The sequence below is a fragment of the Cibotium barometz genome, chromosome 7, assembly GCF_041138505.1.
Source record: "Cibotium barometz isolate CiBa-2024 chromosome 7, ASM4113850v1, whole genome shotgun sequence".
In the NCBI taxonomy this organism is placed as follows: Eukaryota; Viridiplantae; Streptophyta; class Polypodiopsida; order Cyatheales; family Cibotiaceae; genus Cibotium; species Cibotium barometz.
The window spans coordinates 28,883,032-29,007,292 of NC_141052.1; the positions used below are offsets into that span (position 1 = coordinate 28,883,032).

At 42.6% G+C, this 124,261-nt stretch overlaps 2 protein-coding genes across 11 annotated transcripts; both read right to left on the reverse strand.

Annotated features, from left to right (window-relative positions):
* Nucleotides 1-7,115: 7,115 nt before the first annotated feature.
* LOC147636859 (glycerophosphodiester phosphodiesterase GDPD2-like) lies at nt 7,116-10,091 on the reverse strand. 3 transcript variants are annotated; one of them, XM_086800424.1, is made up of 10 exons: nt 9,741-10,052; nt 9,043-9,224; nt 8,896-8,955; nt 8,715-8,801; nt 8,391-8,591; nt 8,161-8,256; nt 7,974-8,061; nt 7,788-7,896; nt 7,502-7,629; nt 7,116-7,325 (listed from the first exon to the last, which is right to left on the reverse strand). In XM_086800424.1, the coding sequence occupies exons 1-9, from the start codon at nt 9,793-9,795 to the stop codon at nt 7,506-7,508; spliced, it is 1,002 nt and encodes a 333-aa protein (XP_086656550.1). In that variant the 5' UTR covers nt 9,796-10,052; the 3' UTR covers nt 7,116-7,325; nt 7,502-7,505. The 3 variants fall into 3 exon arrangements, with proteins under 3 accessions (XP_086656550.1, XP_086656552.1, XP_086656551.1); XM_086800426.1 differs by having other exon boundaries at nt 7,173-7,372; nt 9,741-10,091; XM_086800425.1 differs by having other exon boundaries at nt 7,173-7,381.
* Nucleotides 10,092-30,829: 20,738 nt separating this feature from the next.
* On the reverse strand, nt 30,830-100,990 carry LOC147636860 (transcription regulator NOT2/NOT3/NOT5 family protein). Of its 8 annotated transcripts, none has more exons than XM_086800435.1 (16): nt 100,897-100,990; nt 93,311-93,479; nt 93,051-93,182; nt 92,102-92,218; nt 73,896-73,946; nt 72,216-72,305; nt 71,882-72,028; nt 71,671-71,784; nt 48,004-48,699; nt 47,686-47,841; nt 39,527-39,788; nt 39,358-39,422; nt 31,775-32,038; nt 31,523-31,642; nt 31,215-31,396; nt 30,830-31,076 (listed from the first exon to the last, which is right to left on the reverse strand). In XM_086800435.1, exons 2-16 carry the CDS (start codon nt 93,401-93,403, stop codon nt 31,010-31,012), a joined length of 2,556 nt encoding a protein of 851 aa, XP_086656561.1. In that variant the 5' UTR covers nt 93,404-93,479; nt 100,897-100,990; the 3' UTR covers nt 30,830-31,009. The 8 variants fall into 8 exon arrangements, with proteins under 8 accessions (XP_086656561.1, XP_086656558.1, XP_086656560.1 ...); XM_086800432.1 differs by having other exon boundaries at nt 39,262-39,422; XM_086800434.1 differs by having other exon boundaries at nt 71,659-71,784.
* Nucleotides 100,991-124,261: the final 23,271 nt, after the last annotated feature.

Genomic DNA, 124,261 nt, shown 5'->3' on the forward strand with positions numbered 1-124,261 from the left:
AACTATCCGAAACAGAGAAGTGATTCAGCAAACTCAACTAAATCAGAATACTTCTCACTTGTCCTCTACACCTCCAGTCCCTTAGGCTACACTAAACTTATCAAGATATCACACTATAGACTGCAACTGATCCACAATTGCCTCAGACCTTATTGCTCTCACAAAACTCACAAAACTGACTAAGCTGACCGAACTGGGGTAGAATTCCTCTCCCCTGCATCTGTTGGCACTTCTAGGTCCTCAGAACACTCTAATAAGCCAACTCTGTGGACCCTCAGCTAACAATAGCTGACTTACCAGCCACAGATACACCACTCAAATCACAAACCCGTCCAATTATTGAACAGCTGACTTACAAACACTTCTCTCCTTAGCTCAGACAAGACAAAGCTAGCCTTCTATACTTTCAGCTGACTATTTTGATACTCAGCTGACATTGTACCTTCTTCCGATGATGACCTTAGTCAACATTGACTCAGAAATTGTTTCCCAGTCATCAAACTGACACTCATAGAGGCTCTAACTTCATGAACTCAAGGAAAACAACATCTTCATCGCAACTAAAACATTAAAAACAAAGGACTTAGCAATCACTTATAATTGACACAAACCAAACTCTGTCTGCTTCAGATAGACAAAACACAACATTGTCTCAATAACCCTGAGACATGGGCTCACAAATATAAGAAGAAAACACAACAAAGCTCAAGGATTCTCCACAGGTAAACCCCGTCGACAACTCTTCAAAGCATAAACTTCAACAACTGCAGTTGATGATGAAATGAACTGGGTCAAGTCTCTAACAAAGAAGCTGCACAAAGAATCTAGGAAACACACCTCCTAGCTAACTCTGCTCTCCAGCTCACCCTCTGCTCTGATCCAATCAAGTCTCCTCGCATTGCTTTGTCCTCTTGTCTGCAAACCTTCAACAACTGCAAGTACTCCAACCTGCAGGTACTCCAACTTGCAGCCTACAACAAAAACACACCAACCTATCTTATATGAGACACACTCCATTGCAGTCACTCTCTTCTCTCTCTCTCTCTGGTGGTCACTCTTGCCACACCGCTATCCACACCCGAAAACTTCCCCAATTTACCTTCATAAGCCCCATCGCTGCCTTGATTCCTTCCAAAAAGTATCACCACCGGTTCTTTAGCTTGCCCACACTCTTTCTTTTTCCATTGCACAGCTGTGCAAATCCACTTGACCACTCAACATTCATCTATTTCCTAAGGTTTCAAACATACATCTATGTGCTATTTCATTTTCTGGGGTTTGAGATAGGCACATCATTTAGGCATAATCCTTGAGCACAAAAAACCTATCAACATAGAGTGTGAGGGACCTCACATTATCAAACATAATTTGGATTCATCCTGGTATATCCTACTTCCAGATTAGTACTACATTCTCTTTTAGATTGATCTTGTGATGATAAACAATAGGGTCAATACGCTTTATATATGTATAGATCCATGTGAATACGTCCTTGTATGTGGATAGTAATTCCTACAATTTCTACCTCCATCATATGCTATAAGTTTAGAACTTACCCAAACTATCCTCAGATTCTGTTCATCTCCCATGTTCATTTCAAAAAATTTATCATCTTGAACCCGACCACTAAATTTCGACATGTCCCTCTCATGTGCTTCTTCTGCAGCAGCAATCAATCAGTGTTTTAATCTCTAAAACCTTAGCTTCCTCTTTTTCTTGAAGAGCTTTATTAACCATGCCCATTGGATTTGCATGTGTGCCTGATCTACGATTGATACTATAAGAATTGGTTGTACTAACATAACATCTTGATCATATTGGGACACTATTTGATTCAACATCCACATCAAACAGGGAAACTAGATCTGAATTCTCCTGTGGGATTTTTTCTTCTTGATTGTCCTCCACTTCTTCCATCTAGTTGAATTGAGTCCTTCTACATGGAGAAGATGGACAAATGGATCTACATTTCCTTTGGAGAGCATAGATACTTTGACCTTTTTCTTTCTTCTATGGTGGACGGTAGCTGCACAAAGGTAATCACACAAGGTCTTCATCAAGCAAAAGAGAGTAGACCACAACCACCTAACTTCTCTAAGCAAGAAATCCAACAAAAACCTCACTATGTAAGCCTATTTCTTAGCCTACATGTTGTAAAAAGGGGTCACCATATGAGTAGACACCGATCTCATCTCATTTCTATTGTTTCCACCACACCTTACCACCTTAAGTAGCTATGCTCGCACTAAGGGGGGGTGATGACAAGTTGTAACTAAGCTTTACCACTTGAGAGTACCAAATCAAGCACCTGGGCTATGCCATGACCCCCCCACCCGCAGCCGTGACATGACCTCCCTACGGGGATATTGAAGTTGTAAACCTCATATCCAACCACCTTGCAATAGCCTAAGAATATGGCACTAAGGGGAAGTGTTGAGAAATATGGTGCCATAGAGCATAAGGAAGTTAGGGAGTGAGTGTAAGTCTAGCAAGCTGCACATGAGTAAACAAGAATTGTCCCATATGAGCTAACAAAGCCAAGATGTACCCACCTCTGAGTCATATAAAGGGGGTCAGTTTCAAGAAATCAAATCAAGCAAGCTCTCAAGTCCTTCTTTGAGTACAAGTCTCAACCTTGTAACCTCACTAAACTTGAGGCTAAAGCTTAATTAGTTCATTTTCTCATCATTATGAGTGCACTTAGGCATCATCCACCTTAGCTTAGGATTTTGCATCATCATCACTTTAGCTCACAGCTTCTATAGCCATAGCTTGGGTACTTATGTTTCTCAACAGGTGGAGGAAACACTGGACCTTGCCCAAGCCTCTAGGTCGAAAGATGCATAATTTGAACCTTCCACTTTTTTTAAAAAAAAATTGTGGAGGAGCTCTCCTGTAGTAGTAGACATCAATTAAGTCAGGTGCTAGACTAGTAAGAAAAGGTGATTTACATAAGCCCAAAACCACCCTTTTTCTCCAAAGGTGGGTTTTCCCAAACCTCAACCTCATCAAGGTCAGGTTCCATAGATGTGATTTCCCTAAGGTTCCAATCCCTTGAGCCTTGTTTCCTTGAAGATCAGGAAAAGAGATGGTCCCCTTGTGACAATGGATGTCAACTGGATTTTTATTGCGCCAATCCATTCCAGGAATACAAGGGTAAAAGCTTGAATCAATGGAGTCATCATCTAAGAGAAAATGAATACGGTCCAGGTAAAAATAGTATTTCACTAGCCAACTCTACTTAAACATGCTTCCTTAATTTTTTATCTAAGGCGAACTTACATAAACATCCCAACTACGTGAAAGAATGACTGCTAGTAGTAGCAGAATTAATTAGAAGGGGAAATCTCTTACCTTGGTAGTCTGTAGGAGCTTGAATCACTGAAAATTAATTGTTTTGACCTTGATGCTCTATAGCCACAAAGATCTTGCCTCTTTCCTCTTCTACTTGATTTGCAATAGTGATCGCTTTAGAGGTGGCTAGTCAAGAAGGAAATCGTCCTCTCAAGTTCTCCTAGATTGGCACAGGACTCTATTACTTTGAACAGAGATAGCTGGTCTTATGGATTGATGACCCTAATTACTTTGATCGAGAATAAAGGTCCTCCATGGATTGGAATAATATTTCATTAGGTGACCCGATTACTGACATTAAAAGGACCTATTCTCCCTAAAGAACCTACTCTACTACTCTTTTAGGGAAAAGAAGTATCTAGAATTGGCAAGTGTGAGTAGAATCCTCATCCTAAGCTAAACTACTCTTTTGTTGGAATCTGGTTTGACACTTTGGTGTCGATTCTGCTTTGGTAGTGGAGGGAACTTGGAAGCATTCCGTGGGACAAAGCATTCCGTGTACTATGTCAGAGATTGTCCAAGGTAGAGTGGAACTATTCCACCATTGAGTGGGAAGCTTTAGGGATGATATACTCTTTTACCGAGTTCCAAGGCTAACAATGCACAAAACGCACATCGCGTATGAACAAACCCAAATAATGTATCGACACATATGACACACCTTGGGCGCAAGAAAAATTACCAAGGAAGCTCAAGGCGTGTGAATTAAACCCATGACATGCATGTCGCATGTGAGCACCTCAAAACAAATATGTGAACATGTTCCGCCATGTGTGAACAATCACACTTCACAAGGCGAAATGTAGCCACCCAATTGAAATGGCCAAAATAAAATGAAGAACATGGAGTGGACAAACTGTGGCCCGGACAGAATGTGAAATGAAAAGGTGTGAATTGGACAAGAATGTACAAAAGATAAAGGATATGTAGGTTCTTAAAGCATTGGATACCATTAAAACCCTAGAGTTTTAAAAAAAATTCCGACTTCACCTTCAGGCAAAACGTGCTCCCCTCTTTTCTTTTCTTTTTTTGTGTTCTGTGTGACGCTTGTGTTTCTCTGCACAGCAGCACAGTACACTGCTGCCCACAGAAATGCGTTTTCGACAGGCGATAAATCTTGAACGCTTGTGTTTCTCTGCCGACACGATATGCCTGAGCCTGAAGAAGGCGATGATTTCAAACTGTTTGCTTTGCCTAGCTCTCATGCTCATCTGAGCTAGCACTCACACGAGAGAAAACAAGATGCCATCTGCACAGGTCAGACCGAACTTCACGGTGCTGGGCTTTGCGGGACTGGTTGCTAATGGGACACCGAATACATCTTCACGCATCCCTCATTGCCACGATCTGGAGATCGGACCTGCAGATCCCACTGTCTTCAACTGTGTAGTTGAAATTAGTAACGGAAGCAAAGCGAAGTATGAATTGGATCAGAAGACAGGTTTGATCAAGGTTGACAAGGTGCTATATCTTTAAATCTACAAACTCTCTGCGAAGCCGGGGTCAGAGATGAGCGTCTTTGAGATTCGAGCAGAGAAACGCTTTTGTTATTAGCTTCGTCGTCTCGGTCGTGAATTATTACCTTGAATAACATTAAGGATCTCCCTCCACACAGATTAGCTGAAATCAAACGCTTCTTTCAGGGCTACAAGAAAAACAAGAGCAAGGAAGCAGCAGTGAATAACTCTACCTTCCATCTGTGAAGCATCTCCTCCCATATTTTTTTTGTCTTTCCGCTGAGGTAACTGGTGCCATAGCTGAAATGCCAGTGAAGGTCCTGCATAGCTGACTACCTTGTAGATGCCACAACATGGATCAAAGGCATAAGCTCTTCTATTTTATAAATTGCATGGCCAACCATGTGACCTCGATCATCTTCCCTGTCACAAGTCCTATCGTGTGGATTTTGGGAGTTAGATGCACAAAAAGTAACCTAAGTAGCTTGTGGATATGCTTAATGTTTGTCTTATAATAAGCCATAAAAGTGGCTTCAACCCAAAAAAAAAAAAAAAGGCTAGTAAGGAATCGTGATGAGTCTTACTTCCAGCTCTCATCAGGTCATGTTGACCTTCTCTCTATCAATCCATTTTTATCAAAACGCTTTATTTCATACATTGTGAAATTTTTCTTTTTGCTAACCTTTCTTTTTAATTAGTTGATGCATGTAGCTATGCCATGGATTTACTTGGTGAAATGCCGACACAAAGATGCACAATGGGCTATTTTAGTTTGAATAGTCTCATCGTTGTTTATCAATTGAAAACAAAAGGCGTGCATTATATATTACTAAATACACTTTTCTATTCAAATTTAAATCCCTTCAAACTTGTACTCCCGTTAATTCTGTGAACAGTATTCGTTTATGAATACATTAACAAAATATTGTGAGCTTTATTGCTAATTGTGTTACTATGATGCACATATCAAATCATATCCTAAGCAATAAAATTTACCTAATGGAAAAGGATATCTTCTATAATCCTGTTAATTTGGTTAGAATTACCAATAGTAGTGGCTGATTTGTTCCAAAAAGGAGGAGTGAACGATATAAGAGGCTATCTATTTGGGACATAAAGATAAATGATTAGATGATGCAGGCATGAAAGGTTAATACCTTATCAACGTAAGTTGCTTTTCCATGGTTGTTGATGAGATTACATTTCGTAAATGCAGCTGGTGCAACATACAGGCTTCTAGCGACTAGGAAAAATCTCTAGATTAACGTACAAAGGAGAATTCCCTTAGAAAACTTGAGGTACATTAGCATAATAAATTGCGTTGTAGCGTCTTTGAATTGCTCAAGTTTGCCATTTCGTGGATTAGAGAATATATAACCTTCGCAACATCTGGAAGTAAGTTTTTAACAAGTTGAGAAGAAGTAAGTTTTTAACAAGTTGAGAAGTCCCTTTATTCTACGCTTGAATTGCAAAGATTGTATTTCAATTTGCCTCTGGCCCAATCTCTCTCTCTCTCTCTCTCTCTCACACACACACACACACACACACACACACACAGAGTGAGATATCCATGTTCAAGCTCTAGTCCCCTTAACATGGAGGTGGTGCCATTACTTTCCTTGTCAACCAAGTAAGTTCTGAACTGGAATTACAGTCGACTACATGTTAAGAGTTCCTATCAAAACTTCCAAAAGATGCTTCCAATAGATTGTATATGTAACCATTTTACCCAACTAGCCCACAACTACTTGTGCATCAATCAAGTCTCTGAAAGTAGGCATTCACAAGCCTTTGTGGAGGAATCATCTCCAAGGTGCCTAAGTTGAAAATGATGTTAGATGTTACAATTATCTAGAGGCGGCTTCTTCAACATTTCATGGCCATCCATCTAATTTCTACCTGCTTCAAAAATCTTGCACATCAACGTGCATTGTAACTGCTGCCAATGTGCATGAGATCCCTCGCATCATTAACGTAAACCATAATCAACTACCATTTGTCACATTTTCATTAGTGTTGAGTTGTTAGGAACGCAAATGTGAAGGTCTTCGATATGAATGTAATATTGGTCTTTACTTGGATTGTGGTATTCATTTTCAAATCGATAAAAAGTTATCAAACACCATTTATGGAGCTTGCCCTGAATAAGTTTCATATGATACCGTCGTATGGGAAAACTCTCTCTCTCTCTCTCACACAACACTTACCCCTCTTACCTACACTCTCTCTTTCTCTCTCTCTCTCTCTCTCTCTCACACAACACTTACCCCTCTTACCTACACTCTCAGAACGAGATTGTCGAAGTAGTAAAACAAGAAACCATTCATCCCTACCTTAAGGTGACATCCATGGGGGCAAGGAGAAGCGCGAATACACTATGTGGAGAGTCTGTTTATCATTAAGAATTGCCCCTAGTATTTCTGCACTGTTAGGGATGTAAACTTTAAAACATCGATATCTTTACTGCATCTACGAAAGGGCAGCTCTTTGAAAAGACACAGACACTGCCCTAAGCTGTAAATGCAAATAAGCAAAGAGAGAAATTCAATCGCCATGCAAATCTGCAAAACCTGAAAAAATTAGTTTGCTGACATCTATATTCCATGATAGTAATTTGATAAATGATCTTACATGTTTTAGCAATTACTAAAATTGTAGTAGTTTGAATAAAAAAAATAAAAACTCCTCACTATTTTAGGAAAGGGCCCCAACAGGACCCCTGTTTTTCAAAGACTCTATCACCATTTCGGGCACATGATCCACAATCACGCCATCCACACCCAAGCTTTCCTGGAGGTGGAACGCTTCCACAACATTGCTGCCAAGCAAAAGAGAAAAATTAATGCTTGTGTATGTATCTACTCAGCACATACGTTTGCATTAAGCATAGCGACACAGGGAGGCACATAGTACAACTAGAACAACCATTAGCAAGAGGTGAATAGCAAATTCACAATTAAGAGCAAAGGTAATTACTTCAAATCTCCATAAGTTAATAAAGCGAGGCTAGCAGCCTTAATCTGCTGTACTGCCTCAGGATGCTGAAGAATAGCTTTCACTTCAGAGACAATGCCCTGCAAATTTCCTGCAAATTCCCTCCAATTAGTGTCCGGTAAAGAATGAAAGAAACAATCTGTATAAAACCAAAGAGCAAGATAAAACCTGTTAGACAGACTTCAATAGCAGCCGCAAGAGAGTTTCTTCGGAAATCAGGGTAAGCGCCTGGTACACCATCTGTTAAGAAAAAAATCTAGCAAAATGCGCAAGACATCTCAGTTGACGCGCACAGCCATAGCAATGATAATCACAGGATTTATACACATAGGGACAAGGCCTGTAAAAGACTTACTGGGTATAGGGATTGCTCTTGTCTGAGCAAGAGAACAGCATCAGGATGAAAGCTTGAAAAGAAGACCTTACGCCCCATAGCACTCTCATTCACAACCTGCAGGCATGGCAGGTTGAAGTCATGATTTAGAATTGCAGGTCACATAAAATGGCTGGGTTTGCAAAATCTAGGTAACTGGCTGCAGCCACACATGAATGAAGAAGACTGTGATTACTAGGACCTCTGCTTACTTTCAGAACAGCATCGATCGACCGTTTCAACTCCTGACTCGATACAACATTATAGTCATCAAACTTGAGCTCAATGTTGAACCCAACCAAGGGAGAAACTTGCTCAAAAGCCTCCTGGAGTGTGCACAATGAGTCGTCCACGGAGACAGTCCAAACAGAAAATGCACCATCAACCGTTTTGCGGAGCAATACTTTCTCAGCCTGTAAACCAACATCATCATCATCATGAGCTTAGTACCCTGATCAAAGGTGGTACTAGAAAACACTTGCTCACAACAAACAGTACCAGCATGAACATGAAACCACAGGCGTCTTAGAATTCACCTTTTGGGAATCCTTCTGGTAGCCTATTGAAAGAAACTCCTCAAGTGTCAAGTCACCTATACGCTTGTGCAGCAAGCAATTGTTTTCCTGTCCCCTCAATTACAAGCTGCAATAGTAAGAATCCAGAAAACCCTTCAATGCAAAGCACCTATGAACCTTCCTAAATTTTGTATGCTATTACCTTGTCATCAATCACAATAAAATCATCGTGAAAGATTATGGGATGCCCATCTTTGGTTACCTGTAGGCCACATAGAGAATAAATCATGCACTGCTAAAATACGTGCTTCTAAAAAGGCTATGCAACAAAAGGTTGAAATTTTCGGACCTGTATATCAAACTCCACAAAATCGGCTCCATTTCTGGCACCCAAGTTAAAAGAAACAATAGTGTTCTCCATGATGGAAGGTCTCGAGTCACCAATTGCTCCATTGACAGTTACTATGTTTTTACCACAGCCTCTGTGTCCAATGATGGCTAACCTAGGTTCACCATTGCTTTCTCTGGCACCTGCAGGAGGGCAAAAACATTCTCAATGTGAGAACACTATTAAGGTGAGAGTATACATACACATGCACATGACCTAGGATATACATATGCATACATAAATACATTCACATGATACAAACGCATACACATGAACCAGGGTCTACATATACATACATACGAATGACCTACAGTTCTTATTTGATGTAGCAAATCGTAGTGTCTGATATGCACACACGCATACCCATACGTATTCGCTTGCACGCACAAAAGTAGACGTGCATACATGTGTGTGTACACCATTATTGTAGCAAGCCAGGAAAGTTCGGATATGTACATAACCACATACAGATTTAGCCTAAATTTTGACAAAATCTCTGATTTTGTACGTACATGCACACGTACATGATTGAACTGCTTTGGCCTACCACAATCTCTGTTACAAGAACAGGGTTTGACAGAAAAAGCGTAACAGGATCGTTTGACTGGGAGACATCAATGCAGCATGATTAGGGTTTATCCAGAGAAAAGAATTCGTACCTCCCAGAAAGCTTTGCATCGTAGGGCCCGAGTAAAGAGCGGCAGCGGCCAACATCTTGCTTTGGAGGAATTAGAGAAGAAGGTAGTGTTGAAGGCAAAGGAGATCAAGAGAACTTCAGGACAGAGAAATAGTCAAAGGGGCGGCGCTTCAATCTGCGGCAGGTTGATGAGGTGTGGATTATAGAGGTTTCTGGGATGAAGCTTCTTCCAAGGTTCAGGGATGGAGGGTTGAGAGAATGCAGGTTGTGAGGACGGGGGTAGGAGATGGAGGGGGGGCATGGTGGTGTTTGTATCGGTGATGGTGGTGGTGGTGCTTGGGAGAGCAGAAAGCACATGCGCAGGTATATTCCAGAAAAAAGCGAGCATGTGTTTGTGTAGGGTATATCCCAAATTCCATGCCGTTCTTCTGTCCAGATCACAGCCTCTCTTATGGGCGGGGCCCACGCAATCTCAAGCACTAGCTTAGAGGGCGGTCACACTCCCCCTCTGTCGCCCTCGCATCATCTCGGCCTACCAAACAACCGGCCTTGTCGGTACAGTTTGCTTCCACACAGTAGTCAACAGCTCCTGCTAGCTTTGCTTGCCTGACGCCCGCTCACACTCTCGGGCAATCCAAACTTTCTCGCCAAATTCACAACTAGCAGCAGTCTGGCTCACTAGTCATGGCCTTCTTGACTATATCTGTCTATTTAAAAATTTGTAGGTGTCGCAACGTGACCATGATCTTAAACCGTTATGACAGATGGCAGAAGAGGAGTAGTGGAAATGAGTAGAATCTGGATACCACTAATTTGCGCTTCACACAGAAAGTTAAAGTCATATTTTTCGGACAACATTAACAATGTTGCCATTTGCACCATCAATATGCTTGGTAGGGTAATTGTTTGTTGTTTGTGTTGTGAAATGCCCACCTATCTTCTCAACAAGCCTTTAAGCACCCATCCAATCACTTGGAGATGTTGCATTACCTGTGAACCTATTCACACGCGTCCCTTAACTAGTTGGCAAGCTGGTGCCCAAAATCAAAAAGTTGCCAACGAACTACCAACTAGTTGGCAATTGTGGGTTGCATGCGAATAGGCCCTGTGAAGTAGGCTTAAGTAGCCACAAGGTTGACCACATTTTTATGAATAAAGAAAATAGCATCGTAGAAAAACAAGTGGACAATATCAACTATGTTGTTGAAATTCTATGCATGTAAGCATACATGTGCCTTTCTTAAGAGATCGTGCTGAGTACTTTTTCAAACCAAGCTAGAATATACTAGAAAATATTCCACTTTGAGCCCAATTGCAACCATACCATTTTATACAACTAATTTTCTATCATAATAACTACATAATGTAATACTCTTAGAAGGACAAAATCTAGTATATTCTAGTATATTTTCTAGAATATACTAGAAAATATTCCACTTTGAGCCCAATTGTAACCATACCATTTTATACAACTAATTTTCTATCATAATAACTACATAATGTAATATTCTTAGAAGGACAAAATCTATTGGTTGTAGCATTATCTAGAGTTTTACAAATCTATTGGTTGTAGCCTTATTTAGAGTTTTACAAATTATGTCCCTTTGCATTTTAAACATTTTATTATTAAGGTTCAAGGTTCCTTATACTATCAACACACCTCACCATCGCTTATGAAAGGAGTGCTTGGTTATTAAAAAGCTCTCCCTTTGGGCAACTTGACTAAGTTATACACTTATTGATTGTTCAAAAAGGAACCATTAGTAGACGTGTGTGTGTGTGTGCATGCACGCACACACACGTGCATGTGCATGTGTGTGTGTGTGTGTGTGTGTATGTGTATGTGGTGGTAGCAACAACAATAGAAAAACCAAAAGTACTACCCACTAGTAGCCACAAAAAAAAGGGGAGGGAGAAGGAACATTGAGATAGATTAAAGGAACATTGTACATGATAAAAAAAATGTATGTTATTGAAAAAAGTAAGAGATAAAAAAAGTGTTGAGTAAAGTACTCCAATGATCATGCATTAACTTTAGAGGTACACTCTCTACATCCGACACCATCCAACATCAAACAAAAAAATGTATTAGTAGTGGGAAGGTAGGCGTCATAACAAGACTCTACACTTGTTATTAATGCCACTATAGCTTGAGTTCGAAAAAATGTGGAAAAAATGTAGACAAAGTAAAGCATCTATAAAATAAAAAGGATTGTTAGCACAAGGTTTGCAAGTGGGAATCCTTAAACTTATGAGGCTTCATATCCCAATACACTTAATGTAGAAAAATATTCACCCAAAAGGGCATCAAAACATAGAGCCACTAATCAATGTGAAAGATAAACTTACAAGGGTCAAATTTTGTATATAAAAACTATTTAATTTAGTATAGAGATCAAGGAGAAAGTGTAAATATAAGCAAGGGTGGGTGGATGGATGTGTGTGTGTGTGTCTGTGCGTAGTAAAGGGGGGTGTGGGAGTAAGTGTAAGAAAAATGAGTGTGCAAGAGTGAGGGTGTGAGAGTAAAGGAGTGAGGTCAAAACAATAAGAATTCCAATCATATTCCCAAATAAACTTTGATGGAGGTTATATCCATGATAGACCACTTGGCTTTATAAAGAAGCATTATAAATATAAGTAAGGGTGGGTGGATGGGGTGTGTGTGTGTGTAGTGAAAGGGGGTGTGGGAGTGTGGGAGTAAGTATAAGAAAAAGCACATCATCATATCACTTTCGGGAGGACACCACACTCCTCATCAAATTGGGTATAAGTGATATATATACAAAACCATACACAACATCAACTGTAGAGATTGCTCGCGTAGAACGTTGTAGAGATTGCTCGCGTAAAACGTTGTTAAGATATTGAGCTTAACTAGTGCGGATACTGGTGGCATGTCAAGATGACAGCTCCACACTTACACCACGAACATGGTTGGTGAGATTATAATTGATATGTTGCCAGTGGATGATAGGTTGTGTGATAGCCACATTTGGATTACTAGAGTATGGCATAGTTCTTGGTTTCACACTATGGACCGACCTTTAAATGTTATAGTAGGAGAGTACTTTCCCTTATAGTATGTACTCTTATCTCTTTATGTTAATTGTTGTAGAGAAGAGAAGAGAATAGAAGAAAATTCAACCATCCATCTCTCTTGTGTATTTTCCTACTCTTGTGTGTGTGTGTGTGTGTGTGTGTGTGTGCTTACAAGGAGCTTAAGCTCATCCCCTCCCTTGCACTCTTCTCATGGTATTAGAGCGTCGGTTCGTGTGAAGAGCTCAAGGGGCAAGCGAGAGGCATGGGAAGCAATACTACACAAGTAAGGATAATTCCATCTCTTTCCCTCTTTGATTTTGGAGCAACACCTTTGGGTAGCTGTGAGAGCTATAGGTGGATGTTAGATATTTATGGTAGTACTACATTGAGGCCATGTATTGATGCCATGGGCACTTTTATCCCATCGAGTTTTTTCCTATGGCCATCTAAGTGTTAATAGACACCTTAGGTTTAGCTAGTATATAAGCAACCATTATTTAGGGTTGTTTCTCCTTTGTATTTGTAGAGAGCTTCAACTCTTTCCCCTTTGAGCTAACCATTCTCTCACACACACTATATCCTTTCGTTCTTATTATTCAGCATTGTGTGTGTGTGAGTTTAGTTTTATTATGAGCTAACAGTGGTATCATAGTAGGAGCTTTAATTTTGGATGTGGTTTTATTCTTGTTGGAGATTTGGTGTTTTGCAAGCTTCCACCTAAAGCATCTCTTGTAGTGAAGAAAGTGACTGTTTGAAGACTAATTTTCAAAACCTTTTTTATAAGCTTTTGTAGCTCATGTTGTAACCCAGCTCAAGTGACAAACAATGGCGAGGTGGCTTCCACCTAAAGCATCTCTTGTAGTGAAGAAAGTGACTGTTTGAAGACTAATTTTCAAAACCTTTTTTATAAGCTTTTGTAGCTCATGTTGTAACCCAGCTCAAGTGACAAACAATGGCGAGGTGGCTTCTTCAATTTCTTTAACAATTACAATTAATAATCGACTCCAATAGTCGTGCATCTATAATCATCTCCAATGGTGAGCTTCTTCACTAGTCATCTCCAACTGCAATCGTTTAACCTACTATGCAACTATTTAACCTACTACAGTCGGCCTGTCTGGTATCCCAACAGTCGGTTTGCCTATATCATACAATCGTGGTGTAATGTTAATGTACATTTTCTCTATCGTGATGTTTTTCGTGACCATTATCAGCTTCGTATTGCCTGTCACACTGCTTTACCAGAACTTGACACATGGCACATAACTTCTCACAAAGTTTTATTGTTCCTCATATTTGTTCTTACAAAACTTCTAAACTTGCGTAGGACACTTTAGGGGCTATGTATCAAGCTAAAAATGATGCACGAGTTTCTTTTCTTAAAAGGAAACTTAATAATGAGAAAATGCAAGAGAAGGGGTCCATAAGTGAACACGTAACCAAGTTGTATGGCTTAAGAGAACAACTTCTCAAGCAAGTTGTATGACTTAAGAGAATAGCTTCTCGACATTGATGAGATCATTCTTGACTAAGAAATGGTGATGTTAACTATTTCTTGACAAGAAAACAGGTAACATCACCCTTAACTCTTTCCATGAATCTTGTCTGGGTTTTAATACTTCTCTCTGGCTTTCTTTGAGAGGCAATGCAGGCCCTACTATGTACCAAGAGCTCGTTAGCTTATTATTACAAGAGGAGAAATCCAGAAATAATACATCTATTAGTTCTAGCAATAATCAAGCTCTTGTTACCAAGGACAAAAGCAAGCGGAAGAACAATTCAAATAAATCTTATGGCTAAGGATGATTCCAAGAAGCCAAAGGAGGTTACTTTCTAGTATTGTAAAATACCCATCCATTCAATTGGAAATTACTTTAAACTTTAGGCTAAAGATAAGAAGAAGAACGAATCTAACAAAGGTTATACTAGTTCTATGCCATATAACTATAATGCCAAGAAAGAGGACTATGCAAATGTTATCTTTGAAGACTTCTCACTTATTGTTGTTTACAACTTTAATCCTGAGGGCCTTTGTCTTCAAAATGTACTCTTTGCTTGAAGTATAAAGAAGAATATGCTTTTAGTATCCATTCTAGAAAGGAGGGTCTTAATATTGAATTTACTGATGATAAATTCATTATCTGTGTGATAGAGAATAGGACATGAAAATTGTGCTTATTAGAACTCTAAAATATGGTTTTATAAATTGAACATATATGACAATGCAATGAAAGATGCCTAGTTGTGGCATGCTAGATTTGGCCATGTACCAATTGTGGCATGCGAGATTTGGCCATGTATCAATTGTTGGATTAATGCTTTTACAAAAGCATGGGATAGTACATGACCTACCTTAACTTGATCCCTTGCCAAGATATGTTTGTGAAGGATATATCCTTGGCAAACTCTCTTGTCAACCTTTCCCAAAGAATGCAATGGATAGAGCTAGCCACAAATTGCAATTATATGTGTGGTCCATTCGTCTTTGGGAGGAAATATTTACTTTATGGCCTTCATTGATGATTACAGTAAACTCTCTTGGTCTTACCCTATGAAAGTAAAATTAGAGGTATTTTCTCATTTTCAACACTTTCTTGCTATGGTTGAGAATGAAACTAGCTTAAAAGTCCAAACCTTTCGTACACAGATAAAGGGGGGGAATATTTGTCTAATGCTTTCAAAGGCATTAAGCATCAATGCACATCTCCTTAGACACTATAGCAAAATGGTATTACACAGAAACATGACTCTCATGGAGATGGTTAGATGCATGGTTAAAGGTCAGTAGCTTCTACACAAGTTTTGGATGGAAGCAGTTCTTTGTGCTACTTTTGTACTGAACATGTGGTGTCCCACTAAATCTTTGAAAAGCATCACTCCTTATGAAGCTTAGCTCAACAAAAAACCAAAGGTTATACACATGCGTGTTTTTAGTTGTTTGGCATATGCACATGTGCCATCATTGATGAGACAAGGCAGTGAAATGTATTTTTATTGGCTATAGTGTAGAAAGCAAAGGTTATTATCTCTACAATACTCTCACCAAGAAGATCATTATCAGTAGGGACGTTCTCTTGTTGCGAAGGAATTTGGGTTTGTTGCCAGTGCCAGTGTCTATTTGATACTTAGTAGATTTTGACTATTGATCCTTGTTTTTTTTGCAAGGGGGGAATGTTCAAGAATTTGATGCACCAACTTTGCAGTAAATTCTAAAATATCAGCAATCAATAAGTCTAGGCTTATGTTTAAATGGGTTAGAAGCACCTTGAAAACCTTGCAAGATAGTGGATTGTCTGCTCCTTTGCATAGTAGAACCAGATCTAGTGCTCAAACTATCTCTTCAGCAGATATTGCTGAGTTTTAATTTCTTAGTTCTCTACATGATGTAAATGAATCTAAGCCTTTTGAAGAGACTCAAGAAGATCCAAATTAGATTAAAGCCATGCATGTTGAAATTCAAGACCTTTAGAAAAATGGTACTTAGGATTTAGTGGATCTACCACTTGGAAAGAAGGCAATTGATTTACAAAGTTAAGAGAAAGGCTGATGGATCTGTGGACAGGTTCAAGGCCAGACTTGTTACAAAAGGTTTTGCCCAGTAGAAAGGGATTGATTATGATGAAACTTTCCCCCCCTTCTCGTATGACCACTATGAGATTTATTACTGGTTTGGCATCCCATGGTGGATGGAAAGTGCACCAATTGGACAACAAAATAGCATTCTTAAATGGTGACTTGCACGAAGAAGTTTATATGAGTCAACCAGCTAGATTTCCCCAATCCGATCAAGAATAGAAGGTATGCAAGCTTACGAAAGCTTTATATGGTTTGAAATAAGCCCCCAAGGCTTAATACCAAAAGATTCATACCTATTTGACTAGATAAGGATTTTAAAATAGTCATACAGAAAGCACTTGCATGTCAAAAAGGATAAGAAAGATTTGCTTGTTGTCATTCTATGTAGATGACATATTGTTAACAGGAACGAATGTGTTGCTATATATATAGGCAATGATGTGTGTGAACACACTTAGGACTGCCGGGGCACTTTTTTCCTCTTTAGGAGGTTTTTTTTTCCTACTTGTATATACGCCCATTATTCTAGGGCTAAATTATCTTTGTACATTGACACAATCTAATACACTGTGTGTTGTGTGCATTCTTGCTTCTTCTTCTCCAAGCTTTGTGTGCTTTCCTACAACCCTAATTTCAATAATTGGTATCAGAGCAGGCATCGGCTCCCAGGGCTACGCTGCTAGCACCCTCCGACTCACGTTCTCCGATTGAGGTGAGCTTTCACGAGTGTTTGTAGGTCCCTATACTCTGCATATATGCTCGTAGGGCTTTGCGTTCTTAGAAATTGCATCTGAGGTCGTTTCGGGCCCCATTTTTGCATTATAAGTTATGTACAGGTGTTTTCGTCATTTTGTGTCGACAGTGCAGTTTCTTGCAAAACAGGCATACGTATTCTATTGTAGACCGTGCTACATAGCACGAGTTGTTTTCTGTTCAGTCTTTGCTTCATTACAGGTAGCTTTTGCATCAGTTTCGGTCAGTGGCCATGGTTGATAACAGCAATGATGTATTTCGCATGTTGTCTGTTGATGACAAATTGGATGGAGACAGCAACTACCCACTTTGGGCATACATGATGCAGCATGTTTTGGTTGCAAAAGGAGTGTGGAACATTGTGCAAGGTATGGATGTACGTCTAGGTTCTATGGATGTAGGATCTGTTGAGGATGTTGCAGGTTCTAGCAGCTCTACTGTTGCTGCTGTTTTACCCACTGCTGAACATGCTCGTTTTGGGATGGTAAAGATGCATAGGCTCATGCCTTGATTGCACTTTCTGTCAAACGTAACATCACTCCACATATTCGTTCAGCTAAAACAGCAAAACAGGCTTGGGATATTCTAGCTGGTTTGTATGCAGGTCGTAAATAACGAGGCAAAAACAGGCTTGGGATATTCTAGCTGGTTTGTATGCAGGTCGTAACGAGGCAAAAATCTCTTACCTGCGTAAAGAGCTAGAATCGAAGATTATGCAGGAAGATGATGACATGAATGTTTTTCTTGCTGAGATTAAAGATCTCAAGGAACAGTTGATTTCTACAAGTGAGATTATTCCTTATCATTCTCTTGTGCAGACTGTTCTTGATGCTTTACCTGAGTCATATCAGGCTTTTGCTTCCACGTAGAGACTTGTTACTGAGGACAGACCTGATGTTGTCAAGTATGATACTTTAGTCAACAACCTCTTGCAAGAAGCGGAGTCCAGGCAAAATAGGGCTAGGCAGCGTGCAGTTGATCAGGCATTTGTTACTGCCCAGCAGAGAAGAAGTGGTAAGGCAGTCCCTTCCACTGTTTCTTCTCCTATTAGTAGGTCTGCAACTTCTTCTCCTTCCACAAGTAGCAACAATAGGTCTGAGAAAGCTCTTGATAAAGGCAAGAAAAAAATCAAGTGCAACTATTGTAAGGCAACTGATCATGTCATTAAGAATTGCCCTAGGCTAAAGGCTAAAGAGGCAAAGAAGAAAGAGTGAAATGCAGCCACAATAGCGGATGCTTCTACAAATGCAGATTCTGCAAATGCATTTGACTCTTTAGCTAAAGGCTAAAGAGTCAAATGTAGCCACAATAGTGGATGCTTCTACAAATGCAAATTCTGTAAATGTTGTGCAGGATATAGAATGGGCGTTTAGCGTGTATTGCCAGTATGACCCATTTGTACATGATGCATGTTTGGCAGTTTCTATTGACTCTGATGTATGGTATTTTGACAGTGGTGCTACAAAGCACATTACCTCGCATCGTGATATGTTCACTTGTCTTGAGGTTGTCTCTAATGGGAATACTGTCACATGTGCCAATAATGCTTCTTACCCAGTGAGGGCATTGGTAAAATCATGCTTACTGATACAAATGGCAGCGCTTTCACACTTTCAGATGCTTTGTATGTGCCAGGGATAAAGAAGAATCTATTGTCTGTCTCTGCACTTGCTAGACTTGGACTTGTAGTCAAATTTGTGGATGACAGATGTACTGTTCATGATTTGACTTTTGGTGATACGATTATTGCATCTGGCACCTTGTTTCGTGGGCTGTATAGGCTCAATTCTTATGATAAGTGTGTGGAAGATTCAGCAAATGTAGTTTCTAATGAAAATGCAGTTTCTGATGCAAAACTATGGCATGCTCGTTTTGGTCATCTGAACTTTGCTAGTTTGCTGCGTTTGCAGAAATTTGATATGGTTGCTTCATTGCCCCCTCTTAAGGCACCATTGAAACATGTTTGTGAAGGCTGTATTTTCGAAAAAATGTAGCGTTCTGTGTTTCCAAAGGATGGTTCTATGCGGGCCACTCGCAAATTGCAACTTGTACATAGTGATGTATGTGGGCCTATGCAAACTCCGAAACACTTGTACTTCGTGACTTTCATTGATGATTACTCAAGGCATGCATGGGCATATCCACTGAAGGCAAAGTCCGAAGTGTTTTTGTGCTTCAAACAGTTTTTGCTTATTGGTTGAAAATGTATCCAATTGTATTGTGGGCACCCTCCGTTCTGATCAGGGGGGTGTACATTTCTAAAGAGTTTGATGCATTTCTGGCTAGTCGTGGGATAAAACACCAATGTATAGTGCCGTATACCCCTCAGCAAAATGGTGTTGATGAGAGAAAAAACAGGTCACTTATAGAGATGGCACGATGTATGGTCAAGAGCCAAGCTTTGCCACATGCATTTTGGCTTGAGGCTGTCATGTGTGCTGCATATGTACTCAACAGGTGTCCCACTAAGGCCTTGCAGTCTATTGCTCCATACGAAGCTTGGCATGGCAGGAAGCCTTCTTGCATGTCTTTGGTTGCTTAGCCTATGCTTTAGTGCATGTGCAACAACGTAGAAAATTGGATGATAAGGCTGTCAAATGCATTTTTGTTGGTTACAGTGCTGAGAGCAAGGGTTACAGATTGTATCATCCGCAGTCAAAGCGTATCTTGATTAGTCGAGATGTTGTTTTTGTGGAAGATGCTGTGCAGCCTTTGTTATCATGTACCAAAGAGACAGGTGTGAGCTCACGGGATGTATTTGATACGTTGTTGCCTCTGTTTACAGGTGGGAATTCAAATGTAAGTCCTAATGAGGTAAATATTCAGCCTATGCAGATTTCAAACATCATAGATCAGCCTATTTCTGATGCAGATTTACAGGATGTAATTTATGAGGATAGGGCTGAAAATGAGCAAGCTAGAGGTATGCCTAAATGGCTGGTGTAAACCTTGCGTGATAGTATAATTGATGCACCTATTTCTAGTCGTACTCGTTCAGGTTTTCAGCATGCCTCTTATGAATCAGATTGTTATGCTTTGGCTGTGTCTAGTATGTGTGAAGAGGAAGAACCTCTTTCATTTGATGAGACACAAAAATCAGAAAATTGGTTGGCTACAATGCAAAGTGAATATGATGCTATAATGAAGAATGGTACATGGTCTTTGTGTGATTTTCCTATTGGTAAAAAGGTCATTGGATGTTAGTGGGTTTTTATGTTGAAACGAAAGCCAGATGACAGTGTTGATCACTATAAGGCTAGACTTGTTGCAAAGGGTTATGCTCAAAGAAAAGGGCATTGATTTTGATGAGACCTTTACTCCCACTTGTCGTATGACTACCATTCGTAGCATTTGTGCATTAGCAGCTCATAATGGTTGGAATGTACATCAATTGGATATAAAGACTGCGTTCTTGAATGGAGATTTGCATGAGGAGGTGTATGTATCGCAGCCTTGTGGTTTTGTTCAAAGAGGGCAGGAAAACAAAGTGTGCAGGTTGAAAAAGGCTTTGTATGGTTTAAAGCAAGCTCCACGAGCTTGGTATGAAAAGATACATGCATATTTGATTGCACATGGTTTTCAGAATAGTCCAATAGAAAGCACTTTGTATGTTAAATGTGTGGATGATGTACATCTAATCATTGCTCTCTATGTCGATGACATGCTACTCACAGGACCAAATGAGATTTTAAGGCTGATTTGAATGCCTCTTTTGAGATGTCAGATTTGGGGCCTTTGCATCATTATTTGGGGATACAATTTAAGCAGTGTGATGGAGGTATTGCTTTGTGTCAGACAAAGTATATTGAGACATTGTTGCGGAGATTTGGCCTTGAAGACTGCAAGCTTATTGCTACTCCAATGGAGACAGGTTTGAAGCACTAATAACTAGAAAAGCCATCGAATAGCCGCACAAGAATAAGACAAAAGGTTTGAACTCAAAAAATGGAAATCATTCCAAGAGACGCAAAGAGGAAATGTGACCATTTCTACCCATTAACCAAACACAGCAAACATGCTAACAAAACAAATACATGCAAGATGGGTGAAACTTATTATACAAGGAAAACACATCTACATCATGTAAGACAAAATGATGCATATCCTTATGGTCTAATTATTGGGAATGAAGACATATGGAAGGATGACCTAGGATATAGTGAATAATTTGCCACTTGACTGGTAACAAGGGAAGATGATCCACCCAAGCCAAATCTATGCAGTAGACTACATGATTATTAAAACATCAACCAGATTATGTTCTAGTAATCAATCACAGTAGGATGGCCAAAAGTGTTGGCGGATAAATTAACACAAAAAGTTATTAATTACAATGAAACATGATTGCGTTACAAATCATCATTTAGAAAGATTATGCAGGCAATACACATACTATTGAGCATCACAGCATATTGCTTTCTTGTCTCTATTGATCTCTAATGATAATCATAATCTCTTGCAGTAGTGCTTAGTAGATTACATAACAACATGACTCCAAGAACAAAGTGTCCTCTATGATTTATCATCATGACTATTTGGGTCTCATTCCTAAGCTACTCAAAAGCTAAGGTAAGTGGATAAGGCATAAGTGACTAATAAAGCTACGGGTAATTTCCTAAGATAACATGCTATTGTCTAAGAGGACACAAATTTTTCAGCTATAAAGCTGGAAGCTTTAGGCATGATATATTCTATGAAAAAATTTTGGCATTACCTATTGGGTAACCCTTCTATTTTTCATGTAAATCATCTGGCTCTATTATACCTAGTAAAGTAATCCTAATCTCACTCATAAGTTAGCAAAATGGATGCCTTTACTTAGGAGTTTAATTTTAAGATTAAATATACACTAGGATCAGAGCATGCAATTGCTGACTTCCTTTCTCAAATTGATTTTGGAGAAAGCAGATCGTGTACTTGATCAATTGTAGGATCTTGATTTTTATAGTGTCTCCAAATACAGTAGGCTGGTATGAGAAAATGCTCACTTTTTTTTATGGAAGGCACTTGTTCGGAACATTTTAACACAGATCAAAGGAGGAAGTTATCTTTTAAAAGCCATACATTTTTTATGATTATCGGCCAATTGTATATAAAAGGGTTATAGACCATATAATCCGATGATGTGTGCCTAGTCATGAACAAGAAGCAGTATTGAAAGAAGCAGGGATAAATAGTCATCACTTTTTTGGGAAGAGGTAACAAGAAGGAAAATATTTTAGGTAGGTTTGCGGTGGCCTACAAAAATCAAGGATTCTTCAGAGAATGTTATACATGTGAACAGGTTGGTCAACCATAAGCTATAGATAGAATGCCACATAATCTGGTTTTACCTTTAGAACCTTTTCAAAAATGGGGTTCAGACTTTGTAGGTCCATTTAAGCTATCACCTAGATGAAATTTTAGATATATCTTGGTGGCTACATATTATTGTACCAAATAAGTGGAAGAAAAAGCATTGAAGGATTACCTAGCAGATTTTATAGCCAAAATTCTCAATGAAAATATCTTAACTATGGTTAGATACCTTTGGAAGATCATTGCTAACATTATTTGGATGCCTAATTAAGATGGTCAGTGATTGAGGAGGACACTTTCTAAACAAGGTGGTAAGAGCTCTAACTTCTTAATGTATGATAATTCATAGGAAATCTATTATTTATTATCCAACAAATGTCCACGCAAAGTCTATCAATAAGGTACTAAAACACATCATGACAAAGATAGTTAATGACAACCAGACATATTGAGACTAGAAGATAAATTCCACACTATGGAAATTCCACACATCATTTAAGGTAGGTAATGGAGCAACTCCATTTTCTCTAGTATATAGTTTGAAAGCACCATTTCCTATGGAAGCTACATTTCACAATGTGGGCATTCCACACATCGTTTAAGGTAGCTACTATTAGAGCAACTCCATTTTCTCTGGTATATGGTTTGGAAGTAGTAGTTCTTAAGGAATTTTGGTTCTTAGTCTTTGGGTATTGAAACTACCAAAGCAAGTAAATGGTTCTAGCTCAATCCTTATTTACGAAGATCTACCGACGACCTGATGTGTCAATTAGTTAAATTTCTCTAGTTCAGGTACATTTTCTAATAGTTTCTTACCATTAAGCATGCTATGTGTGGAAACTTCCATATTACCAAAAGTTAATCTTGTTGAATACTACTAGTACAAGACCCGCACGCTGTTATGGCCAATGCGCTACCCCCTTGGTACTCTCTCTCTCTCTCTCTCTCTCTCTCTCTCTCTCTCTCTCTCTCTCTCTCTCACACACACACACACGCGTGCATGCATGCGCGCATAAAGACATGCAAATAATGCTAATAAAAAATTAATATCAAAGGAAACAGACACATCAAAAATATAAACCACCATCCACACATCTATTAATAATAGATACATCACACCCAATACAATCAGAACACGATGTTGCTCAATCACATTAAGCATACACGATTAAGTATCAATATCTGAAAGATCCAAAAAAGTATATACAACAAAAATCAGTATCTAAATAACCATCCTTCAAGTTTCCTACAACGAAAAAACATCCAAAAAACAAAAGACCTATCAAGTGTTAATGTTCCAATGGCCATCCTTGAATCCAGTTATTGTCTAAATAAAGTTTACATCTCCTAGAGCACTCAACCATCGGTAATGCATCACGCTCAATACAATAGGAGGGTGATGTAATTGCAACAAACAGGCAATGTCTTCTTCTTTACCTACATGTAAATAGAAAAGAATAACCAAAATTTCACAACATAAAGTAAGAAGCACCAAAAACCATTAATCTAAGCACCTACAATTGAAGATCTCACTGAAGTTGCAACATGTGGTACAAAGAACTCATAGAAACAAGAAAAATTTGCATATTTAGTAAAGAAAACCCAATCATGTGGTATAAGGAAGCACTCAAAAGATGTAAGACATGTCTCGTAAGTCACTGGAACTCGTAGAGATGCACTCTTTCCTATATATAAATAGACTCTGAGGAACCTTAATGCCATGTCTCAAGAACCCCCCCTCTAGAACTTTCCCCATAAATATATATCTCCTGTTGGCAAAATCCTTAAGAAAAATAGAAAACAAAACCATATATATCAAAATAACCCAAATGTTCATATACTCACAACACAAATTATTTGTATAAAAAGGTATACCCGTCTTTGCTAGCATCTAACATGATGCTGGCAACATGTCTGGAAGGCAATTAGTGCACACCAAAACAATGGATTTGTAAAGAAACAAAAGAGTGTACTATGTTTAGAAGGAAACAAAAGAAACAAAAGAGTGTACCATGTTTAGAAGGCAACACATCACACCAAAACAATGGATCTGTAATGAAACAAAAGAGTGTACCATGTTTAGAAGGCAACACATCACACCAAAATAATGGATTTGTAAAGAAACAAAAGAGTGTACCATGTTTAGAAGCAACACGTGAAAAGAGTGATTTCCAAATCATGTGTTTTGGAAACAAATTAGAATTTGATAAGTGAAAACATAGAAATGAACGTGGAGCTTTATTATGAGCCATATCCAATGTGAATATAACCTTGGAGCTGAAAACAGAATCAGCCATACCAGCTGTGCAAACAGATCAACTGAAAATGCATCCTCAAGAAACACAAAATCCAGAAACCCAGGAGCAGGAGTAGAACAGATTTTCAGTATTGGAAGCTGAGGGGAAGCGGTTGATTGCTCATGTGTAAGCTCAGCGTAGGAAGTATGAGGAGAACATGGATGTTCTCAAGAATGCCAGGGATAATGTGTAGTAGAAGAAGACCACTGCGTGGAAGGGCAGCTGCAAGATATGGTGCAACAAAGGGATAGGTTAGCAGCTAATCTTGTTGGTCTTGGTCCATCCCCACAACTAGAAGATGAGATGAATGCTGCTTGACAAGAAGTCATGTGACTATAGCAAAGGGCACAACAGGCTAAAGGAAGCATAGCAAGAGGCCAGATCATTCTCTTATAGATCAAATAATCAATTGATCATCTAGCAGCAGCAGATGTCTTACTAGAGGTGCACAATTTTGTAACCAATAGTGTTGTTCCTATTCCAAACACCTGGTGCTGGGTGGTTCAGTTCACCAACACTTGTTGTAGAAGGGAGGATCGCGCACCTTTGCGCCATGGCACAATGAGCCTATCTCATATGAGCCTCTCACCCCTACATGTGTGAATAAGACAAAGTGAACCCACTGAAAGGTATCCTAAGGTGTTTAGGTCCGGATTTACATTTACCCCACCAGGTGTGCCAAGGTGTTTATATAGGTTTTTATCCACTGTAAGTTTTACTTTAAGAATACTATCTAATGCAATGCCAATAGACATATGTCATTTAAACTTCAGTTTCTTGATGCTTCTCGGAAGTTACCCATCTACTATTTATATACATGGAACATTGACAGTCATGGAACAAGAAAATATTATAATGTAGCTTGCTAGTTCATGTTTCCTACGTATTCTATCTTTCATCTTTGTCCCTTGTCTTTAAGCATCGTTTCTGTTACTATTATGGTGTTAAGCTGAGTTTAGTAATGCAGTCTGCATATGTTATCTCTGTGTTGATTTAGTCATCCCAATGGGGCCTACCAAATGAGACCTGGATATAAACAAGGCTATGTTTGAGGGTTGGAAGAAGATTTTAATGAAATGTCCATAAGGGAGCACAATCTAGCTAATCAAATATTTAAGGATTCCATGCCACTTCCACACAATGGAGCAATATCTATGCCATAAACAAAGGCAAGAGCAAGCCCACTTGTTAGCGACAATGGAGACATATCCAAGGACATAGTTGGAGTCTCCTCTTTTCTATACTCTAATATTAGAATTCCCATAGGTAGGTTGTTACCTGCTAGTAGTCTAAGCCAATGAAGGTATCTTTATTATAGATGGATGGAAGGAAAACTACATGCAGTTAAAACCCCTAGTGCTTCATCAAGTATAAAACAAAAGAATTTTCCTAAAGTATGTGTAAACAAACGGTGGCATTATTTCAAAGGAGACAAGAAAAATGTGATATTGACCATAAAAGACAATATTAAGGAGTTTGGAAAATTCCCAAATCTTACTTCGCAAATATTCACAAATGGGGAGCACGGTGAACTCTATCAATCTTTTGTCAAAACCCACTCATATGACATATCATTGGAAATGTCTTCATGTGTAATCTCTAAATATACAATCTCCGATAACTTGCGAGTTGATGTGCTCAAAACACTTTAATAAGTAGATTCAAAAAGCCCACCATTTGGAGTTAGTGTGCTCAAGATTAATAAGTAGATTCAAAAAACCCACCATTTGGAATTCCCAAAAGTAAGGGAATTTAATATGGTCTTCTAGAGTAAGAAAATTAAGAAGTTGAAGCAATGGAGATGCTAGAGTCAACACAGTTACAAGAGTTGTTAGGAGTGTTTGGTTAAATTGTCACAACAAAAAAACAAGTTTAATGGTTAGGTTGTTGGCTAATGGATCTTCATATCAACCCTTATGAATCTTGCATGATTTAAAGATCAAAGTGGTTGGGTTAAGATGCAAGCATTATTGTTCCCTAGGATTTACAATAAGACAAGGATATATTGAAAGTCAACCTCCAAGAATGGAGAACTCACCAAACCCATAAATGATCAGATTGCGTACCACTTTTTTTGAGCAAAAGGATGCACCGAATTGGATGCAAATGTTGGTAGAAAAAAACACTAGAGGCACTTAGTTTGTAAATTCTAACCACAATAGGTTTCACCCAATAGCATCACTTAACTTGTTAAGTGCCATCTCAACAACAAACTTCTTGCATGTTGTCACTTGAAACCTCGATAAAGACCTCACCTTTTTTAGGGTTTCTCTAGGTATGACCCAATAGCATCACTTCTTAAGTGGAAGCTTGGGAATCCCAAGGCAAGCTAACACTCACCTCATCCTATTCTCACTCATTGGAAGCTTGGTAATCGCTAGGCAAGACAACACTCTCCTCACCCATTTCTCACACTACACAATCCTATGAAATGGAAGTACCATGTGTTAGCTTGGAATTATAGCTTTTTTGTGATTGATACTAGTGCTCCAATACAAGAAGGTAATAGTTAAAAGAAATTTTAAGCCATTCCTTGCTATATCAGTTGGCAAAAATGTAAAACCACACCAAAGGTCTCACCAAAATAGTAACGATGCAACTATGCAAGGCAGAAGAACAAGCTTCTATAGCCACCCCTTATAGTAACCTTCAAGAAACTATAACTTCACTATCAATTAGCCACCCCTTATAGTAACCTTCAAGAAACTATAACTTCACTATCAATTAGCCCCCCTCATGATCAAGACCCATTCTCCTCACTAGCAATATTCTTTGGTGAAGAAGACTTCGCATGCCACGTGCCCAAGCCATGTGATGTCAATAGCCCCTCCCATAACAAATTCAACCTCACTATCAACAATCATCTCCCATTTAAAAGCATCTACCTCAAACACCTTTACATCAATTTCCAAGTACATCCCCAACATACCGACCCATCATTAGAGCACACCCTAACCTTATAAGAAAAAATGTTATTCCAACTACACTCCTGATCATGATGGAATATTGTGGCATTGCGAAATGACTTATAAAGTCCACATGTTTGCAAGAAAGGATTCTCTCAATCATGGAGTAGAGCTAGTGTTCTAATCTACTCTTTTGCAACTCTAATCTAGATTGTGTGGAATTACCATTTACGTTTGGGATATGCTTTGCCATTGTCAACTCGTCTTCTCCTTTATCCTCTCATTTTTGCTTATCTCTTGAATGGTATACATTTTGCATAGCCATGCTGTCTCGTAAGGATTCTCACTTCAAGCCTCATGGAGAAAGGTTGCAAAGCCCATTGTAAAAAGAACCACATTCATGTGACGAGTGCAAGAGGAGCTCCCACCATTCATAAAAGCCACCATTTAGAGTTAGTGTGCTCAAGATTAATAAGTAGATTCAGAAAACCCACCATTTGGAATTCCCAAAAGTAAGGGAATTTAATATGGTCTTCTAGAGTAAGAAAATTAAGAAGTTGAAGCAATGGAGATGCTAGAGTCAACACAGTTACAAGAGTTGTTAGGAGTGTTTGGTTAAATTGTCACAACAAAAAAACAAGTTTAATGGTTAGGTTGTTGGCTAATGGATCTTCATATCAACCCTTATGAATCTTGCATGATTTAAAGATCAAAGTGGTTGGGTTAAGATGCAAGCATTATTGTTCCCTAGGATTTACAATAAGACAAGGATATATTGAAAGTCAACCTCCAAGAATGGAGAACTCACTATAGTAGAGAGTTGTTTTGCCAACAAGTCTAATGCCATAGTGCAACATCCCAATGAACATGTGTTAGCTTATAACAAACCCATAAATGATCAGATTGCGTACCACTTTTTTTGAGCAAAAGGATGCACCGAATTGGATGCAAATGTTGGTAGAAAAAAACACTAGAGGCACTTAGTTTGTAAATTCTAACCACAATAGGTTTCACCCAATGGCATCACTTAACTTGTTAAGTGCCATCTCGACAACAAACTTCTTGCATGTTGTCACTTGAAACCTCGATAAAGACCTCACCTTTTTTAGGGTTTCTCTAGGTATGACCCAGTAGCATCACTTCTTAAGTGGAAGCTTGGGAATCCCTAGGCAAGCTAACACTCACCTCATCCTATTCTCACTCATTGGAAGCTTGGTAATCCCTAGGCAAGACAACACTCTCCTCACCCATTTCTCACACTACTAAAGAAATTTTAAGCCATTCCTTGCTATATTAGTTGGCAAAAATGCAAAATCACGTTATTCCAACTACACTCCTGATCATGATGGAATATTGTGGCATTGCGAAATGACTTATAAAGTCCACATGTTTGCAAGAAAGGATTCTCTCAATCATGGAGTAGAGCTAGTGTTCTAATCTACTCTTTTGCAACTCTAATCTAGATTGTGTGGAATTACCATTGATTACGTTTGGGATATGCTTTGCCATTGTCAACTCGTCTTCTCCTTCATCCTCTCATTTTTGCTTATCTCTTGAATGGTATACATTTTGCATAGCCATGCTGTCTCGTAAGGATTCTCACTTCAAGCCTCATGGAGAAAGGTTGCAAAGCCCATTGTAAAAAGAACCACATTCATGTGACGAGTGCAAGAGGAGCTCCCACCATTCAAGGGCCTCTTGGAGCATTGCTCGAGCTGGGCAAATTGGTAAGTTCCCCACAACCTTCTGTAAACAAGTACACAATGCAAGGTACCAATGTGGTACCATGCTACACATACAAGGAGACATCAAGAAAAATAAATAGTTAAAAGGGATTGCAAGACTCAATGCAGTACCACACTTCCTTGTGCAAGGGAACCGATTTGTTTTGCTAGAGGATACGCTACTATTGCAACAAGCATGTGAAATATCATGCAAAGCAACAACAAGACGGCAATTTTGTGTTGAAAAAAAAAAAAGCTTCAATCCAACATCAAGATCCGAATTTTATCGTGTTGTTAAGGAGTCAATGCCTCCAAATTTTCATATGTAAGTGGAATGCTAATACTTCTACTAAGTGCAAGAAACTATATTATGGTAATGTCTAATACAATCTCAAGCCAAAGTTGAACTAAAACACTAATACGTCCCAAGCATGTTTTAAAAACACCCCAAAAAACTAAGCCAAGCAAGGTAACCCTACAAACATAAGAGAAAGTGGGACTATGCCTACCCTACAAGAGCAAGTCAAGCCCAACACAATTTATACTCCAATAGCACCAAACAGCCATACTTGGCACCTCCACTCCACAATCACTCAAGTGCACCAAACACAAAAACCAAACTCAGCTTATAGCCTAATGCATGCACATACTGCACAAGATGCAAGGTAGCTTGGAGAGTGATCATTTAGCCGCTGCCACGCGATTCAGAGGGGGCCTGTTTACATAAAAATGAATTACATGAAGTGTAACCCTGCTTTGTTCAAAAATGGCAGGAGTAATGTTAACCATTGTGGCTACCACAATGTTTTGACTTTTGATACTAGGTTTTGTTTTGACCAAAGATTCTAGTCTTCTGCTTTCCATGGAAGGTTTGCTCTACCCTTCATGATCTTCAAGACCTATGATGTTTAAGATCTTGTGATTAGTGCTCTGGCCCATTCTTCCGAAAGCATCAAGTAGTGAAACATTTTATAGTTTAATGCCTTGGAAGCGTACTTTGTCATGCCGAGTTGCATAAGAAGCATAGTTCTAACCCTTGATAATGTCTTACAATCTTAGAGTAGCCTAATCACAATGGCAAGTGAGCAAAAATAGTTGAACAACATAAATCTTTCAATTAAACATTTCAAAAAATTTCCACTCAAGAATTTCATTTTGAACAGTGCTGGCTTTTATAATGTGAACTTGTCTAAGTTCAAATTGCATATAAATATGGGACCAAGACTACTCTCTAGAGATCAATGTTTCAATGAGTCTACTCTTCCAAGAATATCAAGGTTGTAGTGTGATGAAAGCTAAGGTTGAACACAAGTTCAAGACTTATTATGTTTGTTTTGGGGCATGCAATCATCAGTAGTGCTTTACTTTGCACTCTCCATCATTTTCCGGTAAGAAGGCGCCCAATCAATTAGCAAATCAGCAAAGACAAAGGGCTATGTTGCTCAAGAAATATAGACAAAGCCCTCCCAAAAGCAAGGTTTGGTAATAAAGAATAAGAATGATAGAGACACTGAATAGTTAACCCGCAGAAGTGATTCCCCAACTTTTTTTTTATAAAAAAAACATCTAATTCAAGATACAATGATATGGGCATTCCAAGAGACTTGTTCACCTCTTAATATGCCCACTGCTAAAAGAAGTTTCCGAATTCATGGATAGCCTTTGTACATATTGACTTACTCACAAAAGGAGAGCACACTACACAACAAGCTCATCTTCTAGGTAGCTGTACTCAAAAGTAAACTCTGTTTTGATGCGTTGGCACCTGCAAGACAAAGAAAGCTGTGAAAAACCATATAATTGAAGGACACGTTCAGTAGCAAAAACTATATTCATGATCCTTTTGTTCCTCTTCTTGTAGCTGCAATGAAAAAAGCTTGTATAATTTTCAAAGGTCACATACCAGCCTTGCTGGAAGTCATCATGAAGAATGTGGAAGTCAAAGTAGACATAAGTGCCCTGCTCATAGTCATCTGTGGTGTCCTTGGGTTCCTCATGGCGCTGGAACCATGTATTGTACTTCTTGTGATACCTCCAAGACTGCTTCTTTAGCTCCCTGGCTGCTAAGTACTGCTGGTAGGTACCCTGAAAGCCGAATTCCGGAACAAATGGATCACACTAAGAACCGGCATTTGACATGCTGACAGTTCTAATGGCCATATTATATGTCCGCCATACTTTTTGATACAAAGAAGAGTGAGAAAAACAAACCTGCTGATAGTAGAAAGCAAAAAACAAAACATCCGTATCAAGTCGTTCCCAGAATGCCGGATTATCTATCAATTCTGCGGGAGCTTGAGGATAGCTCGAAAGAGTCACTGCAGGATGTCTCTGTATGTACCACATGGTTTAACAGAATGATTCAATTCCTTTGATAAAACATGGATGCATGGATGCACAGATGTTAATATGTAGATAAATATACAGTAGTGCATGGGATACAGAGCATATGACATCCCCTACCGGTGTGTAGCTTCTTGACTGCTCTGAATCCTTTGGTAAAGGAATTTTGTGATAGGCAGCCTCAAGCATTTGCAAATTATAAAGCTGGTCATTTGCAGCTGTGCTAATTAAGTTATCCCCTATCGCTCCTAGGTCAGATCCACTTCTACGACCTATAACACCTGGTCCAGAAGCAGATGTTTGAGCTGTCTGCACAGTCTGGCCTGCTGGTTCGACATTACTTGACCAGCGGCTTAGCTCTGCAAGCGTGCCAGGTCCAGCAACCTACCAAGAAACAAGGATTAATCTCTCTCTCTCTCTCTTTCTCTCTCTCTCTCTCTCTCTCAATGTCACACATTCCTCGGCCACATCCACTTACCTCTTCCATGCTCTCAATGTTACAAGGGCTCTTCAAAAGCTGCATAATGGGAGAACAAAAGATCATGATGATCTACGCGCGAACACTGACCATGGGCACCATGTACTGGCTCCCGTTCTTGCAAGTCTTTTTAATATAACACTTTGTGAAGGCTTCCCTCCCTCTCGGACATCCAACACCATCATCCCCATCCACAATGCACGAGTGTTGCATGCACGGAAGCCTTATTGTACTTGATCCAGCCCTAAGCCTACTGATTAGGAACATGTGATGAATAGAGATAGAGGGGGGAGTGAGATGAACTGTACTTTCAGTATATTGATATGTTACAAAAAGATGTCTTTACCTGTACAACTTTGGCGTTCCAAAAGAGGACTGAATTCTTGACCAAAAGACTGCCTACTGGCTGACTAGCGATGAACTATGTCCTGCCCCCATCTCGGGATCAGATGACTATGCCCGAACTGAGAATTTCTATTTATAGGCTTTGGGAATTATATACCTAGATGAATCCAAGAACATGCCCAAATTCACCTTTTAGGAACGTGCATGTTATATACTCATGGTAGTCAACCCACAAGACTACATAACTATCAACTCCATTATGCATAGTATGGACTAGATACTACGACATCCCCACTAACATCATCAATGCCCAATAGTGGGTGTAGAACTCTGTATCAAGATATGCTCTCACACACACGCGCGCGCGCACGCACACACACACATAAGAGCATATATTCACACAAAGCCCTTCATACTGAGTTCCTGTCAAACCTCCAGAGATGCAGGGCAGACTCAGCCATAATGAAGCCTAGCACTAAGGGAAGTAGCAAATAGAAAGAATTAGTACAGCAAATCAGTAGTTGATAGGGCAAATGCACCGCTAAAGGCCGACTATTGTCGGCCCGCAGAAATAAGCACAAAATTCAAATAATATTATTAAATGCAGTTGAATTTGTCTATCTGATGCTCTTGACTTGGGCGACTGCTGATGGGCTGCCTTTGGGGACTTCCATTGTACTTGCCGGAGCCTGTTATGTACTCTAATTGTTACCTAATCAAGGATTAGCCATGTCCACAACTGTGCACGTCACATTCCCTCCTGCTAAACTTGATGATGATTTGGAAACTTCCCATCCTTCCTCCTTGGCCTACTGACTGTACTTTGCCTACCCAACTTTTGACACTTTGACCGAAAAACATGTCATTCCTCTGATTCCACTCCAAGTCTGGTTTGAAAACTGTGCATCTATTCCACCTGTGTCCCCCTGCTTGCAATCCTTTTCCCTTAACACAACTATGGTCACTTGCTAAGAATGATCATGCCTCATGCTGCACCATTGGAAACTAATCTGAAAGCCAATGGCTTGCTCCTTTGAGCACACCACTCCCACGGAATACTATCCTTTGGCTTTGCCTGTTGCTGCAGACCCACTTCATCAATGCTACCCTAGCAATCTTCTTCCACGGATCCATGCACCTTTCTTGGGATAGCTAAGTGCTTAGATGGCTAAGCCTAAATGCTATGATACCAATGTTGCATGCATGTGATGAATAGCTAGAAATAGGAGAGAGAGAGATGAACTGCATTTTCACTATATTGATATGTTACAAAAAGATGTCTTTAACTGCACAACTGATGATGCCTTTGGCCTTCCAAAAGAGGACTAAAATTCTTGACCAAAAGGCTGCCTATTAAAACTGACTGGTGATGAACTATGTCCTACCCCCAGCTGGGGATCAGATGCATAGTTGCAAAAAAGCGCATTTTTTTTGAAAAAAAATAAAAAACGTGTACGTTTCAAAACGTCCCAATTTTTGGGATGCATTTTTTTAATGGCAGTTTTTTTAGAAAAAAAAAATAAAAAGTAAAAAAATTTAAAAAAAACATTTTTACAAAAAAAAAATTTGGGACGCGTTTTTTTAAAAACAAGAATGCTCAATGTCGAATGGTCATTGGTAAATCAATATTAAAGTTGCATTGCCGCCACCAGACCCATGGGGGCCTGGGGCTATGTGAATGTATTATGATTTAATGAATTATGATAGTCATAGACTTCAAATTGTTCACTCTTGAGTTTTATGTACAAGTTTAACTTAATAAATGAAATCTATGGTTCCTAGGGTTAAAAACTATATATACGGGCCATAATTATAGCTAAAAAATTTAATGAATAAAAAACTTATTTTAAAAACTTTCCCAAAAATAAAAAACGTTTTTAAAAGTATAAAACCTCCCGTTTTAAAAATGTCTGGCAACTATGATCAGATGACTATGACTCAACTGAGGATTTCTATTTATAGGCTCTAGAAATTATCCCTGCAACAAGCCAACTATTGTTGGCCAACAGAAATAAGCACAACATTCAAATAATATTATTAAATGCTATTGAATTTGTCTATATGATGCTTCTGACTTGGCCAACTGATGGGCTACCTTTCGGTACTTCTATCGTACCTGCTAGAGCCTGTTATGTACTCCAATTGTTGCCTAACAAGGGATCAGATATGGGATTAGCCATGTCCACACCTGTGCACGTGACAAGGAGACACCATGGACCCGGATAATTCAAGGACTATCATGATTGGCCACACAATGGCCAAAATATATGGAGCAATAATAGAGAACATGAAGAGCTCTATGGTAAAGAGGATGGGGGGAAAAGTATCAAGCCAGGCATGCTTCAGGACTTCTCCATGCTTGACCATATCTTTAATTTAAGGGCTATCATAGAGGAGGCAAGGTCAAGCGAGAGATGTGTGTATTGTTGCTTTGTGGATTTCTGCAAAGCCTTTAACTCCGTCCCCTCGCACCTATTTGATAGGATGCGTGCAGGAGCTCCGGTTCTCACATGAGAAAATCTATGGTGTGATATTAACTATATGATGCAATAATTGGCCAAGTACACACTATTGGGGTCAAGCAGGGATGCCCACTTTCACCTACACTCTTCGGTCTATATGTTGATCAGATTGCAGTATTTGTGGACAGTTTTTGGATGCAGAAGCTCAACATTGACCTAGACACTAGTGCCCATATTGCTATAGGCCGACCACATTGTCTTGATCTCGGATTCAGCCGAGGGTTTGCAGAAACACTTGGATGCATTGGACAGATTTTACACAGGGAAAGACCTTACGGTCACTTTGGGCGAAACTAAGGTTAAGGTCTTCAAGACATCTTGAGTGATCTACTCACGATTATCTTTCTTATATAGAAAAGCCCGAATGGAGATTTTGCAAAAGTACGTATACCTTGGAGTCACTTTTACGGGTCCCAAGTTTTCCATGACTACAGCTACCACTGACCAACTAGAGAGGGGGCATGCCTCTCTAGCCCGTCTGGAGAGTGTTTTTGGACACAAGCCTCATACTAAGTGTTGAAAGCAAGTAGGGATACGTGCACATGCATTATGCAATGGATATATCTCCCATTCTTGGAACCTGTAAATAGCATATCTTCCTGAGCACGAAACTGACTCAGTGGGAAGCCTAAACTGGGATCCTGGGCTCCACGTCTTGGACACGATACAGGTGGCATGAGGCCTAACTTTCCATAGGTGACATGAATCCTGGCCTCAATATGGGTGTCGCAAAACTTCTTGGCATCCCGTACCTTGGCACGAAACAGGAAAAGTCAACTTGGGCAGCCAAATGGTGACACTTGTTCTATTTTATTTTCTGTTCCATGATGAGATATGCCATCGACAAATTATTGCTCTGTTCCCAGCCCCTTCTCTCTGAGAGCACAGTGAGGTATCTTGTATCCATCCTTCCATCCATTTCTGTACTTTAAACTCTCATTCAATAAAGTAGATACTTCGTAAAAAAGAGAGAAGAAGGGGGGTTGGGGGAGGATCATCTTCTCGTTGGAGTTTTGAATATTGTGCATGCTTTTGAATATTGTGCATGCTTTTCTTTCAGGTAATCATGCTGTCTATTTGATCCAGGTATTGATTATTCAATCAAGCCAAAATGTGCCCATCATACACTACCTGACATTATAGAGCAGTAGACAAAGGCATTTATAAGCGGGGTCATCTGCCCAATATGACACAAGGGCAGCTATATGTTGAGGATCTAGTCATCTGGCCAATATGACACAGTATGAACAGGTCATTGGCACAATGCGCGACGTTGAGGGACTCTCAAAGGAACAGATAGAACGGTCGAGGAGAAAAAAGAGTGCCCACTATCCCCTAAGTTCTTAATCCTCTGCATAGGTCAACTAGCTAATTATTTCAACACAAACATAGACGACTGTCTCCATCCTATTTTTATGAAATGATCACTCTTTCCAAACAGGCTGCAGCACCAAATAGATTTCATTTACTCACAGACATTAGAGTAGACCAAGGTAAGGATCTCCACACTAGACGAGGTTACTCCTACAAAGAATCCTTCATATACTACAATCATTATGCCATGCTTCGTACCCAGTTAAACCACCATCCCACATCATATTACCCTAGCTGAATTCAATGCTCGCTCAATGAATATTGATGCATCATGTCAATTGATTACACACATTCAAAGAGTTCATTAGAGAACTGATGGCAGACAGAGATTGACTTCACTTCCTCTATGCAGTTACCTGCTCACGGAGACGCTGACTGTTGATATGTGTGGAACAGTGAACACACACTGGATGGAAATGCATGTATTTCCATGAATGCATTAGAGTTGAACATCCAGATTGAGCAGATGTAGAGCAGAGTTATCACAGGTTACCCTTGACAACACTACACACATCTTGAAAAAGCAAGAGATGTTGGGTGAATGTTAGGAGCAAGGGGGAGCGCCATGTTGACCTCAAATGATGTATGAGTTTTATTAGTCATAGACAAAGGTTCAAAGACTCAAAGGAAGCCCAAATGTGGAATGTCCAGCCCAAATGGAGGCCAAAAGAAGGCACCTAGAAGAAGGTGAGAAAAGGCCCAAGTGGGTGCTCACTTCAAGGGAGGTGGTCCTCAAAACTAGGCAAGATTAGGAGATGGCTTAATCAAGCTTGGGAGTCACAATTAGTGGCCAATGGAGATGTACTCAAGACTATATAAAGGCCCTCTCTCTAATGGTATATCATGTGAGCTTTTTGCTAAATCTCTTGTCTTGTCATTATGCACTAGTTGTCATTAGTCCTCCTCATCTTCTTGCATTCGCATTCTTATTATCAAAATGTTGATGCTAATCCATTTCTACACACCCTAATCCTCTCTAGGCATGAAATTCAACTTGGTATCAAAGCCAACCACCATCCCTTGATCATCCATGCATCCTGGGACAACCCTGTTACCCTAGTTAATAAAATCATTAGCATCACTAATTAGTTACTAAGCCTGTTATTTCCCTCTTTTCCCAAGCTCCAAAATCATCAAGAATCAAAGTGTTTGAGCTCATCTACTACAAGGAGACCTTGCTTTGAACATCCACAACTCCACTCATAGTTGATACATTTAATGGTGATAGTTTCCATACTTGGCAAGTAAAGCTTAAATGAAGGATGGACTTTGGAGGATTGTAAGTGAAAGGGAGAAGTGTGTCTTGGAAGGAGAAGAGAAAATTGGCTTGGAAGAGATGACAGAGCCCTAGCCATCATTGTATTAGGACTAGGAGATAGTTTCATCTATCACATTGTATCGGAAGAAAATTCATAAGAAGCATGAGATAAACTAGAAAAGTTGTTTGGTGCCAAACAAAAGAACTCTAAAATTAGTTCGAAAATCCAGCTTTTTGGATTCAACATCAAGGAAAGTGAGTCACTTCAAGGTCACTTAAACAAAATGAAAAGTGTCATTCAACAACTTTTATGTGTTGGAGCTCTACTGGATGAGGAATACAATGAGTGGGTGGTGTCCTCTTCCATTAATTAGAAGAGATGTTCCGATGATTGGCCTCCTTCTTGGGAAGCCCCTTCATTTGGTTCTTCTTTGATCATTATGTTTGCTTGAGTATTGGCTTCAATATTCTTTTTGTTCCAACAATCTTTTTCCATGTGGCCTAGTTTGCTACAAAAGTTGCACTTTTCTTTGGCTCTTGGTCCTTTGGTGAAGGCTTTCTCCTCATAATGTGATGAAGGTCCATCTGCTTTGACTTTGAGTCTTTTCTCCTCTTCAATCAAGGCTACTTCAATGCCGGTGAAGGTCGGGTTGGGTAGATTTTTCAAGGTGGCTAGCCACTAATGGGATAAATGGGACTAAATGTTTCCAAGGTGATGCTCTTGAGAAGGATTGCTATGGCATCCTCCTACCACTCTCGCAAATTACTAAGAATATAGATCCAGTGTATGTATGGTGGTAGTAGTTCATCACTTGATCGGGAGCGTTGAAAAAAGCAAGTGATGGGTGGTGAATGTTAGGAGCAAAGGGGAGTGCCATATGACCCTCAAATGATGTATGAGTTGTATTAGTCATAGACTAAGGCTCAAAGGCTCAAAGGAAGCCCAAATGTGAAGGTGTATGTGGAATGTCCAGCCCAAATAGAGACCAAAAGAAGGCACCTAGAAGAAGGTGAGAAAAGGCCCCTCACTTCAAGGGAGGTGGTCCTCAAATCTAGGCAAGATTAGGGGATGCCTTAATCAATCTTGGGACTCACAATTAGTGGCTAATGGAGTTGTACTCAAGCCTATATAAAGGCCCTCTATCTAATGGAATATCATATGCGATTTTGCTAAATCTCTCATCTTGTCATTATGCTCTAGTTTTTTCATTAGTCCTAATCATCTTCTTGCATTCTTATTATGTCAAAATGTTGATGCTAATCCATTTCTACACACCCTAATCCTCTCTAGCTATGAAATTCAACTATCCATAGGACAAACTCTCATCCAAAATGGACCTCTACATAGCGCACACTGATTGAAGAAGCGTTTATCAGAATGCCAAAATACTTGGGGGTTCACTATCACATGCGCCGAGGATATCCATATGCAAAAAAAAAAAAAAAACACGAGCTACTTGGATACTGCAGTGCATTTCATTCAATAAGAAGAATTCTCTCCTAAAGTGCATGGATATCGTAGCCTACGTGAAACACCAATTGGGAAAAAGGACACTTAGAAGGAAAAATAGCACCACTTAACAGGGAGATAAAGAACACAATAACACCGACAAAAAGAAACAGATCTTACTGGCACATCAAACGTGTCTGCGTTTTTCAGGTCATCATCACTTTTAAAAACAGGCCTGACATATGGTGTGTTTAGGGTTGCAGTATCGGTCTTTACATCATCCGACAACTTGTGTTGTGGATTTGACTGAGAGAGTTCTCCTATCCTAGCTGAAGATGACTCTGTTATAAAACAAATGAACACTTCTATCAGTTAAACCATCCAAATGGTTATCTTAAAAGAAGATTAACTGCTCAAATTTTTATCAAATAAGCAGTAAACATACCAATTTCTTTTCCTGAAGGTCCATAAGGAAGAACAATCTGCTGGGCTGTCTGGGCAGCCGTGAGCTGTTGTGCTTGCAGCCCTTGTTGTAAGCCCGTCTGAGGTTGTGTTGTGGGTGTAGATAAAACTTGACCCTGTACTCCAAGAGCCAGACCTGTCTGTTGCTGTTGTTGCTGTTGTTGCTGTTGTTGCTGTTGCAATGCTGCATTATGTGAAGCTTGCAGAAGTGAAACCGGTTGATTTTGTAACAGCTGTAACTGCACCTGCATGGCAAATAAAATTGGGTTAGAAAATCTGAGAGTATACACAATGGATTATATGCTACCTCAAAGCATTGATTGTCTTACTCAAACAATCGAAGAGGCCCCAAAAAGGTCAAAAGTTTGAATACTATTGTACACACATGAACCCCAAAGAATGAAGAAATACCACAGGATCTTGTTAGCAAGCACAATCACACTTGCAAACCCACAGCTTGACACACAACCAGCCTACTTCAAACTAGGTCCCATTATCTTGGGGTTGTGATCAAGCTTGGCGACGGCAGACACATGTGAAAACAGACTATGCAACCTCTGCAATAAGCCAGGAAAACACGTTATTTGCCAGGCCTATGCCCACAATAATAGAACTACAGCCTACAGGTTCTGCAAGTCATAGAATCTCTCTCTCTCTCTCTCTCTCTCTCTCTCTCTCTCTCTCTCTCACCATAGCCACATCTGCCATCAGGAGGCTTTTTCAGTTTTCAGTTTTCACGTTCTTTTTCTAGTATTTCCATGGCACTATATACCCATGGTATCATTGTACTATTCATGGTCTCATAGGCCCTTAGGGTCTTTTGTAGACGTTAATCTCTCTCTCTCTCTCTCTCTCTCTCTCTCTCTCTCTCTCTTGGAGTCTTGAGTGAGCAGACCTGCTCCACCTTATGTGCCAAGCGCCCCCAACCCAAAGAACCGAGGATCTCCACCACATGCCCAGCCCCAACAGGATACCTCCTAGAGAGCCATCACACCCATATCCATAGTCACATCCCAACTTTCCTCCATCAATAATGACTCCATTCCCTACACCCCATGCTCCTCGGCAATAGCTTGCTAGTGGGCTCTCAACATCCTCAAAATGGGTGGTATGATGAGGAGTGTAAAGCCACAAGGCTCCGCCTCCTACCTAAAAGTGAACATGGATTGATCTCACTACATGAGATGCAAAAAAATATTCCTTTGAATCACCCGCATAAAGAAGTGTGCATTTCTCACTACACGAGAACAAGAGTTATACTAGCTCTTCTTGAAGGAGGATAACTCGAACAAGAGTTATACTAGCTCTTCTTGAACAAGAGTTATACTAGCTCTTCTTGAAGGAGGATAACTCGAACACTTGGTGAATTCTTGAGGAAAAAAGAACCCCTACATCCATCACAGATTCTAGCCTTTGGGAGGTCTGTGCACAACAGGTTTAAGATGTGCCGGGTCAGCCCATACCCCAAATGTCATACATCCCACGACCCATATCCTCTTTCCTCTTTAATGCCACCAATGCAACTCAGGCTCTCAAAAAGTTGCATAATGGGAGAGAAAAAGTTTATGAAGCTCTATGTGCGGAAGACTTTACTAAGGCACACCATGTGCTTGCTCCCATCCTTGCAAATATTTTAATAGAGCCCTCAATGAAGGCCTCCTGGACCACAAACACCATTGTCCCCATCCACAAAGCAGGAGACCCCATGGATCCGAATAACTACAGGACTATCATGATTCGCCACACAATGTCCAACATCTATGGAGCACTACTAGAGGCAGAAATCAGCTTTATGTTTTGTCTGAGAGGTTGGGGTATGGAGATGTCAGAATATGCAGCGGAAATGAAGATAAGATCTGAAAACACCAAGAGCAAGTGCACAGCGGAAAAACGCAGAACTTAGAGAGAGCGAGAGAAGCGTATAACTCTGCTATATACACAAGAAAATCCCGCAATACAATATGTAGAGTGTGGGGGGCAAGGGGCCATTATATATGGCCCCATGCTGCTGGTCGGCCAGCAATGAACAGCCAACAAGAGCAGTAAATGCCCACGACCAGCATAGGGTGCAGTAGGCCAGTACAAGGGCAGTCGGCCAGGTGTTGGACAGACCAGGTGCTGGACAGCAATCGGGAGAGAATCCACCAGTCGACCAGCACACAGAGGTAGCTGACAGCCCTCCCACACCCAGAATGAAATGGGAAAAATAGGGAAAAATATGGAAAGTGGGGAAAAATGAGAAAACACCTAAATCGGGCGGGCACACCCACAACAGAGGCCCTAGTGTAAATATACTGACAGTAGATGACTGTTAACACCCCCTCTCAGCTCCTAGATGTGGAACCAACCCCAGTGAGCTGGAGTGCCGCCGGAGCATAGCTTGAGGTAGAGACTTCGTGAAGAGGTCCGCCGCATTGTCCTCCGTCGAACAATAAAGAAGCAAGATGTCACCAGCCAAGATCTTCTCACGAACAAAGTGCTATTGTATCTCTATGTGCGTGGTCCGGGCATGGAAGACCGGGTTCTGAGCAATAGCTATACAGCTCTGGTTATCGCAATGGATGACCGTGGGCTCCTTCTGTGGAAACCCAATCTCACCAAGCAACCTCCGCAGCCACACAACCTCGCAAGCAACACCACAAGCAGCCCCGTACTCCGCCTCTGTCGATGACAAGGCAATAGTTGGCTACCTCTTACTGCTCCATGAAACCGCTCCTGAGCCGAGGGAAAAACTGTAGCCTGATGTGGATCTCCTCGTGTCTGGATCTGAGTCACTCCAACCTTGGAGTCTGACTCCATCCATCAATCTCAATCATGTGTAAAAGAATCCAAGATCCTTCGTACCCTGTAGATACCGCAAGATCCGCAATCTTGCGTCCCAATTCGACTTCAACGACGTCTGCATGAATGAGCTCAATAGCCCCACAGAAAAGCTCAAGTCCAATCTGGTGTTCAGCAACCAAATCAATGAACCAACCACCTTCCAGTATAGAGAGGCATCAACGGGCTCACAAGGATCATTCACTGTAAGATTTGTGTTCGGGTCCATCAGCGACATGATAGGCTTGCAATTCTCCATCCCAACGGCCTCAAGCAACTCATGAACATACCGCTGCTGAGAGACAAAGAACCCCCTCTGGGTCTGCCAGATCTCCAATCCCAAGAAGAAGTGGAGTAAGCGTAAGTCGGTCATCTCAAACTCCTTTGACAAGGCAGCCTTCATCACTGCAATGTGCTCCACATGACCGCCGCTGAGAGGTCATCCAGATAAAGGATGATTAACATGACCATGCCGCGTTCCCGGAAGAGATATAGGTTGGGATCTGCAACCGCTCTCAGAAATCCAGCCCATAGAAAGAAGGAATCAATCTTCTGATTCCAAGCCTTGGGAGCCTGTTTAAGACCATACAAGGCCTTCCGTAACCTGTAAACCATCCCCTTTGATCCTGGAACCTCAAAGCTTGGAGGCTGCTCAACATACACCTCCTCATGCAGGTCACCATTAAGGAACGCAGATTTAACATCCATCTGATATACGGGCCACCGCTGAGAAGAAGCAAATGCAAGAACAGTCCGAATCGTGGTCATCCTCGTTGTCGGTGCAAAGGTATCCTCATAGTCGATGCCAGGCCGCTGAGCATGACCCTTAGCCACAAGTCTGGCTTTGTGTTTGTCCACCGACCCATCTGACGTATACTTGGTCTTAAAGACCCACTTGACACCAATGACAGACCGTTTCGACAGCCTTGATACCAACTCCCAAGTGTTATTCTTCTCAATGGCATCTAGTTCCTCCTACATGGCTTTCCTCCAAGTATCCTGTGCAAGGGCTTCTTAACCGAAGTGGGCTCTTTGTCCCGCATGATACGAGACATCAAAGCATAGTTGACCTGTACAAGCTCTGCTGAATGACTTTTATCACGGACTCTATGTGATCTTCGAGGTCCGTCCTCTATGGTCCATTCGGAGGGAAGCTCCAAGACACCCGACTCCCGAAGGGTGTCCACCAACCACCTGGGTACTCGAACAGAACGCGGAGCCTCCATCTCCAACTGCGGGGGCTCAACCTCCTGAACTGACTGGGGTTGTCCAACTGGAACAATCGACTGGGAATCATCATCAGAATCCTCTGGGTCTCCAAGAAGTGGCAGCTCATCAACAGTGGAAACCGGAACATCCTCATCAAAAACCACATCCCTGCTGACAACAACCTCGCTCCTCTCTGGATCATATAACATGTATCCCTTGGAAAGAGAGTTATATCCCACAACGACAAGCTTTTGGAACTTTGATTCGAGCTTCCCCCTCTGCTTCTTCGGAATGTGAACATATGCATCGCTCCCAAACACACGAAAATGGGAGACATTAGGTTTCCTGCCAAAATATGCCTCAAAGGGCGTCATGTTCGGTACTAAAGTCGTCAGAGACCGGTTGAGGATATGGACAGCTGTAACCACAGCCTCTTCCCAAAATAACGAGGAAGATCATGATGCTTCAGCATCGTCCTCGCCATCTCCACCACAGTCCTATTCTTACGTTCAACTACTCCATTCTCTAACAACAAACCTGTATTGGCCAGCTCCCTCTTGATGCCATGTTCCGCACAAAATCTCACGAAAGCATTGGAAGAAAATTGACCTCCTTTGTCAACCCGAAGAGTCTTCACCTGCAAGCTAGACTCTTTCTCCACCATTACATGTCACTCCTTGAACTGAGCAAAAGCTTGGTCATTCTATTAAAGGAAATAAACCCATGTAAATCTGGAACAATCATCAAGCAACAACATAAAGTACAAAGAACCTCCCAAGGATGATGTCTGCATGGGTCCACACAAGTCAATGTGTACCAACTCCAGTGGTTTCGAAGCCCACCTGGAAGCCTGCTTCGGAAAAGATTCCTTGTGCTGCTTACCACGAATGCAAGAACTGTAGCGTCCGTGCCTGCTGTCAACATCTGGCAAGACAACCACCATCTGGTCCCGGAAAGCTTGCCTCAGCGCATCCACATTCAAGTGGCCAAACCGAAAGTGCCACAAGTCACCAACCTGAGAACCTGTCAAACTCTCCGCACTCTCCTCTTTGACAGGTTCTCAGGTTGGTGACTTGTGGCACGTGCGGAGAGTTTGTATATACCATTCTCCACGCCGCCTTCCACATTCAAGTGGTATATACAAACTCTCCACACTCTCCTCTTTGACAGGTTCTTAGGTTGGTGACTTGTGGCGAGTGTCGAGAGTTTGTATATACCATCCTCCACGCCGCCTTCCCAAACAACCTGGCCACTCTCGCGGTCCCGTAGAGCAACAGAATGCTCCTCAAACTCCACCCGGAAGCCAGTCTTGCACACCTCATGCACTAACAACAGATGAAAACCAAGTGTGGGGACATAGAGAACACGAGAGGAATGCTTACCCCCTCTACCATCGGGGATAATCTCCATCCAGCCCTCACTGTGTATCGGTATGGTGGAATTGTCGCCAATGAAAATGCGACCTGACTGCCGTTTAAGAGAAACAATGTTTTCAAGAGCCTCATACCAAGTGTTGGCTTTTTGACACTTTGGTACATGCATTTTTTGGGGAACCAGGGCTAGGTAAGGCTACCTAGAAGAGCACAGACAGGCTACAGGTGATGATGTTATCATGCATCATCAGAAATAAGTCATTGGTGCCACATAAGGTTGTTCTAACAAAATTTGAGCTGGCTCCACCGGTCATAGTTGCCCTCTTTCATTCCATTACTTATGTCCTGCATGTATATAGACTTGACAGGGATCGCCTCCCGAGGCTGGACTCTTCTTGCAGTTATATCAAGAGAGGGAGGGGAAGCAGGGGTTAGGCTGGCTGGACTACCCCCCTCCTCATGAGCACCATCACTGTCATTATCCTTGCCAGCATGATACTCCGAGGTAGTTGAGTGGTTTGATGCGCACGGCCTCCAGATGGATCGTCTTCCCCCTTTTCAGTATAGACTCTCCATTCTTGGACCTCTTATGGCAACAGATTAACCACATTATCCGGTTGGATCTACTAGGACTTCACATATACCGGACATGGGTGTCTCCTTCTCCAGAGCTTGGCACAAAACCCCAGTTTGACAAGGAGACGCCAAGATACTTACAGATACACACGTCACATGCCATGCATATCGTGATTGGCCAGCTCCTCAGGGTATCCTCTCATCCCCTGAGAGTCGAAACTAGCAAAGCTTGATGATACCTCACATGAGGATCCCGGATATGCAGAGTATGCAACACAGAGATGTAGTATTGACAAAGCATACCGAGAGTCTGACCCAACATGATACTTCTCAAAAGGCCATCATAGATTTCTTTAGTCTACATGCATCCACATCAGAGCCCACCACCTGCACTAAGCGGCCCAGCCTCACGCCCCGTAGGGGTCCTCAATGACAAAGCTGGATCTATTTTCAGGCGACGCCCCTGACCCAGAGCATCACAACCCTCCACACGATTTATACGGATCCAAGGGACTCTTCGGCGCCATGACATGCTTCCATCAAAGAGGCTGGATATTCTCTTAGCCATCAGATCGGTATTGGTTGAGGCGGGCATTACCATTAATTGATCATGGCTAGTTTATCTATAATCTCATGCATAGGGTCATATGCTGATATCACATGTATATAGACTAGTGATAGTTGTTTTTCATTTTCTTTCGCTTACTTTTTCCATGGCTAAGTATACCCATGATATCATTGTTACACTCATGGTCTCATAGTCCCTTGGGGTCTTTTGAAGATGTTGATATACTACGTTGAGGTAGTCGAGTGGTTTCATGCACATGGGATACAGATGGACTGTCTCCCCCCATTTCAGTATAGCCTGGACTCCCCCTACCTTGATCTCTCACGACAGGAGATCAAACGGGTCATCCGGTCAGGTCTACTCGGGCTACACATACACCTGGGTGTCTCCATCAGAGATTGGTAAGAAGTGTGAGTTCTACAGAGATCACTTCCTGAGGCTCTCCAAGGATGGATTCTTTGAGATCCCCGGATACATATAGATACACATGTCACATGCTATGCGTATCACCATCAGCCAACTCAAGGTATCCTCCCACCGCCTCAGAGTAAAGACTAGCAGAGACGAGAATATCCCACATGAGGAGAGGACATGCACCATATGCACCACAGGAGTAGTAGAGGATGAGACCCATTATATGTTCAGTTGCCCGGCTTACTACGAGATACAGGGGAGATTCCATTGCCTCTTCCAAGAGGGATTCGGACCACTCACATGGGTGATACATTTTGAGGATCAGAGGTGCTTGGGCATGTACTTGATGGAGCTCAGACAACACAGGGACGTAGTGTTGAGGAAGCATGCTAAGAGACAGGCCCGCCATCACAGATTTCTTTGTGGTACACACATCCACATCGGAATCCACTACCCACAACAGTTCCTCTACTACGACATCAGAGCCCACCACCTGTACCCATGCTCCATCTCCACGCCCCAAAGGAGTTCTTAGCGAGAGCTCAATCCATTCTGCGAGCCAGACATCCCCGACCCGGAGTATCAGGTCCCTCCACCACACAGAGACAGATTCGTGAGGTTCTCCCGCCAACATGACACACTCCCATCACAGAGGCATGACAGTCACTCCACCATCAAATCGGTTATGGCCGAGGCGGGTATCGTCATTAGCTGATCACAACATATCTCACTCTACACCGGATCATCTACTGATAACATGTACTGTCAAATGTTTTCATTTTGCTTTTTCTTTCAGTTTTCAATGGCTCAGTATATATATGGTACCATTGTATTACTTTTGGTCTCATAGACGCTTGGGGTCTTCCAACTTGAGCAAAACACTGGACACATAAGACCAAAGAGGATCAGGAGAGGGCAGCATCCATTATATAATAAGGCTGTGCCATATTAGGTTCAATTGGCCATGCCACTAGAGTTATACATGGAGACTCCTACATTCATATTAAAATAACATAAGAAGGGGTGTTCAGTATAGTGGCCTTCTAAAAGGAGTCGCAGTTTAGCAAAAAATAGAACAAAATAAGAAGGTAAGTGCTGAGTTGAAAGTGTGCAAATCTGTATGTAAGGCCTATTCAAGCACATATGCATGCATCTATTGTTTATAGCACACAATGCTATTACCTGTTGCTTCTGGCTTGTATTTGAAATGTGGGATATTTGTTGGGCATTTGCCAAAAGGGAACTATTATGCTGCTGTTGTTGAGACACTTGCTGCAAACGTTGCAAAAATTTCTGCTTTTGATCTGGAGCTATTTCTGTCCTTGCTATAAATTGGCCCTAGAAAAGCACAAGCAAAAGCAAAATGGTCATGAGAAAATGAATGATTTGATTGCACTATATACTTGATGCCTAATCTATCAGATTCTCACATAAGTGCTTCCGCTGATGCAAGACACATGTAAAGGTGACACACACACACACATGATGAAAGTATCTTACTGGTTCTGGTGATTGAAATGAGAGTGCCGAAGGGGATCTCCATTGACCTCCAGGTGAGGTGAACAACCTGCTTCCAATTATTCCCCCTTCAGTTGAAGATCCTGTGTCAGTTACAGCATCTGCAAGTTTAGAGGATGGCTGCAAAAACACTCTGTTTTGAGCGCTTGACGGTGAAGTGAGCTGTTGTGTCAAACCTCCGGTACTTAGCCTTTCTTCAGCTGCCAATGAAGTTCTTTTGCTCAAATCGGGAACTGAGGACCCAACACCATGACCACTGGCAGGAATACCAACAGTGGCACTTGTAGTCATTCCTACAGAAACAAGCGGTGAAGACTGCCCAGAATTAACAGTAATTGGCAAAGTAATTCTTCCTGCACCTCTTGAGAGACTGACACTGCGTCCCAAAAAGCTCCCTCCTTCTTCTTCATTTACTGTGCTTGAAAAACCCACAGGAGATGAGGGAACTGATGGGTTATTACTTTTAGTGACCCTGACAGATGCTAACGTAGCTGGGCTACCAAGGGCCCCATTTATTAGTGAGACTGTTGAATTCACTCCAGACCCACTGACTGAACCTCCCACTGACAGATCTTGCTGTGTTTGCAGGGGTGGTGTTTTAGCCCCACTCTCAACACCACTTTGTTGTGAGCTACCATCATCAAGAGCCTGAGGTACTGGAATCAAATCTTTTGACCCCTGCAAAGACAGAAAAGGCATGAATAAAATCTCTCTCTCTCTCTCTCTCTCTCTCACTTTGTTCTTAGTATTCCATGATGAGTTTCCATGGACAGTTTTGTATCATCCCAGTGTGAGAGCTATATTTATGTTTTCTTTCTGTTTTATTTTCCATTCCATGATGAGATATGCCATGGACATTACTGTATCACTTTGGTCTCATAGGCCCATTGGGTCTTTTAGTAGACGCTTAATATATCTTTCTTTCTTTCTTTCTTTCTTTTTCTCTTTGGGACCAGACCTCGGGGAGGTTCAAGGATAGAGAGATTGCATGTCATGATGTTTTCACCGATGATTCGGAGTAAGCCTTCACTGCCCCACTCCATTATTCTTGCAGGGTTTCGAGCAGCCCCCTTAATAGTTGATGCCCTCTTCCAGACACTGACCTTCATATACCACATCTATACGTTGGGCAGAGGCAGCCTCGCTCAACTGGCACTAGTGTCATCTAGGCGACCAGCCGAGAGGGGCATGTTAAAGTTCGGTATGCCACGATAACTAGGTGGTCCCCCACTATCTTTGCAGACGCCCCCGGTGTTACTATGAGATACCACGGAGGTTTCATTGCCTCTTCAGGGAGGGATTTCGGCCACCGTCTCCGGTCAATTATTTCCCAGACCAACGATGCCTAGGACTCTACCTGATTGAGCTCTGCCGCCACAGAGAGCAGCTATGCAAAAAAGGCACAGAGGCCGACCCTAGATACCTCACAGCGCACAATCACAAGTTTCTTTCATCCAACCCAGGATAGAGGCCCTCGCTGACGACCACGAGATAGCCGTGACCCAGATGGATGCCAAGGAGATGCTCCACCCCACAGCTTCAGATCCAAGAGATCCTCCAGAGATACAGTAGTGCCCCTTGGCAGTAGACGTGGATGCCCTCACATCATATCATTGTAGCATTGTATCAATGGCACTTACACAGGGCTGTTTTTTTTTCCCTCTCTCAGCTCTAGCTCCGTTTTTTTTAATCATGTTTTTTTCCATGATTTTGTCACTTCATGGACACATTGTAACACTTTTGGTCTCATAGACCGTTTGGTCTTTTGTAGACGTTAATAGAACTTGCTCTCTCTCTCTCTCTCTCTCTCTCTCTCTCTCTCTCTCTCTCTCTCTCCACGAGAGATGATATTGAGGTGTTGAGGAGGTTGGGTCTCCACTCTCCAGGATGCCACCACCCCATGACCTCAATCTCTCTAATTGTACGGGCCATACCTTAGTTAGCCACTACTTACTGGTATGCAGCAGATCTTGCTGTTAGATTTAGGTTCTTTTTTATTTAGCTTATTTACCAGGATCATTGTAACCCATGGATATTTTGTAACATATTTTTGGTCTCATAGTCCCTAGTGGTCTTTTGAAGACGTTCATATAATTCTCTCTCTCTCTCTCTCTCTCTCTCTCTCTCTCTCTCGGTCTCATAGACCCTTTGGGTCTTTTGTAGACATTAATCTCTCTCCCTCTGATCACCCTCTAGCTGCTCACGCTGTCCATGGCGTGACGTCTTTGCTCTCTCGCTGCTCGCGCTGTGCGCTGGTGGTCTCAACACCCTCTCGCTTATTTACCAGGATCATTGTAACCCATGGATACTTTGTAACATATTTTTGGTCTCATAGACCCTAGTGGTCTTTTGAAGACGTTCATATAATTCTCTCTCTCTCTCTCTCTCTCTCTCTCTCTCTCGGTTCTTTTTTATTTAGCTTATTTACCAGGATCATTGTAACCCATGGATACTTTGTTACATATTTTTGGTCTCATAGACCCTAGTGGTCTTTTGAAGACGTTCATATAATTCTCTCTCTCTCTCTCTTTCTCTCTCTCTCTCTCTCTCTCTCTCTCTCTCTCTCTCTCTCTCTCTCTCTCTCGGTCTCATAGACCCTTTGGGTCTTTTGTAGACATTAATCTCTCTCCCTCTGATCACCCTCTAGCTGCTCACGCTGTCCATGGCGTGACATCTTTGCTCTCTCGCTGCGCGCTGGTGGTCTCACACTACGGGCTGGTGGTCTGCGAACCCTCACTGTGCTGCGCCTGGCGCTGCCCTTCGTACCCACCCCGCCCGAGCTGCCCTGCTTACACTGCGCATCCCTGCTGTACTGCGCTGCTGTGCTTGCGCTGCCAGAAATACTCTCTCTCTCTCTCTCTCTCTCTCTCTCTCCATCGCACCTGTTCGTCATCTCCTCTGTTCGCCTGCATTCGCCCCCTGCAGCCCCTCTCTCTCTCTCTCTTGCACACCCTGCCCATCTCCCTGTCCGTCTGCCTAATCTCACCCACCCTTCCTCAGGCCCCCAAGGCAGCAACATAACTCCCCAGACACCACGGCTACACCACAGAGAGATCGCGGCCATCCGGTCTCGACACCAGCAGGAGGTCCAGGAGCAGCTGGCACATTTTCGCTCTAATCCAGGACGCATGTTCCAGACATTTACGGCATCCTCAGATCGGATGTATGACATATTGTACCCAGACTATGGGACTGGATGGAGTTAGGAGTAGATAACATATCATACTTGTATCACCCCTTCAGCATATAGAGATGCATTAGTAGCCCTAGTACTCCATCCACACCCTCTCGTTTGTACACCACCATTGAGTCCCCTATGGTCGTGTTGTCATGCTTGTACATTTTATTCTTACTCCACATTTTCCTCTTGATGACTGGAGGAACATCATTGTACTACTTGTTTGTCTCATAGGCCAATTTTGGCCTTTTGCAGACGTTAATATATCTTTCTTTCTTTCTTTCTTTCTCTCTCTCTCTCTCTCTCCTCGCACGCCGTAAGAGGCGTGCATATGAGGAGGCACAGTACTGATATATACCACCTACTCATGAGCAGAGATGCAGCCACTGCATGGCACAGGATGAGAGAGCCTCGCCCTCGTGCCCCGATTGAGGATCCACACACATGTTCCACTTCTTCCCCTTTTCTTCTCCTCCCTCTTTTCTTCCACTTCCTCTCCTTTCCAAATTTCTCCTTTAATCCCATAAATCTATGTTCTAGCCTCAAATTCCACAATGCCTCGCTGGAATAGAAATGACCATACCCAGAATGTGTGGGATGACACCATATTCATCCACGAGCACGGGACCTCCAGCACAAAATGTGTAGTGTGCATGTATTGTGGAGATGTCTTGCGCGTGGTAGTAGCACCCGTACACGAGCTCATTTCACTTGGGAGGGTCACATGGATGTTGTCATGTGAGTGAGGCTGTTTTTCTTGCTCATGGTGGTTCAGTGGAAAAATTTCAAGAAGTGCACCCACTCATGCGCCCTCCACTACCTCGAGAGCGGATTGAGAAGTGTGTAGAAGCTGCAAAGCAAATTCAAAGAGGAGGCAAGCAACCATCGGCCCCAAGCTCACAACCACCAAGCACATCTAATGTTGGTCGTGTGAGCTCACAATCACAAAGTGCATCAAGAGGTACTGGTACACCTTCACACTCTACCACTATGGATGGGGCACCCTCCCATGCGGCTATGGCAGATTCTCCTCATATGGGTGAGTCTTTATCAAACCTTCCCAAAGATGAGACTCATGACACACTCCCTATGCCCTCAAGCAAAGGGCCCTTTCAAGTCTTCAAAAAAAAGAGGGGTAGACAATCCTCGCATGGTAATCAAAGCACTCTTGCATCACGGTATGCCCCAATGCTAAAGCAAGAGGCACAAATCGACGAGCATCAATTCTTCTATCAATGTCATCTTCCCTTCAACATTGCTCGTGTGCCCGCATACCATAAGTTTTATACTGCATTAGTTGTCGCGGCCGCGACGAGAGCTTCCGGCCTAAATTCCGTCAACTCTGAGTCTTCAACGACTACACACTTGACAAATCAAGTCAACCAAATAAAAAATGAGTTGCGGGATTGAGGGTGTGTTGGCAACAGTATGGATGCTCTATCGTTTCCGATGGATGGAGTGATATAGTAAGCCTCCAATTTTCTCTTTTTTTTCTTTGATCTTCTTATGCATTGTAATTTGTGTTACAGCATAGTAGCATACATCATGCGCACTGCACAAACATTGCAACGTGCATTTACATTACTTGTGGGCCGTGGACCGTTGCTCATGACTCCTTGTGCCTTTTGACACTTCGTTTATCATGCACTCCAAAGGCGACAACACATGATCAATGTCTTGGTCTCTTCTTGTGCCAGCACAACATTAGTGTGTGATGTTGATGCCTCGGCCCCCGGTTTGCGTATCACAGGTGAGTGGATATATAGGCACATTCAACAAGCTATTGAGGAGGTTGGCTCACAACATGTGGTCCAAGTCATCACCGACAATGGATCAAATTGTGCAAAGATGGGAGAGCTTGTAGAGCATGATTATCCCACCATTGTATGAACTCCTTGTGCCTCCCACTCTCTTGATTTGATGATGGAGGATGTTGCAAAGCGTCCATGGGTGGAGCCAGTGTTAGAGAAGGCCTTGCGCATCATCAAGTTCATCACCTGCAAGCCTCAAGCTTTGGTACTCTTCAGAGGCATTTGTCACTATGATCTCATGAAGCCGGCAAAGACTCGCTTTGATTATCTTTTTCTTGTGCTTCAAAGGTATGTGGCACATCATTTGGAACTTCCAAGCATCCTATCTTCTCTCAATGGTTCAAAATTTAAGCAAAGACTCTTCATCATCTAGTTTGTAGCGAAGAGTGGCGTATCTGGGCTGGAAGCCGTAAGCCTCAAGCTCAAATGATCACTACTCATATTTTAAGTAATGACTTTTGGGAGGAGGCGGATGGCATCAAGCAAGTTGTCGCGCCACTTTATTTCATCTTGCGACTCCTTGACCATGAAGGATGCACCATGAGCTTGCTATACCACTACATGCAACGGCTTGGGCAATGCATGACCGCATGTAGAGTTCTATCAATTGAGAGGTATGCAATCATGACTCTTAAAAGTTTTAAGTCCCGTAAGTAATGGCCATTTAGGTCTCGTGACCATGAGTATACTTTGCATGTGCAGGGTTTCTCACCTCTCTCGAATTTGGAACTAAAGATGGAATTGGTTTCATAAACCAATCCACATTATTTCATACATGCTTCGTCCTTTATACAAGGATCCAAGCCATTGGCATGACCGCAAGTTGGTTCGAGGCTAGACTTCCTACTTGGATACAGTATTTGCTCCCGAGAAACAAGCCACGTAATAAATATGTGCTCTTAGTACTTACTACTTACATTCATATCATTTTACAGATTTGCTATTAACACACGGTCCATGGATCATGGACCATGGTTTTAAGTATGCTATTAACTTATGCATTTAATTTTTACACTCTTGATAGCATTGAGGAAGAGTCCATACTCTTTGCTCAAGATCGTGAACAGTTTGCACAAGAGATTGCCATGAGAGAGAAGCAAAGACGGCAAGCTGTCTGTAGGCATATGCTCACTTATGGTAGTGCTATGTGTGAACAGGGCTTAACCAAGGCCACTTTTTTCCATGTGGTTTTTCCCCTTGAATATCAAGTGTGAAAGGACACTCTACATATAATATTTTGTACTTCTATATTATATGGATGTGACACACATGCAAGGGTTGACTTGCATTTTGTGGCTACCACACTTTTGGCTCTCTCTCTCTCTCATTTCTGTGTGAGCTTCTCCATCCTGCACCTAACCCTAATGTGCACGTTTGTGTGTGTGAGTGTGAGTCCAACACCAACAATTGGTATCAGAGCTCTGGAGGTTCTCAGCTTCCTGGAATTTTAGTCTCTGCAGTTCCCTGCGGAATTCCGTCAACGCAGTCCGTCTGTCCGTCGCCTACGAAATTCCGTCGACGACAATCCGTCCGTCCGTCGCTCGTTCCGTCCGCTTCTTTCGCCCAACCCCGCCGGCGGCACTAGTGCATGAAGCGCCGCCGCCTGTTCCCCCCAGCCTCTTCAGCGGCGCTACTGTGCAGACCTCCGCCATCGTCCCTTTCTGCCTCTTGGTCCCAGCGGAGGTAGTGCGGGGACCTGCGCCGCCTCCTCGCCCAGTGGTTGCGCCGCTCTGGGTGCACCTTCGTCGCCTTCCGTCGTGCCCTGCTCCGGCCACCCCGTCTGCACGGTTCCGGTCATGCTTGTGGTTCCAAACGCGCATACCTACAGCTCCACTCCCTCGTCGAGCTCATACAGCTCAAGCCACGCCTACGTTCCGATCCAGTGCACTGCTCCAGCCCGACACATGTACCTGCAGGTCCATTCCTCGCCGCCGGTCTACAGCCTGTCATCGCCCTCGGTGCTTGCTCACCTGTACCCGTACTTGCCATCTAACCCCCGCCACGTGGCCTGCTTCAGATTCCTAGCCCCTAGTCATATAAGGTACTTTTATTTCAGAGATTTTAAAAAAAATTTGCAAACATTCTACTACAGGTTCAGCAACTTTTGGGGGTTTCCCAAAATTCCCCTTTGCCAGGAAAATTGGAAAATTGCAGGTGGTACAGAGTTCGGATAATTTGGGGGATTCCTCAATTTGATGACAAATTGGACAAATTGAACACGCTGCTATGCTTAAATTTTGGGGGTTTTTCAAATTAACCTCAAAATCAGCAGAGTAAGCCTCCCTGCTTGCAGCAATTTAGGGCTTTTGTCAAAATTGGGCAATTAACTACACATTGAAGCAATTTCAGATTGGAGCATGTAATTGGGCATTACAGCTGTGATTTGTCGCATATGTATACACATTGTGTGTAATTGGACAATTTGGTGCAGGTTTACACTTGCTTCAGTTTGCAGACAAACATTTGCACAGGACATTTGGTTGCCTGGCAATGCACATTGGTGCTTGGTTTGCTTGCAGGTATATTTTGTTGACATGGCTCAAAATGCTACAAATGTATTTGGTGTGCTCACCCAGGAGGACAAGTTGGATGGATCTAAATACTCCCTCTGGAGTTTCATGATCCGTAATTTGCTGGTAGCCAAAGGGCTTTGGGGCATCGTGTGTGGTGATGACACACGCCCACTTACCATACAGCCAGCCACGCCTCAAAGGGGAGGTGCTCAAAGAGCTCCTGAAGTAGAACCTGCTCCCACACAAGAGCAGAAGAGATGGGACTCTAGGGATGCACAGGCCATGTCATTGATAGCCCTTTCAGTGAAAAGGACTATTATTCCACACATTCGTTCTTGCAAAACATCAAAGCTTGCATGGGACACATTGGAAGCAATGTATCAGGTACGCAACGAGGCAAGAGTTGCCTACTTGAAGAGGCAATTGGATCTTCTTTCTATGGATGAGGATGATTCCATGGCAGATCAAGTGAAAGATTTGCAAGAACAATTGCTCAACATTGATGAGGTTATCCCAGACAGACAGCTGGTCACCAACACTCTTCATTCTTTACCACCTTCCTACTTGGGCTCACACACCTCTCTCAACCTCTCTATGAGAGGAGGTGGTGATCCCGTCACTTTTGAAGAGCTGGTGGGTTTACTCTTGCAAGAAGAGCAAACAAGAGCAAACTTATCGAGCAACCGTGGTGGAGACAAGGCATTTACAGCCAAGGATAAGGGTAAAGCAAAGAGCTTTAAGCATGGGGGACAAGAGTCTAGCAAGGCTGGTCATGGACAGCCCTCTTCTGGTGGTGAAAAGTCTGACAAAGGGGATGCAAACAAGCCCAAAAAGAAGGGCAAATGTCACTACTGCCATAAGCCTGGACACTACATCAGTGAATGTAGGAAGCGGATTGCAAAAGAGAAAAGGAAAGAAGCAGGCAATGCAATAGAAGACTCTTCTGATGACAAAGCACAACAATCAGCTAATGTAATTCAAGAAGAGTACATTTTTTTGGTCACATGCACTAGTGACACAGCAAGTGCTTCAGACAATAATATCTCTTGCATTGCATCTGACAGACAAGATGTATCATGGTATTTTGATAGTGGTGCCTCGAGCCACATCACTTCATGCAAAGATGTATTTCAGCACTTGGTTTATGCTTCAAATGGCCGCACTGTATCATGTGCAGATCATACCACATATCCAGTAAAGGGAATTGGCAATGTCATACTTATTGCAGCCAATGGTGCCAATATATGTATGAAAAATGTACTGTATGTTCCAGGCATAAAGAAAAATCTGCTCTCCATCATCAAAGGGTTATGAAATAGTCACTTCTAGAACACGATACAAAGGCTTGTGTAAGCTGGACAGCTATGACAAGCGTACTTATGATGCAAATACAGTGGATGCCCACACTCCTGCTATGCATGATGCAGAGCTATGGCATGCTCGTTTTGGGCATGTAAATTTTCGGAGTTCGATGCTTTTGCAGAAGCATCATATGGTTGATAATATGCCACCTCTTGAGTCTCCACCAAGACATGTATGTGAGGGGTGTATTGACACATGCGGAAGCTTCTGTGACCAGATCATTACTCAATGGAAACACAACACTCCCATTGGATGCTTGATGCACAAAGAACTGGATAAAAATGCAAGAGAGAAAGCAGTTACCTAACCTACTCAAAATCTTATTTATATACTTGTCTATTACAATGCCATGATGGAAGTTGAGCTTCCCTTGAAAAGGTACTTGCACTTCTACCTAATGACCCAAGTTCCAAGTGGGAACTTGAATGAATAACTAAAAGATCTGGCCCTCTTTATATAGGCCCTTATAAATCTGCCCGACTGGACCAACTCTGGCCGACCAACATTTAATGCTGCCGACCAGCACAATCCTGGCATTTTCCTCCTATCGGGCTGCTGCTGGCTGCCTACCCGACTGCTGGCTGCACTAATGAAAGCTCCACGCTGCCCTTCACAGCCTTGTGAGGCTGCCACCTGGTCCACGCCTTCTCATCCACTGTTGCTGGTCATTGGCTACAGCCCTCTTGGTCCCACTCAGCCCTAAAAAGGTGTCTGACTCTGTCCTACTGCCTGTCCAGATCCGAAGAAGCATGTCCACGTGGCATGCACGTGACATCCCCCCTGCTAAACTTGATGACGAGGATCCAACCTGCCTCTTTGGATGACTGTCATCATCCCTCATTCCTTGCCGTGTCTCCTCACTATCATCCTTGGACGTCTGGCAACTTGACTTGATTTGGAAAACATTGCTATCCTCCGCGATTGCTCCGCTTGAAGAACTTGCATCCTGATCCATCAAGTCCCCCTGCCTTCATGCCCTGTCCCTTGAACACGGGGTCTTGGTGTCCTTCCCTGAGGCTGATCAATGGCATCTTTGCTCCACCCTAGGATGACTACCATCCCTTGGAACCAGTATTCCTATGGGCTCACCAGTATGCCCTCTGGCATCCACCCACGGACTGCCTTTTCCCTATGGCTTTGCTGAACACCAACCATCCTCCTTGGAGATCTACCCTTAGCTGTGTTCCTTGCCTCGGATTGTGCACCTTCTCTTGGGACTGCTCTTGGAGCACTGTAAATCTTGCTGAGTGCTGGCACTCTGATACCAATGACACATGCAGAAGCTTCTCTGGCCAGATCATTACTCAACGGAAACACAACACTCCCACTGGATGCTTGATGCACAAAGACCTGGATAAAAACACAAGAGAGAAAGCAGTTACCTAACCTACTCAAAATCTTATTTATATACTTGTCTGTTACAATGCCATGATGGAAGTTGAGCTTCCCTTGAAAAGGTACTTGCACTTCTACCTAATGACCCAAGTCCCAAGTGGGAACTTGAATGAATAACTAAAAGATCTGGCCCTCTTTATATAGGCCCTTATACATCTGCCCGATTGGACCAACTCTAACCGACTCGACCAAATCTGGCCGACCACCATTTAATGCTGCCGACCAGCACAATCCTAGCATTTTCCTCCTGTCGGGCTGCTGTTGGCTGCACTAATGAAAGCTCCACGCTGCCCTTCACAGCCTTGTGAGGCTGCCGCCTGGTCCACGCCTTCTCATCCACTGTTGCTGGTCACTGGCTACAGCCCTCTTGGTCCCACTCAGCCCTAAAAAGGTGTCTGACTCTGTCCTACTGCCTGTCCAGATCCGAAGAAGCATGTCCACGTGGCATGCACGTGACATGTATTTTGGGAAAGATGCAACGAAAACCATTCCCCAAAGATGGAGCTGTTAGAGCTGAAAGTAAATTACAGCTCATACATAGTGATGTATGTGGTCCAATGCGGACACCATCCATACGGGGGCATCTTTACTTCGTCACATTCATTGATGACTACTCCAGGTTTGCTTGGGTTTACCCTTTGAAAGCGAAAGCAGAGGTGTTTGCATGCTTTCGACACTTTGTAGCAATGGCTGAAAATATGTGTGACACGCTTGCAGCAACTTTGTCTCTCAAGCACCGAATAGAGTAGCAATCACCAATGTAATGTGCCTTATACGCCACAACAGAATGATGTAGCTAAAAGGAAAAATAGATCTCTCATGGAGATGGCAAGATGCATGGTGAAAGCACAAAAGTTGCCTCACAATTTTTGGATGGAAGCTATAATGTGTGCAACTCATGTGTTGATGAACAGGTGTCCAACAAAAGCTTTGAAAACCATAACACCATTTGAGGCTTGGTATAGCCAAAAGCCAACAGTGGATTATATGCGTACATTTGGGTGTTTAGCATATGCACATGTGCCAAAACAACTCCGAACAAAGCTAGATGACAAAGCAATGAAATGCATTTCTGTGGGCTACAACAATGAGAGCAAGGGATACCGTCTTTATAATCCAACAACACGAAGGATTTTTGTCAGTAGAGATGTGGTATTTGCCGAAAATTCAAAACAGCCCATGTACAGCTTGTATAAAAGTAATGATACAGGCATACAGGACATGTTTGATGGACTATTACCCATTGCAATTAGGGGGGATTCAGATCAGCCAGCCCCTCCACAAGAAAATCCTCATGTAGAACATGTGGAACAGCTAGCCATTCAGCCCCCTTCTATGGAAGAAGTGGAAGATCTTGTCAGGGAAGAGCAAACAGCCATAGACACAGCCAAGTCAGTGCCAAGATGGTTGCTGAAAACTTTGCAAGAAAGCAAACTTGCAGCTCCACTCAGAGGTAGAACAAGGGCTAGTTCCAGCCATGCATTGAATATACATCGTGGGGAGTCTGCATTAGCCATGGGTGGTCTCTTTGATTCAGAAGAGCCTTCTTCTTATGAAGAAGCACATGAGAATGAGCATTGGGTGCAAGCTATGCAAGCTGAAATCTCTTCTATCATGAAGAACAATACTTGGGATCTTGTGGAATTGCCTAAAGGCAAGCATGTCATTGGAACAAAGTGGGTGTACAAAGTCAAAAGAAAGTCTAATTGGTACTATTGACAGGTACAAAGCAAGACTTGTGGCTAAAGGCTACTTCCAGAAAAAGGGAATAGATTATGAGGAGACTTTTGCTCCTACTTCAAGAATGACCACAATAAGATCAGTGATTGCATTGGCTGCACATAAAGGATGGAAAGTGCATCAATTGGACATCAAAACTGCATTCTTAAATGGGGATTTACAGAAGAAAGTATATGTAAATCAGCCCATTGGTTTTGTAGTTCTTGGTGAGGAACATAAAGTATGCAGGTTACACAAAGCATTGTATGGGTTAAAGCAAGCTCGAAGAGCTTGGTATGATAAAATACATGCTCATCTAACCAACCAAGGTTATTTGAATAGTCCAGCTGAAAGCGCATTGTATGTGAAGAAAACCAGTGCCGATATTCTCATAGTCATCTTGTATGTAGATGACATGCTCAATACAGGTACTAGCAAAGCACAAAATTCAGATTTCAAAGCTGATTTGAAAGCTGAATTTGATATGTCAGATTTGGGGCCTTTACACTACTATCTCGGCATATAGTTTATGCATACAGATGATGGCATTGTTATGCAGCAAACTAAGCACCTAAAAAGTTTGCTAAAAAGATTTCACGTGGATGAATGTAAGCCCATTTCTACTCCAGTAGAACCAGGTGTACGGCTTACTATGCATGATATTGGAGAGCCTTTTGAGGCCGGCATTTACAGCCAGGCAGTGGGATGTCTCATTTACTCGTGTAACACGAGGCCAAACATATCTTTTGGGGTGTCTTTGTTGAGAAAATTCATGCATAGCCCAAGCATAAAGCATTGGCAAGCTGTCAAACGCATTTTTCGTTATCTTCAGGGTACCCTGATCTTGGTTTGTTCTATCCCGGGGGGGCACAGAATATGCAGCGGAAATGATAACCAAACTTGGGTAGACAAGAGCAAGTAGAATGCAGAAAATAGACAGCACAAGAAACACAAAGAGATAGGTGTGTAAACTCTTCTCTATACACAAGATCCCACAGAAAACTGAATGAGGAAGTGGTGGGGACATGGGGCCTATTTATATGCCCCATGTGAGCAATCGGCCAGCCCTCCTCAACTGCATGAGCAGTCGGCCAGCAATAAATGAAGCCCACAACTGCACACATCCAGTCGGCCAGAAGTAAAATACACCACGACTGATGTCTGGGCAGTCGGCCAGCCACAAGACTGCAGAATGGGCAGTCGGCCAGCCACGAGAGTCTTCTGCCAACTTCTGGAATCTCTCCACACCACTCAAAAATGGGAAAAAATAGGGAAAAATAGGGAAAAAATACGGGGAGTGAGGAAAAATGATAAAACACCTCATAAGGGCGGGCACACCCACAACAAAGGCCCTGGTGTATAAAAGTAGATAGGAGATGACTTCTAACACCCCCTCTCAGCTCCTGGCTGTGAAACCAACCCAAGAAAGCTGGAGTGCCGCCTGAGCGTAGCCTGAGGTAGAGACTTCATGAAGAGGTCCGCCGCATTGTCCTCCGTCGAACAATAAAGTAGCAAGATGTCACCAGCCAAGATCTTCTCACGTACAAAGTGATACTGTATCTCTATATGCTTGGTCCGGGCATGGAAGACCGGGTTCCGAGCAATAGCTATACAACTCTGGTTATCGCACTGGTGGATGACCGTGGGCTCCTTCTGTGGAAACCCAATCTCGCCTAGCAACCTCCGCAACCATACAAGCTCACAAGCAGCACCACAAGCAGCCCGGTACTTTGCCTCTGTCGAAGAAAGGGCAATAGTTGGTTGCCTCTTGCTGCTCCAAGAAACTGTTCCTAAGCCGAGGGTAAAACTATATCCTGAAGTAGATCTCCTCGTGTCTGGATCTTCCAACCTTGGAGCCTGACTCCATCCCCTCCTGTGTAAAAAGAGTCCCAGATCCTTCGAACTCTGCAGATACCCCAACATCCGCAATCCTGCGTCCCAATGAGTCTTCAATGGCGTCTGCATAAAAGAGCTCAACAGCCCCACGGAGAAGCTCAAGTCCAATCTGGTGTTCAGCAACCAGATCAATGAACCAACCAACTTCCAGTACTGCGAGGCATCAACTGGCTCACAAGGATCAGTAACTGTTAACTTTGTGTTTGGGTCCATCGGCGAAGTAATAGGCTTGCAGTTCTACATCCCAAAGGCCTCAAGCAACTCATGAACATACCGCTGCTGAGAGACGAAAAACCCCCCTCTGGGTCAGCCAGATCTCCAATCCCAAAAAGAAGTGGAGTAAGCCTAAGTCGGTCATCTCAAACTCCTTTGTGACAAGGCAGCCTTCGTCACTCTAATGTGCTCCACATGACCGCCAGTGAGAATGAGATCATCCACATAAAGGATGATAAGTGTGACCAAGCCGCGTTCCCGAAAGAGATACAAGTTTGGATCTGCAACCGATCTCTGAAATCCAGTCCGAATAAAGAAGGAATCAATCTTCTAACTCCAAGCATGTGATCTTCGAGGGCCGTCCTCTCCACTCGGAGGGCAGCTCCATGACACCTGACTCCCGAAGGGTGTCTAACAACCACCTAGGTACTCGAACAGATCGTGGAGCATCCTGTGTTCGCGGGGGCTCTACTCCAGCTGCGGGCTCAACCTCCTGTGTTGCCTGAGGTGGATCAACTGGAATAATGATCTGGGAATCATCATTAGACTCCTCTGGATCTCCAAGAAGTGGCGGCTCCTCGACAGTGGAAACTGGAACATGCTCGTCAAAGACCACATCCCTGCTGACAACAATCTCGTTCCTGTCTAGATCATACAACCTGTATCCCTTGGAAAGAGAGTTATACCCCACAAATACAAGCTTGCAGGAATTGGAGTCCAGCTTCCCCCTCTATTTCTTCGGAATATGTACATACGTGTCACTCCCAAAGACACGGAAGTGCGAGACATGAGGTTTCCTGCCAAAGTATGCCTCAAATGGAGTCATATGGGGTACTGAAGTCGTTGGAGATCGGTTGAGGGTATGGACAGCCGTTGCCACAGCCTCTCCCCAAAGTGGACGAGGAAGATCACGATGCTCCAGCATGGTCCTCGCCATCTCCACCACAGTCCTGTTCTTGCGTTCGACAACTCCATTCTCCGAAGGCGATCCAGTATTGGCCAGTTCCCTTTTGATGCCATGGTCTGCACAAAATCTGAGAAATACAGTCGAGGAGAATTCAGCTCCTTTATCAGCCCTGAGAGTCTTGACCTAAAATCCAGACTCTTTCTCCACCATCACGTGCCAATCCTTGAACCGTGCAAAAGCTTGGTCCTTCTGGGAAAGAAAGTAGACCCACGTGAATCTGGTACAATCATCAACAAGCAGCATAAAGTAGAGAGATCCTCCCAAAGATGGTGTCTGCTGAGGTCCACACAAGTCAGTGTGAATCAACTCCAATGGTTTCGAAGCCCGCCTGGAAGCCTGCTTCGGAAAGGATTCCCTGTGCTGCTTACCACGTATGCAAGAACTGCAACGCCCTTGCCTACTACCAACATCTGACAAGCCCACCACCATCTGGTCTCGGAAAGCTCGCCTCAATGCATCCACATTTAAGTGGGCAAAACGAAAGTGCCACAAATCTCCGACCTGAGAACCTGTCAACGAGGAGAGTGCGGAGAGCTTGTAGATACCATTCTCCACACCGCCTTCCCAAACAACCTGGCCAGTCTCACGGTCCCGTAGAGCAACTGAATGCTCCTCAAATTCCACCCGAAAGCCAGTCTTGCATACTTCATGCACTAACAGAAGATGAAAACCCAGAGCAGGGACAAAGAACACAGGAAGCATGCTTGCCCCCCTTGCCGTCGGGAATAATCTCCATCCGGCCCTCACTATGTATCGGAATAGTGGAGTTGTCGCCAATAAAGATGCGACCTGACTGCCGTTTTAGATCCAGAAAGAAGTCACGGGATGGAGTCATGTGCCTGTAAGCACCACTGTCAAGAATCCATTCCCGGGTTCCCGCATTATCGAGGACTTTGCAGGGTTCATAACCCGCATCTGCACTTCCAAGGAGATCCGTTTCATGGGTGATACCCTGTTATAAAGTGAAGCCAAGTGCTCCCATCTGCCTCTCGCCAGCGTCATGTGCTTTACATGATTGATCACTTGTGGTGTGCAGTTGAGGAAAATAAATGACCGGACCCTGTCGTTGACACGATCCCACATGTGTGCCTGTGCCTCTCGGTCCTTCCTCGTCGACAGTAACTCCCCTTCCTCTACTTCTGGCCATGGAACCCCAATGATGATGAAATCAGCAAGGTCATATGACTCCAGCACAGACTCCATCATGACCTTCCAGATGCCGTAATTGGACCCGTCCAACTGACGATCCACTGGGAACGTGGGGAGAGTCGGAATCTTCATGTGCTTCTCAACCATCTCTAGTAAATCTGCCATCGCGGGGAGGAAACTGAAAGGGTGGGTGGGTGGGAAAAAAAATCTGTAGAACCTGCAAGTGGCTGTCCAGCACCTTTAGCCCGCGTTTCTCTTGCACCTTCTCTTCCCAAACAGTCCAAAACAGTCCACCAATCAGCAACCTAACGCTCCCCCTCTTGCTCAGAAAAACTCCCAAGATCTATCACGAGCCTCGGGCTCTGATACCATGTCAGAGTATGCAGTGGAAATGATAACCAAACTTGGGTAGACAAGAGCAAGTAGAATGCAGAAAATAAACAGCACAAGAAACACAGAGAGATAGGTGTGTAAACTCCTCTATATACACAAGATCCCGCAGAAAACACAATGAGGAAGTGGTGGGGGCATGGGGCCTATTTATATGCCCCATGTGAGCAGTCGGCCAGCACTGGTGGCCCTCCACGACTGCATGAGCAGTCGGCCAGCAATAAATGAAGCCCACGACTGCATACATCCAGTCGGCCAGCAGTAAAATACACCACGACTGATGTCTGGGCAGTCGGCCAACCACAAGACTGCAGAATGGGCAGTCGGCCAGCCACCAGAGTCTTCTGCCAACTTCTGGCATCCCTCCACACCACTAAAAAGTGGGAAAAAATAGGGAAAAAATACGGGGAGTGAGGAAAAATGATAAAACACCTCATAAGAGCGGGCACACCCACAACAAAGGCCCTGGTGTATAAAAGTAGACAGGAGATGACTTCTAGCTTTATGCATACAGTGATTCAAATTGGGCTGGTGATTATGATACCAGGCAATCAACCAATGGGAATTGTTTTTTTCTTGGCAGTTCATGCATATCTTGGTTGAGTAAAAAGCAACCCACTGTTGCCACATCTACTTGTGAGGCTGAGTACAGGGTAGTCTTCACAGCTACAGTAGATTGTGTATGGTTGAGGAGATTATTGGCTGATCTTCGTGAGTGTCAGCAGACACCCACCACCATTCTCACTGATAGCCAGAGTGCTATGGCCGTGGCACGAAATCTAGTATTTCATGCACGTACCAAGCACATTGAGATTCATTATCGCTATGTCAGAGAGAGGTTACATGCAAGGGAGATCAGTTTATCTTACTGCCCTACACAAGATAATGTTGCAGATCTATTCACAAAGGCTTTACCTCGAGAAAAGTTTGAAGCTTTCCGCAAAGATTTGGGCTTACTCTCATACAGAGAGTGATCTGACCTTGTACAGGTTCACACTTCCACTACAAGTAGGCATATGCTTACTTATGGTAGTGCTATGTGTGAACAGGGCTTAACCAAGGCCACTTTTTCCCATGTGGTTTTTTCCCTTGGATATCAAGTGTGAAAGGACACTCTACATATAATATTTTGTACTTCTATATTATATGGATGAGACAAACATGCAAGGGTTGACTTGCATTTTGTGGCTACCACACTTTTGGCTCTCTCTCTCTCTCTCTCTCTCTCTCTCTCTCTCTCTCTCATTTCTGTGTGAGCTTCTCCATCCTGCACCTAACCCTAATGTGTAGGTTTGTGTGTCTGAGTGTGTGAGTCCAACACCAACACCGTCTCATGGTGGGAAATCAATGGACAGTTGATTTCCACGTTGCAGACCTTGGCTCTTCGCGCACTCTCCCATGAATGCACTAGTGGTGCGGCCAAGCGCATTTGGAGCAAATGCGCAAACATTCACACACAAAAGAGAAATAGGTATACATATTTTGTTCTATACTTTAAAGTTGAACTAGTAACTAGTAAAAGTTACGAGTCACGAGTCAAGACTAAAGAGTCACTATAGTAACTAGTTCACCTTCTAATCTTCCTTTTGTGTGCTTGATGTTACAGGTTGAGTACAAGCCAACTAGATAAGTTGGTCTATATGAATGCAAATCTTTGGCTACTTGAGAAGCTCAAAGAACGTGATGGGAGCATTGAGGGAGCAAAGGTTCTCAAGTGGAAGGTGAAAGAGATTGACACCATGGTGATCATGAAGCTAGAGCGAGGCATCGAGCGTGGAGAGCAGATCGACCTTACGTTCATTCAGAAACACAACGATGAGGATCTTGCATATGATTTCCTTCATGAGGACGAGGAACACTTCAAACACGTCACACGAGCCTAGGCTCGAGCTCTTCTTACTGCTCCTGAGCCAAAGGATGATGATCTTGACTTACCTTCTCCTCCAGATGTGGGTACTTCCTCCAATGCACAGTCGAGACGTGGAGGAAGCACCAACCACTGTGACAGAGGTCGTGGCAGAGGTCGCTCTCTTGTTATGCGAGAGACGATGCCATCGGACGAAGAAAAGCTAGGGAGCTCTACTTCCACTAGTAGTACTAGTGCCTCGGACACTCGTGGATCGAGGGAGGGAGATGATAGCGCCACGAACACTAAATCCTATAGCTACGAGCACTAGTTCCTAGTTTTTGAGCTTTGACATGTGACCACATGTGACGTCACACATATGATGTCACATGATGATGATACATTATACTCATCTTTTTCTTTTGGTTTTTGCTACTATGTATGATCTATGATCTATCTCATCTCATCCATGATCTTTGATGATTGGTCTTGGGCCTTCTTGGCATTTTGGTCTCGAGTCTTGACTCTTTGAAAATTGGGCTTGAGTTGTGGACTAGGGAGTTTAAACTTTGAATGATTCAATGATGAATCCATATTGGTAATTAAATTTTGGAGTCTCCACTCTAAACTTATGATGCTTTGTGACTCATGAGTCATGAGTTTGTGACTCATTAGGTATACAGTCTAGACTCATCACTCTTTATAGTATGGATTCTATGGAAAGACAATGTTTTGTGAAATATTACGCACTCTGCACAAATCACCATGCACTTTATGTGTTGTGAAATATTATGCACTTTGCACAATGCCCTGTATATTTTAAGTTTCAACTTTCAACTTTCAAAGTTTCAACTTTCAACTTTCAACTTTCTAGTGGTTTTTCAAAGATATATATATAATTGCATAGACTAGAGTACCAGCTCTACTTGAGGAAATCCTCTTGGGCCATTTGTTATTCCCACAAAGGCACCACCATCACGGGGTGGCCAGAAAACTATTCTTGGTTCATGGTCCTCAGAAGCAAGAAGCTATGGATGCTACAATGGCCAGGTTTTTCTTTCATGATCACATTGCATTCAATGTGGCAAGATTACCATATTTCCAAGAGATGGTCCATGCAATGTTTGGATTTGGATCCACACACTCCTCGAGATAGTCCGTGCACTTTGAGGACCACTTTGCTGAAAAAGGAGAAAGAGGGCATTGATGCAGCATCAGAGAATATTCATGTTGGAATGGGGTGTCTCTTATCACTAATGGCTAGAGTGACTCTCGCTCTCGCACCATCCATGGTATTGTGGCTTATTCACGAGGTGGTGTGCATTTCTTATCCTCACATGATGCATCTAAAACAGGGAAGAGCTATGATGTGCTTGTGGAAGAGTGGGCAAAGGCTATTGACACCATTGGTCCAAAAGATGTAATTTAGGTCATAGGAGATCAAATAGAGCAACAAGGGCAAAGTTGGAGTTGAGGTATCCCCATATCACATTCACTCCTTGTATTGCACATGGCCTGAATAATTTGTTGAAGGACATTGGGGATTGCCATGGGTGGAGCTTGTCATTGAGAAAGGGAGACAGATTGTCAGTTTTATCACTCGTCACCACTATATTCTCTCAGAGTTCAGAAAAGAGGTCTCCCCAAAAGGATATCTTAAAATCCTCTAAAGCCTGCTTTGCCTACAATTTTATTATGCTGGAGAGGCTTCAAAAGGTGGAAAATGTTTTGAAACAGCTTGTGATGAGTGATCAAAGGATTAATTGGCCCACCTCTCGTTCAGTTACAGGTAGAGCATGCTACAGGAATGTGATTCATGATGCATTTGGGGCTGATGTGGTCCATCTTAATGTTTTTGGGAAGTCCATCATTCACGTGTTAAGGATTGTGGACAGCAAGCAACCTTGCATTGGCAAGGTTTTTGAGGGCATGGACAAGATTATAGAGCACATTAGAAAGGTGGATCCTAATGAAGGAAGGCAAAAGAAGTTAAGAGCACTTTCCCAAACTCGATGGGATAAATATCATTCACCCTTGCATGCAGCTGGTTTTGTGCTAGATCCAGAGTTCTAGGAATGCGGCCAAGAGACTGATGAGGAGGTCGTAGATGGCTGGGAGAAGGTATTGGAAAAATTGGTGCTAGATCCTTCCCAAAAGAGGTCTATCAAAGATGAATTATAAATTATAGAAGAAGGCAAGGAAGATTCGGTTCAACGGGTGCACAAAGAGAGAGATGCAGTGTGGGTGTTGCCTTATGGTGGGAAAATTATGGTGCAAGGGCTCCTAGCTTCAGCATCTCACCATTCATATTTTGAGCCAAGGAGCTAGTTTCTCTCCTAGAAAAGAAGACTCGAAAGAAGACTGTCTCTAGAAAGAGGGCAGGGAGAAAAGAGGAGAATTTACCAATTGAGCAATTGTGGAGTGTTTTGAGCTACATTGCCTCAAAGAACCGGAACCGACTTGCTACACAAAGAACCAATGATTTGGTTTATATCTTTGCAAATCTGTAACTACTTAGTCAGCTCTAAAGTCGGTCCAAAGGCAAAGAGCGTTTCGTTGATGTCCACCCTTCTTCAAATTTAGATGATGATGCAATGACGATGGACATGGGCCATGATGATGAGATTGGGAGCTCTTCCAAAGCAATTGAAGATGATTTAGTTGTTGATCTTGACATTTGACATGTTGCACTTTATCTTTTAGTTTTCTGTCATTTGACATTTGGGATTTACTCATGTGCATTGCATCTATCTTTGTAGCTCCTGCGCATTGAACCTCTCTTTGTCTTGTTTGAAGTTTCAGAAGTTGATTGTGGAATCTAGATCTATTTCTATTTTTCTTGAGTACTCAAGTCTCATGATCAATGGCTATGTATAATGTATAGTGTTTGTCATGTTTCAATGAAAGATCAATAGCTTTTTATATAAGCTATATATATACATGTGTGTGTGTGTGTGTGTGTGTGTGTGTGTGTGTGTGTGTGTGTGTTGTGGTGGCGTTCCCATCACCAGCTTCTTCCAGACCTAGGAGGAGGAGGACACCCATACAGTGGATCCCGTGGACCCACCCCGGGATGCTCCGGACCCACCTTGCCTGAGAGGAGTTACCTCAGATCGGTCCTCCACATTCCAGCTTCCTCAATGCCCTCAAGCCCCCGGAGGTCAGCCACTAGATAGTTTTGTAACACTCCAGTGAGATAGTTTTGTTTTGTTTCTATTTTATTTTTCCGTTCCATGATGAGATATGCCATGGACATTATTGTATCACTTTGGTCTCATAGGCCTATCTGTTGGAAGGTCGTGGCCTGGCCGCCTATTTCCCACATGCATGGAGTCCCAAGCAATGGAATCATCTATAAGTAGTAGAAGACTAGGGCCATTCTCATCCCTCCATCAATTTTCGTGGCTTGGAAGGGATTAGAGTGGTGGAGGTTAAGCGTGCAGTGGTGTAAACACTACTCCGATGGGTGACCTCCCGGGAAGTGGGCCCCAATTTTCAACACCATCATTAGATTTGAGTAGACATTTAATCTCTCTCTCTCTACACATACATACATACATACATATATATATATATATATATAGTCACATGCACTCTGCACTGTAGTGCATGGTGACAAGATGGTTCATCATCATCAATGCAACATTGTACATTATTAGTACCCTTTACGATGATAATTGTCGTACGCCGTGACCCCATTGTAATCCTCAACCTAGGATAAGTTAGGCACGAGCTACGTAGGTCATTCCTCAGCCATAGCGAGTCAGTCGGTCAGTCAGGTCCCTTAACCCACTTGAAGGGATTCATTCACGTATGTAGAGTCGGTAGAAACCTTAGGATTTGCATTAGAAACCACTTTGCATATTGCATATCATTTATCCATTACATATAGACCCTTGCAGAAGCCTTCAAATAACATCTAGTATTTTTAGAATATTTATTAGCATTTATCTGGCATTTTTTCCATAATTTACAGCATTTAAAATCATTATTTACATGAACAAGTCGTGTAGCTTTTTATGCTACAATCGGCCAGCATTTAATGCTGGCCGACCAGCTCCTTGTTCATATAAATAGGCATGCTTTTGCATCATTCAATCATAATTCAACCATCAAGCCTTCTCTGCTGCATGTTACACACACACACGCACACACACACACACGCACACACACACATATACATACATACATACATACATATATATATAGAGGTTTGAGAAAGAAATAATAGTGAAGAAGGACAAAGACAAAAACAAAGCATTTGAAAGATCAAAAATAAATAAACTAACAAACCTAGCTACTAAGGAGAGGAAATCAAAAGATAATATCAAACGAAGACTTTTAATTAGGACATTAACCCAAAAAAAAAACAAAAACAAACAAACCAAAAAAAAAACAACAACAAAGAAAAAAAAACAAATAGCGTGGACAATAAGCTATAACATCCCTACTCACGTCATCAATGCCCAAGAGTAGGTGCAGGTTTGTATAAGGTTAGTCCAAAAGAACATGCTTTATAAAACCAGCGAACTGAGTTTCTATCACTCTTCAGAGGTGATGGGCATACTCAGCCATGATAGAGACTAGCACTCACAGTCTGCTCTAAGGTATAACAATAAACAATCACAAAACATAGGAAAGAACCAAACTAGTCTATATTAAGCTAGAGTGAGCCGGTGTGTCACCGTGTACCACAGTGCATGGGTGCACGTGAGTCCTGAAGTCTTTGGAGAGAAGCAAGACCCCATCGAATGCTCCTCTCCTGCTCATATATGTATATATATACACATATATGTATATATATGTATATATATCTGTGTAAGCGTATGTGCGCGTGCACACACATCTCGGCCATACTCATTAGCCCCATGCTTGATATTTTGGAGAGTGGTATACCATTTATGTTTCATGCTCCTCGTATTCCATTATTAGATTTCCATGGACAGTTTTAAAACACTCCAGTGAGAGTTTTGTTTTATTTCTATTTTATTTTCCATTCCATAATGAGATATGCCATGGACATTATTGTATCACTTTGGCCTCATATGCCCATTGGATCTTTAGTAGATGTTTAATCTCTCACACACACAAGAGCACACATGCTGGCATGCACAAGGTTTTACCCTTTTCACATGGGTTCTGGCCCTTACACTGTTATTTGCTTATGATTGAGCAAAATCAATAACTCATGCAGTTACCTTATCCTTTACCATGAGTATGGAGGTGGCATTTGCTATTGCTTCCATGTTCTCTAAAGCCTCGATTTTTTCAAGAGGTATGGAGCTGTAAAGCTCGTCCACTTCAGAGAAATCATCAAAGTCATCCTGAAATAAGAACAAAGTCATCCACAAATTTGTCAGCATCAAACCACACCCCACATACTCATGGTCTAACACAAATAATAACAAGAAGCTAAATTACCTGATTGCGATCCACATAGTCTTCAACCAGGTCTTTGACATCATTGACCTGGTCAGGGCTTACTCCATCATTGTCCAACAGTCTTAATATCTGTTCTAGCTTCACAATGTGTGCCTTGTGTCGACTGAGAGACTCCTCCAAATGTGTCTACAACATCAACTCTAAGGAAGTCACCAATGGTGCTAATGATTCAAAAACCTTGTTAAGATCAAGAAGCTCTAAAAAAGGAAGCATATAAACAATGATACAAGTATGGCTCCCAAATAGAGTTATTCTGCCACATTTGGTTTGCGATATCTGGATAGTGTTATGGGTGATAGGAAATTGGCCTTACCAAACGTGGAGGCCGACTCTTGCCCTTTTTCACTGTAAGGCCCTCCAGTTCTGCCTCAAAAGTGTCAACCTGAGATTTTAATTCAGTTACCTGAAGCAGAGCACACTCACATGTCAATACCGATGTGTTAAGGTAAACAACACAAGTTTCAAGCATCCAGAAAACCAACACCAACAAATCATGCATTTCAAAAGAATATGAGAGATTTCTTACCATGAGAAAAAAAGAATATTTTTAAAACACCATCCTCCTATGTCTGTTTTCCCCAAGATAATGCCTTTGCATCTATCTATGCAAAACCCCCCAACACCACTAGGGTCCTGAAGCAGATAGCCACACAACTGATCTCCAGGTGATAGAATCTCACCCAATTGTTTTCATTTTTGAGAAGGAAAACCTATGTGGTATTCTCATAACATGCTAGTGAAAGTTTTCCTAGATCTGTGTGTTCAAGAGAAGGATCCATAAAATTTATGCCACTTGTAAAGCTTATTGGCTAGTCACGTAATATGGCAGCAAGTATGAATACGATATACTTATCAAGGTAAAAAATCATTATACCATGAAGATTTCTTTAATTTCATGTTGTACACTCTACTATAGAAGTTTGAAGCTTATCTATGCAGTAAAAGCAGCACTAGCTTCTCTGTGGAGTGATGTTCTATGCAAGCTAAGCTAGATACTGCACAATTTGGTAACTGCAGATGTGCAGTTTCATTAAAGGTCAACAAATCCAGAAAACATGTACTTCAGTGTGCATGGTTGCCATAAGTGCATACAAAACTACGCATCCTCATGCATCGCTTGCAAATTGGCCATGTCTAAGAGAAGGTGCATGCATTGCACTTTCACATGCATATGCAAGCATGTGCAAGTGCAAGCAAACTCAAGGTATTGCATGTTAATGAGAACGTGCATGCATTATATGTATGCATGCATTGCACTTACTTCTTGTGCACATGCAAGTGCTTGGAAAATGCATGAAAGGTCCAGTCCATTTAGCGTTACAAACCTTGCCTTTAACTCCCATCGGACCTGCGTCTTCAGCTAGCATTAGCCTTGTACTTGACCTTAACTCAGCCTTGCTATGCACATTGTGGCTCGCCAAATACCGCACAATCCTGAACTTCAACTCCAAGGTGTATGATTAATAACTTTCCAGACCAGGTCAGGGATGTCACAAAAAATATGTGACGGCTCCAAAGCAAGTGAACACCTGCGAGAGACCTGACTAATGTGTATTGCTGAACGTATCAGCAGTCTACTCCAGACACTACCACTTACCCAACACAACCTCTACTGCAATCTGCACGACAGAGGACAGAAAGAACTCACTAGAAGTAGCAAATAGTGTAGACTACTGCAAAGAGGAGAGGGTGCTGCTCTTAACTATTCCAGTTCATGCTTCTGGAGATGCCCAAATAAGACCAGGAAGGCCTCTCTTAAAATGCTTCACTCCATAACTTATCAACCAACTTAATTTTGATCCTTTACCTCTCAGATCAGTTTACCCTCCCCCAGCCCCCCTCCTTCCCCCAACCCAAAAAAAAAAAAAAAAACATCTAAAAGGATTGCAGCTTCTTTCACTATTTCTTTGTTAAAAACCTCCCTGAACATTTCCTCACTCAAGTAACACAATGTCACAAAATCAGAGAGGTTTGTGTACAGTGTGATGCATACCATGGCATTCAACCAGTCTCTTGCCTCACTTTTGGCTTTCTCCCTTGGATCCTGCAAACATGCATACATGTGAGTTGTCAAAGGAATAGGATAAGAGTATCAAGTTGCCAAGCAAAACAAAATAATCCTTTCATAACTCTAAATGCTCCTACGAAGCCTTAAATCTTCAGAAGCCGTGTAGCTGGACCACCTGTCACAGCCGTTCACAGTACTTGGAGAAGAGAAACATGGGGTGCTCTGGCAGGGCGATACGGTCCTTACAAAGCCACTCTCTTGGGTCTCACTATAGCTCGGCCAGGGGACGATTTTCCAAAAGCCACAGATGCCACAAGGGCTGCCTGCAACATTCAGCAGGGAGGGTTTCATGTGCCCATGTGCTCGTGGGAACCATTTATCCATACCGATGGTTACCGGTGCGCTGTAGTCCTCCACGATAGACGTAGACGGCCTTGTGCCCTGCAGGCATCCATGGTTGCCGATCTCAAGGCAAGAGCGAGGTATGCATAGCAGATGCCAAACATCACAATGGTGATGCCACCCACACTAGGGAAGGAGGCAAGGCAAGGGGGTTCCGCCACTTTGGTGGAATGGAGTATATGTCAGGGCTAGAGTCTTCCCCCCTATGATACCTGCCAATATCTCTACGTGAATTGGAGAAGGAAGCTGCCTGAAGATCTAAGCTGTTTCCTCCCTAACGTCTCTCAACAAGTCAAAGCTAAGAGTCACATGCCATAGCGTCACCTTTGCACAAGCTCAACACAGTCAGTGGGCTCCTGGCTCCATCTTCTTGCATTCTCTTTAACGCTTGGAAAGCAATGGGGTACATCGGCGAGCACAGAACAAACCGCTTTTGCGGCTGACTTCAATGCCAGTCACAACGATAGAAACCCTAGTACATCCCCCAATAGTGATAATGTGGCTAGAAAGCCCTAGTCATCCTGGACTAGGTTTACTTTATCTTCTGGCTGCTGCTTCTGGTCATCGGGCGGAGTTTGCAGAGTCTTCATCAGCTTTCTGCTTTGCAAGCCTCTTTGGACACTCTTCGATGTAGTGCCATGGCTTGTGGCAGTAATGACACTTTCCTTGGTGTCACCCTATGACGAGTCCAATTTGCCAAGAGAAGTATGGTCTCCTCTGCTTCCATCACCCTTGGATCTGTTCTTCCTTGTCTACTTCTCATGGAGAAGTATATATATACCTAGATGAATCCAAGAACATGCCCAAATTCACCTTCTAGGAACATGCATGTTATATACTCATGGTAGTCAACCCACAAGACTATATAACTATCAACTCCATTATGCATAGTATGGACTAGATACTACGACATCCCCACCAACGTCATCAGTGCCCAATAGTGGGTGTAGAACTATGTATCAAGATATGCTCTCACACGCACTCCAAACACACACACACACACACATAAGAGCATATATTCACACAAAGCCCTTCGTACTGAGTTCCTGTCGAACCTCCGGAGATGCAAGGCAGACTCAGCCATAATGAAGCCTAGCAGAGGCATCAACTAGCTCACAAGGATCATTCACTGTAAGCTTCGTGTTCGGGTCCATCGGTGACGTGATAGGCTTGTAGCTCTCCATCCAAAAGGCCTCAAGCAACTCATGGACATACCGCTGCTGAGAGACGAAGAACCCCCTCTGGGTCTGCCAGATCTCCAATCCCAAGAAGAAGTGGAGTAAGCCTAAATCGGTCATCTCAAACTCCTTTGACAAGGCAGCCTTCATCACTGCAATGTGTTCCATATGACCGCGGGTGAGAATGAGGTCATCCACATAAAGGATGATCAATGTGACCATACCACGTTCCCCAAAGAGATATAGGTTGGAATCTACAACCAATCTCTGAAATCCAGTCCGTAGAAAGAAGGAATCAATCTTCTGATTCCAAGCCCTGGGAGCCTACTTAAGACATAACTGTTAGCACTTTCATCCCTAGTTTCTGCTCTTTTATAGTGCCCGTTTGGTCCCCTTTTGTATGGCCCTTGCTTGCGGGCTGGCCACCCCTTTTTACTATTTTTCTGGGATTTTTCCCAGCCATTCTGGCATTTTTCCAGTCGGCCATGTCCAACAGCTCCAGTCGGCCTGTTTATGAGCTCCAGTCGGCCAGCACTTCCCCACTATAAATAGTGGGTGCTGGCCTCTCATTTCTCATTCAGTCTTGTACATATCTGCTCCCTCACTTATGAGACTAACAGTGTCTCTTGCTTGGGACTCTTTTGGTTCAGTATATTCACCATAGTTTGCTCCATATCTCTCTCTCTCTTGCACTCTTTGTTCAGCACATTCTAGTGCCACTCTGCTTCCGCTCTGTGCACTCTTTGATGGTATCATCGCTCCCGGTTTAGCAACCTTTCTGCTGCCCCAGATTCAGCCCTGTTTTCAGCACCTACTCCTCTGCGTTTTCTTCCAGATTCATAGCTTTTGCTGCTGCGTTTTCTGGACAGCACCCTGCTGGTCGCTTTTCCTTCAGATTGGCTTCACCAATTCAGCCATCTGGCTCTTGTTGATCAGCGTTTCATTGCCCACTTGGAGATTGGACTGCAGGTGGCCTGTTTTCTACAGGACAGCACTTGTTCACTGCTGTGTTTTCCTCTCCAGTGGCCCTTTCCCTTTGCAGAGGGGGCTTGTGGTGTTGCAGGCTTTGGTGGCACTCTTGGTATCTGTGGAGGACACCTTTTCTTCAGAGTTTGTGCTTTTCTTGAGATTGAGCCCAAGCTTTTGTGATGGCTGCTCCCACTTCTCTTCATATGTTTGTTGAGTCTGCCAAGTTAGATGGTTCCAACTACACCCTATGGAAGGTGAAGGTAAAATCGGCCTTGCGTGGCGTGGATCTCTGGGATTGGCTTGTTACACCGGCCAATGCCACCCCTCCCACCCTTGCTTCCGGTGGTGTGACTCAGGCATAGATTGATATTTGGTAGTCGAATGATCGACGTGTTTTCTCCTTCTTGATGTTGAACTGTCAGGATGTTGTTCTCTCTCATGTGCGTACAGCAGATGCTGCACATGAAGTTTGGAAGGCTCTTGCAGATCTCTATGAGATTAAGTCTCCGGGTCGGATTTTGGCATTGGAAAAGCAACTTATGAACGTATCAGTTTCTGCGTTTCCATCTTTATCTGCTTTCATCTCGAAGATGAAAGATCTCCGGGACAAGCTTGTTGTTTGTGGCAAGGACATCTCCACAGAGGATATGGCTATTCGGCTGCTCTCCAAACTTCCAGAGAGGTTTGATGCATACTTTCAGTCTCTGGTTTCTTCTCCTCGTCTTGTTCCAGTTACTTGGGAGGAAGTTCTCCCCTCCGTTATGCAGATTGAATCTCGCTTTGAGGAGCGGACTGGCACCTCCAGTGGCCCTGATGGAGCTTTGGCAGCACGAGATAAAGGGAAGACTCAACAAAAGAAAGAAAAAGGGGGTTCTGACAAGAACTCCAAGGATTCCGATAAGGATAAAGACAACAAATCTTCAAAGAATAAGGACATTGAATGTCATTATTGTGGCAAGAAGGGTCACAAGTCACCCCAATGTCACAAGAAGAAGCGTGATGAAGCAGCAATTAACGGTGTCTCAACCCAAGAAGGATGATGGAATTCTTCTCTTCGCAGGTACTCGGCGTATACTTGCTCTTGTGACTTCTCAGTCATGGTCTTGGATTGTTTTGATAGCGGTGCTACTCCTCATATGACACCCCATCGAGATTGGTTCGAGGACTTCACTGCCAGATCAGGCGAGATCACTCTGGGTGATTCTTCTTCTGTGCCAGTGCATGGTCATGGCACTATCCCCATCTTCCGTTCTGACGAGGACAAGAGGTACTTCTCTGACGTTCTGTATATTCCAGATTTGGCTTTTAACCTTTTGTCAGTGAGTGCTCTTACAACTTAGGGTGCGGAGGTGATCTTCTCTCGTTTTGAGATTACTATTCGTGATAAGGCGACGGGTAGCATCTTGGCTCAAGGAGTCCAAGATAGTGGTCTCTACAAATTGACCGCTCTGCTTTCTTCTGGTGCTTCTTTTGCTCTTTGGCATGCTCGCTTTGGCCATTTGAGCTATAGACTTCTGCAGCGAGCTTCGAAGGATGGGTTGGTTGATGGATTACCGACCATCAAGGCTCTGTCTTCTGCTTGTTCCTCTTGTTTACAGGGGAAGCAACACCAAGCCGCCTTTCCGAAGGAGGCGACACATAGATCTTCGACATCACTTGCTCTCATTCATGCAGACTTATGTGGTCCTATGAGTACCGCGTCTTTGAGTAAGGCGTTGTACATGCTCATGATGGTGGATGATTTTACAAGATATACTTGGGTTTTCTTTCTGAAGACCAAGGATGAGACTTTTCATCACTTCTGTGATTGGAAAGCCGAGGTGGAAAAAGAGACCGGTCACTCGGTCAAGGCTCTCAGGACCGATGGAGGGGGTGAGTTCACATCCCAAGAGTTTCAGCAATATTGCAAGACACGTGGCATTCGGAGACAGCTTACTACAGCATATACTCCATCACAGAATGGAGTTGCCGAGAGGAAGAATAGGACCATTATGGAGATGGCCCGTGCTATGCTTGAGCATTCTTCATCACCTCGACGTTTCTGGGCTGAGGTGGCTTCCACTGCTGTCTACATTCAGAATAGGTCTCCTGATGTTGCTCTTCCCGACAAAACTCCATATGAGGCTTTCCATGGTGAGAAGCCCTCCGTTGTTCATTTCCGGATATTTGGATGTACGACGTATGTTCATGTGCCTAAGGAGCACCGCTCCAAGTTGGACTCGAAGTCTCAGCGCATGACTTTTCTCGGATACACCACTGTGTCCAAGGCATATCGTCTTTATGATCCTCAAGCCAGTAAAGTTGTTGTGAGCCGTGATGTGGTGTTCGACGAGACTCCTACATCTTCAGAGGGGGGTGGTGAGCTTCTTCTTCCTACACCTCCTTCTCCTCCTCCTCCTGCTCCCGCTGTTACTGTTACACCTCCAGTTGAGGATTCTCAGTCAGATGATGATGACCCTGCTCCTCCTTTGGCGAGTTCAAGCAGATCTGTACCTGGTTGGTATTATCAGATAGTTCGTGACTTTGGGTTGCGTGAGCTCCTTTCTGCTCCTCCACCTGGTTCTCTTCGGCGTTCTTCCAGAGTTACAGGGAAACGTTGCGTGAGCTCCCTTCTGCTCCTCCACCTGGTTCTCTTCGGCGTTCTTCCAGAGTTACAGGGAAACAAATTCATGAGGGCAACATGTTTGTTAATTATGCTCTTATGTCTACAATCATTAATGGTCCTTCTGATCCCACTTCTGTAGACGAGGCTCTTTCACACGAGTCTTGGCGTCATGCTATGCAGACAGAGCTGGATGCTATCAAACGGAATGGCATGGATGGCCCGTTTTCCAGATGGACGTCAAGTCGGCTTACTTGAATGGAGAGCTTACACAGGAGGTTTATATTGATCAGCCGCCAGGATTTGTTGTTCCGGGCAAACAGGATCATGTGTACCGGCTAAAGAAGGCTTTATATGGTCTAAAGCAAGCTCCGCGGGCTTGGTACCAGCAGATTGATGAGTTCTTTTAGAAGCTCGGCCTGCGCCGTTCTCATGCAGATTCAACCCTTTATATCCTCCTTGAGAGGGGGTTGATTGTTATCATTGTGGTCTATGTTGATGACCTCATCTTTACAGGTTTTTATTCTGTGCGGATCCGTTTTGTTATGGATGCTTTGGAGACAGAGTTTGAGATGACGGATCTTGGACTCTTGCATTATTTTCTTGGCTTTGAGATTTGGCAGACCTCGAAGGGCATTTTCTTCTCTCAGCAGAAGTACACTCGGGAGATTCTCGACAGATTTCAGATGACTGGGTGCGACTCCATGCTAGAACCTAAGCCTAACACAAACGGGTAGGTCAATGTGAAAGGCCCAATTCTTAGTGCTAAGTAGCACTAATGAAACTATAAAACAATACTAATGAGCCCACTAATTGCTAATCCAAATCAAGAGAGCAAGGAGAATGAAAATGACATGTGAGGAATGAGGCGAAAGAAAACTTTCTGGTTTTATAACCTTGATCGAGGTTCGGTGGCATGCATTTTACAGTTTGCAAGATTAACGCCCCAGATGTAGGCATGGTACAAACAGCCAAGATATGCGTTTGATTTTAGGGTTGGTGGTGATCGACGGCTGCAATTTGAAATATGTATCTCCTTCGAGATACATGGACGGCTTAGATCTTGAGTAAGTAGCACGATCGAGGTATGTTTGACGGTCGCGATTCGCTTCATACATGGACGGCTTAGATCTTGAGTGAGTACCACGATCGAGGTATGTTTGACGGTCGCGATTCGCTTCATACCTCGAATGAGATATGTAACTGGATGGGATCGCATCTTTTAATGGGCGCGAATGGACAGGTCGGATTGTGTAGATGTATCCCAATCGAGGTATTTCAATGGCTTCAATTGTACCTTGGTATCTCGGACGAGAAATGTGGATGGATGAGATCACATCTCTATACCTCCAACAAGGATTTTCAATGAGATCGAGATGATATTTCCTTATCTTGTTCGAGATACATGGACGGTGGAGACGGCATCACTATGGGATCCGAGCAAGCAAGTTGAGAGGGATCCACTATGGCATTGACGTGGATCTCCTATGGATATTGGTGAGAAGCTTTCTCCACTTGATGCTTCTCCAGGGACTGATCAGGGACAGTATCGGGTTCTCGTCGGTTGTTTGGTATGGTTGACCTACTCCCGATTGGACATATGCTTCGCAGTCAGTTTATTGAGTTCCTTCTCATCCAAACCCCGTCAGCAGCATTGGCGGTGTGCTCTCAGAGTTCTTCGGTACTTGCGTGGCACTCTCGATTTTGGCATCTTTTATGGCCAAGGATTATGGCCAAGGACGCACTCTTGTTGGATGGTCTGACTCAGACAGGGCTGGAGATCCAGATACACGGCGTTCGACCACTGGTTGTGTTTTTTCACTTGGATCTGGAGCCATTTCTTGGAGCAGTAAAAAGCAACCTACTGTAAACACATTGAGATTCAGTATCACTATGTTCGTGAACGGGTTCTTGCTGGAGATTTGTGTTTGGAGTATTGTCCTTCCGCGGAGAATGCTGCAGATTTGTTCACCAAGCCGGTTTCTCAAGCTTCCTTGGCTCCTCATCTTCGGATTCTCGGAGTTTGTTCAGCATCTGGTGCTGAGAGGGGGTGTTAGCACTTTCATCCCCAGTTTCTGCTCTTTTATAGTGCCTGTTTGGTCCCCTTTTGTATGGCCCTTGCTTGTGGGCTGGCCACCCCTTTTTACTGTTTTTCTGGGATTTTTCCCAGCCATTCTGGCATTTTTCCAATTAGCCATGTCCAACAGCTCCAGTCGGCTTGTTTATGAGCTCCAGTCGGCCAGCACTTCCCCACTATAAATAGTGGGTGCTGGCCTCTCATTTCTCATTCAGTCTTGTACATATTTGCTCCCTCACTTATGAGACTAACAGTGTCTCTTGCTTGGGACTGTTTTGGTTCAGTATATTCAGCATAGTTTGCTCCATATCTCTCTCTCTCTTACACTCTCTGTTCAGCACATTCTAGTGCCACTCTGCTTCCGCTCTGTGCACTCTTTCACATACAAGGCCTTCTGCAACCTGTACACCATCTAGAGGCTGCTCAACATACACCTCCTCCTGCAGGTCACCACTGCAGGTCACCATTAAGGAACGCAAATTTAACGTCCATCTGATATACGGGCCACCGATGAGAAGAAGCAAGGGCAAGAACGGTCCGAATCGTGGTCATCCTCGCTATCGGGGCAAAGGTATCCTCATAGCATAACCCTTAGCCACAAGTCTGGCTTTGTGTTTGTACCGACCCATCTGACATATACTTGGTCTTAAAGACCCACTTGACACCAATGACAGACCGTTTCGACGGCCTCGGAACCAACTCCCAAGTGTTATTTTTCTCAATGGCATCCAGTTCCACCTGCATGGCTTTCCTCCAAGTATGCTATGCAAGGGTTTCCTTGACGGAAGTGGGCTCTTTGTCCCGCATGATACGAGACATCAAAGCATAGTTTACCTGTAAAAGCTCCGCTGAATGACTTTTATCACGAACTCTACGCGATCTTCGAGGTCCGTCCTCTGTGCTCCATTCGGAGGAAAGCTCCGTAACACCTGACTCCTGAAGGGTGTCTACCAACCACCTGGGTACTCAAACAGAACGCGGAGCCTCCTGCTGCTGCGAGGACTCATCTCCAGCTACGGGCTCAACCTCCTCTACTGACTGAGGCTGTCCAGCTGGAACAATCGACCGGTAATCATCATCATAATCATTTGGGTCTCCAAGAAGTGGCGGCTCATCAACACTGGAAACCAGAACATGCTCATCAAAAACCACACCCCTGCTGACGACAACCTCGTTCCTCTCTGGATCATCATACATGTATCCCTTGGAAAGAGAGTTATATCCCACAAAGACAAGATTTTGGAACTTTGAGTCGAGCTTCCCCCTCTGCTTCTTTGGAATGTGAACATGTGCATCACTCTCGAACACACGAAAATCACCAATCTGAGAACCTGTCAAAGAGGAGAGTGCGGAGAGTTTGTATATACCATTCTCCACGCCACCTTCCAAAACAACCTGGCCAGTCTCGCGGTCCCGTAGAGCAATAGAATGCTCCTCAAACTCCACCCGGAAGCCAGTCTTGCACACGTCATGCACTGACAACAGATGAAAACCAAGTGCGGGGACGTAAAGAACACGAGGAATGCTTCCCCCCTCTGCCATCAAGAATGATCTCCATCCGGCCCTCACTGTGAATCGGTATGGTGAAATTGTCGCCTATGAAAATGTGACCTCACTGCCGTTTAAGATCCAAAAAGAAGTCACGGGAGGGAGTCATGTGCCTGGAAGCACCACTATCAAGAATCCATTCCCGAGTATCCTTTGCAGTGAAGCCAACTGCCTCCTCGCTCGAAGAAGATGAAGCATTGGTGTCCAACATCTCCAAGTGCACAAAGGCTAGAGTCTTTGCAACTGAAGAATCAACACTCTTCCCAGTCCGCTTGGGACACTTCCTCCAATAGTGGCCTTTGTCGCCACAATCATTACACGTCCTCTCGGTCTTCAGTTTCTCTCGATCTGAATCGGGCTTCTTCTCAGAAGACTTCTCTGATGAAGACTTCCCTTTTCCCTTCTTGTTGTTGTTATGGCCTTTCGACTGTTGGCCAGTCAAGGCCTCAAAACCTCTGCCTTGTGTGGTAGGGTTCGTGAATCGCTCTTCCTGGTCCAAGACGATGGGCACAAGCTCCTCCCATGTGATGGTGTTGAGCCTACCACTGGTGATCAAAGACGAGTAAAAGGCTGAGTACTGAGAGGACAAATGTGACAACAACGTTATGGCCATATCCTCTGACGATATCTCTTTCCCTGCCTGGAGAACTTCCTACTGAAGAGCATGCAGTTTGTTGATGTTATCCCGCATCGTCGACGACTTTGCAGGATTCATCACCCGCATCTAAACTTCCAAGGAGATTCTCTTCATGGGTGATACCCTATTGTAGAGAGAAGCCAAATGCTGCCAAATCCCTCTGGCCAGCGTCATATGCTTTAAGTGATTGATCACCTGTGGTGTGCAATTGAGGAAGATGAAAGAACGGACTCGGGCATTAACACAATTCCATAACTGTGCCTATGCCTCCCGTTCCTTCCGAATAGAGGGTAACTCCCCTTCTTCCAACTCCGGCCGTGGAACCCCAACAACAATGAAATCAACCAAGTCATAGGACTCCAAAAAAGATTCCATCATTACCTTCCATATGCCATAGTTGTTCCCGTCCAACTGGCGGTCCACCAGGAACGTGGGGAGTGTCGGGATCTTCACGGGCTTCTCAGCCATCCCAAGCAAATCTGCCATCAAGGGTTCACAAGGTCTTATGAAGGGAGGGTGAGTGGGAAAAAAGAAGAAGAAGAGACTACAAATAGAATGTAAGGTGGCTGTCCACCAACGGTGATGGCCGCCTTCTACCTGATCTCCAAGTCCCGTACAGCCCAAAACAGTCTCCAATCAGCACCTCAATCAGCAAACCCTCAACGTCCCACTGTCTCCAAGCTTCAAGCCACCTGGGGCTCTGATACCATGTTAGAATGCACAACGGAAATGAAGACAACTGCTGTAGAGAGCAATACACAGATGAAAGAGAGAGAGAAGCTAGTGTAACTCTGCTATATACACCAATAAATCTAGGAAATATACAATGGTGGAGTGTGTGGGCAAGGGGCCATATGGCCCCTGGCTGCTGGTCGGCCAGCTCAGATAGCCGACAGCACCCCATGACCAGAAATATCCAGTCGGCCAGCTCAGAATCAGTCGACTGCTGCCTTGGTGCCCACAACCTGTAGAAAAACTCAGTCGGCCAGCAAATCTATAGTCGGCCAGCAGTTGGATAATGTCACGCAACACCAAATCACATGGGCAGTACATGTTAGAAGTCATCTCCTGTCTTTATCAGACACCAGGGCCTCTCTTGTGGGTGTGCCCGCCCTGTATAGGTGTTTTATCATTTTTCCTCACCCCCCGTATTTTTTCTCCATTTTTTCCATGATGTGGGTGGCTGACACAAGCTGGCAGGAGCCTCTGATGCTGGCCGACTGCACTCATGTGTACCAGGAGCTGGCCAACTTCATCAGGAGGGGTCGTGGTATTTTTCTCTGCTGGCCGACTGGATGTGCCCAATCGTGAGGGCCACTAGTGCTGGCCGACTAAATGATGGGGGCATATAAATAGGCCCCATTGCCCCACATTGTACTCATTCACTTATTTCTCGGGATCTTGTGTATAGAGAAGAGTTATACGCCTATCTCTCTCCTTCTCTTGTGCTGTCTATTTTCTGCACTCTACTTGCTCTTGTGGTCTCAAGTTTGGTTATCATTTCCGCTGCGTATTTTGACATGGTCTCAGAGCTCTAGGCTCTTGATAGATCTTGGGAGTTTTCTAAGCAAGAGGGGGATAGTTAAGTTGCTAATTGGTGGACTGTTTTGGACTGTTCAGGAAGAGAAGTTGCAAGAGGAAGGCGGGCTAAGGTGCTGGACAGCCACTTGCAGGTTTAGAGTTCTTTTTCCCCACCCACCCACCCTTTTTCAGTTACATCCCCGCGATGGCAGATTTGTTAGAGATGACTGAGAAGCACGTGAAGATCCTGACTCTCCCCACGTTCCCAGTGGACCGTCAGTTGGACGGGAACAATTACGGCATCTAGAAGGTTATGATGGAGTCTGTGCTAGAGTCATATGACTTTCCTGATTTCATCGTCATCGGGGTTCCATGGCCGGAAGCAAAGGAAGGGGAGTTACTGTCGATGAAGAAGGACCGAGAGACACAGGCACAGATGTGGGATCGTGTCAACACCAGGGTCTGGTCATTTATTTTCCTCAATTGCACACCACAAGTAATCAATCACGTAAAGCACATGACGCTGGCCAGAGGTATATGGCAGCACTTGGCTTCTCTTTATAACAGGGTATCACCTATGAAGAGGATCTCCTTGGAAGTGCAGATGCGGGTTATGAACCCTGCAAAGTCATCGACGATGCAGGAGCACATTAACAAGCTGCAGGCCCTTCAGCAGGAAGTCCTCCAGGAAGAACCTCCTGTAGATGAGGATGTTCTTTCCACGGGGACCTTTCGGAAAGCCAGGCAGGTGGCAGTTGATTACTTGCAAAAGGAGGTGCATACCCCAGGCTTTGTGGTTCCGGATTCAGAGGGGGTGGTTGACAGGTTTCAGAAGGCCTTGCATGGTCTTCAGCAGGTTTCCAGGACTTCCTCCAAGGTGTGCATGTGGTAGAGTCGGAGTACCAACACGGAGTGCATGTGGTAGAGTGAACTTGAGCCCCCCTCTCCTTCAAAGTGTATTGACATGGAGTGCATGGGGTAAGAGTGGACATGACGCCTTGTTGGCTGGGGACTTATGTCTGCGCCAAGGGCCATGTGATCTAACATCTCGTTGGCAAGGGACTATGTCTATGCCAACTGTGGATGGATTCGTTCATGGAAGAGTGGTAACCCCGGTGAGTGAATTCTATGAACTCATGGAAGAGTGGTAACCCTGGTGAGTGTCGCATGAACCCATGGAAGGGCAATTGCCCTGGTGAGTGAAGCCTCGTGGAAGGGGAAACCTTGGCGAGCCTCATGGAAGGGGAAACCCTGGCGAGCATCTATAGTTTCATGGAAGGGTTGTTTCCCTAGTGAACCATATGGACATGTGAAGCATGTTTGGTTTGGGCATGCGTATGGATCATAGAGGTGGTGCCCTTATGCAATCCAATGACATGGCAAGATGTTTTGTGACTTATGTATTCTGCTTGCTTTTCTTTTGCAGGTACTTAAAGCTACTTATGGATATATGGAATTATGGATATTTGGGACACAGTTGGCTCTTGTGCTTGTGACTAGTTATTATCCGATTTATGGAATTATGGATATTTGAGACACAGTTGGCTCTTGTGCCTGTGTCTGGTTATTAGTAGAGTAGTTGACTCGAGATATGGATAAAGTTTCGATACGGTTGGCTCTTGTGCCCGTATCTGACTTGGGATCGTGGATCTAGATATATGGCTTTAATGCCCGGAATTATGACATACTATGCATTGGCTATACATGAAGGACATTTCAGTGGTATCAACCTTATACAATTGCGGACAACTGTCTTACAACTGTCTTATAACTAAGAGTGCAAGAGAGAGAGATGAAGATAATAAGCTGAATATACTGCAATGAAAGCAATCCAGAGCAAGAGACAAACTAGCCTCATAAGTGAAGGATACAAAAGGTGAGTGTGTCAACACATGAACCACACATCAATGAATGAATAGGGGAGAGGCCAACCCACCTATTTATAGGTAAGATGGGGCTGGCGGACCGAACCATAGGAGCTGGCCAATTGGAGAAGGCTCACCCAACCTGGGAAAAATCCAAGAAAAAAGGAAAAAATGAGAGAAAAATACGGGTGGCCAACCCACAACCAAGGGCCATAAAAGGGATCAAATATAGGCAAATACATGGGCAGAATATGGGGATGAATATGCTAACAGTACCCTCTTAAAGCAAAATCTGAGGTGTTTGTGTTTTCAACATTCTGTTGCAAGGGCTAAAAATGGACAAATTGCAAAGTGCAGACCCTGCGTAAAGATCAAGGGGGGGAATATATATCAGATGCTTTTAAAGCATACTTGGTAGGCAAAGACATGCATACATCTCCAGCACCCTCAATGTCATACACTGAGCCATCTGCCATCTGCACACAACCAAGTCTCCCACTAGAAAAGCTACTGAACCAGTCACGCTGCGGAGTGACATGAAAAGTAGCATGCGTATCTAGTAACCATCGTGGAGATGATGTGCAATCGATAGGCTCAAAATACGATGAAGGAACACTAGTGAGAAAGGTGACCTGACCGTCACACAGATACTCAACCTGAGTCAATCTCACTGTCAACTCCTGTCAATGCCAAACTAGCATCACGACTCCGTCGTCTCTGCTGCCTCATACGCCTGAAGCAACTACGTCTAATATGACCACAATGCCAACATCTCTACTGTCGACGTGATCTAGATCTCTGTCTCTCATGAGTGTGAGACCTGCCTCTCATATGAGGCGTCTCAAGCACAGCCATCCCTGTACCTGTAGCATCTGTACCATCTAAACGGGCAACAGCATGGTGGGCAAACTCCGAAGCCATGACTGTCCACAAACAAGACAGACAAACTGCTCGAGTACAATCCACTCCTACCCGAGAGTAGTGTGGCTGTCAACGTCTCCCACCTGAACCAAACGCGTCCAAATGTAGAGAGACAACTGCAAGATGCTCTCTAGCTGCGTACTAGCTCAACCGAGCATCCAATGCACAAGCAGATCTCCCCTGTATGTAGAAGAAACCCCCAAATCGTCTACACGACGAACTAGATGCAAGCGTGCATCCAACAATGCCAAAACGGCTCCAACAAAGTTCTCACACTTTGTTTACATGTACAGGGTATCACACTTTGTTTACATGCAAGAGGCGCCAAGTGTAGACATCAACAAGAGGATCGCATACCTCTCATAACAATCTACACAAACGGGCAAACACCTCAGACAAGGCAGTTATGGCCAAGCAGCTAACTCCAAAACACAAGACACCTGCCTGCGTCAACTTTAGAGTCACCTCTTGGCTCCAGGAAAACCTGCAATCCTACTCTTGCCAAGCACTGCACTCACGGCTGAACCTGGCCCTACCCTGCACACACCAGGCTCTTGCCCTTGCTAAGGCTTCACCTTGGCGATGATCAATCAGTGCTGCACACGGCAGCACCTGCTCCCGGGCCTTGGACACACACTACGATGACTGCACAATCTCACAGTGCTGCCCTGGAAACGACCCCTGCCAACGCGGTCCTCACACAACACCTTGACCTATGCCTGGTCGCTTCTGGCCACTGCACACACAGACTGCGCCCAGCACACGAGAACCAGCACACACCTGCCCTATGCGTTGACTTCTTGCGCTTCTTCTCCAGGCTCTGCCAAAAACTGCAACGCCTTACACACACGTGACCTTCTCTGGACTGCAACGACCTGCTGCCCTGCGTTGCTTTTGCTTTCACCAACAGCAACACACACACGCGACACTCAGATCACATGGCAGACTGTCCTTGCTATGGCAGCAACCTCTCTCATGGGACTACTGTGCCAGACCATGCGTTGACTCTACACCTGACAACACACAAGGCTGCAAGCTTTACCACAAGCCCTTGGCTTTTCCTGCTCAGAAACCTTCGACCAGGGACTGCCAGGACACCTACAGGGCACCACATTGACTGCTTGTCAAACACACCAGACAGCAGAACCTGTAGATCTGACCCGCAAATCAGAAGCTGTCCAAGCTCAATGATCACACCACCTCAGATCTCTGCCCAGCACCAGATCTGCACTACTGGAAGACGCCTGTCCTGCTGTCTCAAGACCACACACAGTGCTCTCTACCAGATCTGCAAATCAGCAGTTCTCTCCTCCTTGCTGAGCACCAGAAAGCTCCAAGCAATCTCCTCTGCTCGTGCCAAGCTCAAGGCTCCATAGCCGAGCTTCTTCTTCGCGATGAAGACGACTCTGCACACCCGCAAGCGCACACGCGCGCACGCAGCACACCGGGCTCTGATACCAGTTGAAGGGGTCCGGGGCAGAACACGCACACAAGAGAGAGGGAGAGAGAGAGAGACGATGTAGTGGGGAGTACCAAAGTAGTAGTACTGTGAGCCCTCCCCTTATTCACTATATGTAAATGAATAAGTGTGTACACATGTGGGCGCCCGGACACGGGAGACCGCCCGGACGGCACAGGGGCCTTTAACCCCAACATTGCAAAGCGTGACATAGAAGAAGCAGTTCATGAAGAGCGGACAGCTTTGGAAAAGGCTAGAACAGTGCCTCATTGGCTGGACTGTACATTCCTTTGCGGAGTAGAGAAAGGGCAGGTTGTAGAAATGCTCGAGAACATGCACACGTGGCCTGCATGAGTAGTCTTTATGATACAGATGAGCTGGATTCTTCTGAAGAGTTTCAAGAGGATGAGCACTGGCAGCAACAGGAGATCCATGCTATTCAGAAGAATAACAGTTGGGATTTAGTGGATTTGCTTTTTGGCAAGAAGGCAATTGGTACAAAATGGGTCTATGAAGTCAAAAGAAGGCCTAATGATACCATTGACACCAGGTACAAGGCTAGACTTGTTGCCAAAGGCTATGCCCAACAGAAGGGAATAGATTATGATGAGACTTTTGCACCTACTTCTTGCATGTCCACTATCAAATGTGTTGCTGCTTTGGCTGCCCATCATAGATGGAAGGTGCACTAGTTGGATATCAAGACAGCCTTTCCCAATGGGGACTTGCAAGAAGAGGTTTGTGTGAGTCAGCCCATTGGTTTTGTGATGCCTAGCCAATAATGTAAAATGTGTAAGCTTCGCAAAGCACTTTATGGTCTCAAACAAGCTCCCAGAGCTTGATATGAGTAACTAAGCTCCCAGAGCTTGACACCAGGTACAAGGCTAGACTTGTTGCCAAAGGCTATGCCCAACAGAAGGGAATAGATTATGATGAGACTTTTGCACCTACTTCTTGCATGTCCACTATCAAATGTGTTGCTGCTTTGGCTGCCCATCATAGATGGAAGGTGCACTAGTTGGATATCAAGACAGCCTTTCCCAATGGGGACTTGCAGTGAGTCAGCCCATTGGTTTTGTGATGCCTAGCCAATAATGTAAAATGTGTAAGCTTCGCAAGAAAAAGTTTATGTGAGTCAGCCCATTGGTTCTGTGATGCCCTAGCCAAGAAAGTAAAATGTGTAAGCTTCGCAAAGCACTTTATGGTCTCAAACAAGCTCCCAGAGCTTGATATGAGTAACTAAGCACCCCCACATGCCAGTTGTCAGAGCTCAAAAGCCGACACATCATTAAAACACTGGCAATGACCAGGAATCACCATTGTAGCCTAAACATCCCTCCACAAGGTCAAAGTGTGATAAGGCCAATCTGTCAGGCTACTGTTTGACCCCAAACCAAAGGCACAATGGTATATGCAACAACCTTGTACGTTCGACTCCATGTTTTCTCCCATTGTTTGAATTTCCTCTCTTCTCAACATGAAAAAATCCAAAATCAAAAAACCTCTTCGAAAGCATCGTAATGCTCACATCATTTAGTTCACCACTAACTTTTGGTTCATCTGATCATTCTGCCAAGTTGTTCCTCGGCCCCAACTTCTGTACTCTACATACATGCATTGTTGCACTATCTGTATATCCTATGCTTCATGTTCTGCAACTCCGAAAAGAAGGAAGGAGCACAGACCTATGGTACCAATGCCCATGGAACTTTGTCCCTTCAAGAGTCTACTCTGCTTGCTCTGTCAGATTCATGTCAAACCAACAACCAGAGAATGACTGAATCACAAACTGGAAAAACTCGCAAAAAATTCCATTCTATCTGCAATTATGCTGTCTAAAGCCCGGCTCTAATACCACTGCCTGGTGAAATTGGGAAAGTGACTTGCACACACCTACACTAACCAACTCCCAATCCTAATTGCACATGAGAGTGGAAGAATACAATAAAGTTGAAGGGTGAATGTCTGAAGAGCCTCTAAGGGTGCTTAGAAACAGGGATACAAACAGTGTTGGAATGGATGAATGTCTGAAGGGCCTCTAAGGGTGCTTAGAAACAGGGATACAAACAGTGTTGGAATGGATTCTTGCTCCGCTGCTTCTCACGCTGTCACATGGCAGTCTGTAATCCCACATAGTGGGTTGGGGGTAAATTAACCCCTCTAAATAGGGAAAAATGCCATTGGTCTCCCCTCATCCCCCACCTTTATTGGTGGTTCCATGGGATCTTCGGCGTCGGGGGGGGGGGGGGGGGGGGGACCGGCCGGTCGATGGCCGCCTTCCACGTGCTGATCCTCCATATGCTTGGTGCTCCGTGCTCCGCGTTCCTTCATGGTATCAGAGCCTCTGCTCCAGAGCCCGCTCACGTGCTCTGCTGTTCCGCATTCTTTCAAACAGAGCACAAACCTTTCTACCAGGCTGGGAAAACCGATTGCAGATTTGAAGTCACCTTAATTCATGTTTGGCTGGTGCATTCTCAGAGAACTCTCATAGGCCAGTGCTAGTTGCCTTCAGGTAATACATCCCTCCTACATCTACCCAAGTGCTCCCTTGCTCTCACTCTAATTAACCTTCTTTCCTTTGTTGTTAGGGCTAACAAATTCAACTTATCAATCTCATCACACTATCCCACAGCCCTAGCATGTCCACATGCATCTGGAGAAGCCACTTAATGCGGCTAGATTTACCGAGTATACACTAGAGAGAATACTTGGCTTTCAGGACCACGTACTGAGAAATACTTTGCTGATAATTTGTAATATTTCATTGGATTGAAAAGCCTTCCAATAGAAGCAATGTCACGACAGCCTAGCATATGAGAGTCGATAAATCCACAAAGTGCTACATGACACATGGGCCAAAATATTAATTTAGATGCCACTTGACTATGTGTATTTTATCATCGAAATCTCCCAATGAGGCCCTTTATGACCCATCAAAAGTCTACTACTAATACACTTCTCAAAGAAACGATTGCCTAGAAATTTCCACGAGTGAAAAAAAAAAAAGCTCACAGTTTTAGGTTGTTGACCAAGCCCCTCCTTAGAGAAAGCCTTGGTTTTGGTCTCTTTTTCACAAACTTTGAAACGTTCCATCTCTCGTTCAATAAGTTTCCGTGCATCTAGCAAAGCCTGCTTAAAAAACGCAGCATTGGTTGTTAGCCTCCTTAAAACATGACCATCAACACACTATTCACAAGATCTTAATCCTTCACACATATACAATTCATGATCCTTAACACTTTTGTTCATCATAGCAAACTTATTTACAATTATAAGATCGATGGATACAGCACTGCCCAAGCTATTGTCCAATGCTCAACATGAATCAAAACTCTTTCTGTGGAGAGAATGAAACAATAAGAACTTTTAATGTTACAAGGTCCCTTTCCCAATCTTCCCTCCCCCACTTCTAACCCCCCGCCCCCCGCCCCCGAGCAGCACAGACAGGATTCTGTTGACTTGACAAGATTGTCTCAGCGATCGAACAATATGGATGAATCAGAAGGGGATGTTCATAGAAATGCATTCATTGACAACTAGAATAATCCACTACAGCTGTTGATTGTCTAAAACAGACAAGATCCTTCTCTCCCCCTCACCCCTTTCTCTCTCTCTAAATCTTCCCTTCCACCCAAGCTACGTCTCTTCACTCTCTGCTGAGCACATACCACACCGCCACTGCCTAGTCAACAGGGTTAACCTACAGCCTTGGAAGCTAGCATGCATGCACACGTGTTTGTATGTGCATGCATGCGTGCGAGAAGTTTCTTTCCCCAGGCCCAGGGAAGGGGGAGGGGGTGTTGTACACCAGACCTCTAGTCTTTGTGGTGATGGAGGCAACTTATTACCTACACTCTTTAAAGTCGAAAGCTTTAAGAGAGCTTGAAACACAAGCCTAAGAGTGCAAGAAATGTGGTAAGATCATTACTGTAATATTGTGTTGGGCAGAAGGGATGTTTACCTTCTTATCTTTGATTTCAGAGGATTGAAGCCAGGTCTTGATTTGATCTCTATATCTTTGCAGCTTCTTTATTTCTTTCTTCAAGTCTGCTTCAAATTTCTCCTTCTGATTTGCATTCTCTGTGTCATACACCTGATTCCAGGACGTCATAAGAGAAAAGAAGGTTTTTTTAGTACCTCAAAAGGCATTACTATTAAGGAGATTCTAAATGTTTCCAAGCGAAGGAATAAAAAATCCCAGCAAAAAGATCTTAGATGAACCTTGTTCCAAATGCTGTCGAAAACATCCACCCCTTCCTGAACCTTTTTCAAAACTTTATCAATCTCCCCTTGCAATTTGCGTGTGGCACCCATGGTACTTTGATACGTGTTGTCAAAAATATCAGCACTACCACCAAAGCTCAACCATGCAGTTCTGCCTTGAACAAACCTGGCCATTGAGTTGATAATGATAAATCAGTCAGCTAACAAAATATTAAAACTACCAACAAGATTTTGAAAAAAATAAATGCATTCGACATGCGGTTTATGGTGGTGTGGACACACAATGCACATTTAGGGCAAGTGTGTATGCATTACTTTGACAAGTGGCATTATGAGGTGTGGGCACACATTTGGGGCAAGTTTGTGTGAAACCTCTAGTTTTGGCAGTTCTTCTCTATTCTTGTGGTTCTCTACTCCATGGTTACGGCACTCTACCACCTCTACATGCTGCCCTAATGCTGGCTGCTCTCTTTCTTTCTATGGAAGGCTGCCCATGAGAATACTAGTTGTTAGGGACGGTTTTGAAGGCTTCCATCGCGAAGAAACTAGCAAGCTCTCTACTTGATTTAAGGACTGTTTAGAAGACTTCGTTCGTGAAGAAATCTTGAACGAAAGGGTATTTGATCATTATATTACATTTACGGTATATAATATCTAGATATTATTATAACCACTCTAAGAGTGGGTTCACACACTCTCATGTACACACATAAGTGTGTTCACAGACACAAAAGAACAATAGCCCTTTTAGGGGTTGTTCACACACAGACTCACAGGGGTACACACACTAAGACTCCGAAATACCCAACAAGCCCCCCTTCGGAGTTAAGGTGGTGTTACAGGGATTGACCTTCATATCTATGGTGATTTGGACCCACAATTGCACACGTGATTCAAAAGATCCCAGTGGCCAACTCCTGGACTCTCATGCTAGGCTTATTTAGGGGCTTGACCACACATGATATATGTCAATCATCCTAAACTACCCCCCGACTCAAAACAGGGATAAATTGAAGTATTGGAGCCTTTTATAGCACAAGGCGATTACAAACACATAAAATCATGTTTTAGGGGACATCTCGGGCAGAGAACCCTTATTGACACCGACACTCTTTAACACTTAGTGTTTGATTTACATGGTGGTTGTAGTTTGTTGGGTTGTACAAACGGTGGGGAACAAATACGAGAGAGAGAGAGAGAGAGAGAGAGAGAGAGAGAGAGAGAGTTGTATTGACGTCTTCAAAAGGTCAAAATGACCTATGAGACCAAAATGTTACATCATGTCCATGGAATACATCATCATGGTGCTGAAAGTAAAACTAAAAGAAAATATCCATTAAAAAAACAAAGAGCCTCAAGCTCTCACATCAGCCAAGAATATCTCGCATAGGGCGCTGCAACATGGTACCCAATGTAGTGAGGTTGAGCCTGCAGGAGGTGCGAAATGATGACTCTGATCTAAGTAAACGTGGGCAGCGGCCACTATGTCGGGGGCGACGGGCTCTGCGTAGCTCTGTGGCTCTGTCTAATGTCACTCCTCTCGACCGGGGTCCTGCATCAGCCTTGAGGTCGAGGGGAGTGGGTCGATCTGCTCTCGGGGCTCTTGTCTAGAAGAAGTTAGTGAGAGCTCTCTGTGCTGGTCCTCGGGCGGGTGCGGCTCATCTGGACCACAGTAGGGATTCCCTGTCACTCCTCTCGACCGGGGTCCTGCATCAGCCTTGAGGTCGAGGGGGGTGGGTGGATCTACTCTCAGGGCTCTTGTCTGGAAGAAGTCAGTGAGAGCTCTCTATGTTGGTCCTCAGGCGGGTGCAGCTCATCTTGACCACACTAGGGATTCCCTGTGTTTGCGGAGCTCCAGAAGGAAGAGCCCCATCTCTCGTCTAGAAAATCCATGATTCTAAAGAGTGGTCCAAATCCCTCTCAAAGAGGCAATGGAACCTCCCCCTAATCTCATAGTATACTGGGCATCTACATATATAATGAGCCTCTATCTCAGCCTCTGTATGGCAAAGCTAGCATGTCCTGTCCTCTAGTGCAGCTGCTCTCGGCCCATATCTGGCTATCTCCATTCTCAACTAGTGGGATGAGGGCGGATCTATCCAATCGCACACCACACCCCAAATGAGAGATGTGTATCCATGTAGTGCGGGGGTATGATGAAGCCGTTCTCCATCATGTGAAGAAGATGGTCTCTGTAGAAAGCCATCTTTGTCCCTAGGGGTTGGAGGAGTGGATGCCAAGTCCTCTGAGTATCCAATCTCACACTGTCCTTCCTGATCACCCTATTCACTTCTATCTGACGGAGAGCAAAGGAAGGGCCTCTATGATGTACTGAAACAGTAGGATTACCCCCATCTGCGTGCCATGCATACCAAAACAAGTGCTCACCTATGCATACCAACATTGCATGTCTCCATCAAGTGCCAATTGTCTCGAGGAATCTAGGGTAAGCCAGGGTATCTATCTGGTGGGAGCTCCCATAATCTATGCCAATATGTCACTATCTGGAAAAGAGCCTCTGTCACGATAGGGGCAGTCCCCATCTCCGCTCACACAATCTCGTGTGGCACTGAAGGCTTACTCAAACAGCCAGAGCTTTGTCATCGGCTCCTGAAACAATATCTGTGAGCAATGCCTCTCAAGTGAGCCCAGAGAGCTGCATATCCTTGCATCAATCTAGTTTCGGCTTCCTTCCGCATAGAGAACTGAGGCTCGGCAAAAGTGATCCCAAGATATATACATCAAAGGCCACATACTCCACGGGCTGCCCACTACATGTAAGATGAGGTGCGGATCTACCTATCCATTGTGGGGATGTGTTAAAGATCATAACCTTGGTCTTCCCAAGGTTCACCGTAATGCATCCAAGTGCCTCTACAGCCCCTCTAGTGAATCAGAGATAAGGACAATGTCATCTGCATACAATAAGATAGGTATCAAGACTCCTGCCAACTGTGCTCTTGGTCCTCCCTGTCTATCAATGAGTCAGATATCTTCTCATCGATGTATAGACCAAAGAGAGTAGGAGACAGGGGGCACCCCTATTTCACTCTGATAGTGCTGTGTATGCCATCTGAGTCCCCCCCAGGGGCCCGTCTTTGCCAGTGAGATAGACTCGTACTGTGTGAGGATCCCCCAAAGCACATCTGCTAGTACTCACATACCCTGTAGTTTCCACATCAATCTAGCACGTGGGACAATGTCAAAAGCCTTGCGGAAATCCACAAAGCAACAGTATATGTGATGCCCATGAGCTCTCCCCTCCTCGATGATGCCCCGTGATGTGAAAATGCAATCCAGTGTGGAGAGTGCTCTCTAAAAACCTGCTTGCCCTGATGCTTTGAGTCTTTGCTCCTCCTTCAGCCCATCTGCTAAGCTCATGCTCCAAGATCGATCCATAAATCTTGGCCAATGTGTGACCTATCATAATAGTCCTGGTAGTTGCCAGGGTCCATGGGGTCACCTGCCTTCAGAATGGGCACAATAGTATTTGAGGACAATGGTATTCGAGGACCAACTGCCTTGTTAAACATATGAACCAAAAGTGGAGCCAACACATCCCTGGCGGTAGTTTAGGACTCACTTATTAGTATGTGTTATTTGTATGGGTCAAAAGATAAGGCTGCAAGCCTATAAAAGCATTGTACTTGGTGAGTGAACTTCACTTCTATCACATCACCACCATGGAAATCTTCCATCCTCCATAGGTGTCTCTCTCTTGAAGGCCCAAAGCACAAACTGTAGAAGGCTGGAAACAGTTGATTATTGCTGAAATGAGCACAAGGGAAGCCCGTAGGTGCTTACAAGTATAAGAGACTATTGCTACAGCCAATGACCTCTAGCAGATATGCGAGAATGAGATGAAAACTGAGGGGAAGGGTGAGCACCCTTATATATCCCTCCTCAGAGCTGGTCGGCCAACTGTAGCAAGCCGGCAGTTGTCCTCCTGTAGCCTAAAAATGCTATAAAATGCCTAAAAATGGTAGAAAAATCCCAAATAATGTCTCCTAAAATATGCAAATGCAAATCTCATAAAATGACCAGTACAAGCATGAAAAGGTGTATGTAGAGTGTAGACCCTCTGGAGATGATATATATTCCAACATCTCTTCAACGCTAGAGGGGCGGTCCAATACCAACACGCTGAAGTAACACCTCCAAAGTAGCTCTCAGAAGTGGTTTGGTGAAGAGATAAGCCACATTGTCCTTGGTAGAACAATAGGCCAGCCGAAGAAGTCCCAACTCAATCCAGTCACGTACAAAATGATAATGCACCTCAATATGCTTGGATCATCCCAATATCACAGGATTCTAAGCTAGAGCAATAGCACTCTGAGAATCCGAGAATATGGTAACTAGGGAAGTGTCAGTACGGCACAAATGCTCCAGAATCTGATGAATCCAAAGTGCCTCAGTGGAAGAGGGAAGGTAGGATTTCTACTCAACCTCAGTGGAAGAAGCAGAAACAGTCCTCTGCTTTTGAGACTTCCAAGAAACCAATCCAGTACCAAGCATAAAGCAATATCCAGATGTAGACCTCCATGTATCAATGAAACCTGCCCAATCAAGATCTGTGAAACCAACCAAATCAACACCATTGGAATAGGTGATGCCATAATCTGAAGTATCTCGAAGATAACGAAGAACTCTTGAGGCTGCCTGCCAATGAGACCTTCGAGCGGCTGATGAGAACTGGCTGAGAACACTCATAGCATAGGAGATGTCTGGACGGGTGTTGGCTAGGTAAAGCAATGAGCCAACAATCTGCCGGTATTCTGTGGAATCCACCAAGGGTGTATCATCCTATTTGAATAACTTGGCATTACAAGAGAGAGGTGTACAGTCTGACAACCCATAAAGTGAGAGCAGCTTCTTCACATACTTCTACTGAGAAATGAAGATAAAGTCATCTTTCTGCCAAGCCTCCAACAGCAAAAACACAGCAGTCCAACAGTACAGATGCAAAAAATGTAGCAAATTGATGAAGCCTCTCTGCTCCAATCAGAAAAACGTAGCAATTCCTTACTTGTAGATCAATGTTTGGCTTTGATACCATGAAAGAAAGAGCAAACACAGGTTATAGGCCCAAAGCACAAACTGGAAACAATTGGTTATTGCTGAAAAATGAGCATGAGGGAAGCCCGTAGGTGCTTACTAGCATAAAAGACTGTTGCTACAACCAATGACCTGTAGCAGATATGCAAGCACCAAGAATGAGATGAAAACTGAGGGGAAGGGTGAGCACCCTTATATATTCCTCCTGAGAGCTGGTCGGCCAGCTGTTGCAGGCCGACAACTGTCCTATAGCATAAAAATGCTATAAAATGCCTATAAATGGTAGAAAAATCCCAAATAATATCTGCTAAAATATGTAAATGCAGGGTCTCATAAAATGACCAGTACAAGCATAAAAAAGTGTATGTAGACACTCTGGAGATGATATATATTCCAACACCCGCCACATGTGCGCCATCATCACCACCCTAGCATTTGCAACCCAAGATCGCCACTGTCATCACCTCCTTCACCACAAAGTGCTCCTTTGCATTGCCCGGCTCCACTTATCTAAAGTTCTCCACCTTGGCCAAACTCTACAACAGCACCATTGTCAGTAGTTCACACTATGGTGTAAAGACGCCCCCTTAAAGGGTGGACCCCTTGGTCACATACATGGGGTCTCTAAAAGGTGCTACGAAGAATCACTTTCAACATTGCTACCCTTGCACAAGGCACAAGGCACAAGGAGTGGTGGCATGGAAACATCACCGAAATAGGTCATTCTTCACCGATGTACGAGGGGAAGTTTTTTAGCTTCCCAAAAAAAAACTTTTCGATTTGTCAAGGGGGCTGTTAAAAATCAAGCTATATTGCAATGCCAAATTGTAGCTAGAATGGTTGGAACCTTAAGGTTTTTGATTACAAATATAAGGTTAGAGAGGGTTGATGTGAATTTAAAGGGTCAAGAATCCACAAGTTAGAAGAATTTGAATGAGGTGAAGATCCATAAGGAGGTGGGGTAATTCAATAGAGTTGGAGATAATCAAGGAGGGAGAGAATCAAGGGAAGGTGGAGAGAACCATGGGGGGATGAAGGAAATAGTCAAGGAAATTGACAAAAAGAACATTGTAAATCCTTGCCCATTTAAGGGCTCCATTATGAATGCAAAGTGTGAGATTTTTTAATGAGATTAGAAACTTTGAGCTTTTCTTCGATCAATCTTACCTCCAATTTCCAAGTCTTCCACCTACATTCAATATTAAGTGTCACACTATAGGCCCCTCAACTTTTCCAAGCCATAAACAACAAATTTTAAACCCTGCTAATCGTAAAAATCCCAACATTGATCCAAAATATGATTCTCCAAATTCCAAAGACCTCACCTTGGTTGTATTGAGATTATACAGCAACATGCCATATACACATACTGATAGAAAGTTTAGTTTATCTCCCAAACTTAACAAAAACTAAAGTGCCATCTTGATTTCACAAGAGTCTGCTTAAAAAGCTTCAAATCATCAACTCCACCGTGCGTAGCGCAGACTACATGCTATGACACCCACTCATGCCATTAGCACCCAAGAGTAGGTGCAGATTCGTGCATAAAGAGTTGTCCACCTTAGTGGAGAAATAACATAAACCACCATACTGAGTTTCTATCCCTTTTCCAAAGATGAAGGGAAGATTCAGCCATCATGAAGGCTAGCACTAAGGAGAACACACAGGGTAGCTTGTCGAGCAATTGCACCACTTTGAACAGATAAAACAGCTGGCTGCAACTTACATGAAGACTTAAAAGAAGTCTGCATGTCTGCTTCTACAGCAAAAAGGTATACCAAGGCATGGCCAAGATTATCCAGCGAAAAGCTCTCATCCCAACATGTCATGGTAGCACGCCATAGCAGGATTAAACAGAACAATGCCATAATCCATCATTACATGGCAACATGCCATGAACAAGATTGAATGGTGAAATGCCACCCTCCCACCATGGCATGGCATGGTTCGAGGTTGTATGTCAAAATGCCACAACATGCCATGGTCAAGATTGTGTGCCAAAATGCAACGGTCCCATCATGGCATGTTGCAGCATACCATGGTCAAGATTGTGTTGCCAAATACAACAGTCCATGGTCGAATTTGTGCAGGACAATGATCACAACACGCCATGGTCAAGATTGTGTGGAGAAATGCCATGATCCCGTCAATGGCATGATAACATGCCATCGTTAAATTGTGCAGTGAAATGTCATGGTCCCCATGCCATGGTCAGAATTGTAGGGCCGAATGCCACCGTCCTGTGTTATCTGAGTCTCTGAACTGACAAGGGCTCTTCTATCCACACATATCCTACCCTAGTTTAAAAATCAGGAATATGAGGCCCAGGTGCAAGCAGTGAGAGCTTCAAAAAACCTGGATAAAACCAGGATTAATCCAAAACTGTTAATTTAAAGGCTTAAAGAAACACGCGTGAAAACCCTAAAACTTATGAAACGCATGCTTCAAAAACGATGGATAAAAACCCTATCAATCAGTTGGCGATGCAAAAGATCTGAGAGAGTTCGTCGACGAAGGTGAGACCGCACCTGTTAAACTTGTCGCGAATGGAGCTGCAGATCACATACAAATGGGCTTCTGCAGTAGTAGCGTTTACAGAGACACCGATTAATAATACAATATAGATATTCAAATTATTATTTTTTTTAGTGGATATAGTTTTTATATTCTAATCTATTATTATTATTTAGGGTTTATTAATGGGGTACGATAAAAATATTGGTTTAGTCCATTAAAAAGCTGGGAATATTCCTTGAAAAGCCTAAGAAAAAAGCTTTTAAAACAGCAACATAGTTAAAAATCCGATATGCATGTAGCTCAACTGGTAGAACCGTCAGGTTCCCCGGGTTCAATACCTAGGTGCTACACAACGGACGGCAGCATGCACAAATGCACCCTCTCGAAAATATATATATATATATATATACCAACATAGTTGAATAGATAATTTTTTATAGGGAATAAGAAAAAAGCTTTAAAAACAGTGACATAGTTAAAAATACCAGCATGGTTGAAAATAGATAATTTTTTACACAGGCAACATAACATCGTTTGTAGGAATGAAGCTGCTACATTATTTTACGTGGAAGCTACTACATTATTTGGTTATTTCTCTCAAATATGAAAAATAGATTATGTTTTCTTTTTGCACTAAAAATAGCATCACTTTGCTTCTTTGTTGCTGCCTCCAACTAAATATAGTATAAATACGAGAAACTACCCCACCATCTAGATCCACATTAATTTCATAGATTCACACGTATGTATTAGGCCTCTCTCTCTCTCTCTCTCTCTCTCTCTCTCTCTCTCTCTCTCTCTCTCTCTCTCTCTCTCTCTCTCTCTCTCTCTCTCTCTCTCTCTCTCTCTCTCTCTCTAAGCGTCTCATGGCCAACTAGTGATGTTGACTTTCCTCTATAGTCCTAAGAGTGTTGGATCCCTCTCTCTTAGTGTGTTTTCAAGTTTCTCATGGCCGTCAGTGTGCTGTTACGGCCTAGTGATGCTCTTGCTGACTTTCCTCTCAAGCTATGAGTCATGCTAGCCTTCCATGCTATTAATATGGTTAAGACGATAGCCATCTCCAATGCTCCAAGTCTCATAGCTTGCTCAATGCTCCAAGACCCATGTTCTTGTTGTGGTCGACATCAATGGCCATTTGGGCCACCACCAATGCAAGAAGGCTTGTGGCATGCCCATTTGGCTTGTTTATTTCTAAGCACATGCTCTCTCTCTCTCTCTCTCTCTCTCTCTCTCTCTCTCTCTCTCTCTCTCTCGTCTTGTTTGCACATCTTTGCACTTACCTCATTGATGTGGATGTGTTTTTTACTGTGCCCAAAAAAGGAGATTTGTGATGTGACTATGGAGATGTTATTCGTTTCTTACTATAGCCCATAAAGAAGGTTTGTAATGTGATTATTAGTGTCGAATTGTGGAGGCCAGATTGTTGAGGTTGCCACAAATATTGTCCTTACTTTGTGAAGATTTGGATGTGTGATCCCCTAGTTAGACTTACCTTATTATTACATGGGATGTTTGAGTCGTGTTGCTACTATTTGCAGTGGATAAAGTTGAAGCTGCTTGCATTAATGTTAGGTGTCAATCTGCTTAATGGAGGAGACCCATCCGCTTGCTCTGCTACTCAATGTTTAGAGACGTGTGGAGTAGGAGATGCATGTCAAGGCCAAATTAGGCTTGAAGTCGAGTGGCTACAAATTGAGTCTTTCAAGTTATTCAACATCGAGTCATCTTAGTGCAATGTGAACAATTGGAAACAAGAGATGCTTCAAGCTCTAAATTCACCAACAACTAGTCTCAACACGTATAGTACCTTGTGAAGTAACTTCACAAAGCCTAAATGGCTCCTTTCCAGTATATTTAAGCTTTTTCTTTTCACTGCTGTGCAGACCCCATACATAAGTACAAGATCTCTTGCCTTGATCTCCTTATCCTTGACATTTCGATCAAGCTAGTTCTTTCTTCGATCCTTTTCTATCAAATGTTTTGCACTGCAATTTGTCTCACCTCTGCAAGTTGTTCTAAAACAGATAACCGATCAGCCAATTCATTACCATCAAGCTTTTCACTCACAGCTACCCTTAAGCTAGGGATTATGAACTCCCAAGGCATTTATGTCTCAAGTCCATATGCTATCTTAAATGGCATGCAACCAATTGCAACTTTGTAAGATGTGTGCGATAAGCCCATAAAGCTGTTTGCTATGAGCTTAGACTCCCAGTCAGTGTGTTGAGCTGCAACAGTCTTCATCAGTATCAAAATAAGAACCTTGTTGGTGCTCTTTGCTTGGCCATTTGCTTATGGGTAATATGGCATTGACTTATGATGAGTGATCATGAATGTGTTAGTAAGATTTTTAATTACATCGTTGATGAAATGCCTACCTTGATCACTCACTAGCTCAAATGGACATTTGAAGTGGGTAACGATGTTCTCATAGAGAAACTTAGTCATCGCCATGGCATCCGCTTTTTGTGAAGCTCTAGCCCATTTGGTTACATAATTTGTAGCAACAATGATGAAGTGTGCTTATGTTCCACATGCAGCAGGACTAATAGGACCAATGAAATCTAGGTCCCATTTTTCAAAAGGTTGGTTAACTCTGATAGGACGCAATGGCATCATGTCCTTCTTTTGTGGCTTTGCACAACGTTGGTGCTTGTCACATCCTTTGACAAATAATGCACAATCTTTGAAGAGCATGGACCACCAATACCCCGATTGGAGTATTTTTCTTATTGTAACATCGCCCACGAAGTGTCCACCAGCTGGTGTGCTTGTTCGATTATGTATAAGTATTGATCCTCCCTGGGCAGCATCTTAATATGTCATCCTTACCTCGTTTATAAAGAGTTCTGGTAATAAGTTGGTAAGGTGTACTCTCTTTTAATAGCTTTCCTGCTAAATCTTTTCTCAATTCCTTTCCTTTTGGAAAACCATTAGCTAAAAAGTTAACGAATTTCTCACTCCATTCTAGAATAGCCTCAATCTTGAATAGCGTAGCATCTAGTTGTGTACTCGTCATCAACCCTGATTGGTGCTTCGCCATTAGGTATGCGGGATAAATGATCCGCCATGACATATTTCTTGCCAGGCCTCGCAACCACTCTAAAATCGAACTTAAGAAGAATCAACAACCACCTTGTGACTCTTTTCGTGGAGCATGGTTTGTTTACCAGATACAACAAGGCTTGATGGATCAACATAGAAAATAAATTTGTTAGCAAGAAGGTAATGCCAAAATTTATTTACAGCATAAATCATTACTAACCTTTCACACTCAGTGGTGGTGTAATTGATTTTGGCTTCATCTAGTTACCGACTTGCAAAACTAATAGGATAGTCCAATTTGTGCTCCCTTGGTTATGCTAGGACACATCCCATTGCGAAATTAGAGGCATCAATGTGTACATGAAAGATGAGATCCCAGTTAGGTGTTTGCAAGATTGGAGCACTAGCCAAGGCTTACTTCAGCACATCATAAGCTTGTTGACACTCCTCGATCCATATAAATACAATCAATAGCTTGTACAAAGGACGAGCTATTGCATAGAAAAGAATAAACTGATGGTAGTAGTCGACATGGCCCATGAATCTCTAGACTCCCTTGTAGTTTGTTGGTGGGAGCAATTCCAAGATAACACTGATTTTGCTCTTATCAGTGAATTGGACACTATATGCCCAAGAATAACTCTATGTTTCACCCAAAATTGGCACTTATAAGGGTTTAAGGATATGCGATAAACACCCTTTTTAGGCACGCTAGGTGCTCTTTCCAAGATAAATGAATGCACAAATCATCCAAGAAAGCTTCGAGAAACTTTCTTAAGAAGTCCTTAATGGGACTCCATTTGGCTCCTTTGAGCGTGAGAATCCCATAATGAAGACCTCATAGCTAGTCTTTTTCAAGTGGGTTTAGAGACCTAAACCACTTTCTTGCTTTGCCTTCAAGGCAAAGTCTGAATGAACAAATCTTGGTGGGGGCATAATCTGTCCCATGGCATTGTAAATGTGATCGAATGTTTTCTAGGTACTGAATAAGATCTCCAGTTCCATCAAATTTGGTCATCATCCTCCTTGAGATGTGGATTGGCTTGGTTTTGCCCAACTTTGAGCCTTTAGGTGATCCCCCTTCCCATTTTAAATGCCATCCTTAGCATGTCTTCTGTGTATTCACATGGTTGTGGAACGTAAGGAGGTGGTTGTATGAAACCCTTTGTGTTAGGGTATGTGATCTAGATCGACACCACCAAATGTCCGACATGGTTTGACCACTTCCTTAGGGAGCGAACCTTGAGGTTCTTGGTCCTGCTTCTACTCCTTCATTGGAGCTTTGCCCAAATACAGGACGACTTAATGCCATTTTCATAAAATTTATGGCGATATTTATAGATCTCTTGATGGAGCCGAAACTGTTGGTTTTCTTAATGGTAGTAAGTTTTAAAAATACTATGGGCCTCTTGTCAAGGATAAGGAGATCAAGGCAGGAGATCTTGTACTTATGTATGGGGTCTGCAGTGAAAAGAAAAGGCTTAAATATACTGGAAAGGAGCCATTTAGGCTTTGTAAAGTTACTTCACAAGGTACTATACGTGTTGAGACTCCTGAGATGGAGTCGAAACTGTTGGTTTTCTTAATGGTAGTAAGTTTAAAAAATACTATGGGCCTCTTATCAAAGAATCCTTACGTGCTTCTCGTGAAAATAAAGCCACCAAGGAAAGGGTCGCTAAAAAGAAGACCCAAGCCCAAGAGGAGGCAAGGGAAAGACGAGCCAAACTACAACAACATCAAGAAGAAAACCTTAAACCTACTGCACAAGCCTCTGTGGGAGAGGTTGAAGGAGACACATAGGAGCACATAGCACCTCTATGAACATCCATTCAATTGCCTAGCCCTTACGGTAAAGTGCTTTATAATGCATTACTTGATATAAGGGCTAGTCACAATCTAATTTCCTTCAATACATGGAACTAGTTGGGAAAACCCCAACTCGTAGGATACCTCCTTAAAGGTGAAAGGTATCTGTGGTAGAAAAACCAAGGTTCTTGGGCTATTACAAATAGAGATATACTATGATGGCAACAAGCAACTCATGGGAGATTTCCTGGTTATGCCTGCTAGAACATTACCTGAATGGATAATACTTGGTCATACATGGATGAAGGCTACAAGATGTATGATGATTGACTGGTCCATAGGGTGTGTCTTTGTGGGTGAAACCACAACTAAATAATCTACTCATAAACCCCTACCACCTCTCACTATTATCAACATCCATGAAATCTATGGAAACCCCCTCCACTTCAGCGTCCACTATTCAAAAAACTCTTTATTTTTTTACCTCCACACATAGGAAACACATGTATATCAAAAGAACGAACAAATACGATGAGCTATAAAGTGGCAACCTAAATCTACCTTAAAATGGGTTCAAAAGATTTTTCCATCCATACCACCTCAACTAACCAAGCAAGGATGACCTCAACATAAGAATCGATGCAGGAAGTCCAAGTTACAAGTTACCCAAAATGGATCCCCAAACGCTTATTAAAAGCTCAAGGTTACTACAAACTATTGTATTTGGATACCAAAACATAAAAGTATACCACTAGTCTCACTGCCACCGCTTAATAATTCCCACGTCTCCTTAGTGATGGATAAAATCTCAATAGCTCAAATGTCAACAAATAAAAAGCTACCACCAATGCCCAAAAAAGTATGGATCCCAAAGAGAAACCCTATCACACAAGACATGGTGATGGTGGATAGTGAAGCTTCTACATCACTAAAGGTTACAAAACCAATGTTGGCTATCCAAGCCCTAATCCCATTGATTTCCCTAGAGCGACCCACTATGTAAGAGTCAACTCCATTACTCATCTATAAGGGTGAACCTATACGCTCCATCCGGTCTTATGAGAGCCCTTTGCCACCATTAAAGCTAGAAGTTGACATGCCACAAGTAACAAAGGGCACTCCTAGCCAACAAACACTGATGGAGAAAAGTTGGAAGGGATGGCTTTACACCTACAATACCTTCCGCGAGGTCAAGGTATGATAGAAAGCAAGAAGGGGGGGACTTAGGCTAATATCATTATGTTTACCCTCAGGTTTTCCCCGCGACAAGATCATTTCCATATCAAGAGGGAGCTTGTTGGAAAAAACCTAACCTATGACAATATAGCTTGAAGCAACAGTGTACAGCAATATAGCAACTATACACATACTAAAAATCTAACTAACCATACAAATAAAAAATTTTAAATAAAAAGATGAGAAAGAGCATGTCAAATAAAAGAATGAACTTGTTAGATGAATTTGATTTACAGGTTATTGAGGTGCAGTCGTGGAGACAAGATTCGGACCTCGATATGAACATGATTTTCCTTATTGCCCATGTGTATTCTAACCCATCCTCACCTTTTGCTATTGTTTCAATCTTTTTTACGATTCTCCATTTAGTGTTTGTTTAATTGCTTGCTTGCATACTTAAGTAACTGGTCTATCAATTTTCTAATTATTACTTGGATAACCATTTAGGCTTTGGTCCTAGTTCAATCCTCCTTGAGATCGACCTTAGAGTATGCATGCCAAGTACTCCACCTTTCTTAGTATGCCCTCTTTAGTTAGAATAAACCCTTCTAGATGAATTGTGAAAGTGAAACTAGTTTAAACAAAATAAAAAAAGCAAAACTATTAAAAAAAACCCACAAGATGATAACCATTACCATGTGCGGCAATCTAGGTAGGATCTTGGCTAAAAACCTATCAAGAAAGGGGTTTTAAAAAAACCATCACTGTGGAGGTACTTAGTGGTTCTTAGATACTCTTATATAAGGTCTCTAGACCATTGCTTGGGTCTTTGCAGGGTGGTGCCATATTTTTATATTTTTAATGAACTCTTATAATAATCACTTAGCAGTTTCATTTATGAAGCTAGATAATAGCTAGAGATGGTTTCACCAAAGTGATAGTGTGTCAAGACTAAGCGCATAACCCAAGATATGCTTTTTGCTCCATCTTAAGATCGAATTTGGACCAACCTTAATATTACCCTTGTCTTGAGTAGAAAATATAACTAATCGCAAAAATCTATCCTCACTCCTTGATTGGTGTTTCATTATGCTTAAATTCAATTACTTTCCATAAAAGCACCTTACTCGTGGTACCATGTTACCTTGCAAACCTTCCAAGACCTCTGATATTTCATGCATCCAACAACAGCCTTAACGAATCTTCATCAACATATTCCGAGGATGGAATCTACATCAAGAAAAGGGGGGTATGTTAACCCTCATTGGACACCTCTCCAACGTTGATGCCATCCCATTGGCAACTGTCACTTCATTTGGCCGTTGACATTAAAATTACTAACATTGTATATTTTATGTGTGCAATCGCCACTTGTCTATGAAAGGCGTGCCACGTTATTAATTATGGATAATGCATGCTTAGATTAAGTGTTTGCACAAGCCTAGGCGGTCTTGATAGTCATAAACCTATATTTTAAGGATGCCCGCCCAAGGTGTGAAGGTTGGGGGCCAAGATAAGGGTCATTTTGTTTTCTCACCATTCATTCTAACAGAGTTCTCTTCTTCTCTACTCTCTTGCCCTCTTGTGTGTTTTTCTTGCTTGCCTAATTTAATTAGAGCTACTATATGCTCATTGTGTATGTGGGAGAGGGAGATTGAGTGAGACGAGGGTCGAGCTTCTATTGGAGTGTGGCAGTGGCATTGGATTGGAGCTTTGGAGTGTGGCTGCACAACAAAATCATCTCCTACCAGAATTCGAGCACAAGCATTCACACAAGGTGAGTGACATACCTTGCCCATGCAATTGTGAGGTAGGTTATGGAAGACAAGCTTCTCGGTTTGAGTAGTTTTATGCTCTCGAGTGTGGTTAGGCAAAGCTCCACAATCTGCACTCTTTCTATGGTGCAAGGACTTCCCAGTTATCAATAATGTAGTCTAGCAATATAAGTAATCGATTCTCATAGGTCTGATCCAAGGGCCCCACCCTCTTGTTGATTATATCAAATTATGGATTCATTTGGAAGTGGACCAGAAGAGGATGGGAAGTGCTTAATACCGGATTTCTTCCCAATGGATACATTTCTTTTGGGTTTCAAAAGTCTCAGATGATGACCAAAGATTTCCTTTCTAGGCAATGGTCCATAAGGAATCAAACCATCACCCTTACCTTGTTAGTTATATCAAAATATGGGATTTGGACCATTAGAGGATGGGAAATGCTTAATACCCGATTTCTTCCCTAGAAAAGTGATTGTCAAACAACAAGAAGAGAACCTCTCCTACCAACCCTATCAAGAAGAGAATACCAACCCTACCCTCTCCCCTCTTTCTAGGTCTCAAACCTTGACATTCTTGCTGAGGAGAACACCCCCATTCATCTTGTTCCTATCCTTACTATCTTTTCTAACCCCAGCAATATACCCATCATATGCTTAATACTCGATTTTTTACTAACATAGACTTTTATGCTGCTAAGAAAAAACATAACTATTGAAATAGCACGTGATATGGGGTGAATTTTTTTTACTAATAGAGATTTTTATGCTCCTAAGAAAGAACATAATTATTGAAATAGCAAGTGATATGGGGAAAGTGTTTGGAGCAAGAGGGAGTGGTATGTGACCCTTAAACATTTGTTAGAATTTTTTTACTAACAGAGATTTTTATGCTCCTAAGAAAGAACACAATTGTTAAAATAGTAAGTGATGTGGGGTAAATGTTTATAGCAAAGTGGGAGTGGTATGTGACCCTTAAACATTTATAAGAGTTTTGATTGTCATAGACTATGGTTCAAATGACCAAAGGGAGCCCAAAGGATGAAGAACATATGGAATGGCTAGCCCATGTGGAGGCCAAAAGTAGGCACTTTTTAGAAGAAGTGTTAAAGTATGCTAAATGGGTGCTCACTTCAAGGGAGATGGTGCTTAAATCTAGAAAAGATTAGTTGATTCTTAAGAAAGCTTATGGACCATATTTAATAGCTAATGGAGATGTACTCGAGCCTATAAAAAGACACTTTATCTAATGGAATCAAAAGCTCAAATGTTTCATCCGATGAAACATATGAGCTTTTAAGCTAATCCTCTTGTCTTATCATTATGCTTCATTTTTATCATTAGCATTGTTATGAGTGTTAATCTCTTTTGAGCTAAACTTCTTGTCTTATCATTATGCTTCATTTTTATCATTAGCATTGTCATTAATGTTAATCCCTTTCTTGCTTCTAGTATGCTAAGATGTTGATTATAAACCATTTCTATACACCCTAATCAACTCTAGATGCAAATATCAAGTTGGTATCAAAGCTACCGATCATCCCTTGAGTAGCTATGCACCTTAGAATAGGTTACATTAGCAAAATGATTAATTTTTTAAATTATCTTTTAAGTAAAATTTTCCTCCTTTTGCCTAGCTGCAAAATCATCAAGAATCAAGTGTTTTTGAGCTAGTATATTCATCAAGAACCAAGTGTTTTTGGTTTATTCACTTCAAGAAGGTTTAACTTGGAGCTAGTATATCAAGTTAAAGGGCTACAACTCATCAAAGGGGATCAACATTGATCAAATCAAAGGCTCCAAAAGTGTCCAATAGTAGGTGACAAAATTCTTGCCAGAGGGGGTGATTTCATCATTTTTCTCATCATTTTATCAAGTTTTTGGCTCATGGGTTTAGCACATATATTGTCGAGGATGTATACATGGATTTGTTGAGCACAAATAACAATAATTGAAGCTTAATTGTCAAATCATTCTTTCCTTTATTAGTAAAAAATTATCTCTATTAATAGCCCAGTAATTAGTGCCAATTATAGTCAATTTCCATAGCCATTGATGGTTCTACTTTGCCATTGGGGTGTTGCTAACACTTGTGCATCATCAAAATTATTTTTCCCCTTGGTTTAATACTCCAAATCACTCTTGTAAATCATGGTATTTTTTGGTTTTACAATTCTTGAATTTGGGAAGTGTTAATTACATCAAACGTATATCTTCACTTTTGTAAAGGACTACACACTGGCTTTGGATAACCCCATTGCAAAGACCTTCCCATCCTTATAAGGAAATCATGTCAAATCCACTCATAGTCGATAATTTTAATGGTGAAGGTTTCCACATGGCAACTAACACTCAAGTTTGTTCTCATAAAAGATGGAAGATAGTGGAAGGGAGAAGGGGAGTATAAAAGATTTTGGATAGGAAGAGATGAGAGAGCTCTAGCCATCATCGCATTAGGGCTAGGTGATATTTTCACCTTCTCAAGAGCATGATCTTGGAAGAAATTTAGCCTATTGTGGCTACCTTGAAGAACCTACTTGACCTAACCTTCATCGGCATTGAAGGAGCCTTGAGGAAGAAAAGAGACTCAAAGTCAGAGTAGGTGGATCATTACACTACAAGGAGAAGGCCCAAAGTGCTGGATTGAAGTGCAAATTTTGTGGCAAGAGCTAGGCCACATAGAGAAAGATCCTTGGAGCAAGAGAAGACTCCAAACAACACTCAAGAAAACATCATGATGAAGAAGAGACAAATGAAGGGGCTTCCCAAGAAGGAGGCCATCGAAAGGGCTCTTCTAGTCGATGAAAGAGGGAAACCCTCTCACCTTGTGTATATATCCACTCATTGTATTCCTACCTTTGTGTAAAACTTCAGGCTCTAAGCCAACATTATAGCCTATGAGAGACATGTGATAGACCACTCTAGAAAATGATAGAGTGTAGGTCCAGTGTATATATGGTGGTAGTAATTCATCATTTACGGGGGAGTGTTAAAAATACCAAGTAGTGGAGTAAATGTTCAGAGTAAGGGGGAGTGATATGTGACTCTCAAACATTTGTAAGAGTTGCATATAAGTCATAGACTATGGTTCAAAGGGTCAAAGGGGAGCCCAAAGGATGTAGAAGATGTGGAAAGGCTAGCCCATGTGTCGTTTAGGGGTCTTATCAAGGATTGACAAGATAGATGGAACTTTATCTCTCTAGACTCCCTGTTGGGTCTCTTGTCCCCACCTTTGTATATGATTTCGGGCCTCATTACCCTCACCCTAAGCTCTAGAATTATCTTCAATGGATTCCTATGACAATTTCTCTAGCTAATGATTTCAATATTATGACAAGTGATCTAGATATATATACTAGATTCTAGGGTAGATCCTTAAAGGAGTCAAAAAAAATTCTTGTCTCGATTGGTTGCCTTCTATTCCCTTCTTCACAGGACATATCTCTTATTGTTGTAGAGATTTTACTTGGTCCAACAAAAAAACTTATTCTCATCTTACCAAGGCTAGACTTGACATATTCCAATGTCACTCTAAACCTTCTCTAATATTTTCATAAATGTCCGCTCTCAAGTTTTGAATTCCCTTACCCAATCTACTCTCTCACCTCTAAAAATACTAGGGTTTGCTCTTCTTGGTTCCATATTGACTTAGCCTTCTTTCAAATCCCCTTATTTCATCAATAAACCATTACTAACATTTGGGATAAACATTTTAGAACATACATTTATTCAGCCTAAAGTTGGAATCATGCTCTTAAAGAAACCCAACAAGTGCTCATCTCTACTCTAGAAGAGAGAGAAACAAGTTCAAAAAACAAAAAACAAGTTCAAAAAAAATAGGAGGGAACCAAATAAAAGTATCTTGTTTACTTTAGAAGAGAGAGAAAACCAAGGGGATATTTAATTTGAAACCCGACAAGTGCTCATATCTACCAAAAAACAAGTTCAAAAAAATCAGGAGGGAAACCAAATACATGCATTTTGTCTTCTCTAGAAGACAAAATTTGAAGGGGATATTCACTGTGAATTGGGTGAGGTGATAAGTGCCCTTAAGTAAGAGGATCATCAAGGCTAAGAAGATTAAATTATCGTAGTGGTCTTAGTGGGTTGGTGTAGTAGATAGACCTATTAAATTATCGTAGTGGTCTTAGTGGGTTGGTGTAGTAGATAGACCTATTAAATCCACCTATACCCTCCTTAAAAGAAAAGCTATAAAAAATATTCATTCTCCCTCTTTTTTAAGGCTAACAATTCCCACACTACCTTTAAGCTTGAAACCCTTCAATTTGTTTAACTCAACCTCCTCCATCCCTTCATTCCCTTCCCGGGCCTCTTCATAAACAAGGACTAAATACGTCTGGCTAGAGAGTGCAAAATTCTCCATACTTTAATGGATCTCCATTTCATTTAAGGAGGAGTATCAGAGTGCTAGTTTCATAGTGCTGAAAGAAGGGAGAATCTCAAGCATTGACATGTTGCATGTTGCTAAATTTTACAAAGTTTTTGGAAATTTGTCAATAAAGATGTAATGATGATTTGGAAATTTTTTTGGGTCTAAAATGGGACTTCGGCTCTAGATATTAATGTTGTGTGCTATTGAATGTTTCAAAGTTTATTGGAAAGTTGTCAATAAAGATGTACTGAGATGATTTGGATTTTTTGGTCCAAAATGGGACTTTGCCTCCGAATATTAATGTTGGGACAATTAAACTTATGTATAAAAAAGAAGATAAGGACATTTTGGCCAACGAGCATTCATTAACTATGCCAACAACTATCTATAAAATCTTTGCAAAAGCCTTATCAGACTAAATGAAATTTTGGATCTAGGAAGGAGTAAAAGCCTTTATCAAAAGTCAATATATTTTGGATGCGATCATATCACTTTTTGAGGACATGGAATAAACCACCTTCACTCTCACCACCACCACCCTCTTCTTTACTCTTTACTCTCTTTCTCCTTAACTAAGTGGCATCATGAAGGCCACACTAAGGTTTGGAAATGTGAGGTCAGTGATCTCAAGGTCCCTTTGAGAGAGGGAAAAGTAAAAATGTTGGCAAGTAAATGTTGATTGACCAAGTCCTAAATTTTTAGAAAGCATGCCATCAAGTTTTTATGTTTTGATCTAGATTTTTAATGCTTGTCTTGAGAGTCGTAATGGTGAAGATGGCTCATCATTATGGCCTTTAGATCAAAAGTTATGCTCACTTTCATATTTGCTGACTTATTGAGAAAGGGAGGTTTCACCTCCAATCTTTTTTCCCATTTGGATTGAACAAATTTGTAGTAATCGAGATGCCTCGTTACGCATTGGCAAAGAGGGCGAATGGCTAAGCAACACTCACTCACTAGCCCTAGCTCATAAGAGAGTTGCAAGAGAGAAAAGAGTAGAGGACAATCAATGCTAGTGCACATGAATGGAGAATTATATGTTGAAAAACATGAGAAGTTATCTTTTATACTTCGTAAGCCTTTTCTCACTAGGTTTTTTGGAGGAAGTGACTTGAGGCACCCAACATGAGCTACAAAGCTTTCGTGTGGTAAGGTGCTCTTGCTTGTCTAGTCTTAACCCCATGGGTTAACTGTTTGGCCAACCATGTTCTTATATTTGTACCTAAGATACATGTGTATATTTGCACCTCATTAGTATTTATTTGAAATTTATTTGAAAGGTACATTATTGCACCTCTAAGTCCACATGCTATTGGTTGTAATCCATGTGTACATTTGCACCTCATTAGTATTTGTTTGAGTCCACATCCTATTGGTTGTAACCCATGCGTACATTAGTATTTATTTGAAAGGTACATTATTTGCACCTCATTAGTATTTGTTTAAGTCCACATGCTATTGGTTGTAATCCATGTGTACATTTGCACCTCATTAGTATTTGTTTGAGTCCACATCCTATTGGTTGTAACCCATGTGTACATTTACCCACATCCTATTGGTTGTAACCCATGTGTACATTTACACCTCATTAGTATTTGTTTGAGAACAGGGAATTCACATCAAGGGAGAGAAGGGACCTATTCTATAATCTTATGTTCACACAATGGTGCAAAGGTAAACTCACCATATGAGAAAGGAGGGAAGCTTCACCCGAGATGAAGTTGGTGGTGGGGAAGATGCTAGCACGGACTACCTACTACCACATCTGGACCAATCCATATGGCTCAACCTATTCGGAGTGGGAATGTAGACCCATTATACACTACCCCAAGAGTCCACACTGCTCGAACAGGTGGTTTTCAAACTGTGGATGTACATGCATAAGAGAGACTAGATGCACCGATTTCTAGGGGAAATACAACTCCTCCATCATGGATGCTATTGACCGATGATGCCATAAGAATGGTCCACGTCACTTACGTGCTCCTTTACCTCGAGAGAACGTGAGGAAGATAGCACAACATCCAAGGTTTGGCGTGTGTCAACAGCAATGACCAAGTTCAATGGCATGAGTGATGCCCATGGTCATATGGAAAATTTTGAGCAAATAAGTGAAGCATTGAGTGTAGATGACAATCAGCATTTGGCTTCACACTTGAACAAGGTGCAGCTAAATGGTTCTGGACTTTGGATCTAGAAAGCAAGACTGCCTATGAGGACTTGAAACAATCCTTCCTTATTGCTTATGCAAAAATTGGAGCCAAATGGAGATCGTTAATTGATTGAACACTCTGGAAGCAAAAGGATAGTGAATCTGTAAGGGAATACATCAACTGAACAAAGTACTTATAGAACCATTGTGAGCCTGAGGAAAGGCCCAGCTAGACTCGGTTGATCTCTTTATTCTTAGAAGGTTTACAGAGTGAGAAGCTTCATGATGCCCTCTACGCTCGAAGACATAGAACGTTTAATGAATGTGCCTTATATGCCATTGATTATGATGATAATTTAATGGGACCTTCAAAAGGAAACTAGTGGTTCTGAAGCATCATTCAAGACCCCTTCTAGAAGTGGATCTCAAAGCCATAAAGCTGATGAAAAGAAGGAGGATCCTGAGTTGGTGGGACGACTGATGAAGCAACTCAAGGATGATTTTAAACTAGTTGTGAAAGAGAATCCCTATCTCTATCAGCGTAGGGAAATGGTTTGGTGTGCATACTGTAAAACAAATCATACGACTACAGAATGCCCGCATCTCAAACCATGGCCTAACCTATGGTATGGATATTGTGCTCGCATAGGTAACCATGACACCAACAGGTGTTACCGACTCAATCCCACTTTAAGGATGAATCAAGTAGCAGGGTCTCCTACTTTACCAGCTTTACAAAGACCATCGGCGTTACGTACACCACAAGTGCAATCCCAGAGTCCAGTGTAGGTAGGGGGGGTACAAACCCTTTACCGCCTCCAATCTTGCCACCGTAACCCGTCCCTCCTAGGGTGACCCCAATGCATTAAATGGTGGTAGAGCCTGAAAGTGACATGGAGAACATTACCATGGAACACCTGATTCTCCTGTTTGAAATGTTAGAAAACAAGGAATACCTAGTCATGCCTCCTAGCTATACCATGCTTAATTCTGAGGAGTATACCACCTTGTTAAATATGATTATGGCCAACAAAATCAAGGACATCAACTCCTTGACCCAAAGAGTTCCCCTCTCTTATTACGCTTGCGAAGGTCCATATATAAAAGCTGAATGTCCTAACAGAGCATATAAGGATGCTCCTATGGTTGTTACTCCTACTCCTTTGGGGAGGTGGTTTCTAGGGTCCGGAGTAGATCACCTACTCGGGGATTGTCCCTACAAAACATAACAATCCACTGGTACTAGCAATTCTTTGGGGCAGACTATTGGATTGGATATGATGTGCATACTCCAAAATTGAGACATTGAACAATTTGTTCTAAGTCATGTCCACGCTGTGAGACGACAAGGGCTCAAGCCCAAAATGCTAAAGCTAGGGACATGGAAGCCATGACTTCCAAGAGTGCTAAGAGAAAGAAATCTACAACGGTTGGCAATGGAAAAGACAAAGTAAAAATTATGGATGGAACTAGTTCATCATCCAGTGAGTCTGTTCCTGTGATCCCTGAGGATGAGGACTTGCGGTTTGTGAAAAAATAAATGGAGAATATCTTTGAGGCACTCACCCTCAAAAGCTTTCTAAGAAGCTTGAGCAATACCCAAATCCTATTAAGGAAAAAGAACAAATTGCTGAAGCCATTAAGATGGTTCAAAAGACTTAACAAGAGTTGAAAAGCATTTATGGACCAATTACGGCTCCAAAAAATATTCCTCCACCTCCACTATCTGACAGCCTTGAGTCAGGAAGTGAAGTCTTGCATAAGGAGGAGGAGGACTATGCAACGTTGATAGTTCCAGACTCTCATGAGTTAAACCTCTTTGAATTGCCCAATGACGGTAATGCTGAAGAAATGCCATTGGGAAATACACAAGGATAAGTTGAAAACTTGATAAACCCTATTCATGATCATCAAGATCAGCCAAACTCTCATGATTTTTGGTTGAATCTTAGAAATAGATCTCCTCCTAGATCTAGAGTTCCCTCTATCATCAATGCCACTAAACCTCTCGAATGGTCAGTAAAAAAATCTATTCTCACACTTCCTAATTACCTGGAGAGTGGTGTGAACTTTGAGGATGGGTGTGGAAAAGATAGAGGATTCCCACCAGCACAGCAGCGAGATCTATAAGATTTCCAAGGCTTGTTAGATAGGTGAGAAATGCAAAACAACCTAAGACATTGAACATGTTGCAATCCATCTTGTCAACACCTATCAAGATGACAGGGGGGATTTTTACAAGACAATCCTACCTTGTGGGGGTTTGTATAACATTGGTTAAAGTGAGTCCTTGGACATGGAGTCCGAGGGAGAATTTAGTATTGATAGGTATGATAATTCCGACTCTCGTGATGACCAGAGTATTCTTGAGGTACCCATCAATAAACTCGAGCAGTATCAAATACGAAGGGGAGGATACAAATGAAACCATTCCTATTCCTATAGAGGAATTCAAGCCTTTGCCATCCTTGATGGTGGAGCTGGTGTTAGTATTGCAACTAAAGCCTATTGGATGAGATGGGGTGAACCTCCTTTAGAACCTACATTTTTATCAGTCAAGGTGGCTGATGGCTCTATTGATAAGCCTCTTGGTAAGATCAATCCCATGACTATGGATACATATGGTATGCGCTTTTCCCATACATTTGTAATCATGGATTTTCAGCATCCTACCAATTACAACATAATATTGGGAAGGCCATTTATGAGGCAATTGCGAATGATACATGGCTGGGGTCTCACTGGGGCACGAACCATATTTACCTCTGAAAGAATGAACAAATCATTAGGGTAGATTTGGTGAGTCATAAAGCCTATCTAATGAGTCGAACTCCTTTGGAGCTGGATTTAAATACTACATCTCATACTAAAAAGTCTACAAAAAGAAGCTGGTGTATGGTGTGCAAGCATAAGGCTACAAAATTAGAAAGCAAAATCTTTGCTGAAAAGGAAAAGATCATTGATGAGGGAATAGCATTGGTTTAAGGAAAGTTAAAGCAGGAGTTCCCAAAAAAAAAGAAAGAGATTTCTTCTATTATGGACCCCACTTACTGTGAGAACTAGATGGAATTATTGGCTACGATAGACGTAGTTCCTAATAACAAGATGGGAACAAAACTCATGAATGCCAATAATGAGGAGATATCTCTTTACATGTTGACTGCTTCTTTTCTTGATGGTGACCCTAGTTCTTTTTACCCTATTGGGATAAGTTCAGATGAGGAAATTTCTAAGTGTATTCGTAAAGTCAAGAAGAAGCTTCAAAAAATACAAAAAAGGCTAGTCACTATCAACCCTATATCCCATCTAGAGCTAGAAAATGAAAAGCATTTCCTTTAGTATGTTGGCTATGGTATCCTTTGAAACCTTAGGTGATGACCTAAACTAGGTCATTCCAATTCATAAAATAGAGGCGGTGCCTCTTAGTTTGATAGCTAGTTCTGAGTTTGAAGACCAAACTTCACAAAAATTATCTAGGTCTGCTAGAAAGAGAAGGAATAAACTTCTCAAGGAAGTTAAAATAGAAAAAAAACGAAAGGCCCAAGAAGAAGAACAGCTGGAAGAAGATGCTTCCAAGATTCTTGGTCATTTTAGGAATTATTATTTGAATGAACACTTCATGCAATGCGAGGAAGCTCGACGAACAAAAGGCGAGGGCTCTGAACCATCATTTGAAGACCCTGCCAAAAGTTAAGAAAGTGGACATCACAGGGTTCCTCCTGAAGTCTGCAAGCGTACTATTCCAATCATGGATGACGCACGACGATGCAACAAACATCTCGTCCTATGAATCTAAATTATGCCAAATTAGTTAGAGAAGAGATTTCTAAATTGATCAATGCGGGTTTTATTTATGAGATAGAACACACGGAGTGGGTTTCTCCTATTGTGGTTGTACCTAAAAAGAATGGAAAACTTCGATGGTGTGTTAACATGATTAAGGTCAATGCTATGACAGTTAAGGATCATTATCCTTTACTATTTACTAAACAAGTGTTAGAACGAAGGACAGGAAAAGAAGTCTATAGCTTCTTGGATGGTTTCTCAGGCTATAACCAAGTATAAATAGATCTTGCTGATCAACATAAGACAACATTTATCACCCCATAGGGAACTTATGCATATAAGGTCATGCCTTTTGGTTTGACCAATACTCCGGCCACATTCCAAATACTAATGTGTACAGCTTTTAAGGACTACCTAGAGAAATTTCTTAAAATCTTTATGGAAGACCTTGGGGTGAACTCATCTTGGAAGGAGCATTTAAATTGTTTACCCAAAGTTTTCCTAAGGTGCAGACTTTATCAAATCTCCCTCAACCCTGAAAAGTGTTATTTTATGGTCAAACATGGCATAATCCTTGGACATATTGTGTCCAAGAGAGGGATCTCCACTGACCTCAGCAAGATCAAGGTAATTCTAGAATTACCTCCTCCTACAAATGCCAAAGGAGTACAAAGGTTTATGGTTCATATTGGTTATTACCAACGATTTATATTCATGTATGTTGATATATGTTAACAATCCTAATATGGGATTGATCATGGTGATAGACACAAGATTAAGCATAAGATTAAGGTGGGTTATACCACACTAAAAACTCCACGACTAGAGAGAGAGAGAGAGAGAGAGAGAGAGAGAGAGAGAGAGAGAGAGAGAGAAATTGCACACTCAACACAAGATTCCTTTTACAGTCACAATGAACCATACAATGATATAGGCTCTCTAGCCTTATCTCACTTTACACATCATCATCCATGTGGCACTCCCTTTTTCACTCTTTTGGTCAACACTCACATACCATTTAATATCACATGTGGCATTCTTATCTTACCACAATATCTTGCACCTCTAGGGTGCTTTCCCACATACACACAACACCGTGATTACATCTCTCAACACCCTCTTAATCGAGGTATTCCACAACTCACCCATCACCCATAACACCAATGTAGCATTGCCAAATGCAACACGTCTCTCAACACTCCCCCTCAATGCGGAATTGGAGTGTTAGCCCATGAACGTGTGTGAACGTGTCTACCATCTTAGATACCGAGTACATTTTGAGCCGACTCACTCACAGCAGCGGAATCACTGAGGCCGATTCGAACATAGAAGTTTGGGTGGGAACTAAGCCATGCGCATGCACCTTGCACATGCATTGCCTATGCACACATCACGACAACCATTTTGAGCTTCTTGGTGAGCTCAGGAAGGGCAACCCTCATACCAATGTGTGATTACAGAAATTTCTTGTTTTGAGCATGCAAGCTCGGGTGCGGTTACCCCTAAGTACATGGGTGAAATATTTTACAACTTCCATTTTTATCGTAGTCGGGCAAGGGACCCAAACCATTCACTCTTTAAGGCGTGTGCCTATTGCGATATTGCCTGACTGTCTCCTTTGAATTGCACTCTCCCATAACTGAAGCTTTGACCATTACTGTGAGGATGCTTAGCTTGCTTCCTCTCTGCGGTTTACAACTGGGAGTTGTCTGCTTCTTGTTTTGGTTCTAGGCTCTCAAATTTGCGTGGCATACATGCTTGCTTAATGTGAGATGTACCACCGTCACCTTCACATAACAATAGCTGCTGCCGCATCTCCTACAGGGGTTGTGCTGAATGCACAAACTAGTGCCGATTCAGTAGTCTAAACACATTCTTCAAAGCTCACTTTTATGAGCTTGCTTCTTTGAGCTTACATCTGTTCGAACACACTTTTGATGCGCTCCTTCTTCTCCAACTACCTTTACTTCTCATTTAATCTACTGTGCGCTTGCTTGCTCCTCATCACCTTCTTTGATGCACTACAGCAAAGCTTTCCCTTCAAACTCTTCTACTGAGCCCACCATGTTGGAACTTCAACATTACTCTAAAAGACCTCTCTAGCCTCTTTGTGATGCTCTAATCTCGCCATTTTCATGGATGTAGCACCAACATATGCCATCATTAGCTCTTCATTGAGCTTCATCTTTGTAGCACGGCCCTAGCATGCTTTTGATCTTTGCCTCCTTGAACCTCAAAGTAGAGGTTTCTCCATAGCCAAACCTCTTGTAGGTGTGACGATGACTTGCCTGATGCGCATCTATTTTAAATAGACATAGTTTCTGAATGGAGCTTTGACATTGTGAACTTTTTAATGAATGGACTACCAATGAACCTTGAATTGTCTAAAGAACAAACAAGGCGATTGGTTAAGTTGGCATCACCATATTAGCTAATTACAAGATAATTATATCGGTTAGGCAAGGATGGAGTTCTTCTTCATAGATGCGTGCTAAAGTCTAACTATGTAGCTATCATTGAGGAAGCTCATAAACGCACTAGGCAGTGGACATTTTACCATAGAAACCACTTCACAAAAAGTGCTTCAATTATACCAATGGTGGCCAACCCTATTTGGTGATGCCTGAGAATTTATCCAGAGGTGTGAAGAATCTCAAAGATTTTCCATTACTCATGGCAAGGTTTGTATGCCCTTGACTATAGTCTACTCTCTACCAAGTCTTCCAGAAGTGGGGAATGGACTTGGTTGGACCTATCAGTCCTACTACTAAGTCCACTCGAGCAAGGTACATTATAGTAGCTACTTGCTATTGTTCAAAATGGGCAGAGGCCCGAGCCAGTGTAAAGCTGATGCTCAAAGTACTACCAAGTTCTTGTACGAGAATATCATAACAAGATATGGTTGTGCCCACTAGAACTTGTAAGTGATAGAGGTGATCACCTTTCTCTTGGCTGAATTCATGGTTGTTCATAGGAAATCTTTATCATACTATCCTCAAGCCAATGGGCAAGTAGAAAGTACAAACAAAACTCTATGCACCATATTGACCAAAATAGTAAATAAACTTAGAAATGATTGGAACAAAAGCTTCCAACTGCTATTTGGGCCTATAGAATAGCCTATAAGACTGCTACTGGAATGACTCCTTTCCATTTGGTGTATGGGTTGGAAGTTGTCATGCCTTTGGAATATATTATGCCTTCTTTAAGAGTGGCAGTATTAGAAAAACTTGAGGGCAATTATGAGATATTCGAAAGGTTTTTCCAACTAGAACACCTTGATGAGAGTAGACTTCGTGCAGCCTATGGGTTATATGTTGAAAAGATTCGAAGAAAGAAATGGTTTGACAACCACTTGAGCAAAAAAGAATTCAAGGAAGGCGACTTAGTACTGATGTACACTGTCAAACGAAATAGATGAAAACTCAAGATGCTGGGCATGGGTCCATTTAGAATTTGTGAGCTCACTAATTCCGGCTTGGCCAGATTAGAAACCTTACATGGAATACCTTTTGACTCCTATGTAAATGGGAGAAAATTGCGTAGGTTTTATGGACTACTTATGAAAACCATGCTCACAGCAATCCATGTAGCTACACAAAGGAAATAAGAGGATAAAGAGAAACAAAAGCTAGCTCGGCTAGAAGCTAGAACTCGTACAAGAAGATTAAACAACAATCTAATAGGCTATCAATTCAAACCAGCCACATGGCTCGTAAACAACTGTGATTATATACCACCAGGATGGGTGTACCTTGGATTCCTTGTTGCCATCATGAACAAGCTATTTCCTTCATTATGTTTACTTGACACGGGAGCTGATTTAAGCCTTATGTCTTATGAAACTTGGGCTAGAATGGGTAAACCGACACTTCAAGATTCGGGTCTAGCCTTGAGTTTGTTCAATGGTCGTGTGTCCAAGCGTCTTGGCTTGTTCAATGTGTCTTATTATATCAACAATGATCTTGTGGGAAGGTATTTTTCATGTCATAAATGTAGGAGAAATGAAAGAAGAAGTACTTTCAAGCAAGCAAACTATCTATTTATCGAATGAGGTGCCATATACCAAAATGTACCATATGTGTGCACCCATTGAGTGGGCGAGGTCTTTAGACAATGACTCTGCCCAAGGAAAAGCAAATTCTAAGCGACAATGAATAGCACACCAATAGCAAATACTCCTTTGGTGACCTCACAAGCTACTCAAAAATACAAATGGGTTACCAAGATAGACTTGAAATGTCTAGCTCCGGCATAAACCAAGAAATCCTTTTGGGTACCCAAGTTTAAAATCCATAAGCTCTCTACAAATGATGAGTGGAGTCAACATGCTGCCAAATCAATTCCGTCTAGAAGCAGAATAAAATCCACTCGTGTCCAGCAAAGTGACTTTATTGTGGTTGATCTCCAGTCACTACATCTGCAAAGTGGATCAAAACAAGGAACTTGTGCCCTATTACTTGGAAAGCATTGGCTATGGATTTGTAGGTAGTGGGGGTACACAAAGTCAAGGCCAAGTCTATGAAAGCCAGCTCCAGAGCCATCAATAGCAAAACAACTGTTCACAAAAATGGAAGCCAATAGGCAAGCTAAGTGTAAATACATGGGATAACAAGGAACATCTGTGCCTAGGAAGTTAGATTGACAAGGGCAAAAGTTCAATGCCTCTTTCAGGTATAGACAATAGTACTCAACCTCCTATTGGATTATTTTCAAAGGTTGATGGCAAACCAATGCATTTTCAAAGGTTCTTTGTCAGTCAATTCATTTAAAAGCTCAACAAGTAACTATATGCCCAGATACTTAACTCCATTTTACATGAACAACAATAACTTTTTATGAGGTGCTTAAATTGACACAAAATCAAAACCATTGGATTTCTTGTTTTTTGGAGATAACTTTGACTATGTTTTGCCCCAATCGGAGCTGTGGATCAAAAGCTATGGCCCAAACAAGCAAGGGGTGTTTTCTACAAATAGCTATCCAGATAAGGGATACATGGCTTCAGGTTTAGCATTTAGTAGTACTTCCTGATGTCAGTTGGGGGGTCTTGCATGCATGAAATTTACCTATTTTCTTTGCTTGCTATAAAATCTTGACTCATTTTGAAAATTTTTTCCCTATCTCGGCTCATAAATTCACAAATTGATGCTGGAAACTAGAAATGGGGCAAGGTCTTGCCAGCTGCACTAAAATTTCTTTTGAGTGGCTATAATTATTGATATCAAACTCTGATGGATCTTA

What these genes read in the sequence shown, in the direction of transcription:
- LOC147636860 (XM_086800427.1), bottom strand. Translation starts at nt 93,403, where the DNA reads ATGGGTGCCACACGCAAATTGCAAGGGGAGATTGATAAAGTTTTGAAA. An exon ending in AGAGTCGGCCTCCACGTTTG is followed by an intron (nt 72,029 to 72,215) that starts GTAAGGCCAATT and finishes TTGATGTTGTAG; the next exon opens with ACACATTTGGAGGAGTCTCT. An exon ending in AGTCAAGAAGCTACACACCG is followed by an intron (nt 31,643 to 31,774) that starts GTAGGGGATGTC and finishes TGGTACATACAG; the next exon opens with AGACATCCTGCAGTGACTCT.
- LOC147636859 (XM_086800424.1), bottom strand. Translation starts at nt 9,795, where the DNA reads ATGTTGGCCGCTGCCGCTCTTTACTCGGGCCCTACGATGCAAAGCTTT. An exon ending in GATGCAAAGCTTTCTGGGAG is followed by an intron (nt 9,225 to 9,740) that starts GTACGAATTCTT and finishes GCCCTCCTGCAG; the next exon opens with GTGCCAGAGAAAGCAATGGT. An exon ending in TTAACTTATGGAGATTTGAA is followed by an intron (nt 7,630 to 7,787) that starts GTAATTACCTTT and finishes TTTGCTTGGCAG; the next exon opens with CAATGTTGTGGAAGCGTTCC.